General features: G+C 42.0%; 5 protein-coding genes, 2 non-coding genes and 1 pseudogene across 13 annotated transcripts in view; 5 read left to right on the top strand and 3 right to left on the bottom strand.

The window, feature by feature from the left end:
* Window positions 1-15,310: 15,310 nt before the first annotated feature.
* CARD6 (caspase recruitment domain family member 6) lies at window positions 15,311-22,977 on the bottom strand. Its single transcript, XM_024578630.4, has 3 exons — window positions 22,516-22,977; window positions 20,581-21,135; window positions 15,311-18,163 (listed from the first exon to the last, which is right to left on the bottom strand). Exons 1-3 carry the CDS (start codon window positions 22,796-22,798, stop codon window positions 15,879-15,881), a joined length of 3,123 nt encoding a protein of 1,040 aa, XP_024434398.2. The 5' UTR covers window positions 22,799-22,977; the 3' UTR covers window positions 15,311-15,878.
* Window positions 22,978-26,086: 3,109 nt separating this feature from the next.
* RPL37 (ribosomal protein L37) lies at window positions 26,087-29,097 on the top strand. The gene is made up of 4 exons (XM_045186223.3): window positions 26,087-26,230; window positions 27,398-27,533; window positions 27,773-27,857; window positions 28,983-29,097. The coding sequence occupies exons 1-4, from the start codon at window positions 26,228-26,230 to the stop codon at window positions 29,050-29,052; spliced, it is 294 nt and encodes a 97-aa protein (XP_045042158.1). The 5' UTR covers window positions 26,087-26,227; the 3' UTR covers window positions 29,053-29,097.
* On the top strand, window positions 28,823-28,902 carry LOC112321194 (small nucleolar RNA SNORD72). The gene has a single exon (XR_002976489.1). It is a non-coding gene; the product is annotated as a small nucleolar RNA SNORD72 (small nucleolar RNA).
* Window positions 29,098-30,879: 1,782 nt separating the features above from the next.
* On the top strand, window positions 30,880-40,826 carry LOC112321058 (large ribosomal subunit protein uL30m pseudogene; annotated as a pseudogene).
* LOC112321193 (U1 spliceosomal RNA) lies at window positions 37,080-37,242 on the bottom strand. The gene has a single exon (XR_002976488.2). It is a non-coding gene; the product is annotated as a U1 spliceosomal RNA (small nuclear RNA).
* Window positions 40,827-41,352: 526 nt separating the features above from the next.
* Window positions 41,353-73,041, top strand: PRKAA1 (protein kinase AMP-activated catalytic subunit alpha 1). Of its 4 annotated transcripts, none has more exons than XM_053914491.1 (9): window positions 41,353-41,650; window positions 56,818-56,959; window positions 58,541-58,634; window positions 62,143-62,287; window positions 63,731-63,818; window positions 66,074-66,298; window positions 67,815-68,301; window positions 68,404-68,530; window positions 70,151-73,041. In XM_053914491.1, the coding sequence occupies exons 1-9, from the start codon at window positions 41,524-41,526 to the stop codon at window positions 70,393-70,395; spliced, it is 1,680 nt and encodes a 559-aa protein (XP_053770466.1). In that variant the 5' UTR covers window positions 41,353-41,523; the 3' UTR covers window positions 70,396-73,041. The 4 variants fall into 4 exon arrangements, with proteins under 4 accessions (XP_053770466.1, XP_071075926.1, XP_053770479.1 ...); XM_053914495.2 differs by lacking the exon at window positions 41,353-41,650 and adding an exon at window positions 41,943-42,195; XM_053914504.1 differs by lacking the exons at window positions 41,353-41,650; window positions 58,541-58,634 and adding an exon at window positions 41,942-42,195.
* Window positions 73,042-75,936: 2,895 nt separating this feature from the next.
* On the top strand, window positions 75,937-113,156 carry TTC33 (tetratricopeptide repeat domain 33). Of its 4 annotated transcripts, none has more exons than XM_045186340.3 (5): window positions 75,937-76,601; window positions 80,665-80,886; window positions 101,652-101,733; window positions 102,593-102,724; window positions 106,183-113,156. In XM_045186340.3, the coding sequence occupies exons 2-5, from the start codon at window positions 80,666-80,668 to the stop codon at window positions 106,534-106,536; spliced, it is 789 nt and encodes a 262-aa protein (XP_045042275.1). In that variant the 5' UTR covers window positions 75,937-76,601; window position 80,665; the 3' UTR covers window positions 106,537-113,156. The 4 variants fall into 4 exon arrangements, with proteins under 4 accessions (XP_045042275.1, XP_024434252.1, XP_024434253.1 ...); XM_024578484.4 differs by having other exon boundaries at window positions 75,938-76,692; XM_024578485.4 differs by lacking the exon at window positions 75,937-76,601 and adding an exon at window positions 76,703-76,832.
* A 4,290-nt stretch (window positions 113,157-117,446) lies between these two features.
* PTGER4 (prostaglandin E receptor 4) overlaps window positions 117,447-121,896 on the bottom strand; it is an 11,261-nt gene continuing 6,811 nt past the window's right edge. Inside the window, exon 3 of the mRNA XM_045186381.2 lies at window positions 117,447-119,433. Within this exon, the coding sequence (XP_045042316.2) occupies window positions 118,843-119,433 (591 nt within the window). The 3' untranslated portion in view covers window positions 117,447-118,842. The remainder of the gene's footprint in view (window positions 119,434-121,896) is intronic.

The raw sequence follows: 121,896 nt of genomic DNA, 5'->3' as shown, positions 1-121,896 counted from the left end.
TGCTTCCCACACATCATCAGTCAAGTTCAGTAGAATATAATTCTGATTTATACCTCAGTTCATTCTGGTCTACTGTCAATGGATAGCCAGGCCCTCCCTTAGCCCCTGTCTGGTGTATTTGTTTATTGGGATATAATTCACACATCATAAAATTTACCCTTTTGGAGTGTATAATTCAGTGGTTTAAAAATATTCACGTGAGTGTGAAATCACCACCCTATAAATAATTCCAGAGTATTTTCATCATCCCCAAAAGAAATTCTATACCCCTTAGCAGTGAGTCCCCATATGCCCTAGCTCCTGGCAACCATTAACCTACTTTTGATCTCCATGGATTGGCCTGTTCTGGACATTTCATATAGAGTGATACAATATGTGGCTTTTGTGTCTGACTTCTCTTAGCATCATGTTTTCAAGTTTCATCTATGTTGCAGCAGGTGTCAGCACTTCATTCCTTTTCATGGCAGAATAATACTCTATGGATAAACCACATTTTATTTATCCATTCATCAGCTGATGGACATTTAAGTGTTTTACTTTTTGGCTATTGTAAATAATGCTGCTTTGAACATCTATATACAAGTTTTACATGCGCATATGTCTTCAATGCTTTTGAAGACATATACCTATTCAGTTCATATACCTAAGAACAGAGTTACGAGGTCATACGGTAACTCTTCAATGAACATTTTGAGGAATCACCAAACTGTTTTCAAAATCATCTGCGCCATTTTATATTCTCACTAACAATGTATGAGAGCTCTAATTTCTCCACACACTCTCTGGTACTTCTTGCTGTCCATCTCTTTCATTATTGCTATTAGAGAGGGGGAAAAGTGGTATCTCATTGTGGTTTTAACTTTCATCACACTAATAATAATGTTGAGTATGTTTTCATGTGCCTTTGGCAATTGGTATTTTTTTCTTTAGAGAAATGTCCTGTACACATTTTCTTTCATTGGGTTTACACATTTTCTTCATTGGGGTTCTTTTTGTTATTGAGTTGTAAGAGTTCTTTTTATACTTCGGATACTACTAGACCTTTATCAGTAATATAATTTATAAATATTTTCTCCCATTGTGTAGGTTGTCCTTTCACTTTCTTTATAGTGTCCTTTCGTGAACAAAAGCTTTTAATTTTGGTGAAGTTTAATTTACCATTTTTTGTTTTTGTTCCCTTGATTTTGGTGTCATATCTAAGAATCTACTGCCAAATCCAAGATTGTGAAGATTTAGCCCCATGATTTTTTCAAAGAGTTTCATAGCTCTCTTTAGGTCTTCATTAATTGGGAGTTAATTTTGTATATGGTGGTGTGAGGTAGGGGTCCCACTTCATCCTTTTGCATATGGATATCCAGTTGTCCCAGTCCTATTTGTTAAAGAATTCTTATTTACCCATTGAATGCTCTTGGCAATATTGTTGAAAATCTATTGACTATAGATGCTTGCATTTATTTCTGGACTCTCAATTCCAAACCACTGATCTATCTTTAGGTCAGTGTCACACTATTTTGATTACTATAGCTTTGTAGTAAGTTGTGAAATCAGGAAATATGTCTCGCAATTTTGCTCCTCTTTTTCAAGACTATTTTGGTTATTTAGGATCACTTGTAATTCCATGTGAATTTAGATTCAGCTTTCCCATGCAAAGGCCAGTGAGATTTTGATAGGGATTGTATTGAATCTTTAGATTACACTGCGTAGTATTACCATCTTAACCAAGGCTTCCAATTCATGAATACAGAATGCCTTCCTATTTATTTAGGCCTTTAGGTTTTGGGTTTGTTTGGGTTTTTTCCCAGAATGTTTTGAAGCTTTCAGTGTCTAGATCTGGAACCTCCTTGGTTAGGTTTATTCTAAAGTGTTTTATTCTTTTTAATGCTATTGTAAATGGACTTTTAATTTTTTTCAGATTGTTTATTATTAGTTTATGGAAATACAATAGATTTCTGTATTTAAATCTTGTATCTCATAACCTTGATGAATTTGTTTATTTCTTTAGTTTTCAGGTTTTTTCATAGATTCCTTATAATTGTCTATATGTAACACCATATCATCTGCAAATAGAAATAATTTTACTTCTTCCTTTCCAACCCAGATGCCTTTTTTTTCCTTGTCTAATTGCCTTGGTTAGAACCTTCAGTACAATACTGAAGAGAAGCGGCAGGCAGACATCCTTGTCTTGTCCTTCATCCTGGGAGGAAAGTTTTCAGTCCTTTGCCACTAAGTGTGATGTAAGTTGTACATTTTTCATAAACGCTCTTTATTATGTTGAGGAAGACCCCTTCCACTCCTATTTTGTTAAGTGTTTTATCATGAAAGGGTGTTGGAGTTTGTCAAAAAGCTTTTTCTGAATCTACTGAGATGATTATGTGCTTTTTGCCCTTTATTCTTTTAAAATGGTGTATTACATTAATCAATTTCATATGTTGCATCAATCTTGACCTCCTGGAATAAATCCCCATTTGGTCATTGATATATAATCCTTTTTATATGCTGCTAGGTTCGGTTTGCTAGTATTTCCTTGAGGAATTTTGTGTCTATACTAGTAAGGGATATTTGTCTGTAGTTTTCTTTTCTTGTAATATCTTTCTCTAGTTTTAGGATCAAGGTAATATTTGCCTCATAGAATGTCTGGGAACCTGTTCCCTCCTCTCCTATTTTTGGAAGAATTTGTGAAGGATTAGAAGGACCCCATCTCTGAAACCCTACCCTTCTATTAGTAGGCATTTGTATAAGTAACCATTTGTGTTAGTTTTGGGATATATATTTCCAGTGTTTCCTTCATGCAAACATAAGAAAATACAAATATATGTTATTATTTTCTCTCTTTATTACTTATATATTATTTACAATTTATATATGTAAATTGTGTGTGTTGAGAAGAACAACACACACAATTCTCTCTCTCAAGAGAGAGATTGAATGTATGAGAACAGAGAAGGATGAAACACTTATCTACAAGTCTTTCAGTGTAAGAATTTTTGGATTCTTTTCATTGAAGCTACTCTTTCCAATTCTCCCTATTGTAACCCACACTTATTCCTAGCATATATATATATATATATATATATATATATATATATATATATATGTCAAAATCACAACCCTAGTTAAATCCAATTGTATCCCCTGTGATTGGTCTTAATTTAAATTCATGACCATGAACCTCAGGTGGGCCTTAAGTGGTAATCACACTATTTTTCCCAAGTCTATTCACGTTTTCACTATGACTCTTTCACACTTCCTCTTTTAAACCTCTTCCCACAAGCTCACTCTCTACTAACAACCTTGATCTCTACTTCACTGAACAAACTGAACCAAAAAGGAGAGCTTCCATACACTGCCACTGAACCGATGTACTCTGCTTTCCCTCTGGTTACAGGACCTTGTCTCTTTATACTCTTAACCCAGTAGCTAGAAATTCTACCTCACGTCTCTCTACTAGAAGCCCTGAAGAGAAAGAAGAGCATAACTTTACACTCTAGGGTACCTATCAGAGCTACTTGGTTCAGAATGCTCTTACGCAGAACTTGCAGATAGGCAAGGAGCCTCTCTCCCAACGCTCACCCCTGGAACTGGACCAGTATCTTCTGGCGCATGGGGATGGACACGAAGATGGGTGAGTTGACGCTACCAAGGTTTTAAGTGGCAGGAACAGGGCTCCCTCTCAGCCCCATGGGGCTTAGTGGAAATGATCCTGGGCTTAACTGCTGTTTGTGTCACACCACTGTCTCCTGTGACATTTTATCTCATTGATCTTGGCATGAATCTTTCCTCACTAGTTTCTACTTAATATTAATCATTGAAATCTAGGGATAGGTAAGGGGTACAATGGAAAAAAATTGATGAGTTTAACACAGTAAAAGAATCCAAGAATTCTTACATGGAAAGACTTGTGATTAACCATCTCACATTTACTTTTCCCTTCATTCCTCCAATGTCTGCTGTCTCACATTCATTCTACAACCAAGGACTCTTACTTCATGGATAAAATGGAATCCATCATAAGAGGACCTCCACACCTTTCATTGTGCATCTACCCACCACCAGGATCTGTGCCCTGACACTCTGCCTCGCCCTTTGTTACCACAGACGACCTCCACACACTCCTAACTGAGGCCAGTTCCTCCACTCACTGCCCAGCTCCTGTCCTGTCTACTCACAGCTGAAACCCGAGGAGCCAGCTTTCACTGCCTTAAAAATAACTCTGCTTAGAAAGAACCCTGCACTCAGTGCCTGCATGTTCTCCACTCCCTTTACAATTAAGCATTGCAGGATGGACTCACTGGGTGATCACTATTCCAGCCAAGATGTTTAAATGTTTCCTCAGACAAGTGCATTTCCAAGACCCAGCGACACGCTGCATTTGGCCTGATACTGGGCGCTCAGAGCATTTTGCAGAACAAACAACATTCATAGATACAACTCCAGCTCCCAGGTACAACTCCAGCCAGAAGTTTCCAACCCTCTCAGGAAAAGCTTTGGCCTAGTGTTTGATCCCTTTTTGATGAATGCTCCAGTGAAGTACAATAAAATATATTGATTGGGCCTATTTCAATAAAGAAAGCTTATTATAGTTTTTAATCCAACAGATTCCCCACACTTGATGCCAAGGGGGACTTTTTTTCACTCCCATAACCATCAAGTACTCTCTAGAGTGATGTGTCCCTTCCGGTTTAAAAAAAAAAAAGATACAATTGGCCTCTGTTCACCCTAAGTCCCTCCGAGAAGCCTATGAAATATATGGTGCTGCCTACAACAAAAGGGGTTTTCTAAGGCATTTTATATTCCATCTGAGAACAGCCTTCAGATAATATATGGAAAGAATGCCAACGGTGATTTCCGCTCCCAGGTAAGGAGAAGCTGGTAAGCCTGTCTCTTCTAGTCTAGATTCAGAACAGTGAAGTACTTTCTCAGGAACCAGGGCCGACACAATGCATCACAGAAACTACCCCACGTGCCCAGGCTCTGTCCTCTGCCCTCTCTCTTTTGTCCATTCTCTTTCAGCCAAGAAAATTCCACATGCCAATTTTCATGTACTTATTCAGGGCATATTTTCTATACGCCCTTAACCCAAGTGTTTATTTATCATGAGGCCTGGAAGTGTAGCGTTAACAATTTATTCTTGGCTGCAAACAATCCTCCAGGCTAGGAAAAAAAAAAAAGTCCTACTTGAAAAGAGAGCTGACTGTGGAGGGAGAGAAAAAAGAACACTAAGGAAGAGATATAGGAAAGAAATTAAGCGCATATTAGTCTTTCGGTCTGTGGTAGGGTCCAGCCAGTGATGCCAACCCTCTTGGCTGTCAAATCTCCCTCTCGGGCCTCACCCCTCCCCCAGCCCACTCTGCCGCCAGGTCATGGACTTCACGGGGGACTTCTGCGTGGCAGCCTCATCACTGCCATCTCCAGAGCTGCTGTGCCCGGACAAGTGGCTGAAGCTGCGGTGGCTGATGCCACATAAGAGCAAACAGGTTGCTGCTGATTCCTTGTACAGGCTTAGTAGGTTGTATATTCTGTCTCAAAAAGCAGCAGGTGTTTTCTTTCTAGAAGGGCATCACAACAAGTGTCAACAGATATTTCGGTGCTCAAACCCCTCCCTTTGCCCATCTAGCTGTAAGCAGCTGTTCCCGGGAAGAATCAGCAAGCACAAAATGTGCCAGGGGTGTTTTGCTGGCAATGTGACCCCTCACAGAGCAGCTGTAGCCACTTCACTCTCCATCTACTCATCAGGTTTTCCCAGAATCCATTTGGCAGCTGATGTTGGAAAAATATTCCAAGTAAGCAGAATTTTCTGTGAGCCAGTGGTTGATGTTGCAGTGTGGGCACAAAGGAGCTGACATTGTGTTTACTGGGACCTTCAAAAGCTGGAGGAAGATTTGCAGAAATCGGATGGACGAAGCCTTGTTCCAGGTGCATGATCCAAAACTGTCAGTAGCTGGATGGAACCCTGTGCTTGTCCTGTGGGGTACCCTGGAGAAAGTCATCTGGATGCTGTCTAACTAGACATGGGAAGCAAGGGATTGTGTGGAACACTCAAGAGCACTTACCACAGGAACCTCTGACCTGTGAGAAATTTCTGTTATCTTTTAACCCAAAGCAGGTCATATTTCTGGGGTGCTGGGAAAAGCTCTAGGAAAAGGAATCAACCGTGATCTCACCTGATTCCCAGCCTTGTTGCCTTCACAAATGGATTATTAGTGCAGCTGGACAGAGAAAGAACAACTGTTATTTGGGGTCCGGCAGTGAGGCAGCTGAGCTAATCAGACTTACAGACCATACAGTTGAATTAAGGTTTTAAAAGACCCCAAATGATGTGTAAGTATTTATTTTAACAAATTATGCTTTCCTTTGTACTTAAGCCCTATGTAGCACTTTGCACAGATGAATATTTTTGTTTATGTTCTATGTTCCACATTCTGTCACAAAACCATAAATACATAAAGCACACATTTGTGGGGAACCGTTTCAAGCGTGGGAAATGTGGCCCAGCCCCCACTCAGAAAAGCCAGTGGGGAGCGAGGTTGGCGGGCAGGACCCACGTCCATGGATCAGTTCTCCAGTGGGAAATCAGGCCTTCATTGTACCCAGACTGCTATGAGACTTGCTCTTGCTGAAACTCCCTCACCCTGAATTGAGGAAGCAAATGTTTACTGAGTATCTTTATCTTCCCAGAATCTGGGCTAGACCCTCCAGGTATGGGACAAAGCCCTTTCAACCATTTCTCCTTTTACATTGCAAATGTTCTCCTTTGATGTATTCAGCAACACCCTCTCCTGTGTCTGCAAAGATAACCACCCAAAACAAACCTTTGTATAGTAAAAGAGGACCTTCTTTGATGTTAAGGGCCTGAAAAACCTATAAAGGCTGGTCAAGACAAGGTTTTTGGTGCTCCCCCTTGAGGGAGTGGCCCAGGTGATGAGAGGCACTCTCCTCTTGAGAGAGTGGCCGCACCGTCCCTTTTCCCTCACAAGACTTCTGTAGTCCGTGTGTATGTGTATCAGAATGCTGAAACCTCAATAGCAGACCTTGCGGGCCGAGATCTGCGTCACACATTGGAAAAGGCCCGTTGAAAGGAAAAGCATGCATTAGGAAAGGAAAACTACCTTCCCTATCGTTTCGATTATGGTTGGCCCTGGATGGCAGGACTCTTTCTTGTCTCTCTCTTGCCTCTTCTAAATGAGAAAACCAGTTTGCAAGTGCCCAGTCGGGTGCCTGGCAATTGCTAGAAATAAATATCAGTGTCCTTTTCTTGTCCATTAAAGTGTCACCTTCAGCCCACCTAGTATGCTGTGGAACATAGGAAAACCCATAAATAAGTTACAGCTCCAGCCACCTTTGGCACACTGAACCAGAAATCGTAGGAGCAGTAAACCATACAAGGATGACTTCAGATAATTGGTGTTATCCCATCTAATGCCTATTTAGTAACTGGAGCAGATGCTGCTTTTGGCCCCTATGTTCAGTGCCCCATGTGCTGCAGTCATGGAGCTCTGATGTTGAACTGGGCACATGACGACTTGGAATAAAGCCCACATTTTCCAAATCCCCTTCCAGTTAGGTGAGGCCATATTGCTAACTGCTGCTGAAGGGACATCTGCAAAAGTGATGCGTGCAACTGCCTGGCATTGACCTTATCCTAGTCCCACCTTGAAATACAATACAACCCTACACCAGCGCTCTCTCCCTACTCTCTCGAGCCATGTTTGGACCAGCTGGGAAGCCTGCTCTTGAGGTGTTCTAGTCCAGAAAGCTTCATTATGCATTTTATACACTCTCCTTATGCGTATGACATCACCAGTCTTGATGTGCGAACCAAATTCAGGGTGGAAGGCCACGCAAGAGGGCAAGAAAACTCACAGTACAGCTTTCTGGGGGTTTACTGTGTGCTGGCAGCTACATGTTTCACAAGATCCCAGGAGGTTTCATAACCACTAAAACTTGAGAAGCACCACCTCAAAGCATGGCAGTTATAGAGACCAGGAGGCCAAGAGTAGGTCAATGATACCAATATCGCAGTCAAAAAAACCCAAAAAGGAACAAGAGAATCTTATGGTTTCTCAATCAAGTTGCCAAATGTTTGCTGAGCACTTAACAGGAGCGCTCCTCTCGGCCTCGGGAATATGGTAGTGTGCAGAACGGGCACAACTCCTACCTTCGTGGGGCTTCTGCCGCAGGTTAGTGTCAGAACATAGCGAAGCAGCTGGGAAGTCTCGGTGGGAGTGCTGGGCGGGAAGGATGCTTGTCGCTAGGAAAAAGACCTGCCTTCTTTCCACTCAGCGTACTACTAATAACAAGAATTATAGTCAACATTTTTGAGTGCTTACAATGTGCCAAGCCATGTGATTGGCACTTCATGTATATTACTAAACATTCGAATGTAGGCATTTGCACCAATAATGTTCCCCCTTGGACCCATTTGGCTGTGATAGAAAGAGTGTTGCATACGAGTTCAGAATATTTGGACGCAGTTGCCGACTTGACTGCTGGCTGTATCATCTTCAGCACTCACTCAGCTCCCTCGCTCTCAGTCTCAGTAAACAGGAATATTGTCTTCAGACTGTCTTTCCAGAGTCATGGAGAGGATCCACAGACTTCTCACATGCTAAGCATTTAGGACAGCACTTAGTCATAGAAAAGGCTCGACCAATATCAGGCATGATCACTATAGCTATTTAATATCTAATAACTAAGATCTAAGATCTAATGATTATAACTAATTATTAAATAGTCAGTGTAAGTAAAATTTACTTTGCCCTGTAAATGGTGCCTCATGAAGTGGATTTCACAGAGCACTAAGTTTTTCTTCCTGTTAGTTTAAATTTTTCTTGAGTAGAAACCACACATTACTTACACTGAAATTATTTCATTTTATTTATTGTATCATAGGTTATGAAGCTTAAAGTATACTTTACTGCCTCATGTGCCATTTTAAAAATCTGAATGTGTCACTTGACTAGTGGCAGAAATCCAAATGTAGTTTTTCCCACATAAACATATGCTAGTAAACACATCTCAGTTATTATTACCCACATATTTAGAACTACACCATTATTTTTTATCAACCTCAGAGAACGACATTGCGTAGGTATAGCTCCATCACTTCCTTACACATTCTGGATTTGTCCAATCCTTTATAAACAACGTAAGAATGTTCATTTTTTACACATACACATCTTTGCATACATTAACAGGAACAGATGTAGGGTGAATGTGTAAAGTAAATTCACTAGAGTAAAAGTTACAGGTATTTTATTTTATTTTAATTTTTACACATGCAGTCAAGTTGCCTTCCCAAAGGACTGTACTAATTTATTCTCCCACCAGCAATGGAAATGCTTTTTTACTCAACGCCTCTATTATTAGCATTAATCTCAGAAACTGTCATTAGAAGAGTTTGAAATTAAGGGCCAAAGGTGGCTGCCAAATTACTTGTAAATTTTAACCATGTATATTTGTCTCCATCTTCTACAAACAAAAACAACTGACCTCTGAATGTATTTGATATATATTAAGTTGTTGGAGAACTGTTCCAGCTCACCAAATAAATAATTTTAATTATACAAAGCTTATGTAATACGTCAGCCCCAGATTAGAAAGAGATGAATAGACCCGGATTTAAGTATCTGTCGTTCACTGTTAGCATTCAAAAGATCCAGAAGATGGCATTATAACGATGTTTTTCCTAAACTTTAGAGAAAAAAATTTAAGTAGGAAAATCTGAAAATATACAGATTGTTCCTATTTTAATTTTCTCTTTTCCTTAAGGTAATCCGAGATCACAAGATGCGAGGCACTAAGGAATGAGTCTTTACTCACACTTCCAGGACGGAGAAGCCGGGATGAGGTGGGAGCGCCCCAGGCAGAGAATTCCAGCCCCCCAACCCCCCCCCCCTTCCAATTTCAGCCCTTGGGGCAAGACCCTCCTTGAAGTAGACTCTCAGAGCTGTAGACAAACACCCCCGGGTCTGCTTTCACACAAAAGCGCTGGGTGGAGCGGGGAGGGAGGGTGGGGAGGTCGCAGTCAAGACTGTGCAGACATTGGAAAAAGAAGAAACATTTCTCACAAAAAAAACTTGTGCCAGCGCAGGTCCTCCGGGAAGCAGATGCTGAGATAGAGTTCAAGGGCGAGCACAGTCTGTGAAGCATAAAGGGAGGAGGGAGTGGGAGTGGGTGGGGAGAGCTCACAGAGCCTCAAGTCTGACACCTGGGAAGCGAACAAGAGAAGGGACCACGCTGGGGAGGAAGGGTCCGCCTGCAGTGCCGCTCAGAGACCCACGAGGAGCCCCGAGCGCAGGCTGCTTGGTGGAGGCCCCGTTGTGGGAAGGCCTGGCCCCGCTTCAGTGCCCTGCATGCTCAGGCACTGGGCAAGAGCAGCCCGCCCAGAGTGCGGTGTCTGGAGCCAGCTGCATCCTCGCAGCAGGATCCGGGGGGGGGGGGGGGGGGGGGGGGGGAAGGGACAAGCCAGGGGCCAGCCCACGCCTGCCCAAGACTGAAACTATCTGAGTAATATTTGGATAACTTTAAATACGGTTTGGGCAGAGGACAGAGGCAACAGAATAATCCTTTGACAGGTCCATCTCTTAAGTTTCTGAAATTTCCATCTCATTTTTTATCGTAAAAACATCAAAGGGAGGTCTAGTCCACAAGTCAGGGAATTGGTTCCAATTTGATCAAGGACAATCTCTGCTGTCCTCTGGGAACACACCTGCCCACCGCACCCCTCTGGGCTCTTCCACTCCTTCCATCCTCCCTCCTTGCACCTCGCAGATCCTCGGCCTGCCCCTGAACGCTGCCCTTCCTCAGCTGCTCTGGCCACTCTGTCCCCACATTTCAGCCTCCTGGTATGACCGGATGATGTTTAGTATAAACTGATGTACTTTGTATCTGTAGTATTTCCTCCTCCCTTACTTCGTCCCTTCCCCCCCACCCCCACTATGGGGAGTGTGACAGATATTAAATATTAAAGGTGTGGGGTTTGTGAGCCCATACGGGAGGGGTTAGTCTCTTGTTCTTCCAGGAGGGTGCCTCAGGGTTCCAGAGTGTGAGCTGGGACAATGGGTCAGGTAAAGGGTGGGCTGTTCCCAAGTGCAAGAGGGTCGGTCTGACCACCGGCCTTTGTGGCTGGTGCCAGGTGTCTGTCGTGGGTGGTGGGAGAGAGTTCCCATGGAGCCTCGGGCTGCCAAGCCAGTCGGGACAACTGAGTTGTGGGCAGTCCAGTGGGGTGGAAACTGGCCTGACTGGGTCATTAGCAGTCTGGGGGGTGGGGACCTGGACTGACCCTTTCAAGAAGGAGGCTTGAGGAAACAATCAAGTCTTTGCAGGGGAGCAAAGAAAAAGAAGCACCTTTTGAAAAATGAAAGGACATCTTTTCAATGTAATCAGGTACAAAACTTGCAGACAAAAGTCTTAATACAAAAATCTGTAGGCAGAACAGCTCTAATCTTAAGTGGATAAAAGTGTTTACCACATTATCACCTCTTTGCACCAGCTCTCAGTCCCCAGTTTTCCAGCCGGAGATGGTGAATGGGTTTAGTGAGAATTAATGCAGGGAAGTCAGCGCAGCCTGGATTTCTGGCCCAGAAGAAAACATCTTTCTCGGCGCACTGGAAAACAGGTTTGCAGACCAGGCTGTACCGGAGTTTTTCAGAATGTGCCGCGGCGTTTTCTGTCTCGGTGGGAGTTCCTGCTCAGAGGCTATTCCTGGGCTTGCCTCGGACCCCCTGCATCAGAGTCTCTGCAGGAAATTCCAACAGTACGCAGCTTCACAACCAACTCAGGTGGGTTTTGTGCACACACAAATTACAAAACCATGCCACATTAACATGAAAGCATTAACATTAACAGGAAAACTGGCCAAAAATGTGTAAAAAATGTGAACAGTGCAGTTATGTTTCTACTACAGACTAAAAGAAAACTTCAAGCCCTCCTGTGTAATTGAGGGGCAGGGGCAGGCAGAACCCACAGTGCAGTAGCAACCTTACTTCGTTTAGAAGAGTACACACTCCATAATCTTTCTTCATTGCAACGTTATGCAAAAGCCTCTCTTCGAGTCAGGCAACTATCACCCCTCCTCATCACTGAAATAGTTTATATCCTATAATAAATAGCAACATTTTATGATTAACGTGGTAGGGCTGAACGTCTAGATGCCATTTGGTGACTTTATCTTCCTCTTCCGGGCCTCTGGTGGTGTTGATAAGCTATGACATTATGGCAAACTGCTGCCTGCCCCCTTCTTTCTGGATGCGAGACCACTCAGCTAGTGACTACATTTCCCAAACTCCTTTGTAACTACATATGGTCATGTGATCAAGTTTGCACCAAGGGAATGTGAGCCAATATGATTTATGAGGCAGCTCTGTCTCCATGACCACCAGTCTTTGTACCACATTGGAGTACACTCCTTCCAAGCATGTCGACAAATAAGACATTTTTTTAATGTTAAAAAAAAGTAATTTTTATTTGCTTTCTTGTACAAACTGTAAATTGGTTTAAGGTGTTTAAGAAAGAATTTTCAGCCCTAGCTGGTGTGGCTCAGTGGATTGAGCATGGGCTGTGAACTAAAGGGTCACTGGTTTGGTTCCCAGTTGGGGCACATGCCTGGGTTGCAGGCCAGGTCCCCAGTGAGGGCCATAAGAGAGGCAACCACACATTGATCTTTCCTTCCTTCTTTCTCCCTCCCTCCCCCTCTCTCTAAAAATAAATAAATAAATAAAATCTTAAAAAAAAAAAGAAAGAATTTTCAGGTGTTGAAGAGGTAAATCATCGGGCAGATTCTTCAGTCTGTTGATGCAAAAGAAGTCGAGTCCAAATTAAAGATTCTCAATTTTGTAAATAACAAATATAAACAAGCGATTCTAAATTTTTGCATGTTTGATTAAGTGAACCTGTGCATTATACAATGACACCCTTAAATTATATTTATGTCCTGAATTCAGACCTTCTTAAGACGTCTTGAAAACCAATATTTCATGCTGTTTATGCTGCCTGCCCCTGACACTGGGTTTGACTTGACCACATTTGACCCTAGTACAGACTCAAAAATGCAGTTCAGTGCTGCCTGTAAATATACATACATACAAAAAGTACATAAGATATTGTTAATGAGCTAGAGGATACATCACTAGTTATCCTGAGTTATGAGATTACTGATTATTTTATTTTTATGTTCCTTTCTTCTTTGTGTATTTCTGCATTTTCAAAACTATGTATAATGAGCTTATAGTTTTACAATAAAGAGGAAACGGATTTATAGGATTGCACAACTATAGGATTTCTCCTTCTGTTTCCATGTCTTCTCAGTTTCTAATCTAATGCCTTGCACATAGTAGATGCTCAATAAATAAAAGTGGGTAAAGGAAGAATGGGAAAAGAGAAATGGAAAAATGGAAGAGAAAGGGAAGAATCTGCTGGGTGTCTTCTGTTTGCCACTTTAGATCCACTCGCCAACCTGTTCTGAACCCTAAAAGACTGCCCTGAGTGAACTGCCTAGATGGGCTTCTTGTTCTCTGGTTTTGGGTTGAATTTCACCAAAGGGACACACTGGCATTTTGGAGGTAAGGAGTGGATATTTATTCCCTGGAATACCTCCCTGTGGGTCACTGCAGCCTGCTGAATCCCTCAACCAAGCAGACCCAAGACCCTTTCCACACAACAGTTCTCATTGGAGAAAGCACTGCTGCCTCCCTTCAGACCATGGGATGGTAATGTGCCTCGCTTTTACTGGATCCAGTGTACCGTGATATCTTCTGTGTTGTTTTCACGTCTTGTTCTGTCTTTTATAAACAGTCCCTTTATTAAACTCTTCTCAAGTTGTCCAATTTCAATGCACCATACATGTATTGTCAAGACCCAGTGAGATACCAAACCTGTTGGTGACAATAACCTGACAAGGTCTATCCTTCAGGAGCTTCTTATCTTGAAGGATTCAGAGGAAAACTTAGAATAACATCACACTAGCCCTGACCGATGTGGCGCACTTGGTTAGCATCTTCCCACGAAGTGAAAGGTTGCTGGTTTGGTTCTCAGTCAGAGCACCTGCCTTGGTTATGGGTTTGGTCCTGTCCATAGGAGCGGCAACCAGTTGATGTTTCTCTCTCACATCAATGTTTCTCTCCCTCTCTTTCGCCCTCCCTTCTCCTCTCTTTAAAAACTTTTTTAGAGTAAAAATTAAAATTAAAAAAAATCATATTATTGCTCATTTCAAAAACTTAAAGAACAAAAGTATTTCACTCAGGAGACACCACTATTACACCAAAGATTTCATACCTATGAACTAGTCAGTGTGCTTTTTCTCCTGCCAAAGATAAAGATTCACATGTTTAGTCCTCTTTTTCTTTCTTTACCTTTTTACTCTTACCTCTGGAGGGACAGAACACCTTCTGAACACTCAGTGTTGATTGTCCAATGCGCGCACAAACAAATGAAGGGCGCCTATTGTAGTATGAGAGTGTTCTCAGAGACTAACTACTCCTTTTCAAAGATCGTTTCCCATTAACTTGTCAATATGATTTTTTTGTGAGTCCTTGAAGGCTTTTTTTTTTTTACTCAGAAAGGAAAACTTGGTGGTATTTTAGTACTTAAAATTAATATTACTTTTATAAAAGTTACAAATTCAAAAACCTAGGCTCCTATTTCAATTTCTAATCTTATTTTATTTCGATTTAATAAATTTTAACATTTACTTTTAAAGTGGTCTTTTATTAATATTTGATATCATACTGTGACCAGAGTGGCTCAGGTGGTTGAGTGTCATCCTGCAAAGCAAAACGTTTCTGGTTCAATTCCCAGTCCGGGCACGCGCCTGGGTTGTGGGCCACGTCCCCAGTTGGGGGCGCCCGAGAGGCAACCAATTGATGTTTCTCACATCAATGTTTCTCTCCCTCTTTCTCACTCCTTTATTCTCTCTCTCTAGAGGTAAATAAGTAACATCTCTAAAAATATATTTGGTATCATTTACAAACTTAATTAAAACTTCACATAAATATTTTAAATTAATATAGTACTTTCACTTAATGCTTCGAACTAGCAGAACTTAGCAGAATGTTTAGGAAAAAAATAAATCTAATAAATTAAAATGGTATATTAGGTGAATCTTAAACATTTTAATGCTTTTAACAAACTATAAACAGATCTTAATCTTTTCATATTAAAAATAGCAACTCTAACATTAAAAATTTAATTATATATTTTAAGCAGGAATCATGAGGCTAATATAATACATCAGATCCTCTAAGAATAAGCCAAATTATCTTACCTGTTATAAATATTTAAAATATGAAACATACACATAAAGTTGATAAAAAATAATTAATTTTATTGGTTGATAGTTCATTATTTCTATATGTAAGGATCAAATGAGAGAGTTTTATTATCCAAGAAAATGGGGGCTGTAATTAGGAGCAAACTGATTATCCCCAAAGCAGGGTTATCGGCTTAGCAGCCAATGTTAAGTGCAAAAGTCTGACCAGGACCCCTCTGGAGCAGCCAACAACTAAGGCAATTTTATTGGCCACGGTGAGACAACCTGAGTCCTATTAATGATCACTCTGCAGTTCAAGACTCCTACCCCATTTTACCCCAAGTGAGGCTGCCTCACAGCTCCCATTCCCTGGACGCAGGCTATATATTACCTAATACTTGAGGTTGGATTCAATTAATTTATTATTTACTGCTTGGTTCTATTCCTCATTCTTTTCATATTTTTCCCTCTTTGTTAGGGACACAATTCTTACAGACAGTTTAGTGATATCCAAGTAGGCTGTGCGCATCTGTTCTTCTGTCACACTAACAACAGCAGTCTCTTACAGTCACTGCCACTCTTCCTCGGAATGGCCCGGAGAAGGGTAGTTTCACAGGTCTCTGGAGTGAGCGCTTCAGTGCTTCCCACCCCTCTTGGGCCCCGCTCTTGAGTAGGATGTCTTAGCCTGTGGGTGACTGGTTTGCGATGACTTGGATTGAGTAGGTCTGGGCTGAGGCCTAGACTGGGAGGACTGGGGCTGGCGTGGCTGGGGCTGAGTGGGTTTGGATGGAGAGGATTTGGCTTGGGAGGTCTGGGGCTGAGTGGGTTTTGTTTGAGTGGGTTTGGGTTGAGAGGACGTAGGTTGGGAGGGTTTGGGCTGGAGGTGCTTGTACTGGGATGGCTTGGGCTGAATGAATGGAGAGTGGGGTAAAAATTTGTTGTTGGACATGGGATGGGATCCCATTCGGACAGCTGGATTTAAAGGCCCCCCTTGGGTCTTTGGCTTGAATCCTTGCTGAAAGCCGGGTCTTATGGGTCTTGGTATGACTCCTGCTGGTTGACAGGCTTGAGGGTGAGGATTCACAGTATCAGATGTTGTTCTCATAAGTTTTCCAGTGGCCTCAGTTGGCTGTGCTGCCCGGGGGTGGGCTTGCCTAGGCTGCGGTTTCCCAAATGGTCCTGCTGGTCGTGAACCCAGAGGATGGGGGTAACGTATCTGGGAGGCCATTATGGCAGGCCTTTCACAAGCTCCCGTGGTCTGTGGTCTTCGAGGCCAAGCCTGTACACGCTGACTAACGGGTCTTAGAGGTCTCCCAAATAGTCCATACACGTGATGTCTGAGAGGAGGTCTCGAAAATTTCACAAACCTTTCACCTGAACAAAATCTCAGGGGTTGGAAGTGCTGGACCCCAAAACTTCTGCCTTGACTGTGGACCCATGAATTCCGAAAGGGGGAAGGACGGAGCCACTTAGACTTCTGCGCTGACCCAAAGTGGGGGCCCATAACCCAGGGGGCTCTCAAAGGAACACGGTTGAAGTGGCCCCCAGTGATGATCGGGAAAAAGCAGGGGTTCTGCCAGTGAGGCCTGACTCCTGGGCTGAGGTGGTCATTCTGAGGAACTGGGCTGACCTCCCCTCCAGCTCCCAGCTCTTTCACCGGCAGCTCAGCTGTGCTTTCGGATGAGCTTTCTGGCTGCCTGTGTCTTCCTGGTTCCTCATCTTCGACGGTTCCAGCCAAGTTTTCACTAGGAGGAACTCGAATTCCTTCAACGTCCTCCAAGTCTTGGTCTACCTGGATCCCCAGCTCCCTGGCCAGGGAGCCCATGTCCTCCACGGACACGCATTGGAGGGAAGAGGACATCACTTCTCGGAGGGCAGCTTGGAGGCTCTGTATATTCCCCCCTGTCTCCCCATCTTCTTTCTCCTCCCAAAACAGTAGCTGGGATGGCCTCAACTTCAGAATCGTCTGGAAAATCTGAGCCTCTTCACTTTCCCTGGCCTGGGAACTGAGGACAAAATAGCATCTCTCAATGGCAGCTTCTCCTAAAAACATGAGCAGGTCCCATTCCTTTTCACCTAGCCAGTCAGTGAAAAAAAACACAGCCGAGGAAACTTCCATCAAGAAGCCAAATTGCATCCAAAACCTTTGGAGATCTCCACGAAGGTTGGCCACGGCAACGGGCTCTTGGAAAAAGTGGGCATTCTCCTTTAGACTGTCGCGATCAGGAAAACACCACGCTATCTCCACCAGGCCATCAGAGATCTGCCGGGGAGGCCCCGGCAGCGCCCGGTCCCGGTGGAGGAAGACTTTGTGTGATTTCAGGTGGGCAGGGCTGAGCAGTGCGTTGAGGATTCTGGACTTGGAGATGCTACAGTCTCCAAGACGCACAAAAGAGATGACGGGCATCTTCATGAGTGTCAGAAACTTTTCTGTTTCCCCTGCAGGCCCTGCTAAAGCCCGTGCTGGCTGCTCCTTCACAACGTCTCTCATGGCTCCTAGCATTAAAATGCTTCTGTTGTTCTCTGCATCCGGCAGCAGCAGAGGAAGAGCGAACCGGCATCGATACATGCTCGCCAGGACTTGGCGTTGCAAAGAGCTGACTGAGCACAGCACCGAGGCGCAGAGCACATCCAGGGGGTGGACGGCGCGCACGTCTCTGCTTTCCGCCTTCTCCGCCCCAGCTGGCGACTCCCCTCCGCTCCCCTGGCGCAGAGCCTCGGGTCTCAGGGTTGGCTCTCGAGCCGTCAAGTCCAGGGCTTGCACTTTCATCAGGAAGCTCCAGGCCAAGTCTCCCGGTGTCTCGGGTGTCCACTTACATCCTCGATCTAAGGAGAATTGTTTCACAGCATCTGGCCAAAGCTTTCTGCTCCTATCCATGTTCAAACACGACAGGACATTTTTAAACACCTTTTTTTTTTCTGTAGGAAAGAAGATAACTCCGTGAGTGTCACTTTCAGATTCGAAGTCCTTCACTGACTTTTAAAATTAAGTAAGTGATTGACATTTTCATTATAAAAAGATGAAGCAATACAGATAAAGTGGAAGTTCTCTTTCACCACTCTGCCAATTCTCCTCTCCTTCTAAGAGACCTCAGTATGTTTGCTCCCCACCCCTTTTCTATGCAAGCCCATAAGCATGCGTGGGCATATGGAAACACTTGGCTTGTTTTAACGGATGCTAGTTTGTTTTTACGTAAGTGGTATTATACTAAACAAATGATTCTTCATCCTCGTTTCCCTTAATGACTTCCTTACAAATTCTTCCCAGTCAGTATATAGACAGATCTACTTAATTCATTTTCAGCTAATCCATCATCCTTCGTGGTTTCAATGGACCATTATTTATTTATTTGTTGTCTATTGATAATCTACGTGTTCCAGTGTTTTTGGCTAATGTTTACATGCAGCAATTAAAAACCTTGTTAATGCTTCTTTATACACATGTATGAGGAATTCTCTAGGTTGATACCGATTTCTTTTTTGAGATTTTATTTATTTTTTTAGAGAGAAGGGAAGGAAGGGAGAAAAAGAGGGAGAGAAACATTGATTGATTGCCTCTCCCACAGCCCTAGCTAGGAACCTGGTCCACAACCCAGGAATGTGCCCTGACCAGGAATCAAACCTACGACCTTTTGGTTCACAGGCCAGAGCTCAGTCCACTGATCACACCAGTCAGGGCCTGATTTCTTTTTTCAAATGTATGTCTTGCCAAAGTTCAGAGAAAGGGAAGATTTTATTGCCAATAAGGTTTTCTGAGAATTTACATGTTGTACCTAACTTCTCCTGCTCTCCCATTTTCTAATGTACCTTCTAGCTACTTCTTGAGAATACAGAGATAGTGCTTAGTAGAGAAAGGAGATCTGAGAGCATTCTTTGCTCCTGATGGATAGATAGCAAATTAGCATAAGCTTCTTGGATCCCCTATTTTAAAAAAAAGCAGAGAAGAAACAATACAAGTGAGAGAAAAATATGGATTTCAAGAACTAACAAAAGTAACTCTAAGAAATCTTGGACTGTTTGAAAGTTGCCAAAGATTTCCAGCAAACCACCAATACTAGAAACAAGTTCCTTTTTAGAGCCTTTAGAGAGCCCTAGTCCTGCGGACACCTCGATGCCAGGCTGCCAGTCTCCAAGCTGCCGAGACAGCATATTTCTGTTGTTTGTTGTTGAAGCGCCCAGTTTGTGGCGCTTCTGCAGGGCAGCCCAGCCAACCAATACAGGTGTGCTGAGGAGGAAGGAACTCTTCCCCACCCAGAACTGGATTCTGAGTCCCCCAGGGCTGGGACTGTGCCAGACGGTAGTCCTCTTTTCCTTCTCCACTCAGAACCCGATGACTCAGCCGTGAGGTGAAGGAAATCTTACCTTTTGCGACAACATGGATGGATCTGGAGAGCATTATGCTAAGTGAAATAAGCCAGTCAGAGAAAGACAAGTACCATATAATTTCACTTGTATTTGGAATCTAATCAACAAAATAAACTAAGAAACAGAATAGAAACAGACTCATACAGACAACAGACTGACAGCTGTCAGACTGGATGGGGTAGGGAGCAGGGTGAAAAAAGGGAAGGGATTAAGCAAAAACACAAACAAAAAATAACTTCCTAGACAGACAACAGTGTGGTGATTACCAGAGGGAACGGGGGGTGGAGGAGATAGAAGGAGTAAAGGGGGGATAAATGATGATGGAAGGAAACTTTGATTTGGGGTGGTGAACACACAATACAATATATAGATGACATATTAGAGGATTGTACCCCTGAAACCTACATAATTTTATTAACTAATGTCACTCCAATAAATTCACTAAAAATAAATAAATACATTTTTTTTTAAAGGAAAAAATACTCTAATTGAAAAGTCTAATATAGTTTTCTTCATCGAGATGGCAATATATGGTAGACTGGATCGAGCCAAGTGAAAGTATTTTGGAATTTTGTCCATTCACCACAAACTCCTCTCCTGCTTTCATTTCAACAGTTTAGGCCCATGATCACCATATCCCCTTGGTTACAAAGGCACTCAAACGACTAAAGAGACTTAATTTAAGGACTGGAAGGTAATGTCCAAAATAAGTGGCTAGCGACTTGTTATATGTGCAATGGGGGTGACTACAGCAACCTATCAGCTGCGATCAATATTTACTTTTCCTTATCCTGTGCAGCGTTCTGGGTCTCCTCCCCAGCAGCACCCACCTCTGAGGACTGTCTACTTACAGGGGTACAAGGAACTTCTGAGACGCTGACATCTGGTGCCCTTCCTGCTCCCCTCTCCCCATTATGTCATGGCAGCCTAAGAATATGTTGTTGCCTACTGGTCACCTATCATTCCCATACCTTCCATCCTCTCCTCCTCCTCCTCCAATGACAGGCCCGTTTCTAAATCCCCATGACTCTGTTCTTCACCGGAGACCTCTGTGGTTTCTGAATATGCAGGCTCCTCTTCGCTGTCATAGACTACGTGCTCTGGGTCACTAGGGTCCTCTTCTTCCACAGCGCTTTCTGCATCTTCAGAGTACATAACTGATTCTAGACAGTCCTCCTTTCCCAAGTATAAAGAATCATCGATCTCATCGTATCTCTGTCCGTCCTGTAAATAATGAACAGCTTCCGAAACTTCATATTCAACATCCTCTACTGAGTGTGGCAATGGGACTGCTGGTGTGTGGCAGTCCTTTGCCCTCGCCCTCGAGGGCCAAGCCATTTCCCCATAACTGGTTTTCTTGTCCACGAACGTCTCAGAGGTTTCCAAATCCAGGTGTTCTTTCTCCGTGAAGGGCACTGTGAGCTCAGAATTCTCAGGGTCTTTCTCTCCCGGGGAAAATGGCTCTTCTGAATTCTTGCTCATACCCATAGATTGAAGAGGTTCTCTGTTCTCATGTTTTAAAAATTCTGAAAAAGAACAAGAAAGTTTTAGGGTTTTTTATTTTGTTTTCCAAATTAACAAAAAAGAAATTTTATGTTTACTTGAGCTTCTGAGCATTATCTCTCTTCTTTAATTCCTTGGAAGGTAGAAATACCCACCACCTCCAACATAAGTGGCAGTAAGTCAACTGTCAGAACATTCTTTTCCCACTGGGGGAAAAAAATAGATCACACTCCTGCCTTGCTCAAAATTCCAAGTCTTTCACAGCAAAGACAAATGTCAAATGAGTGAAAAAAAAATTAAATGTGCCCTGACTGGTGTAGCTCAGTGGATTGAGCACGGGCCTGTGAACCAAGGGGTCACTGGTTGGATTCCCAGACAGGGCACATGCCTGGATTGCAGGCCAGGTCCCCAGTGTGGGGGGGCATGAGAAGCAACCACACAATGATGTTTCTCTCCCTCTCTTCCTCCTTCCCTTCCACTCTCTCTAAAAATAAATAAATAAAATCTTTTAAAAAATTAAAGCTTATGAACAGCATTTACTTGTGGATTTACTGTGACCCCAAACCAGCTCAGAATTCCTAGGGCCATTGCTAATAAAGTCTGATCCTAATAATTTCTAATGAGCAAGCAAATAGCTCTAATTTAAAATAGTAAATCCTAGAAATAATAGCACCTATTTCTCTAAACACACGGGTCTTATTCTACATTAGGGACCATTAACAGCCACCTTTTGATCTGTCACTCTACCTCACTGTCTTCTCCAGCGTATTCCTTAGATTCCCATAGAAGCAGCTACACTTGCCCCTGGTGGCAATCCACAGAACTGCTAAATGATCCGTTCTGGAAGAATTGCTCCCTCCTTTGCCACTAGTTATCTTTGAACATTGAAAAATTAGCATTAGAATTGCTTCAGAAAACTAGGGTTCTGCTGGCATTCTTACCACAGAAAAAAACGAAGTGAGAGATCCACCCTGTATATGGATTGTTTTCCCTGTATTTCCCAAATGTCTGTTCTGAGTGAAAGATGCGGCTTGTGGTTTGGGGACTATTTATATTTCTGAATCCACCTACTTGATAAAGAAATCCCTGATGTGTCATCATGTACGGCAGTGTCTGCCCAGCTGTGAGGATTTCAGGGCATCTGTCATAATAATCAGCAGTCTACACTAGCACCGAAACAACTGCAAATGTTGGTTGTGGTTTAAACAAAAAAATTATCATTCCCCTAAGTAAGATACACTGTTCCCTGCTTTTTACATCCTGGCCACTTCCCCTCTATCATATTTCAGTGAAAAATTATCTCTGGGAAAAAGACGAATGAAAATAAAACGTGATCATTTTCTTTTTTCAGGAAATCTGCCTCATCCCTTTCACCCCTCAAAAAGCGTAGAAATTCAACTTACCGTGCCTTAAGCCCCATGTTATCGCTGACTCTGGAAAAGTACTAAATAAACATTTGAGAAAATGCTGACAACTGACTTCTCCCTTTTTCTGTACCAAAATTAACAACTTTCGACTTTTCTTCAGGGGATCCGTCATGTCCTCCAGCGTCTCATACTCGTCCTCAGAAATCAGCCTCCGAGACGTTAGTGAATCTAAGACAGAATCAAGATCTTGTTGGAGGACTTCCAGTAACTTTTTCCGTTCTCTTTCTATGATCTCTGAGGGAGCACTCCCGGTAGCCATTGTTGTTTTCTCTAGCCCGGGAACTGGATTACAAAATTCTTCCAATGGATAGAAACAAGGTTAGGTGGATTGGCGTAGCTGGCTGCTGCCACACTGCTCAAGAGGAAGATCAGCTTCCCCTACGGGGCGGTAGAGGAGGAGCCCAAGAGAAGATTGGTGAGTTTGTCAGCTCCTGCAAAAAAGGAAACGGAGCCAAAGAAACAAACAAAAAAAGGTGGCAGGAAAGGGTAACCTGCAGACAGGAAGTGCAAACAAAGGGGAAAGGAAAGCAAAGGGGGAATAGGCAGAAGTGGCTAACCAAGACACTGAAGACCAACCCGCAGAAAACGGAGAAGCTAAACCAAGGAGAGACCAGCTTCTGAGGAAGTAGGAGGGAAAGAAGCCAGGTCTAATTACTATCGTACACCATGTCTTATCAGTGGTCCCCGTCTCCCATTTTTTACAATCCAAAGGAATATTTTTATCAGCTACTTTGTAAATGTAAGTTTTTTAGTAGCTCAAAAATTTTTAAGGAAGGAACTCCACCTCATCCCATTTTTTTTTAAAACAGTGCAAGTGCTTCTTTTAAAGAGGTGAAATCATTTGCTGGTTGTTTACTTTTGGGTACAACCAGAAGACAGTGGGGTATCGAATATGGGAAGCTTTGACTGTCCTGGGTGTCAGCTGAACATGCCGTCATCGGGGCTATGTCCTATAATACAAAGCACAGTAAATGGCAATTGGGAGGCAGTCGTGCATGTGACATGTCTTGAACATTTTAAATTACTTCTACTCCCATGTTTTTGGTAGAATTGTTTCCTAAAGAAACCCGCTCCTTGATCTTGGTTCTCCCTGTCCGAATTTTGCGCAGTCTGTAATGTCTTTGGTGTGGTAGTCCAAATTTCCTCCTGAAGTTGTGCTGTGAAAGATTGAAAATTAGATTGTCATGTATGTGATATTAAATAGTGAATTAGTGGGACTATGATGTAACAGTATGACATTTGAAGATATTGGTACCTGACATTTTATTTTTATTTTTTTTAAAGATTTTATTTGTTTACTTTTAGGGAGAGGAGAAGGAAGGGAGAGAGGGAGAGAAACATCAGTGTGTGAGAGATACATGGATTGGTTGTCTCTCACATGCCCCTAACTGTGGTTTCAGCCCACAACCCAGACATGTGCCCTGACTGGGAATCAAACCAGCAAACTTTTAGTTTGCAAGCCGCCACTCAATCCACTGATCCCCACCAGCCAGGGCAAATGTTGGTGCCTGATATTCTATTAAGGAAAATTGCCTCCACATTTTAAGCTGGAAAGTCACTGGAATAACTGTTTATAAAAAAGAATCACAACTATATTTTAGGTTTGGGGTATGTAGGTATGTGGGTTAAAAGTTGTATAGAAATTGAAATGTCTGTGTCCTTATCCTTAGAACAAGCAATAAAGTCTCAAGAAAGAAGACTGTTTAAAAAGGGAAAGAATAATTCTATTCGGCAAAGATTAAATATGTCAGTGCTGCCTAGTGTTGGAGACAGCTGATACAAACAAGCCAGGGCAGTGTGATGACCCAGCCCCTAGCCTGCCACACCCTGGCTCCCTGTGGCTTATTCATCTGCTCTTTTGGGACTAGACTCAGCCTCCATGGCTGGGCCCCAGGGTCTACTCCGAGAAGTCTCTCTTGAACTTCAGATTGGACTAGGTATTCCCTGCTCTAAGCTCTGTGATCATAAAAATGTGAATTGATTAACTCTTTTTGGAGAGAAATCTGGCAATATGCAGCAATAAATAAATGTTGATAGAAAAAAAATATTCATACCTTTCAATCCAGCAATTCCCCTGAGGAGAAATTTTCTTAAGGAAATGACCAAACAGATGCCCAAAGATGTTTGAACAAGACTCTGTATTGAATGATTGTTTATAGTAATGGAAAATTGAAAGTAATAAAAATTTCCATAAATTGGGGATTTGTGGAATAAATGTTAACACATCAACAATGAAACACCAAAAAGTGGTTAAAAAGGAGGAAGTAAATCTTTACATAGTGACAAGTAGTGATATCCATGATGTATTCTTATAGAACACAGCAAGTTATAGATCCCATTTTTGTTTTAAAAATATGTATATAGTGTATACATATAACATGTGCATATAAATATACATTATATTTAAAATAAGACAGCTAAGAGATATCCCAATTATAACACTGGTATCTCTGTGGATAGGTTACAGAGGGAGTCAAACTTTCTACTTTAAACATTACCATTTAATATGTTACTTTTTTTTGCTTTTATTAGCAAACTTTATTATGATTAAACAAAAAGTTAGTTGGCCTTTATTCAGTGATGCAGTTCATAAGAACCTGAAAACAACCTAAAATAATGATCAACAGAATCCTGGATGAATGATCTGGAGTATTTCACGTGTGGACAAAAAAGGGGGGTTCTATCCAAGGTGATCCCACAGGGTCATCTAATCTTAAATTCCTAACTGGGCAGGTCATGGTGGGTGGTCCCAGCCCCAGGCATGCAACTTTCAGTACAGGTTTGTCTTTGTTCCTATTCGCAGCGCCTACTCTTTGTTCACCTGACAAAATTAAACCTGATGCCTAGAGTTCACCTTGTTCTGCGAGCGCTTAGTCAAATACCTTTGCAGACATTTCACAATGACAGGTAGAGTTCTTGGTTTGCTTTAGAAAGCACATAATAGGGTTATTGGGGATCATTTTTCCCTACAATTTTTAAATGCTTGGACAGTTCATCGTTTTGCAGGGGGCTTTGATGGGGAAAGGGTTACAACTGGATTCACATTGAGGTCTGAGAACCACCCACAGCGAAACTCGCAAGTGTTTCTGAGTGCAGGCTCCCAGAGCCTACCCAAAACTGCCGAAGCGGACGTCTCCGCGCTACGATGCAGGACACTACCCTCAAGAGCCACGTGTCTAATCAAAACTCTACCTGTAAATTACTAACATTATTTGCTTGGTTTTCAGATTCTGAGCCTCGGTACTCGCAGCGACCTCTCAGAGAAACTTCTGGCGAGAGGGAAGAGGACCGCGAAGAATCCGGTTTCTCCGCGCGGGATCCCAGTCCCGTCACGCTGAGTCGGCGCGGTTACCCCCGGGAGGGACAGCTTCACACTCCAGGTTCCCCATCAGCTCGGGACCGCAATCCACGACGTGGCCACAGCTCTGGCTGAAAACGCGCGAAGGCCCAGGAGCGGCTCCAGCAGCAGAAGCTGCAGCAGCCCACAGAGCTGACTTTTGGCCCCGCCTGCCTGTCGCGAGCTGAAACCCTATTGGCCCCGCCCGGACCCCAGACACCCCGGCGACGGACACTTGAGAACGCAGCACCTCACCCCGCCGGAAGTACTCCCCAGAGCGGAAGCGTCTCAGCGCGATATAGCGGAAGTGTCTTCTCTTCCGGTCTCTTTGGTCTCGGCGGCAGAAGCGAGATGGTGAGTTGTTTGTAGGGGGTGTTCGAATCGCCCTCCATCCTCGTCCCCAGCGCCGCTCTCCTTGCTCTCCGTGTGGGTGCCGGCAAGGTTGCGGATGATGGGAGTGGGTGGGCAGGGAAGGGACGTGTCGTGGCCCTTACGGAGCAGAAGAGTGGCTCCTAAGTCTACCTGGGGTGCCGAGCCTGCAGTCGTGGAACTGGGGCCGCTTTAGATCCCTTGCTGCGGTCTGAGGTTTGGTGTCCGTACTGCCCTGCCCTCGGATGAGAATTAAAGGAAGAAGCTGGTTTCCGAGCGTTTCGCTCTGTAGGAAAGGAATTTTGTTGGCCGGGGGTGTCTGGCAGACGCCCTTAGGTGTTTGAGTGAGGGTAGGTAGGAGAATCACATTATTTTGTCTTTTGCTTTTTTCCCCCTAAAATGTAGCAGGTTTCAAAACATGGCAACTCTTGCGGAAAGCTTTAGATGAATGTGAAATGCAGGTAGTGATTTTTAATTGAACCTGTAAGTAAAGTTACTGGGTTGGCCAAAAAGTTCGTATTTTTTTTTCCATAGTGGTGGCTCTCTGGTAGTGCTTAGTTGTCTTTAACTTTATTTGAAACAGTTTTGTTAGATTGTATTGTGTCAGCTGTCATCTCAGCATGCATTTAAAAATTGTCAAAATTACTGAGTTTTTGTGCAGCCATTTTAATATTGAAGATGAAAGAAAATAGACAACAGTTTTGGCGTATTGTGACTTATTATTTCAAGAAAGGTAAAAATTCAACTGAAATGCAAAAAAAATTGTGCAGTGCATGGAGAAGGTGCTGCAAACGATCGAACATATCAAAAGTAGTTTGTGAAGTTTCTTGGTACTATTGACATTTTGGCCAAATTCTTTGCTGTGGGGCTGTCTTAGGCACTGGAAGATGTTTAGCAGCACCCCTGGCCTCTACCCACTGGAAGCCAATAGTAGGAGATAGCCGACATACTCAAAATATCCAAGTCAATAAAGTTATTGGAGAAAATGAAAAATGTCTTATTGCATGGGGAAAACCACACAAGCTTTTTGGCCAACCCAAGAGGAACTTCAGCCCTTCTGACCGTCGTAAATCTTACCTCTTCTGTAGTTTCTTTACGTGAAATGAATGTTAATTGCTGTGTTTCAGAATTGTTTGTCCCCTTAACTTACAGACGAAAGGGACGTCATCATTCGGCAAGCGCCGCAACAAGACACACACGCTGTGCCGCCGCTGTGGCTCGAAGGCCTACCACCTGCAGAAGTCCACCTGCGGCAAGTGTGGCTACCCCGCCAAGCGGAAGAGAAAGTGTGAGTTCGCCTTTTTCCAGGCGGACTGGTGTTGGGACGCCTCTCGAGCTCAAGAATAGTGTTGTTGGCGTCACTCCTGGCGGGGCTGGTTTGGGACCTTCTTTGGTGCCTCCCATAAAGGTGTGCACCTGGAGGCCCATGAAGCTGATTGAAAACCCAAGTGAGGCTCTTATCTGTATGGACCAAGGGTGCCTGCAGGGTGTCCCGGGAAAATCATTCGCCCGAATTTTGTGTTTTAGATAACTGGAGTGCCAAGGCTAAACGACGAAACACTACCGGGACCGGTCGCATGAGGCACCTAAAAATCGTGTACCGCAGATTCAGGTACCGCTCCTGTCTTTCGGTCATTGTAGGTTCTGCGAGCTTAGATAAGAGTCATCTCGTTCGTGTACTGGTGTCAAGTGAGGATACTGTCCTGATGGGTGAGGAAGGGGTGCCGGGAGGTATTTTCTGCCACCATAACCTTCAGATCCGTTAAGTCTGGAATTTATTAAAAGACAGTATTGTGTGAATGAGGTCTGGAGCCAGACCTTCAGTTTTGTGGCTTTGGGCAAGTCCACTGTAGCAAACTGCCATAGTTGGCTACTGCATTTGTATAAGAGAGAACTTTTACTTTTGGTAGAAGAGCAGAGACTTCAGCCTGAACCTAGACTTAGAATCTGCTTTTCAAGCATTAATCCATCTAAGGTCTCAACACAGGCGATTCTTTGTTGTGAGCAGCTGTTTCGTGCAGTGGAGGACATTAAGCAGGATCCTGGCTGCTACCCACTCAATTCCCTGTTCTGTAATTTTCGAAGATTAGGAGACGGGCTTTGTGAACACAGACGGCACCCTGAGGTGTGCCCGTGTTGCTGTGCTGCAACTTCAAACCCTCGTGCAGGGGGCGGACTTCGTGTTGAGCGGTCCGCTAGTGGAGTGGAGAGGTTCAGAGCCGTTCTGGTCCTCAATTCACGAGTCTTCCAAAGGGTTATGACCACAGTACACTTGCCTGCAAATAGGTGTGACTGTTAAGTGAGGTGGAATGTAAAGCATTGTTAAGCAGTTTGGAAGCTACCTGCAATTAAACACATGCATTTTCTTTCCTTGCTTAAAGGAAAGGGGTTAGTACCTGTCTCACTTTCATAGGGACTTGTTTTCACAAGTACCTTGGGCCTCTTAACAGGTGGTGTGGAGATAATGGTCCAGTGATCGGTGAAACCAAATACATTGTTGAGTTTATTTTTCAAGTGCAGTTAACTATATCCCTAAAATAGATGCCTTGAAGCAGAAGGGTATAAATAAACTATTGCAGCTTATCGATGATGTTGTAAAAATAAATGTCTGAACATATGAATTCATTATTGATTTCAGCATTTAACTGAGATAAGCTCATTAAAAATCTGTTTTAGCAAAAAGTAAAACGTCTCTGAGGTTGCTGAAGTAACGGTTCTTGTCTTTAACATGGTGCAGGCATGGATTCCGTGAAGGAACAACACCTAAACCCAAGAGGGCAGCCGTTGCAGCATCCAGTTCATCTTAAGGATTTCACTGATTAGCCCCACAATAAATGTTCTGGTGTCCAAAAGTCTCTGGTGTGCTGAGGTATTTTCAGTAGACTTGGAGCCTCAATGAACTAGAGGTTCGCGAATAGGACAACTTAATACCGGGTTTACTTGTCAAGTGATGGTTTTGCAGCACTGACTTCTGAACTGGGTTGGGATACTGCCTAAGAGGGTGAGAAACAAGCAGAATTCCAGGATTCCTTCAAGCAAACAACACTAGGTGGTGTGAAGGATATATAGTAAGAGGTAAGGTAGCACGGTGTGTGAGGCTTATGTGGATATTTAACATGTTAAGAGTAAATGAAAACATACCCTTTTAGTAACATTCTTCTGCTATAGTGTAATGGCTTGAGGAATGGTTGTCAGTCCTATACAGTATGAGAACATAAAGGGTAGGGGTCAGATGAATTCTGTCTTTACTTATCCCAGCATCCAAAATGCTTGTTGGGCATCTGTCATGTAGGTTGTGTGTGAGGTTTAAGTGGGAAGCTAAACCAACCTGCTAGGTGTGTAAGTCTGTAGGGCCACATGCAAACACCATGGACTGGGTCAGAAGTAAAGGAAAGCCAGGTATCAACTGGTCCCTGGTAGAATATTTTTAGACCTCAACTGGGTGATGGAGGATTTTTCTGTGTTAAAGTGCTCCAGGGTTTTTTGCCATGCTTTCCCAGTTTTGGTGGCCTATTGCCAAAGAGTTTTGAAATGAGACAAGGCCAACTCTGTCGGACTGCTGAGTAAGGGCACAAGTGTTGAAACAGTCACCATAAAATAGTAAAGTGGCCGAGCCGTTCTGTAGCTTCACCTGGCCTTACACGGGTTCTGGTCTTCGCCGCCTCTCCAATTTTACCTTCCCTGCACTCTGGAATGCTTTCCCAAGATTCAGGTTAATCTTGCCCTCATCCTCCTTTTTCCTCAGCTCTTGACTCGTCCTCAGGTCTTGGGGCATATTCACTTGCACAGAAGCCCCTGTTCATCTAAATCTACGCTGGGCTTCCTAGCATACGAAAGAGTATCTTGGCTTGATAGAGCTGAAATGTGACTCGCTCTTGAGATCTTTCGGAAATCCCTGTAGCACTGATGGCAGGGTCCTGAATGGCGGAGGGGCCTATTGAGATGGGTAGTACTCAGTGCAGACTGAGTGCTAGGCTTTGTGGCAAGTGGGCACTGACCTGAAGACCTGTGGAACTGCTGAACCCCGGGTCAGGAAAAGAAATTAGCGCAGTAGAGGTAAGGTGAGGGGCAGTGGTGTGTTAAGAAAGGCCTGTGTACTGGGTATAAGGAGAACTCTTGTGTGCCATGCCTGTGGCCCTTGGCACAAAGTGGGTTTCAGCGGGACGTTACTTTGGCACAGTGGTAACTGTCTCCATAAATCATGGCTGGTTCACAGACCAAGTGAAGGTACAGTGACCACAGTTGGGTTGGAGACCCAGGGAGAAGCAGTGGGAAGGAGATGGGGCTGGCTTAGCACATTCAAAATGAAGTGTAAACAGGTGCATTCAGTTGCTCATTTAATGGTACTTAGCAAAAGTTCACGTGTTCTATGGATTGGATGTCCTGAGGGTCAGAGTTGAGGGTTAAGCAGTGGATCCCTCATCCGACAAAAGGTGCCTTGGGACCAGTGCCACTCTAGTTCACTGAGACAGTGACCAGTAGGCCCAGGCAACGCCTGCAGCTCAGCTACTTTACTGAGCAGCTAAGCACGTTGTGTTTTGTGGGCAGAGGGCACTTGGGACAAGCTGGGTGTCTCCAGTGAATACCTGAAATAGACCCAGGAACACTTGGGTATGTCGTGTTGTATTGGTGACATGGCCTTTCAGTCACAGGTATTGGGGTTTGTCAGGTCAGGAGGTGGGAGGGGTTGGCATGAGAAGAATCTAGGGGGGTGATAGTAATCAGGTCATGAAGCAATGACCTCATTGGAGGAACCAAGGACACATGATTAGTTGCCATTAGCAAGGTTAATGTGGGGGGTGGTGTGGGTGTGATGTCTTGAAGCTGGAAGACTAGGCCGCAGGTTCTTAAACATCACATGTGGAAATCGCGAGGATGTGGGCCGAGGCAGGGCCAGTGGGGCTGGCTGTAGTGGGAAGGTCCCTACTGAAAACATCTGAAACCAGAATCAAGAGTTTCCCGACCCCACTTTCCTCCTGTATCAAGCTGTGCTGAGGGCTCTGGGGTCACATGTATGAAAATACTGCATTGTGTTTAGTGCAACAGGCTTCAAATGTTTCACGAAGCTTGGGTGGCAGGTTTCTGACTAAGGCAAGGAGGTGGTTGGTGCAGTCGCGGAGGGAATAGAGAGTTGGGGGCAGGGGAGTGCGGCTAATATTGGGTTTTGTTGAGATGTCAGTAGGACACCAGATGGACGAGTTTCTGACGCATTGAGTAAACGTGCAGTGAAGTGAAGAGTGGGCTGGGGATCTGCCTTTGGCAGAAATGAGCACAGTTGTGAAAGGGAATTGACTTTAGGGTCAGAATGGTGAAGATAATTTAAAGGAGATGGGAGGTGATGGTGAGAGAAAAGGGTTGTTTCCTAATTGGCTTCAGTAACTGTCTCTGAGTCAATAATGGTTGAAACCATTTGAAAATACACACACTCCAGAAAGAAAACAATTCGACTCAACAATTCAGGGAGTTGTCCACAGGAGAGAGAGAGTGGTTCACTCATTGGTTCTACATAATACCTGTGGCGCACCTACTATGTGCCAGGCCAACTGAGAGACGGTGGAAGCAAAAACACATGGTTGCAGTTGACAGTCAAACTCATGGGCTGTAGAAAGAGTAGTTGAGGGGCACTCAGTCCTGTGTGGCTGAGGCCGAGGAGAAAGGAGATTTTAAAATTTAAAAGTAAAAAAAATGACATGGATTTGGCAAAATTTAGGTTACTGTTCCTTCCATAAACCTCATTTCAGTAGAGTATGGCAAAAAAAAGCCTGCTTGCTAGAGGGGCAGGGGAGATGGGGCGATGAGGAATGGAGAGTTACTTTAAAAAACAAAAGATGCTTTGGCAAGGTCACCTACATATCCTATGGTTGCCTTTCATTTCTGTTGGTGACACATGCCTGTCCTCATGAGCCAAGTACCTGTTCAGTGAGCTGCATGTGTCCGCAGCAGTTCAGGCCCCAGAGATAAACATGGAAAAGAAGACGGACAAGGACCTGCTCCGAGATTTCTGTTTAAATCAGCACAGTTTATTTTGCCTAAGAGGGTCAGTCAGCAAGAGATGACTTCATTACTTGATTACAATGAATGCAACCTTTAGGATGTTGTTTCCTCTTTGTATGATTACATGAAAATAATTTGTTATTCTACCTACACACAATGTAAAAATACAGTCTAACTTCTGGAGTTGAGAATCTGACAGAATGGAGACATCTTAATAAGGAAATAAGCTTTGATATGTCTATACTACATATACACACAAGACTCACCCATGTGTACTGTACATGTTGGTACAACCCTATTAAGAACACTTATAATATAAAGGTTAAGGACTTAAGTTATTCTTGGAATTTTAATCTAGACAGGGGTTTAGGTAATTCAGGTCTTGATATACCTGGATCATTTGTATAATAAAAGGCCGAGACTGACTTGTTAAATAGTAACCTAGTATAACACCATAGTAACCAAATGGAAAACAAGATTGTAATTTTGTATTAAATCAGTAATGGGTATTCCAGAGAATGGACAACTTGGAAAATAAAGACTTTAGAATCTGTTATTCCATGTTCAGAGGGACAACTTGGAAAATAAAGACTTCAGAATCCATTATTCCATGTTAAGAGCATTGTAGTTACTGGTGGTTTCCACAGAAGCTGAAGGTGTTTCTCTTCAAGGGGCTGCTTGTTTGAGAAGAGGTGAGGAACTCTCACTCTTCCCCAATGAGCTGATACAAGTCTTTTTATCCTTGAAAGGGATTTCTGAAGCTGGTCCCCCATCAGCAAGGGGCCAGCCTGGCGTGATCCTCCCAGTAGGGCATGAGGTCACTGGCACCTTTAAAGCCTTTGTTCTTTCAGTGGAGGCGTGTAGTCTTAACTGCTGCACAGCTGACACATTTCAGTCGTGTGCACCTGTGCTTGTGCAAATGTCTATCGGTGACAGCTAACAAGCGAGCGATTGCAGTTACTGATTAAGTGCTGCAAAGATAAAGGCAATGGATGTGGTGGGGAGTGGAGGATCCCTCTTCAGACAGTTGGTTAAGAAAGCTACAGGAGGGCCTGGCCAGGTGGCTTGGCTCCTTACAGCATCCACCTGATTCGCCAAGGTTGTGAGTTCGATTCTCATTAGGGCACATAACACAGAGCAACCAGTGAATGCATAAGCAAGATGAACAGCAAATCAATGTTTCTGTCCTTGTCTCCAGTCCTCTCTCTGAAATCAATGGAAGGAAGGAAGGAGGGAAGTAAAATGATAAGGAGCCACTCCTGCAGAAACAAGGGCCGCCATTCAGGCAGACACTACTCAGCCTTTTTTGAGTTCCGAATTGGTTGCAAAATTTAACCTTGGCTGTGTTTAGCTGAAACACTGGTATTGTATGTTCAGGAAAAGGAAGGTATTACAGTGTAGAATTGTTTTTATTTAAGCACTGGCTTTAGAGAAGGCTTCAACATTAGTACATAGGGATTATATTTAGTTTTTTTTATTTCTCAAAACAACATAGTTTGAATCATAATCTAAAAGAAGCACAGGGCAGAGGCTATCAGTAACCTCAGGAACCAAGAATGGAATCAAGCAAAAGCTTTCTGGCACTGGCTGGTGTGGTTCAGTGGGTTGAGCCCAGCCTGTGAACAGAAAGGTCACAGGGTTCGATTCCCAGTTAGGGCACGTGCCTGGGTTGTGGGCCAGGTCCCCGTTAAGGGGGCAAGGCAACCGATTGATTGATGTATCTCTCACACATTGATGTTTCTCTGTCTTTCTCCCTCCCTTTTACTCTCTCTCAAAGTAAATAAAACCTTTTTATTAATAAAAAGCTTTCTGTATAGTAAGGTAGAGGGATGGTTTGTTAAGGAATCCAGTGTCTCATGTATGGAAGTGGTTCACGGAACCATGGGTTGGTTGAGAGGAAAACCTAACTTTGTTCTTGTGCCCATACCTTTACTCCAGTGCCCCACGGTGAAGACTGGTCTCGCCCACGTGGTTTTAGGCCACTCACACATAGTAAGAAGTATCTTCCAGTTGTGATTAGTTGTGAAGACAGTTTTATTTCAATAAATAAAATGGTCCTATGTAATAGTCAAAACTCAAGGGTGATTTGTCCTTAACTCTCATCTCCCAGCTTGGGACTTCTTTGAGCAGTGGAGAGGGGCCGTGATCCCTCTCATCCCAGCTTCCTCCTCCTGTAGCTGCCCTGGGGCTCGTGAGCTGTGAGTTCACTTCTCAGTGGGGCTCAGGGGTAGTGGAAGGAGGAAGCAGGGGTGAGGGAGTGGGGGTTGCTTCCTTGGCTGGGTCGGTTCACAGTGTCTGGACCCCACAGATGATTAGCCTGACTTTCTCTCTTGGACACTCCTGTGACCTTTTTGGAGGTTATTTCTCCTGTAGTTCCATCTCCGTTTGAAATAGTCTTGTGTGATTCCTTCCTAGCCCTGGGTATCCATCCTCTTCTGAGGTTTTCTCTACCTCTGAGGGTCCTGTTACGAGGTCCAAAATGATCCCACACTGTCTCTCCGAGGGGCCCACAGGAGACTGCCCACCCCGGCCTGCACACATTCTTAAGTGCAGAGAGATCTCATGGCAGCAGCAGAAAACACATTTCAAAGCTCCGAGGGGTTCCTTTGATGTTCCCCTCGCCAGGTTTAGTGCTAGAATGTATTAATCCTCTTTTCCAAGAAGGTTGGGTTGAATAAAACATTCTTCAAAGAAATTTCTTTGCCCATCTCTCCCTTCTTGGACATCTATGTCCTTGATTGGGCTGAGGATTGTAAAAGCTGTGACCAGTTTTTTAGATACATTTTGTGTGTATGTGTATAAGCTGGTAGTTCCCTGAGGTAAGAAAAGCCGTATTCTGATAGAGTGTTACACTTAATATAGCTCTGCAAATAAATATCTAGCAAGTGTAAAAGGTATTAGCTTTCCTCTCCAAAATGTCTAAAATGATTTGAACTCCTGAGTGTTAATAAAAATTAATAAATCCTTTGAGGGAAAGGTCTTTGTATTTTTATTTATTCATAATTGACTTTAGAGGGTGGAAGGGAGGGAGATAGAGAAAACAAAGCATCAGTTTGTTGTTCCACGTATTTATGCTCTCACTGGTTGATTTTTGTATGTGCCCTGATTGGGGATCGAACACACCTTGACGGATCAGGATGACGCATAACCAACTGACCTACCAGGCCAGGGCAGGCCTTTTTTCTTTTCCTTTCAACTGATCAAACAGGGTATTGGAGACTGGTCTAGCTTCCTCAAGTTGAGGCAGGAGGTCTTTCTGGTCTCAGTTTCCTTGACTATGAAATAAGATTTAAGCTCCCAGTTCTGACATTCTCCCCATAATTCCCTGAGCCCCAGGCCCCGGTGGGAGGACAAGTCTCCATTCCCTAGGTTGACCCCTCCCAGTGACATTAATGTCTAAACAGTTCATTTTCCCTTTGGGGAACAGAGCTGGTCATGATGAGTTCGCCAAGGGTAAAATGCCTTCACAGACAGTTCATTTTTTTCCTTACTGTTAATCGTAGAAAAATATTCAGCCTCACCCCAAGGAAGCCATCCAAATAACTCAGCTCTCTCTGTGCATTTCAAAGAAAGCTTTCAGTATCTGCTTTCTAATTTCTTCCAAACAGTCCCTGCAGCTTGAGGGACTGTGGTTACAGGAGCTCGATAAAATTTGCTTTGGGGCTGCCGGGTTATTGTGCTACAGAGGTGATGGACTGGCCTCATCTCAGGGCCTGCTTCAGCCTTCTCTGCAATGCCATCACTAGCAGTTCACCTAATGGCTGCTCTGGGCTCAGGGTACCCAGTTACGTGACCCCAGAGTCTCATTTGCAGTTACCATTAACCAGAAAGCCCCATGACTGCTCTGTGCCCCCAGAGTAGGGAATCATACTCTACTTTGGTTCACAGAAACCACAGGACTGTAAGAGGCTGCGGGGGAAAGCCCCTGGAAGTGAGCTCTAGAGTGAGCACCACTCATTCTGGCCTCTCCCTGATCCTTTTGACCCTCGAAGATGCTAATGAGCTTTGGATGGCTGTAAGAAGATGGTATTATTTCCAGAGGACCTGGAATGGGACCCTCGGAGGTGGCTATGTCAGTAAGAACTGAGTAACCTACACAGTTAAACAGTCTTGTTGGGGCCTTTAACTGCTGTAATGTAGGTAATTCAGGCTGAGCACTCCAAAGACCACCTCTAACCCCGCTCCCTCCTTTGACAATCCTCCAACATGCACCCCACCCCCACCCATGCCCAGCTCAGTCACTCAACACACTTCATCCACACAGGTTAGTCTTAGAGTGAAAAGGATGTGGATGCTTCAAGTAATGGTACTAAAATGCCGTAATTTTAGATTTAGTATCTGTCAGGCACTTAAAGCCATTATTGTCCCCCCAAAAATAACCCCAAAACAAAAAAACAATCAACTCTTACTGTCCAGGCATGGGTGGGTTAACATTTGGGGATTATCCCTGCTTGAGGCTCCTCAGCTACTTGGTAGGGATTCGGGTGAAAGGTGAAGAGAGCAGAGAAAGCATGTTCCTGGGATTCCTACCACATGAGCTCAAGTTCAGTCTCAAGGTCATCAATTCAATTGATTTCAATTCAATTTCACCACACCATGTACTTTGCCTGCTCCCATGATTAATGCACTCCCAAATAATTAAGAATTGTTTGCAAATAGGCTTGCCAATTGGTCAACAATATAACTGTCAAACAGGCAGAATACTCCTGATGGCCTGCAAGCACTTGTCAACTCCGAAAGAGCATTCTTAGTTTTGTATCCTTGAGGAGGTGCCTCTGTGGCTCACAGGAACTAACCAGAAAGGAAAGTAGGAAATATTTGCGCTTTTTTTTTTTTAAATATGGGGAGAGCACTATCGCAGTCCCCCACTACCACAAATTACGCAGTTAAGTTTCCTACCTTCAGGGAAGTCGTAGGGGACAGCACATCGGGAGTGCAATGGATAAGCCTCGCCCTGGGAAACCACCTTCGTGATTGTGGTGTCTCCCCTGCCAGGGAAGTATGGGAAATACTTGCTTTAACATAGAACTTGTAGGCTAAAAGCACTACTTAAGACCGGGTGCAGTACCTTAGAACACAGCTACGCACAGCTTGGTTAATTACACTATAAGGTCGATCCAGGTGGGTCTGGAACTGAAATTTGACCCAATTCTCAGACGCCAGCAGGGTGTCTTCTAATTCAACTCAATTCTTACTCTATCGACCTGGGGGTCGCGTTAAACCTCAGGGGTTAAAGATTCAGTCTACAACGTGCCCTCACCTCCACCCCTGTAACCACTGGCCCTTATCTAGAGAGCCTCAGCCTTCCTTCCCTCCGTGCTTCTGCACATGCTCGTCCCCTACATGGGATGCCTCCGCCGAGTCCCCTCATGCCTGTGGCTGGCACCCCTTGCTTTGAGTACGAAGCACCATCTCTCAGTGCTCCTCTAAATACATTCAAGTGCAAGCCCTAATGGGCCTGCACGAGTAAAGGTTATACCCTCCTCTCACAATCCTGTTAGGGCCACATATGTGTGTGTTTTTAAGATTTTATTTATTTTAGAGGGGAAGGGAAGAGAGAGGAAGGGAAACATCAATGTGTGGTTGGCTCTCACACGCCCCCTACTGGGGACCTAGCCCTCAAGCCAGGCATGTGTCCTGACTGGAAAACCAACCAGCAACCCTGTTGGTTCGCAGGCAGGCACTCAATCCACTGAGCTGCGCCAGCCAGATGTGTGTTTTTATTGTAGCATCTATCACATTGCTGTGATCCGCTGAAGGCAGATACTGTTCCTTTGTTTTCTGAGTCCTAGCAAACTGCCTAATACCTACCAACTTGTTTGTTTAATAAATACTGAATATTAGTTACAGCGTAACTATGACTAAGCTAAGGGAATGGTAGGCTGCATTAATAGCAGTGGAGTGCTCAGAATTTTTACCTCTGATGACTATTTAGAGGAAAACATTGAGGAAGTGTAATGTCCACCTGGCGGGTGTACTAACACCATGACGTCTTTGAGAGGAAAAGGCTAGGAGGCAGCTCCCTTAGAATCTCTGAAGGGCTACAGAGGAAGCAGCTGACTAGTACTGCTGAGCGTCTCACCCAGTGTTGGGTCATACTGATATGTCTTCATCAGCACTGAAATGTACTGTGACTTATTTCTATTAATAAAAGCTTAAGTACTGAAGTCTGAAAACGAGTACTTTTTCCCTCGCCTTGAACTACAGTGGATTCAAGGCTACTTCTATAATGCCATTCCTGCCCACTGATATTCCAGTTTGCTTTGTTAGGGTCAGAGTTACAACGGATGGGTCCAGAAACTGGGTGGAAGCCACAGTCTACCTTATCTGTGCATTTGCACGAGAAGATGTCGAACATGTGAATAGTACCTATTCCTGGAGGAGGGAGGAGAGAACTCAAGAGAATCCTAGATTAGAAGCTCCTCCAGGGCCAGGAATGGGACTTGTCATTTTGTATCTATCCACAGTGCCTGGTAGTTATCAGATGCTGGAGCTGAAGGTCTGGGGAATGTATCAATGGGAGAATAAAAGGAAGAGAGAGTAGAAGAAAATGTGACAAACATTTTGAAAACGGAATGAAGGAAAAGAGGAAAAGCAAAGGAATAAAGAAGGCTTATTACTTTTATTACTTGCTTTCTTAGAAACATTCAGTTTTTAACAGGACAAGAAAAAACACAGCAGTATAAGCTGCTTAGACTATGGGAGACTGGATAAGATGAGTTCTAAGTTGCTAGTCAGTTCTTTGATCTATGATTTTAGGTTTTATTTCTCCAGCAATGCTTTTGAGTGAATTGTGGCATTTAATAAATACTTATTAAATAGAATTATAATCTAAAATAACCCCAAAGCAGAAAAGCAAACATATTTCTGCTATAGAAAAAAGTTTATGTTACTTTCTGAGTCGGCTCTTCATAGTTTCAGGAAGAGATTGGCAGTGGATTTGCGAAATTCAGCTTCTGTTTGTTCCCCTGTAAGATGCTCTGTGGCTTTACTGGAACTATGCAGAGCTGAGGAACCTTGTGATTTTTTTTCTTCTAGGTTAAAAGAAATAACAGATACACATTTTAAGTAATTTATTTATGGGGTGGGAGGAAATTTAAGTGGTTTTTTTTTTTTTCCTTTAAGAGACTGCAGAGAGCTCTTTCTGCTTGGTAGAGATCCCCAAAGCCTGAGCTGCAGGAACTCACAAGGCAAACCAGTGAAGGTGAAGAAACCAGAAAGCAAAAATAACAACAGTAACCATTGCCCCTCCTAGATATCTCAGCAGTCAAAGAGTCCTTAACTTTCTGGCCCTTCAAAATACAAGCAGTCCATAATAAAGCAGGAACTGATGCTCTGTCCAAGGACAGTTGTACCTTTGCTCTGCTTATTTAATGTAATTCTAAGCTCAAAGGCTTTTGCTTCCTCTGCAGTACCTTGCTTGAAACAAAGCAGTAATTAATGCATGTTGCTTTGATTTCATAAATAAAAACCCTATACAAATTAGGACAGTTTGGTAACCTTCATTGGAAAAAATAACATTTTTAGCCTTTTACTTTTTAATATTATTTTCATGAAGAGTCCAACTCTTTGCCCATCGACACTGGCCCAAATGCTATGACGCTGCAAAATTGAGATCATATAAGGTTTTGGTGTTTTTTTTTTTTTTGTCTTTTTTGGACACTAGATTTTGCCCATGTTGAGTAACAAACTTAAAAATTTCTTTTGTTTACAAAGAAAGTATATTTATTAAAAATAAGTATACTCTCTGCTTCCCCTGTGATATGGCATGATGACATCTGTATAGATAACAACCCAAATCTTACTCTCCAAGCACAATAACTATTTTTCCACTCCTCTTGTTCAGCTTCCTGTCGCAGCCTCTGCTGACAGTCGTCATGTTCCTGGCCTGGATTTTGGCCCAATAGTTCAGAGGCCCCCAGGCAGATTACAAACTGTGGCAGAGTGTGTGGGGTCCATTGTTTGTATACAACAGATTCGTCATAAATTTACCAAGAATTCAGATAAGCCTTCTGTTTTCAGCCTTTACCTGCAGATCCCGAGAAATATGTTGGGATCCACAGCACCCTCATCAACTGTGTATTGTTACCAGAATAAAATGCACCAAAAGATGTCCATATTGGGAAAAAGATGTAATAAAGATGCTTGAATTAGAAAAAGCACATTCTCAAGTTCACAGGAACATCCCTTCAGTGAATGCAAAACCGAAAGTGGTTAAACACTTGCTAAGAATCCAGCCCCTGAGTTGCTACAAGGACTCCCGAAGAGGACTTGCCTACACGTGCCTCGAGAGCCCTGGGGAGTTAGTGCGGTGGCATCCGAGCCTCCTGGACCAGAAAGCAATTAAGTCTTAATGCCAGAGCTGTTTCAGATCGAAAAGTGCAAGCCATTTTTATTTAGAGATGGTGAGAAAGTGTTCTCATTAAAATATAGCTTAGATGCCAGTCATTTTTACTGACAAAAAAGCAAAACAAAATCTCAAAACTGTCGACCGATCTGGTGGGTGCAATTTTAAGTGTTATTTTCAGTTCAGTGAAAGTCTACATTTTAATGGTAATCTAAAATATAATTCCCATGCATCAGAATGTGTAATACCCCAGTCCTTGAACACAAACATATTCACACGTATCCCCAACCTAGTCCTTCCAACAGAGCCTGCTTCGGGGAGGAAATTTCAGGAAGGCGCCCAGGTGGCAGCAAGCCCCACAACAGCGCTCGAGCTGTCGCGGTGCCCAAGGGCAACTTACGGGCTCAAAGTGAAAAAATAAAAAAATTGGGAAAAAAAGCGCGGAGCGGCGGGAGGGGGTGGGGTCTGGTCACAGACATAACTGACAACTGCCCGTGGCTGCGGGAGTCCACCCGCGCAGGGGAAACGCAGAGGCTGGGAGGCGGCGGCAGGGCGGTGTCCCCTGCACATTCGGGGCAGGCTGCCCTGCCCGAGCGCGCAGCGGCCGCCGAGGAGCGGCCCCCCGACCCGGCAGGAATCCGCACGGGAGACCCCGGCGGGCCGAGGGGAAAGAGCCCGGGGGGGCGGCCCCCCCTCCCGCCCGCCGTCCGGCGGGCAGGTGGGCGGGCGCCGCGCGGCGGAGATGCGGGCGAGCGCGGGAGACGGTTCCTGCCCCGCCAGGGGGAGCCTCTGCGCCGGCGGCGGCGGCGGCGGCGGCGGGGCCTCGGCGGGCGGCGCAGGGCGGCGGCTGGCGGCGGGGCCCCCCTCCCGCGTCCCCACACCCCCGCCCGCCCCCGGCGCGGCCCTGCCCGCCCCCTCCGCCCCCTCCCGCGGCGCCATGCGCAGGCTCAGTTCCTGGAGGAAGATGGCGACGGCCGAGAAGCAGAAACACGACGGGCGGGTGAAGATCGGCCACTACATCCTGGGGGACACGCTGGGGGTCGGCACCTTCGGCAAAGTGAAAGGTGAGGACCCCCGGGCGGGGCGGGGCGCGGCCGCGGACCCGGCGACCTCCGCTGCGCGCACCTCCTCGTCCCCCACGCCCCCCGCGCCCCGCGTCCCAGGGCTCGACAGCCCCGCTCCGGCGTCCGGCGGGAGCGGAGCCCGAGGCCGCGGCCGGCCGGGGCCAACCCCCCCGGGGCCGGTGGGGGTGGGGTGGGGCCCGGTCGCCATGGCGACGGCGCCGCGGCCGGGGGCTCGCCCGCGCGGGGGGCGGGGACGCGGCGGGGCGAACTTTCCCAGGCGGCGCGCTTGGCGGGCGGGGAGCGGCGCGGGGTCGGCCCCGGCGCGGCGGGGCTCCTTGGGTCCGGGCCCGCGCCCCGCTGCCGGCGTCGCTCGGCGTCGTCCGTGCTTCCGTCCTCTCCGGGGGGCTGTCGGCGGCCCTGCTGCGGCGGATTCTCGAGTGAGAAGCGTGTGCCCCCGAGAGGCAGCTCCAGGGGTGGTGACAGAATTGAGAAGGAAAATGGCCATCCCGTCGGAAAGGGTGACTAATTATTTTTCGGAGGAGCCGGTGCGTAAAGAGCCGGTCCCGCGTTTGCAGTGCCTGGTTTCCGCTCCGCAAGCTCCGTCGCCCGTGCGGCTGCGGCCCCGGGTGGCGGCGGTCGGTCCTGCGGCGCGGCCCCTGCCGCCGGTTTTCTCAGGGTGCTTGTGCTGTGACACAGTTCAGTGCGCATCCTTTGCACTTTGTTTTTTCTCTTAGGAAAGTGTGTGGATGCTCTTACTCTTGTGTTTCAAACAGTATTCTCGAAATAGCAGGCTTGCTCTTCGGTCCACCAGTTCTGGCTCAAGAAGTTCAATCGAAAGCTTTGTGCGGCATACTTCTTTTCTTTCGAACATTCGACGTTGTTATTAGGGAGGCAGAGGGGAAAAGTATGAAGCTGGTAAGAGTTCCACCAGTAGCCTGAGACTTGCAAGTCGTGTTTGACTCGAACGAAGGAAAAGCTGGTGAAGGTCTGCGCGGCGAAGTCACTCACTGAGCCTTGCTCTGCTAGCCGAACACGCACTTTCCGATTTTATCTGGGGGTGGAAGAGGAGAACCCTTCCTCCTCTTGCCTTTTAAACTCAGTCGTAGAACTGAGAATGGCTGTGTAGCCCACAGGGAAGCTACGGTCTGAAGCTTCTTACGAAAATCAGCCAGGCCAACGCTGTCAGAAAGCGGGAGGCAAATGGCAGAACAGGGTGGGAACGTCCCTTAGGGTGGGTCTGTATTAGGTCATGGGATGGTGGTGTTCCCGAGGTTATTTGTTTATTTTGGTATGCTGTCTGTTTGCTTGTTAGCGATTACAAACTGCTTTCAGTTCACACGTATTGGTAAGAAAAGCTCATTTATTCCCCCCACACAGTGATGGCAATATCGGTGCTTTCACTGCTTCCACAGCTCTGCTTGGGTTGGGATGCTCATTCTCCTGGTGTAGCGCTGAGCAGAGTCAGGTCTCTTTTCTTCTTTTTTCTTTATTTGTTAGGTGGCTTTTGGCATGGCAGATAGGAAAGCAAGAGGGAATTTTTTTGTTTCCCGGACTTGGTCCGTGATGCGGTTGGGACATGGGCAGTAGTGACCTGCTGCTCCTTCCCCTTCACTCCCCCAGGTGTGCCTCGCTGTCCAAGTCCACAACTTCGTCAGAGGCAGAAGGGCCAGTCGTAGTCAAAGGACCGTGGGTTTCATAGACACAGTTCAGTGTATTCACAGATACATTAGCTGGTGTTGGTCAAACCCTTCACCAGTGCATCTTTAAGTTGTTAAACAGTTGGGGTGCATTTTGCCCCAATAGAAAATTCAGCTCAACCTAGCCAAGACCATCTCTTCCTGTAATTCTTTCCGGAGGAAATGTTGGTGTTCCTCTCATGAATCTCATTGGCTCATCCAGTCCCTCTGGCCAGGGATGCCCTGTGCCAACTGGTTTAGGCTTTGGTTCCTAGGTAGGCACTAGAAAGGGAAGTGGAATTGCCCTTGGAGGGATATGGCCACTCTTGGATGTGTGTGTGTGTGTGTGTGTGTGTGTGTGTGTGTGTGTGTGTGGCGGGTGGGGGAGGGGAATCTTCTTCTGAAGTACTTGGATAGTGTAGGGGGACAGGGTAGATACCTAGACAGAAATGGGTATTAGGAGAAAGAGGGATATAGATGCTCAGTGAACGGGCAACAATAGCTCCTCTAGTGGTGGTATTGGCAACTTACATTAGCCTTAATTAGACAAGAATTCTTACAAATAATATGATTCAATGGACATAATATGAATAATATATTACAATGGAGATAATATTATGGATAATATATTTCAATGGAGATAATTTGGAGTAGAAAGAGCTTTTAAAGTTAGTTAAACACACTGGTAAAATAAACATAGAAAAGGAATCTATGAGGGAACTGTAAATTTATAATGATTATTTTGTTTCCTGTTACAGGCTAAAAAAATCCTTTGGTAACTTAACGTTGACATTTTGAGGGGAAAGTTTAAACAGACAACCAGGGTTAATTTTGGAATTATGCTTGAATTATCTTTTGTTACTCCCAGGCCCCCCACCCCTGTTGTCAAGGTGGTAGTCTCCCCTCCGTTGCTGGTCCACGCCCCGTTCCTCCAGGTGGACCAGTTACAAAAGCCCCGTGAACAAAGACCATGGGACTGCTGCAGTCATTCAAAACGGCAGTTTTGGTTAGTTCTCCAAGAGAAGGCCGCCTGAGTTGTTTTAACATAGAATCTATTTAGTTGGTGAGTATTTCTACATAAAACTGCAATGTCAGTTAAATAGGTGTTTTCTTTGTAAATGAGTCACAGTGGAAGATATTTAAACATTTAAGTAAAAAATCTATATGTGAACTATATATATCAGCATGGGTGAATCGCAAGTATATAAAATTAGCTCACTAAAGCGGAAGTAGAAGGGTATGTATGTATACTCAATATTTATGTAAATTTAAAAAACATGCAAAAACATACATTGCAGGTTGGAATACAAATTGGTACCACCTCTGTAGAGTGTGACAGTATTTATTAAAATTAACCCAATAATTCAACTTCAAGGAATTTATTCTGTATACTCCTTTGTGTGAAATAATGAGTTATTCATTGCCATATTGTTTGTAAATGCAAAAGATTGGAAGTAACTTTCTAATAGGATTATGGTTAAATTATGGTTTATTCATAGTGATATGCCTTGCAGAAATGAAAAAAAAAAGCAAGAGACTATATAATTTTAGAAACATTTTCCAAGTTGTATGTTTTAAGAGGAAAAGTAAGGGGGTAATAGAACAATATGTATAGTATACCTTCCATTTATGTATAAAAGCAGGGCAACTATGTATCTAAGTATATCTAAGTGTAAATACTTGTTCCTGTATAGAGTGTATCTTCAAAGATACAAATGAAACTGTGTTACATTAGTTATTCAGGGGAGGGGAACTAGGTTGCAGGGGGACATTTCACTGTGTATCCTTTTGTACTTTTGAAGTGTGTAGTGAAAGAATATACAAAATTAAATTTGCAAGCTAAGCATGGGAAAGCAATCTTACTATATTGTTTATGGATTCACACTTGTGGGAAAGGCAAACAGCGCATTCAAGAGAGTGCTTATCTCTGGGGAGAGAGGCAGGAGATAGATCTGGGAGGAGTCACACTGGGCTTCAGTTGTACTGCTTATGCTTGAGCCATTGGTGGGTGAGACAGGGTTATGTGGTGTGCCTTTTGGGATGCCTGAAATGTTTCATTAAAAGGTAGCTTTCTTAAATTTCCACCTATGGCTTTTAAAGCTTACCCCTCTCCAGGATTGTTTTCTTCACTAATATTTTTACAAGTGAGACTTTTATCCTTTTGATTTTAGAGTGGGGATGAAATCGTTAGGTGATTAGAACATCCTCAGTAGATGTTTCTGTCTTTGTGGGTGGCATCTCTTTCCTATTTAAAATCCTCTCTTTCAAAGTATGGTCTTGATTCATTCAGGATTACATATCTGATTAGAAGAGCATTTGTTACAATGTCCCACAGTTAGACAAAGTTCCCATTGGAGAGCAAGAGCGGTTGTTAGCTAATGTTTAGTTGACGATTCTGCTCTTCTTGTGAGGGTGACATGAATTCTGGTAACCTTTGCTGTGAGTTGTGTGCAAATTTCCCATTTTGTCCAAAAGCAGCCCCTTTGCACTACTGTAAAGCAGTGAAAGTGTGAAGAGTAAGACTTTGAGCCTTGGAAAGGGGGACATCTCAGTAACGCATGTCCTGGCACAGTCCATTTATGGCACTGACTGATTAGGGGGAGCAATTAATTTGGCTGAGACTGAGTTTAGTCAGTGGGAATCTTCAGTCACATCTTGAGAAAACTAAGGTTATTGTGAGGCTTAAATGTGATCATGTGTATTTCCTAAGCTGTAAGACACTATAGTTCCACAAGTATTGTGCTCCTGAAATTCTAACATTGAAGTATTTTGGTAATTGAGTTCAAGGCAAATATTTCTGTTCCCATAAGTAATGAAAGCACAGATTATCGTATGATGGTGTTAAATTACCAAGATTTGCTGGGAAGAAAGAGGGAGGAAAAGAGTAGTTAGAGCGGACACTGCCCACTCTGGAAGAGGCATCAGTGTTGAGGCATTATTTAAAAACCTCAGAAGGAAAAGCCTCTCTAGTTAAGACTGGGCAATACCAGGCTCAACAACTTTTAACAGGTTTCTTTACTACAGGGCATTTTAGAGCCTTTACTGTGTTAATACGCATAGTGAGCTGCTTCTTCTAAGATTGTATTTATTTGTTTTTAGAGACAGAGGAATGGAGGGAGGGAGAAAGACAGGGAGAGAAACATCAATGTAAGAGACAAACATCGGCTGCCTCTCACACACCCCCAGCTGGGGGCCTGGCCCACAACCTGGGCATGTTTCCTGATTGGGAATTGAACCGGCAACCTTTCAGTTTGTGGGGTGATGCGCCGCCCACTGAGCCACACCAGTCAAGGCAAGGTTTTGTTTTTGTTTTTAAATCATACCAGAGGCGGAACCCACGGCCTCGGTGTGTATGATGCTCTAACGGACCGAGCTGCCTGGCCGGGGCCGTAGTGATTTTGAAAAGTGAAAACGTAAGTCCTCTCCCAGATTTTCTTGATTGTGAATTTTTTTCTGTGGAGAGTCTCCAGTCCTAGTGTTTTGTAGAGCATACTTTATAAAATCTATTATAATAATTTTAGTTTTATGATTTTTCTAGCCCATAGAAAATTAGAATCTCCAAATCAGAGCGTTGGAGAAGGGGCTGTAAGAGTTGGCTATTGATAGTCTGTGAAGGATGAGACACAACTTCAAGAAGCAGAAAACTTCAGGAGCTGGAACACGTAGCCTAAGAGCAAGAAGTGCTGGGAGTGAGAAGTCCTATCCCACCAGGTGACTCCTACGGATGTCACTGTGTGAGGGCACAGGGGAGTAACTGATGCTCATACCCCTGAGCACCTAGCTCTGTGCAGTGTGTTCATTTAAGAGTACTTGGGCATGTGTAGAAGTTCAGAAAGCAGTTCAGGGCAAGTTCATGGGCAGTTCAGAAAGCCTGTTTTCCGAAGACAGTAATTCTGTTAACTTGTTAGTGTTAATGGTGAATATCATTTCAGGAAACTCACTTAGAAACTGATAAACTTATTGTATCAGGATCCTAGGGCTATAGTAACAAAGAACCACAAACCGTGTGGCTTAACACAACAAACCGATTCTCTCACAGGTCGGGGTTAGCGGGGTCACACAACCCTTTTGAGAGCACTGGGGAGTCTGTTCCTTGCCTCTTCCAGCTGCTGGTGGCTGCTGGCATTCCTTGGCTTGCAGCAGCAAAACTTCAGTCTCTGCCTTGGTCTTCACGTGGCCACCTTCTGTCTGTGTGTGTCTGTGGTATCTCTTTCTGCATTCTGTCCTCTTCTTATAAGGACCCCAGTCACTAGATATAAAGCTCACCCCAAATCTAGTTGAGATCCTTAACTAATTATGTCTGCAAAGACTCTTATTTCCAGATTTTGCTCTCTGAGGTTCCAGGTTAGATTTGACTTAGGGGAGGAGGGAAACTATAACCCACTACACTTGCCATTTTGTATTTTATATGCTTAGAGTCTATGCCCTTCATTTCTCCTTTAGTAATACCTTAGATTTTTAGTAACTTTTAAGTCGGTTTCATAAGTAGAATGCCTTCTTGGCACCTTGTGTTAAAGCAGGGTTTGAGTGACTGTTTTCTCAACCCGGAGAAAGGTCACAGCAGCAGTGTAGTAGGTAGTTACTAACTACTTCTTAAGTAGATGAATGAATTTTTAGCCTATTATTCTTTTTAAAACTACAAGACTATACGTTAAGGATTCTTCTGATATGTTAACTTCTACTACTTGTGCTTGATAAAAGGGTATTTATATTTGTATTATTATACTATATAATGTTGTTTTGAGGATTTTCTTTAAAAAAAATTATCACATTTCACTTACCATTTGGAAAAAGCACAGTATTTTCAGATGGACCTGGGTTCAGCTTTTGGCTTTGCAAGCCGCTCTCTGTGTGACCTTGGACAAGTTAGTTCATCTTCCTGTGCTTCATAACCTGTGAGGCGTTGCTAATGATACTGCTCTTCCAAGGCTGGTGAGACTTCGAGTCAGTATGTCTGGGTACAAAGTGGGAATGTCGTGAGTATTAACTAGTGTAAACTATGTACCTAAATTATATTATATATTAACTAGATTTATATTTTAAAAAAATACTAATCATTTAAAAAATCTGATTTAAATTTAAGTCAAGTGCACCTGTTTTTTGCATCCGTGCTCTTCTATGACCCAGGCGTTCCCGTAGTTTCGTGGTGCTGGTGACGTCCCTCTCAGGGGCCTGGTGCCAAATGAATAGATGTCTAGCAGTGACCTGTTGGAAATTAACCACAGTCAGGAAAAGGGTTGGACAGGGGAAGCCAGAAATCTCAGGGTTGGTGTTGATGGGGAGGGGAAGGACGGAGCAGGTTGGTGGGTTTGAAGCTTAGGGAGATGGGAGCTAGATGTGTAGAAGTTACAACTATTATTTATTTAACACTTATGTGCCTGGAGAAAGGCGTGCTACTGAATCTCAGTGGATAAGGGGGCCAGTCAAAGGGCTGAGATAAAACTGGCTGTCCCAGAACATTAAGGGCTGATTAGGTAGGGAGGAGGGACAGGTCTGGGAGAAATGGAAAATAACCCTAAGAAGAAATAGCTACCATTTTTTTAATCAAGCACTTACTATGTGTCAGGCACTGTGGAAATGCATACTACTTTATGTATTCCTTACAGTTACCTGTATAGAATATGTGATACTCTTATTTTTACAGATGAGTGAATAGAGGGTTGAAGTGATTTAATTCACCCAAGTCCAGCATGTAGTAAATACCCTCTTACAGGAACAAAGCGCAGATCCGCGTGGCCACAGGTTCAGTGCCCGTACAGATCGCCTTCTCGTGTGGCAGTGCATTGGGTGCGCAGTCCTACTCCTGGAAAAGGTCAATCTGCTAACACCTGTCATTGCTTTTTTTTTTTTTTAAACTTCCCTTTGGATTTTTTAAAAAATATATTTTATTGATTATGCTATTACAGTTGTCCCATTCCCCCCCCCCCGACTCCACTCCATCCTGCACACCCCCTCCCTCCCACAATAGTTCATGTCTATGAGTCATACATATAAGTTCTTTGGCTTCTACATTTCCTATACTATTCTTACCCTCCCCCTGTCTATTTTCCACCTATCATTTATGCTACTTATTCTCTATACCTTTTCCCCCTCTCACTCCTCTATTGACAACCCTCCATGTGATCTCCGTCTCTATGGTTCTGTTCCTGTTCTAGTTGCTTAGTTTGCTTTTGTTTTTGTTTTAGGTGTGGTTTTTAATAACTGAGTTTGCTGTCCTTTTTACTGTTCACGTTTTTTTATATTCTTTGTTTTAGATAAATCCCTTTAACATTTCATATAATAAGGGCTTGGTGATGATGAACTCTTTTAACTTGACCTTATCTGAGAAGCACTTTATCTCCCCTTCCATTCTAAATGAAAGCTTTGCCGGATAGAGCAATCTTGGATGTAGGTCTTTGCCTTTCATAACTTGGAATACTTCTTTCCAGCCTGTTCTTACCTGTAAGGTCTCTTTTGAAAAATCAGCTGACAGTCTTATGGGAACTCCTTTGTAGGTAACTAACTGTGTCCTTTTCTCTTGCTGCTTCTAAGATTCTCTCCGTATCTTTAATCTTGGGTAATGTAATTATGATGTGCCTTGGTGTGTTCCTCTTTGGGTCCAACTTCCTTGGGACTCTGAGCTTCCTGGATTTCCTGGAAGTCTATTTCCTTTGCCAGATCGGGGAAGTTCTCCATTATTTGTTCAAATAAGTTTTCAGTTTTTTGTTCTTCCTCTTCTCCTTCTGGCACCCCTATGATTCAGATGTTGGAACGTTTAAAGATATCCTGGAGGTTCCTAAGCCTCTCCTCATTGGTTTGAATTCTTGTTTCTTCATTCTGTTCTGGTTGGATGTTTCTTTCTTCCTTCTGGTCCACACCGTTGATTTGAGTTCCAGTTTCCTTCCCATCACTATTGGTTCCCTGTACATTTTCCTTTGTTTCTCTTAGTATAGTCTTCATTTTTTCATCTAATTTGTGACCAAATTCAACCAATTTTGTGAGCATCTTGATAACCAGTGTTTTGAACTGTGCATCCGATAGGTTGGCTATCTCTTCGTCACTTAGTTTTATTTTTTCTGGAGCTTTGATCTGTTCTTTCATTTGGGCCATTTTTTTTTGTCTTGGCGCGCCTGTTACATAAAGGGGCAGAGCCTTAGGTCTTCACTGTGGCGGGGTTACGCTGGTGGCTGCGCTGTGACCCTGTATGTGGGGGAGGGCCTTGAGGGAGCAATGGCACTTGTTCCACTCTCTGCCGGATTTCAGTTACTCCCTCCGCTACCCACAATCAAACTGGGCCCCTCTGGTGCTGGTTCCCGAGTGGGTGGGCTTGTGCACGCCCTAGGCCCCTGTGGGTCTCCCCAACAAACTCTCCTGTGAGGCTGGGAGTTTCTCCCGCTGCCGCCTCAACCCCCACGGGTGTTTTCAATCAGACGTTTGAGGCTTCATTTCCCGGAGCTGGAGCCCTGGGTTGCACCAGCTGCAGCCTTGCCCACCCCGTTCCACAAACTGCCACCTCTCTGGGTCTGCCAGCCGCTGCCTTGCTGCAAGTCCTCTCTTCCAGGCTGCCGTCTCCGCCCCTCCTACTGGTCTGGATGAATGTGTCGTCTTTATCTCCTTGGTTGTTGGACTTCCATACAGTTTGATTTTCTGTCAGTTCTGGTTGTTTTTTGTTTTTAAATTGTTGTTGTCCTTCTTTTGGATGTGCGAGGAGGCACAGTGTGTCTACCCATGCCTGCATCTTGGCTGGAAGTCTCTTTTGGATTTTTTTTAACTGAAAAGACTACAATATAGTAAGTACAATTTGAAAAAAAATCATTGCAGAATAACTATTTTCACATAATCATTTTCATGTAAATCTTGTCTGCGTAGCTGGAAAATGTAGAATGCATGGATAAATTTTGTTTGCTCTTTTCACATTTATAAAAATGCTTTCTGTAGTCTTCCTGTGAGAGTTTATTATATTTTAAGCTGTGTTTTGAAATTGGTCATTTAAGTTATTTGCAGTCTTTGTTCTCGTATAAGACACTGTAGTAAACATATTTATGCACATTTTTTCACCTACTTAATTCTAAGTTAAATTCTGAGGAGGTGAACTACAGATTTTTAGAAAATGAATGTCATCCTTAATCCTATTCTAGGACTTTGGTGACTCCTTTATGCCCTTAAAATATTCTCTTAGCTTACCTAGCCATGAAAAAGGAATTAGTATGTTAATTTTCCATTAAAAAAAAAAAACTAGTCATGTACCCTGTCTGTTCACTTAGTTCTTATCTTGCATGTGTGCACATGTGCATTTGAATGAACTCTTTGCAGTTGCTGGCCAGGCACCGACCCCTCCCGGCCACTGTCTCCGTTTTGTTTGAATGTTTATACAGTTGGACTTTGGTGATTGTTTTGAATGTTTCAAAAGTGAAGAAGTTATGCCTTTATACTGCTAATTTATAATTTGATGAAATGGTCATGTATTAGTAAAAACGTTTTGAGCTATACCTTGATTTCATTCTGTTTATCCTTTGGGGGTTACTTTTATTATTCATAGGTGGAATGATACTCTACTCTCTACTCATGAGTTAAATTTTACTTGATTCTGTTTTCCTTTCCCTCTTTTTCTTGCTAATTTCTTCCTCATTTTTTGGTATGTGTTTCATAAATTTTTCTGTCACATTTTTGCTACAACTTAAATGCTTTTGAAATTATTTTTTTTCTGATGCAAAATTCATCTTGCTCTGCTCTAATTTCATAACTTCTACATTCTCTGAACTGTCACCCTGAAGTAGTTAGTATTTTTCCTAAAACATTCATTTCTTGGGTGAGCTTAGTGTGTATTCTCTGCCCCCCTTTTCTTCTTTGGTACTATAATTTTTTTCCTAACCTAAAATTATTTTGGTCGTCCTTGGAGGCCAGAAAGGTTGCAGGACCCAGGCTGCTTTTGGTCAGTACCATTTTCCCTGGCAGCGTGAACTGGCACAGAGTAGGTGCTTAGCACATGATGCTAAGGGAACGCACTTGAGAGAATGCTTTGAATCCCCTCCTGCAGTTCCTCATTTAATGACGGAATATACGCATCTGGAGTTTTGCAAAACCCCGATTGTTTCTTAACGCTACTTAGGGTTGAAATTAATTGAGCAGGGTATGATATGAGAGGAGACTGGTTGATCTGTGATGGAGTTCAGGCCGAAATGGATTCTGCTTTAATATTTCCAAGTTTCAGTCTGCCAGTGTTACCAATACTGTGCATATTTCCCAGTGTCTCAGCTGTGCAGTTAAGGGAAAAGGCTCGCACCGAGTAAGCCAGGGCTTGGAGATTTTGGGGGTGGTTGGGACAGATGAGATTACTACTTCTTTAGATAACAATAAACTAGATCTCGAAAGAAAATACTTCTTAAATTGTATTTTCATAGTCAAGTTGATTGCTCTTAATCACATCTGTTTGATATTGGAGATTGAAGAAAGCCTTATCAGAAATACGAATGTGCTTGATTTCCATAGTTCATTTTCACTGTGACTGTAGGGTTTTCTTCCTCACTAATTTCACATATATTTTAATGAGGTTTTGATAGAAGGTCTGTCCAGAAGGTATCCAGCCATGTAGTACAAAAAATAGAAACATTTATTGAAGAAGACACAAGATACAAGAAACATTGTACATAAGACAATGACACCTCAGTCCCCTTCAAAATAAGCACCTAGGGAACTCACACAGTTCTCCCAATCACCATCAGCTGCCCTGTGATATTTTCCTGAGTCTCATCGATGGTCTGAAATCTCTTCCATTTCAAAGGTGATGTTAGTTTTGGGAAAAGCCAGAAGTCACAGGGTGCCAAATCTGGGCTGTAGGGGGCCGAGTCACCTGCATGATCTGATGTTTCACAAAAATACCCTGCATGAGACATGATGTGTGAGGAGGCTCATTGTTGTGATGAAGCTGCCAGTCACCAGTTGCCCATGGCTGCGGCTTTCTGAATCATCTGAATAGTTTCCGCAGAGGAATGTTCAAGCTTAATGCAAAATTTGATGCAGATTCTTTGTTCTACTCAGTCATTTTGAATGGATGGCCACACAGTACACATGCTCACCCAACAGTGCCTACTGCCCCCTACTGACCAGTGCAGTGAAGTCATCATTGTTCACACATGTGCATTCCAATCCACTCTTCTTGGCTGCCAGCTTACATCGATGTTGCACAAACCCTTCTCGTTACATTAACAATGGCTGGACTTTTTCCAGACAGACCATGTCATATATCCGGTGCATTCCGTTACTCTGCCATCTTTCAGGAAGCTGCTAAAATTTCTTAGCCATGGATGGTTTTGAGATTAGTTGAACTATATAAAGGGTAGTTAAATTTAGAGTTTCCTTTTATGTTATAGTAGCTTAAAAATGACACTGTACCCTCTGATTCTGAGATAATCCTTTGGGTTACAGCAGGCTGGGCTGCAGTTGGACGTTTGCTCATTTGCTTGTGAGATTTGCTTTGTAGAGGCACCGTGAAGGTTAAAGGGTCTGATCAAAATGGAAGCTGAACTGGCTCAGTGGATTGAGTGCTGGCCTGCAAATGAAAGGGTCGTTGGTTTGATTCCCAGTCAGGGCACATGCCTGGGTTGTGGGCCAGGTTCCCAGTAGGGGGCACACGAGAGGCAACCACACATTGTTGTTTCTCTCTCCCATCCCTTCTCTCTGGAAATAAATAAATAAAATCTTAAAAAAAAAAAAAAGGATCGAGAGTTAGGGCTATGACTTAAACACTTTGAGTCTTACTTAACAAAGACTTTTCTTTCCCATTGTGAAATATCTGTGTAATTCGGCCTTGGATTTAACATTATTAATTAAAATATTTAAGCAAAGTAGCAAGTGCTTAAAAAATTCAAAATAATTAGGAGCTACCCCATCCCTTGCTCTGGCCCTCTGGATTGCAGGGTCTGAGGGTGGGGGCAGGAGGGCCCATCACTCATTGCTTGGTGATCATGGTGGGGAGAAATGTGAACTTGCTGAAAACCTCTGGACCTGATCTGTAAAGTTCTCCTTCTTGGGGGTTTGCAAGGGTGGTGAGGCTCAGCCCCATCCCAAATTCCAGATGAAGCTGGAAATCCTATTAATATTGGCCTGAGAAAAATTCTTTAAGATAATGTTTTTTTTTTTTTTAAGATTTTATTTATTTAGAGAGAGGGCAAGGGAGGGAGAAAGAGGGGGAGTGGAAGAGGGGGATGTGTGGTTGCCTCTCATGCACCCCCTACTGGGGACATGGCCTGCATCCTAGGCATGTGCCCCGACTGGGAATCGAACCAGTGATGCTTTGGTTTGCAGACCCATGCTCAATCCACTGTGCCACACCAGCCAGGCTAGATAATGTTTTAAACACAAGAAGTTTAGAGTATCAGTATTGAGTTTTGAACTTAGAAATAGTAAAAAATATTGTATTAATGTGCTAGGGCTGCCAAAACAAAATGCTGCTGACTGAATAGCGTTAACAACAGAAACTTATTTTCTTACCGTCTGGGGGCTAAAGCCTGAGATCAAGGCAGCAGCAGGTCCGGTTCCTCCTGAGGCCTTGCTGCTTGGCTTGCAGAGGCCCACCTCCCCCTCTGTGCGCACAGCATCCCATCTGTGTGTCCAGATTCCCTTTATAGGGACACCCGTGAGGTGGGGCTCTGACCTACCTGAATTGTCTCATTTTAACTTAGTCACCCCTGTAAAGGCCCCGTCTCCAAATACTGTCACATTCTCAGGTGTGAGGGGTTAGGGTTTCAATATGTAAAGTTTGGGGGAGACATAAGTCAGCCCATAATAAACGCAAATGCCGAAGGAGGGATTTCCTGATATCTTTACCATAATTTTCAGCTGGTAATGATCCAGATTGCCAGGGAGAGCTCTCTGATAATGGTCTTACACACTGCGTTCTAATTTTGAAGAGACTGTTTTCTCCTGTAAAGGTAGAACGCTAAATCACATACTTAAAAATTAATTTTTTTTGTAAAGTAATACATGTATATTTTCAAAGGTCAAATAGTGCTAAGAGGTGTATTTATAAAACAGAATTCCCTATCTCCACTTTTAGCTCTTAGCTGTTTCTTCTTGTATTTATCTTTTTTTTTTTTTTAAGACCTCCACATTTCTGCCCTGGCTGGTGTGGCTCAGTGGATTGAGGGCTGGCCTGTGAACCAAAGGGTTGCTGGTTCTATTCCCAGTCAGGGGACATGCCTGGGTTCCGGGCCAGGTCGCCAGTAGAGGGCCCACAAGAGGCAACCACACATTGATGTTTCTCTTCCTCTCTCTCCCTCCCTTCCCTTCTCTCTAAAAATAAATTTAAAAAAACTAAAAAAAAAAACCCTCTGCATTTCTACTTGATATATGCATGTATATAAGCTATCCCTTAATTCTTATTGACAGGCTTTTTTTGTGGACTTCCTATTATGATCGATGAGGATATTCTCTCATAGTTTTCCTCTACCCCTTCATTCTCCTAATAACCTTATATCGTTCTTTGAAAAATCCATGTTTTGTGTTTTCACAATTATGACTGTATAAAAACTATTTGGTACGCCAATATCATGACTATATTTTCTACAGAACTTTTAATTTTCCTTGAGTTCTTACCTCATTTTTTCATTTGTTTAGTTTCCTTTGAACTTAAGTTTAAATTCCCCACGTCTTCAAATGTCTCTGTAAATTCTGTTGGTACAATAGTCCACACTTTCCCACCTGGAGGACTCTTCTCTTCCCCTCCCCACCCCCCCCATGGAAATAACCATCCTGGCTTCCCTGTAACATTCCTGTCTGGATCTGTTGCCTTCTGGGCCTTCTACATATCTGTTAACCTAGGACTTTGCTCCATGACCATATTGGGGATCCTGTTTGTTTTTCTCCTGTAGTGGGTACCATCTTCTTGTTTCTGGAGAAAGGGTGAAATTTTTGGAGACTTTGCCTCTATAAAAATGTCTAAATTCTATCCCCAATGAATATCAGGGCATTGCATTCAAAATTAAAAGGTAATCACTTAATTTTTTTTTACGTTAAAAAATGGAAACCACATGCTCATGAACCAGACTTTAAAAGGTCACGGGGTTATGGGTGGGGGTGGTTTGCCTGCAGCACGAGGGAGGGTTGTGGGATGATGGAGCTGTTCTGTATCTGATTGTGATGGTGGTGGCACCAGTACCCACATGTGTTAAAATCTGTAGGACTGTTCACCAAAAGAAAAAAGTTCAATTTGTATGTGTGATGTTTTAGTTTTAAAAATGAAGAATAAATGAAGAGAATTTAAAAGTGCAAAAAGGAAGTCTCTCTGTGTCTCCCCCTGAGCCTCCCCGCTTCCTGGACGGAGCCAATGCTGCTGGTTTCCTCTGTGCTCTCCGCTTAGTCACCCGTGTAAGCACGGGTGACTCAGGTGGATGCGAAAGGGGGTTGGGTTTGCTCGAGTGTTTTCTGAGACTGCTAAGATTACTACTCTGAGAATATGCTGCATAAGTACCTGGGCAGGCCTGGCACTAACTCACTGAAATGCTTCCCCCACAGTCGGCAAGCACGAACTGACTGGGCACAAAGTTGCTGTGAAGATACTCAATCGGCAGAAGATTCGAAGCCTTGATGTGGTAGGAAAGATCCGCAGGGAGATTCAGAACCTCAAGCTTTTCAGGCATCCTCATATTATTAAACTGTAAGCTCTGATGATATTAAATACAGTCCTATCATTTTCTTCATCACTTTTGTTCCTAATTAATATGAGAAGTGAGAAAGATGACTGTCATTTCCTTGGTCTGTTCTGGAGGACTTTGAAGTTTCTTCCTGTTCACGTATCTATCTAACCCTGCTCCGTGTCACTTAAGGCTGTGTTCCTGTTCTGCCCTTGTACTCGTCAGCAGTTACCTTTCCTGTTCCGTCTTGTCTGCTGGATCCGCGCCCTCCTGATGGATAACGCGCGGTGCCCTGTGTGCTGCAGAACCGACAGTGATTTGCTAGTACAACCTCCACACGCCAGTTAGCCTCCCTGGAGCTAATGCAGCAAAAAGGTTTTCTCTCATGTTGCTTCCATCTGATAGAACAAGTAACTATGTAGAAGATCAGGAATCCAATATTTCAGAAGGGCAGTAACATTACCGTTGTTTTACAGTTGCCAGTTGTAGGGTTTTCAGATGATTTATGTACTGCTCAGCTTTATTCTGTGGACTGTAAGTTAAAACTACTGTGACTTTTGTACTGAACAGGCTGACTCCAAATTGGTTTCACTCTCACCTCTTCTCATTTGTTGAGGTGTCCTGGTTTTAAATACTGCCTGTATGCTGATGACCCCTGAACACCCCCCTCCCACTTTGAAGCCTCTTCCCTTAACTCCAGGCTCGTGCCCACCGCCTGCTTTAGTCCTCCACGTGGATGTCCACTAAGCACAAGAAACTCCATGCAGCTGAAACTGAGCTCTCTATTACCCTCCCAAACCTGCCCTTCCCACAGTTTTCACCATCTCAGTGAATATCCAGTTCCTTGGGGTAGAAAGTTAACTTCCCTGTTGCTCTCACTTCCCACCCTCCATTCCATTTCTTCCTCCAGTTCCTTCATTGCAGTCAGCCTGGCCTGGGCTGCCTCCATGTTGCGCAGGGACTGCTGCCACAGCTCCTGCATCCACCTTTACTGTGTGTGGTCAGTTCTTCGTGATGCTGCCACAGTTAACGTGTGACTAGGTCAGACCACACACCTGCTTTGTTAAAAACCTTCATCTCCCTCAGAGTAAGAGCCAAAGCTCCCTCAGGGCTCGTGAGGTTCTCTGTCCTCGGGTCTCCAGTTACAGACTCCACGTCTGGGTCTTGGTCCCAGCTCACCCCGCTAGCCTTCTTACCATTGCTTAAACATTGCAGGCAGGCTTCCACCTGGGGGGTGCCCTTTGTGCTTGCTGTTCCCTCTGCCTGGGTCACCTTCTTCCTAGACAGTGGCGTGGTTTACTCCCTGACTTCCACGAGGCTCTGTTCAAATATTGCTTTATCCAAGAGGCCTTCCTTGAACACTCCGTGTGAAAGATAACGCTTAGTTTGCTTTCTTTCTCTTCCTAGCATGTCCCACCACCTGACATATTGCCTGTTCATTTAATGTTTGTTTCCTGGCTCCTAGAACATGAACTCCAGGAGGGCAGAGAAGTTTTCCCAGCTCTTAGTGCAGTACCTGGAATAGTATAGGTACTTAGAAAACATTTATTGAATGAATAAACATGCATGTTTTAACATTAGTAGGCAATGTTTTCTCTCACCAGGTACCAGGTCATCAGTACACCATCTGATATTTTCATGGTGATGGAATATGTCTCAGGAGGAGAGCTATTTGATTATATCTGTAAAAATGGAAGGGTAAGCAGTTCTGATTTAATCCTGTATCTGTTTTGTAACTCCCCTTGTCCCTTACTAGCTTTAAGATACTGGAAAGCAATTTTGTTAAGAGGTCTATTTAATAATCTTTTCCCTTAGTCACATATTTGTCTAGAATCATAGATTATTAGAGCTAATAAGGACCTTATAGATTATTTCCTTAGTCAACTTACACAGGTGTGGAAAGGGAGACTTACAGTTTGTGTATTTGCTCAGGGTCACATGATTTATTAATGACGGAATTGCAACAAGACCCCAGAACTCCTGACCCTCAGACTTCATGCTTTGGAGCCTACAAATGCTTTTAATATATGTCTTAAAGTATTGTATATATTTAATTCTTGTAAAATGTTCTTAAATACTTAAAGAGCTAGGCCTTGTTGGTTAACCCTAGTCACATTTAAGTTGTATTCATTTCTTGGTTTCAGAAATCCAATGTACCTCAAGTAGTAAGAACAGGCTCCATGGGAATTAGACTTAAAGAATTTAGAGTTGGAAGGAGCTTTAGAAGACATTTTGAGCAGTGTCTTAAGTTACAGATACAAAAACTGAACACCCCCCCTGCCCATACTTTTTCTCACTTCCAGGTTGTATGGTACGCAAAAGCCTCTTACTGGGAGAGCTGTGTCTAGAACTGCGAATCCTTTTGGTTTCCTTCCCAATCTAAAGTTCTTTATATCATTCACTCATTTATCAAACTCAACTCATTATTTAAGTTAATTTTGATTAGCCATTTCTTAACATGGTTCATTTAAATTCTAGATTTGTACTTCTCTATTCACTATACTGCCTCCCTCTCCCACCCCTGTGTCCCTTTCTGCCTGGAAAAAATGGAAATAGGCCCCAGTTGTATTGGTATCTTTGTTTTCTTTTCTGTTTTTCATTTTTTTTGGTCAGTTTGCTTTATGGGAATTTTCTTCAGTTTTTATCTGTTGCTTATTAAAATTTCAGTTGTCATTTTTCTATTTCAAAGATCTTGCTTCCTGAAATCTTTGTTTAACTAGCCTGTTTTCCCCCCACAGATGTGGTAATCTTATGTGTGTGAAAATGACAGTTAAATTTTTTCTTGTGTCCCCTGCATTGTTTCTGTACGCTCTGCGCTCCCTGCTCCCCTATGTTGTTGTGTTCACTCTATTGGTCTTCGTCTTTTGTGCACTGGCCCTCCTCATTGGTTGTCCCTTCATTTGAGAGTGAGGTACTAAATGCCAAGCTCATGTGGGTGGAACTTACTGATTGGCGGGCCTCCCCAGAGGTTGACTAGGTAGTGACCTGTCCATTTTGTTAGGGCACACCAAATGTCAGTGATTATAAATATCTTTCCTTGTATCAGATAGTTGCTACAGAAGACACCTTCCAATCTCCCTGAGAGTCCCAGCTTAGCTGCCCGCACTCGGAAGCTGAGTGGGGTGGAGGCTGCAAGGTGTTCCTAGTTAGTATGTCGACTTTCACTTAATCCCTGTTTTCCTTCTGGTGCCTCATCCTTGTCTTGGAGTCCTTGAGGACAGAGCTGGGTCAGCCTTACTGAAGAATAAATCACGGGTCTTCTTCCCTAGTAGAGGAGAGTTTAAAATTTCTTTCTTCAACCACTTGTCAGCCCACCTCTCATTTCTACCTTCAAAAGTTCCCAATACTTCCAGCTTCTGCGTCTTTCCAGGGTTCTGTGCAGAGACGGCTTCATGACTGCTTTCCATCCCTGTGGGCTTAGGGTCTGGGGTCTTTGGGCTGGTGAGTGTTGATTATCACTGTGCATCTGCTCTCCAGTTTGGCTCCTCTTGACACTGCTGTCTCTTCTCTGGTTCTTTTCATCCTTATCTAATAATGTCACTTCAGTAATAGTTCAAGGAGCAGAGACAGATGGTTCAGCCTGCCATGTTTAACTGGAAATGTGCTTTGTCTTTTCTGATCTTCTGTTGTAGTTTCCACCTTCATCCTTTGTGCTGTGTGTATTATTAATACAGTATAATCTTCATTTTTGTAGCCTGTGTAGTTATTTTGCCACTTACATTTTGTTTAGTCAGTTTTCTTCTCTTTCACATTTAGAATGCATTCTTTTTTCATTTAATATATTTGATATAAAGTATTAAAAAATGAACCTACATTTCTTCTAGAAATAAAGGTGTTAGGCTGCTTATGCATTAGTACTTTTTTAGAGGAAGGATATCTCATAGTACTTCGATAGTTTTAATTTTGCCTTAAAAAATTATTTCATCTTTTCTCCCAGATTATCCATGTCACTTCAGGTATAAAAGTCTGGTTTGAGAATGCTACTTTGTGACCGTGTTACAGAACTGCATATTAGACTCCTTTGCCTAAAGAGTTTAATAGCTTTTTATTAAATACGACTTGTTAGGGGCAAGCATGTCTAAGTAATGATTATAGAAAAACATAAAATAAGAAAGTACAGAAGTACAGATAAAAGGAAAGAGAATTTTATTTTATTTTATTTTTTATCCTTGCCCGAGGACATTTTTTGATTGCTTTTAGAGAGAGGTTGTGGGGGTGGGGGAGAGAGAGAGAGACAGACAGACAGACAGACAGACAGACATGGATGTGACAGAGACACATTGTCTGGGGTGGCCTTCTCATACACTTTGGGGCAGGGCCTGAGCCTGCATCCTGGGTGTGTGCCCTGACAGGGAATTGAGCCTGTGGACGATGCTCCAACCAACAGAGCCACACCGGCCAGGCCGCGAAAAAGAAATTTTAAAAGAGTATTTTTTAAAATGTATTTGCAGGAAAATGGAGACAACTGTCCTTGAAAAACAATTTAAAAAATTAAAAATAAAATAAATGTTGAGCTAAAAAATGTATTTGTGTCATAATTTTATCAGTAAGCAGATTAAAGATAGATGCTTTTATATTTTATAAAACAAATGAAAGTGGGATTTTTCTTTTGTTAAAATTAAAATGTCTTTCATTTCAGAACATAAAATAAGATGGTTGCTTGCTAATTCATTAGCAGTGCTTAATGTTAATTCCTCACGTAGCTTAAAATAGTATCCCCACCACAACTTAACGCTCTGTGTCCTTATCCTGCTTTATTTTTCTTCAGAGCACTATCACTCATTTATTTGTCTATTTTTATCAACTGTATTAGGTCCTTTGTTTTATTTGTTGCTATATATCATTAAACAGTACGTGGCACAATGACGATGAAACGTTTTGAACTTATGGGAGAAAACATGCCTAGTTTTAAGCAGAACTTGGCACGATTTGAACTGGCTCGTGAGATAGAAGGAGCGCAGGCTGGGATGATGCTGTCATGGGATCGCTGGTGTTAGCAGGCTGGGTTGCTGATTTTGGTTCCAGGACCCTCTGAACACTTCTGTTCTGGGCTGCATGTACCTCCTGTGCATTTCAAAAGTATCTTACAAGTGAGGTTCACTTGGAAGGGTTCGTGCATTCATACAGTTTCACAGCTTGGAGAATTATAGGTAGAAGAATTTCTTTTGAAAGACATACCTTTAAGATGTCTCTCTACTTTTCTTAGCTGGATGAAAAAGAAAGTCGACGTCTTTTCCAACAAATCCTCTCTGGCGTGGATTACTGCCACAGGCACATGGTGGTCCACAGGGATCTGAAACCGGAAAATGTCCTGCTTGACGCACACATGAATGCAAAGATAGCTGACTTTGGTAAGGGGGTTTTACAGTTTCCTCTGTTCACTGTGTTTAACGGACGTGAGAAGCAGTCTTCAGATAACGTTTACTTTTGTGAAATGGACTGAGTTTCTCAGAGTACTGTATCTTCACCGTTTTGTTCACGAGCGCATAGAAAGGAGAAAATAAGGAATTCTCTTTTCTTAGCTCTGTGTCTTTAAAATTGAGTTTTGTGACAGTAGGTGAACAATTTAAGTTGGTGGCAGTAGAGACATTATTTGACAGAGCCTGTCACATGTGAAGGAGGAGTTAACAACCCATTACTAGTGTGTCCTTTTGATCAGTTACGGAGCGAGAGGAAAGAGCCTGGGATGGAGTTATTCAAGTGTTGAAAGCCAGAAGGTAAACCATATGAATAAAATTATTTAGGACAAAAGGTATTTTTGATTTTATTTATTTACTTTTTAGAGAGAGGGGAAAGGAGGGAGATAGAGAAATGTGGACATGCGAGAGAAACATCAATCAGTTGCCTCTCACACACCCCCAATTGGAGACCTGGCCTACAACCCAGGAATGTACCTTGACTGGGAATCGAACCGGTGATGTTTTGGTTTTCAGGCTGGCACTCAATCCACTGAGCCACACCAGCCAGGGCAAAAAAATGTATTTTTAAATGATAGAAAACCAATTTCAACTTGAGAAAAACGTAATTTCAGCTTGAGGAACATTATTTGGATCATCAAAATGAATTTATTTTCCCTCTATTTCCTATATAAATTGCCATCAACATTCTTAAATCTGAGCACAGAATGAATCTTTGCAACTTTCTTTTCCTTAGCTTCGGTTCAAATCAGAGGAGAGTCTTGTATTTTCTTCAGTTTTGAATATATATATTTTCCAGTGTATAGAGATTCACTGAATAGTGCTAACCATCCCTAAGCTATTATTTTTTTGTTTTGTTTTATTCTTTGGTAGTTGACTACACTATTTGACTTTCTTGTACTACAACTGTGATGAATATTTTTATAGAGGACATTTTTGAGAAGGCAGAGGTGTCTTTTTGGAGTAAAACTATGAGGAAACTTTAATTTCCGAAATTATTGTATCTTATTAAAGAATCAGATCAGGGGTTAAGGGAAACTTTTAATTCTTCTACTCCTCTGTTCTACATTTTTTCTTAGTAATTTCTGTATTAATAAAATTTAATCATGAAGTTTATTCTAGTAAGCACAGTAACTAATAGCTTAATATATACACATTAAACTCCCAAAGTGCACTAATTTTAAATGTTGAATACATTACAAATTTTGGGGCATAATGGCAAAATATTTGGGGACGGTAAAGACTATAGGATTTTGTTGGAGCAAAGAATAAAATGATTTATTTCCTTAATGCAAACTCACTTGTATTGTTTAATGGAGTTTTGCTTTTATTTTTGTCCTTGGGAAATCTTGAGTAGTTGATTTTGTGCATTTTCAGGTCTTTCAAACATGATGTCAGATGGTGAATTTTTAAGAACAAGTTGTGGCTCCCCCAACTATGCTGCACCAGAAGTAATTTCAGGAAGGTAGTATCTGATGTCCCCTGCCCTCAATACATTCCTAATGGTCATTTTCGCCTAGATTTGTTATTCTGTAGTGCCTGTGGTGTTTAATTCTAATGAGAGGAGAGAGACTTAAGGCTTGTTCTTTTCTTATCCAGAAAATGTTCTGTTGTAAGACTAAAACATTATAATTGAGGACTCCGTTTATGGAGGAAAATGTTGGTATGCAAAGTCAATATTATATTAAAGTAGTTAGATGAGAGTACTTACTTTCCTGGTGGAAGAAACTGAAGCTTTAACAGCAGCGAGTTTTAAAGATAGGTATGACATTAAAAACTTGAATAATACAGAAATATCTAATAGTTAGAAGTGGCTTACTGTTTACTTAGATGAAGAATTAAAAGTATAATGTGTAGCTTTAATTTTTCAAATAGATGGTATTTTGTAGTAGCTTAAGGTTTTATGATAAGGGTCTTGGAGAATTGGACTCAAGTATTAATAAAATCTTCAGACTTCATTCATTTTGAATTTTCATTTAAAAAAATCTTTTAGAGACTGCAAAATTATTTTTAAAAATCTAACCTCTCAAATTCCTAACCTAATGTTTGAGAAGATGAGAATCTTTGTAAGGTACAGCTTTTTGAATAGTTTAGACAACAGGGAAATTTAATTTTTTTTAAGAGTAATTGTTCACTATACCACTGAAATTCAAAACAGAAGGTTGATTTTGTTTACTAGTTTTTACAATTAACTTTTAAGAACTTTGATTTGAAACATGTTTCTTTGTTTGAATGTTTCACATCCTGATTAATTCACAATGCAGAGATATTACAGTACTTTCTTTCTATGTCCATAAGCTTGCTTGCCTAACCCGCTCAGAGAAATGATATTTCTGTCAAGTCATTGCTATGAATAAGGCAGAAGTATCCTAAATTTAGACTTATCAAGTTTTATCATTTTATATTAATGTTTAAAATTCTTTTAACATATATTTCATTTGTGTTGTCTGAGTTCTTTAGGGGAGAAAACAATTCAGGACCCTGGATCCTGGGGGCAGGGTTAAATAAATAGAAATAAGTTATTGTAGTTATGCATATATGCAATGGGCTGTGACTGAAGTCTGATTTTCTTGGTTTGCATAAGGCCTTTCTGTAAGGTCTGTATGAATGGAAACTTTTACTTTCAAAACAGTGCTTATTGATCAGTACAACAATTTATTTGACAACTTAAAGAAATCCTTTCTCTGAAGCCCAACTTTGAATGGGTTATCTAACTAGTCTGCAACTAGTCTAGTCAGTTGGTTACAGAGTATTGCAAACGGAGTCGTCTGTGAACCAGTTAGCTTGCCTTCCTTCGGCAGCCTTCGGCCAAGGTCATTTACTCCCTCCTCTGTAACCAAACTATGAGGGTTTTAAATTCAGTGATGACGTATTTCTTCAAGGTTTGGCCTTATTGGTTGGATCCCATGAGGACTGTGGTAAAGTAGTGAGGACAGAAGTTTAGCTATGGTCTATAACTTAAAAAAAATTCTTGACTTCTGTTTTCAAAGAAAATACTGATAGAATTAGTGTAAAATCTTTATGTGTAGTATTCAGCAGTGATTATACAAACTATATTCTGACTAATAATCACAAGGGGGACCCCAAAAAACCCAGAATTTATTTATAAAAAATTGTGTATTTATTCTAACATGTTTAAACCTGTTACCTTCAAAGTACTCCCTATTTGATGCAATATGCCTACCGAGACAGTTTTCCACTGCTCAAAGCAGTTTTTGAACTTGTCAATTTTGATGCCTTTTAGTGCTCCTGCCGTTTTTTGTTCCACCTCTTCCACGCTGGCAAAATGTTTCATCGGAGGAAAGGAGAAAAGTTGCTTAGGGCGAGACTGGGTGAACAGGGAGGGCAGGGCATTGGGGTCAGGCTGATTTTGGTCAAAAACTGCTGAACACAGCTCGGTGTGGGCAGGTGCGCTCGTAAATCACCCGTCATGAAAGGGGCAGATGTGTTGAAAGAGTCTTCAAAAGAAATTCACTGAAGCTCAACACAGCCTCTAACAACAGTGCCAGCAGGTACACTGATACAGATGTCTCCCTAGAACACTCACCTAGGTGGGGAAGCCTTTATTACCAGGGACCCACCCTCCAGAAGATAATTCCAGCCTTTGGCGGGGAGGTTCCCCCTTGTACTTATTCAGTATCCATTCTTAAAATTTTTGCATAATGATTGACTCTTAAGTTAGTGATGACCATTTAACCCTGTGGGTATTTCCTGTTGCAGATTGTATGCAGGCCCAGAGGTAGACATATGGAGCAGTGGGGTTATCCTCTATGCTTTATTATGTGGAACCCTTCCATTCGATGACGACCATGTGCCAACCCTTTTTAAGAAGATATGTGATGGCATCTTTTACACCCCTCAGTATTTAAACCCTTCTGTGATCAGCCTCTTGAAACATATGCTGCAGGTGGACCCCATGAAGAGGGCCACAGTCAAAGATATCAGGTAATCAAGCCACTTGGGGATGATCAAATCCAATGGTATCAGTGATGTAAGTGAAGTGAAAGAAAAAGTTACAGGACAGCATGTGCTATTTTTGTGTTAAAAATAGTGTATAGACACATTTATTTATTTTGTTATTTAAAAATACACACTATACTGGCTACCTTAGGGAAGTAGGATTGGTAGGAGGGAGGACTTACACTTTTTACTTCTGTATCTTTGTTTTGAAATTATAATAATTAACATTATATTACTTTTTAAATTAAAAAAATAACTAATAAAAAAGGCACTGGAAAGGTGTTATATTTTTATAGTGGTTCTCTAAGCTGTTCTAGAGTATACTCCATATTTGACTTCTATGTATTCCCACTAGGACTAATACTTTTTAGTAGCAAATTTACATGCAGCTATTTGAGTTCTGATCTTATGAATTATATTTTTTCCTTTTGTTCATCTCAAGGAATGAGGACATTTTAATAATCATTGACATGTATTTTTTGTAGTAGTAGACACTGAGTCACATGAAATTGCTGTTTTGTAGGTAAAAAGTCTGTCAACATGGCCATTTTCATATAGTTCAAATTAGTAGCTCAAAGAAGACAAAAGTGATGATGAAAAATTTACTTCTCAAATTTTTAAAATATATTTCATTTTATTTATTTTTAGAAAGAGGGGAAGGGAGGGAGAAAGAGGAAAAGAAACATCGATGTGCGAGAGAAACATCGATTGGTTGCCTCTACTATACGCCCCAAATGGGGACCAAATCCACAACCCAGGCATGTGCTGTGACTGGGAATCGAACTGGTGACCTTTGGCTTTGCAAGAAAATGCCCAACCAGCTGAGCCACAGAGGTCAGGGCTGGGTGAGCCATTTCTGATGACGACTTTTAAAATTCACTGCAAACAATGTTTCTTCTACCATTCTGTTTCCTCCCTCCCCGCCCCCCCATGGGAATTTCTCTTTGGAGAAGTGTCGCTGGACAGCACATTTCTCTGAGATGGAGGGGCAAGGAAGGAGGAAATCAGGTGTAGATCTGGGATAGGAAACAAGGAAACATTTGGGAGATGGAGAAGGAAAGGTTACGTGAGCACCTAGAGCTTGCGTCTTCTCCCTTCACTCAGCGTGCTGCAGACTAGCCCAAACAGGCCGCAAAGGACAGGGCGTGGTTTTACCACCTGATGAAAGGGACAAATCATGTCCTAAAATTTACATTTTGAAAAACTAAGTGAGAGATGCTTTTTCTTGTTAACATATTTTTACAGTTTAAATGTAATCTAAAGTGTCTACATTTCTTTTCCTGTTACTACAACAATGCTTTCTCCCTCTTAAAATCAGAGGGAGGCTGCAGCATTTCCTCTTATACAATGAAATGTGAGCCAGAAAGTCTCAGTTAAAAAAAAAATGACAATATAGTGTGAATATAAATATAAATGAATTTATATCCTCAATTCTCCAAACTGTTACTTTCAGTCTCATCTCTACTCCTCTCCTCCTCCTGGCCCTGCCTTTTTCTCTCAGGGAACATGAATGGTTTAAGCAGGATCTTCCAAAATATCTCTTTCCTGAGGATCCATCATATAGTTCAACCATGATCGATGACGAAGCCTTAAAAGAAGTGTGTGAAAAATTTGAGTGCTCTGAAGAGGAGGTCCTCAGCTGCCTTTATAACAGGAATCACCAGGACCCTTTGGCAGTTGCTTACCACCTCATCATCGATAACAGGAGAATAATGAATGAGGCCAAGGATTTTTACTTGGCGACAAGCCCACCTGATTCTTTTCTCGATGATCACCATTTGACTCGGCCCCATCCTGAAAGAGTGCCCTTCTTGGTTGCTGAAACACCAAGGGCACGCCATACCCTTGATGAATTAAATCCACAGAAATCCAAACACCAAGGTGTAAGGAAAGCAAAATGGCATTTGGGAATTAGAAGTCAGAGTCGACCAAATGATATCATGGCAGAAGTCTGTAGAGCAATTAAACAACTGGATTATGAATGGAAGGTAGGAAGGAAAGAGCATTCTGATTATTGGTACATTTGCAAACCTGTAGTGTTTTATACAAGAATTGCTTTTGATGTTGTCTTTGTCCACACGATACGCTAGGTTGTAAACCCATACTATTTGCGAGTTCGAAGAAAGAATCCTGTGACAAGTACATACTCCAAAATGAGCCTACAGTTATACCAAGTGGATAGTCGAACGTATTTATTGGATTTCCGAAGTATCGATGGTATGTACATCACAAAACACCATAGAGGGCATATTAGACTTCGTTAACCTAACTTGGCTTTTTAGTCTTTGATTCTTTTGAAGCTTCTTGAATTGCTCCTAGTAACTAAATAGCAAAATAATGTAAAATGTGAAATTTTGTGCCTTTGTAATGTCAACATCTGTGAATCTTGTTATTCTTGTAATCTTAGAGCATGTTGACTTTTTAAGATTATCTTGTGGAGCCCTTAAAGCCAGATGCAGTATGGTCCAAAAGTGATAGTTTTTGCCACATTTCTGTTTTTTGAATGTGGTTCGTTCTGATAAGATAAAATGTTTTATCTAGAAATAATTGTTGACTTTTCTGATATTTAATAAAATTTTAATCTTCTTTATATAAGGATTAGAGTATAGTTATTAGCTTTTAGAGTTGAGTGAAAAGGCACTATAAATAGATTTGATTAGTAGCTCATAGGACAAAGAATTATTTGCTGAGTGAAGTTTCTTGCAGGGCGCTTAAGAGTGACATGTTTGTAGGGGCTTCTGGTTATTTTTATTCTCTGAACTAGTCTTTTCCTCCCAGCCTGACAATAGAGACGTAATGAGAGACAGCATCTTTTATAATTTTTGTGATAGTTACATGATTCCAATTTTATTTACCTTTCAAAAAGTGTGCTTAAATGTTTATGGCCTTTCTTCATTGGCCAAATCAATTGAGTTAAGATGTGCTGTCATTTTTGTTCATCTAAGATTGTATGGAATTATCAGGTGAGATTCACCTATAATGAATTTTTTATCTTCTTTATAAACTCAAAGATAGTATCTACATAGTATCAGAAAGACACAGATGAGCTGTAATATGCTGGCCAAACCTGTTTGTCTGCTTATCTTTATGTCCAAAGAGTATTTATCTGCTAACGTGTACTAATGCAGTCTGAGATACTGAATGGGTTTTACTTTTCTTATTGCATTTGGATTAGATTCTCAACCTTAGCCCCTAGGTTTACCAATGCAATGGCCATTTATTGTTTTTGTATTGTGTTCCTAACTTTAGTTTTTTCCTGTTTTTGTTCATTGCCATGATTTGGTGCATTGTTGCTCTTTTATGAGATCTTTAATCAAACACGAAGAGAAAATGGGGAGTGAAAAGCACGGAGATGAGAGTTAGGAGACTTGGGTTCTCTGTTCATTTGTTACCTATGGGAAGTCACTTAACTTTTGGGGGTTTCTGTTCATATTGAAAAAACAAGGAGTTGGATGAGATGATTTCCAAAATGTCTTCAAAGAGTGCATTTATTCCGTGATTTCATTTTAGAGGGGCTAATTTTTATTGCTAGGGAATGATGTTTATTAAGCCCCACGTTATTAGTTTATTGGGCTCTTAACCTTGGATTACAAGATTGACGAGTAGCTACGTACTGTACCCAGTCTTGATTAGCCGTCAGGAACACACATGTTGTGTGTAAAAAAGGTGAGTAATTTCACACAGATGCTTTTCTTCTGTTTGAGAAAGTATTCAAAATAGACATGCTCTTGTTAGCTAGTCAGTGGCTGCACTCAAAGAAGAAAATGAAATACTATTAAAAATCTTTTTTAGTGGGTGTTATGGATTATAATAAATTGAATTATTTTTTTTACCCAGACGAAATTACTGAAGCCAAATCAGGGACTGCTACGCCACAGAGATCGGGATCAGTTAGCAACTATCGATCTTGCCAAAGGAATGATTCAGATGCTGAGGCTCAAGGAAAATCCTCCGAAGCTTCTCTTACCTCATCGGTGACCTCACTTGACTCTTCTCCTGTTGACTTAACTCCAAGACCTGGAAGTCACACAATAGAATTTTTTGAGATGTGCGCGAATCTAATTAAAATTCTTGCACAGTAAACCTAAAACTTTGCTTATTTCTTTGATAGCAATAAGCATGCATAATAAATCATAGCCAAATGCTTCCATTTATAATCAAGTTATACATCATAACAACTGAGGATTGGCCTTTTGGAATGTATTTTTTGCACAGGGATTGGAACATGATTAATAGTTAAAATCCTAATGTGCAAAAATGAATTCAGATAATTTTGTTCTTTGTTCAGTCAGCATATAGCATAATATAATATACACAATGAATTACCGGTCTCTCAGGCTCACTTGATTTTTGGCTATTTTATATTTAGTTGTACACAGGGCTTTGTAGAATATTAATTTACCATAAAGGCCTTCATATATTATTACATGTTGTGTTTTATATTTGCTTCATAAATGTATTCAATAAATACTTGCCTAGAATCCTCAGAGAATTTTATAGGTGAGTTTTGTTTTCTGGGCTCCTTAATGTAAGCAGCAAGTATCTTCCAGCAGTAGGGACAGTATGGGTGACTCTTCCGTATCCCTCCGCAATATGCTACAGTATATGGTAAGTCACATCAAAGCTGTTTAGACATGTGAAAGTGTTCTCTTTAGCTTCGTTAAGACAAAAAAAAACACACAGAATTAACATATTGAGATATTCTAGGCGCTAATTTTAACAATTTGTCCTGTTACATTCTGTACATAAATTGCTCTTTTTGTCACGAGAGCTGAGTTGCATAAACTGTAAATAAATCATGTGGTTTTTGCCAATCTCACAAATTCCTCTGCACATGTCAGTCAGTATTGAATGTGTGCAAACACTTCTTGTTATTCGATTATGTGTCTTTTAAATTGATTCAGTGCACAGAAAAAAACATCTCTTATAAACTATTTAAATGTTCAGAGATGACTTTTTCTCCCAAATTTTATTATAAACATTTTTACATGTGTGTCCACCACTTGGATTCAATGCTTGTTAACGTGTTGCCACATCTGCTTTATATCTAGTTGTGTATATAGATGTAGTTATACATATGTATGTGTATATACGATATGCTCTTCTTCCCTGAACCATTTGGATGTTGCAGACATACTCATTGGCCCTCAACACGTCAAGCATGTTCTAAAAATAATGATACTGTCCTTAAAAAACAATCCTACTATGAACATAATTCCCTAATGTCATCTAATCATGCATATTTAGATTCCTCACTTGTTCTCCAAATTTCTTTTATAGCTGGTTATTTCAAACCAGATCCAATTCAAGTTTACACATTGCATTTGGTTATGTCTCCTTAGTCAGGCATGACATTTCGATAAAATATGGAACAAATTGGACAGTTCAAAATGGTCATATTTGTTTTAAATTTTAATTACTTTTTAAAAAGCATTATGGAAACTACCTAAAGATGCTTTATCTTTCTCAGATTTCTGATTTTTGTTGCTCTTAGTAATAGCATTACATAATAGGTATAAATGAAGATTTAAAGTCACCTCAGATAAAATTAGTATCATGTATGCTAATAAAAAATAAAAGTATTACCCATATTTGCCTTATACTATTTTAACTTCAAGAAATTGATATTTTTCCTATTAATCAGTTTTCCATTGTAACAGACTTACCTTTTTTCCCCTTTTAAGACTACTTGTTAATATGGGGTTTTTGTGTTGGTTTTTTTTGCAAATACATTGAGCACCTGTGTAATTAGACAGTAACATACTCAGATGTCATGAGAGCTTGCATAGTTACTGTAGTTGTAGGTTTGGCTCCAGCACCCCTAGAAACATGCACTGAATTCGAAAGAAAAACCTTGGCTTCTTTTTGTCCAGGGCTTGTTCTGCTCACTTTGGAATCTGAAAGCTATATAAAATGGTAGCAGTTCCACTTAAATATAAGTTCAAAACTGTGTTCTAACTTGAATGTGGCCCCTTTGTTTTGAAGATACTGATTTTAAGTAGGTCTCTAAATGCAACATTTGTTCCTGATGTTAAGAACAGAAGACTGTATTTTTAAAGTTACAAATTTGTATATAGAACTAAGACATTGTTGTAATGTCTTTATAAGCTGTTGGGGGTGGAGTGGGGAGCAAAAGGAGGAACCAATTCAATAGGACCTTCCAAAAATTGTTAATTTTGTAAACTTTGCTTCTTTTTAAGTTATTGTGATTCCTTTTAGTTACTGAGTTTTATTGTGAAGATATTTAAATATTGCACTTGTACAAATAGTATGATAAATGCACGGACTATTGCAGTAAATTCTTTTTTAAGCTGGGATATTTGAAATGACAACTTTTGGTTGAGTGTGTAAAGGTTGCACCAGAATTTTCACAAATTTACTGTGGTTTGCAAATTCTTACTAATTGAAGATGTAAAGGAGTCGATACAAATGATTTTTAATCTTTTTTTATTTTTTCAGCAATTTATATTTTTTGTGATTTTATGCAACCATATTTTTACTTTGTTTTGACAACTGAAAGATGTATAAGGTTTTTGCCAGAAATGTACTATATACATAGTTTTAAATATAACAGATTTTACTGAAATGTAAAAATTTTGCCATTAAAATAAATGATTTCTCTCTGAGAGGAATTTTTCTACCAGGTTGGGGGACATGGGAGCTTAATATATCATATCTAATTTAAAATAATTTCACTGAAATAAACTCCATTGCTCTTACTTTGATTATATTTTCTCTTGAGATGCTTTTATAGTTTTTCAAAGTTTTAAATGACTTTATACAAAAAGTTCTGCCCTCTTCTACCCTTGCCCCACCCTTTTTCACCCTGTAGTGGCGCCGTTCACAGATGCAGGGCTCTGTATCTTTATTTTATCTGTATTTTTTTGGATGAAAGAAAAAGTGTGTTGTTTAAGTCTTACCTAACTCCTTCCATTGCCTACATCTACAATAGAAATCTCATTTTCATTTTGAGTTCTGACCAGATGAATGAAATTCCACATACAACCTAACTATAAATTGGTAGTAGAAATCAATGTTGGTGGTGCAATATTCTGAGACATGTTCGTTTGTTTTGAATGGAGTATATTTAAGTACATAATTTTTAAAATACTTAGATTTAGAAAATGGATAATTAAGAAAAACATGGCATTTTTCATCTTACAATGTACTTAACTTTTTTAACCTCTGGGAAAACTAAATAAAAGAATACAGCACTTTATAGCTGACCATCTGTGCACCTTCCTTTTAAAAGAACGTGCCTAGCCCTGGCTGGTGTAGCTCAGTGGATTGAGCACCAGACTGCGAAGCAAAGGGTCACTGGTTCGATTCCCAGTCAGGGCACATGAGAGGCAACCACACACTGATGTTCCTCTCCCTCTTTCTCCCTTCCCCTCTGTCTAAAAATAAATAAAATCTTAAAAAAAATAAAAGTAAATGTGCCTAAATATAAAATATAGTGCTTGAACAAACTTTAACATTCAAACATTGTAATTTTTGTCTCAAGTCAGTTTTGATTTCATCTAAAAATCAACCACCTGAACAAAATGTTAAAAAATATATGATAAAAGCCAAAGCATCTACCATTTCTCTCTAACTGCTAACATTACATTTAGTTGGAATTCCACTACTGGTAGAATTCAGTTAGAATTAAATTAAGTCTTGTATTCCATGTGGTTTTGTTAGGCAAGGTTTGTACTAAATCGGTGATTTTCAACCAACCTCTTTTTTTTTTTTTTTTTTAATCCTCACCCAGGGACATGCTTACTGATTTCAGAGAGAGGGGAAGGGAGAGGTAGAGGTACATGGATGTGCCAGGCAAACATCTATCTGCTGCCTCTCCTATGTGCCCCCCTGGGACTGAACACCACAAACCAGGCATGTGCCCTGACTGTTGAATCCAGTGGTAACCTTTCGCTTTGTGGGACATCGCCCAACCAACTGAGCCACATTGGCCAGGATGCTTTTTAACCTTTTTCATCTCATGGCACACATAAATTACTAGAATTCTGCAGCACACCAAAAAATGTATTTTGCTGATCTGACAAAAAATTATAATTTTGATTGATTCACTCTGGCTGGCTATTTTGTTTGTTGGCTGTGTATGCTGTCACTTTTTTTAAAAAAGACTTTATTTTTAGAGAGAAGGGAAGGGAGGGAGAGAAACATTGGTCTGCAACCCAGGCATCACCCTTACTGGGAATGGAACTTGCAACCTTTTGGTTTGCAGGCTGGGGGGCTCAGTCCACTGAGCTGCACCAGCCAGGGCAACTTCATGCATCATTTGATGATTCTGCAAATTATATCCCCTCCTATGGCTACTGTGAACCAAGCACTACCCCTGTGACCCCACGGCATACAACCAGCCCTGAGTGTCTCTTGTTGGGGAGATGGATGCATTTTAGACTTTTATAGAGGTATATGCAGGAAAGTGCACAAAGCCTAAGTGTGGCTCGAATTTTCAGGGTTTTAGGTTTGGGGTGAACGTGGCATGTAAACCTCTGCCCAGCTTAAGAAACACTGCCCCCATCGTAGTGTCTGGTGTAATTTATAACAGAAGCGATGTGCTGTGAGCAGCAGGAGCAGCCCTGGTGCGTGCAGAGTGGGAAGGAACCGCGGGAGTGGGTGCCAGGAGCGGGCCTGACGGCCTTTGGTCTGCAGGTTCACTTACGCAGCTCCGACGAGTGCTGATGCCTTTTATCCAACGGTACACACACAAGTCACACCTCCTATCACCCGTGGTGATCTCTGAAAAGTACGGAATTGCGAGGCTGTCAAGATCGTTATGGCAGATGTTTTCCCAAAATCACGACTGTTGTTTCAATTTTTGAATTTTATGATTGGCAACACCACCACTTGTTTTCTTGAAAGAAACAGGCTCCCTTTGTTCCATGTCGAGAGAAGGCCCGTCCACTACCCAAGCCTGGATAAGCAGCCGGCCCATCCGTCGTGGGTAGAAGTTGTGCCCCAGTGAAGCCGTGGGCACTTCGGTCCGGAAGGCGATCCCACAGGCGCCTGCACGATGACGCCACACCTCAGGGTGCAGCGCAAGTACCCCGTGAGTAACCGCCCCCCCGCCCGACAGACCATTCAAAAGAATTGCACGCAAGGGTCGTTTTAATAATCCTCGCTGCTTCCCCAAGGCCGTCTAGGAGGGCCGACCGCTTTCCGAGCTCCGCGTGGGGGAGAAGCGACTGCCCGCGCGCTGTGACCGCCGCCTCTCTGGCCGCGGAGGCGCGCGCACTTCTCCGCTCACGCCTTGCCCCTCCCTGGGCGAACAAAGGTGGGCGCTGGGAAAAGGGCCCATGATGTCTCCATAGCAGTGTGAAAACGGTTTTGATACAGTCTCTGGGCTCCGAGGATCACCGGTTCGCGTCGGTGGGTCTCCACGGGACAGCGGTGGCAGAACTTTTCTTCGAGCGACGTCTGGCGACGTCTGGAGACGTCCCGGGAGGTCACGGCGAGCGGCGGCGGCGGGTGCGAAGGGCGTCTGGCCGCTGGGGCCCAGGGCCGCAGCGAAGCTCCGAGTGGAGGCCCTGTGGGCCGGTCCGCCCACCTAGGTGGCAGCGCCGGGCAGAGGGAGCCTGGCTGACTGAAACGGTCTTCTTTGCCCCCCGCAGCTGCAGTGACAACCATCTTAAGTTTTCGATCTCCTCAGCATTTCCCTGGGTGACTGTCCCGCGCTTCTTTATTTTCAAGACGTGAAGCACAGCTTTTTTTCAAACGGTAATTCTCCCTTCTAGGTTCAACTCCTGTTTTCCTACGTGAAGCCCACGGCTGAGCGCATGCGCTCACGGATGCGTTCCCCAGAGCCCCTTTTCAGTGAGTTTGCCTCTGGCTTCTGCGTGTGGCCGACCTCACTAGCCAAGGTGTGAACTCTTACAGCAGGGTCCTATCTTTACGCAGTGAAGTCCCCCAAATCGTTTTCCCCGGGCTTCGTCCGCTTTATCTGCCCACTGGCTGGGCGAACTGTCTGGCTCCGCCGGCTGCTCTCGGAGCACACTTCAGCCAGCGCAGCTAGTTTCCCGCGCTCTCCCACCGCGAGCGCTTGCGCACTCGACACTCCCGCCTACCGGTAGAGAGCACCCCAGCCGGGGTAGCCCGGACTACAAACCCCAGAGGGTAATGGGGCGGTGGTAGCCGCAGCGACTTCTGGGATTTGTGGTCTAGGGGAAGAGATTGGAGGATGAAAAAGACTTTGAGAAGCGCCTCTTCCCTGCGGGTTTCTCTCGACTGTTGGGACGCTGGGGGGGTCTACCAACCTCCTATCTTGGAAGCCCAGGCATGAAAGGTAGGCAGGTCGGAGGTCGGGCATGATGATTTCCGCTTCCGGTGTGCAAAGGGCAAACGGAATGTAAACACGGGACTGGAGTTGTCATCAGGTAAGTGAGGCTACCCGGTTGGGGCTGGAAACCCGAGAAAGAACAGGAAAAGGGGGCGAGTGGGACGTATGGTTAGGGGAGAAGGTGCTTCAGAAGTTGCAGTTGAGATTCAGCGGGCTGTGGCAAGCCGGCACCCTAAGGTTGGTGTCTAGGGACAAGCAGGTTGGGGGTCTGGCCCTCCCTCGTAGCGGCGCTCCGGGCGGCGCCTTCTGAGCAGTCAGTGCGGTTTGGCGGTGGGAGGAGCGGCACCGAGTGCGCGAGTCTGCGGCCGAGGGCGGGGCTAGGAAGCTCGCGGGGACATTCCGGGCTGCTTTGATGAACTTGGCACATTTTTATTGTTGTGAAAAATGAAGGAAAGTCGCTAATACTGGTTTCGGTCTTGCGGTGACATTTTCGGGTAAATCGTTTCTTGACTTCCTCACCTCCGAATACATGCTGTACCCAGAAGGGTTCTGTTTTGATTTCCTGCCCTTGTTCACCCAGCGGTTTCTCGCCTCCGGTGCTGCACCCTCCGACATTGCGAGGACTAGCTTCAGGCTGGGGGCTGGGCGAACTGTCACGCCGGCAGCAGTAATTCAGTGCCTTCTGTAGGGTTCATTGTATCTGCAAAAGAATTTAGAATGCAACATCGTTGTTTAGAATTTTCATGGCATTAATTAAATACAATACTGCGTAAAATGATTTTGTGTTGTTTTGTGAGTTTAACATGAAACCCACTTGACTATGACTCATTTATATGGTTTTTCTATCCTGGTGGAAAATGTAAAGGTTAGGGTGTTGATGCCTTGTGCATCTAACTACAGATTCAAGAAAGCCTTCTTTACAAGAAGTTTTAATTTAATATTCAAATAGCCTTAGAAGAACAATAAACGTGTATTAGTTAAGATATTGAATCAATTCGAAGTGTTAAATTTTCCAAGGCGGAAAGTGTGTTGTATATGTTATAGGACTCACCCCTCTTTTAAAAAAGCCTGGCTAATTTTTATTCTTCAAAATCCACTGCATCTGAAGCGTTTGTTCTCTGACATTCTAGCATCTTTTGCTTACTCTGTTATAGCACTTATTTTGTATTGCAAAGGGTAATTGTGGTCTCCAGACAATTCTGAAGAAAATATAAAACTGTACTATTGGTTTTGGTCAGAGATTTGTGCTTTTTAACCTCAGTGCGCCCTCGATACTGTTTGGCATCCCTTACAGTTGCTTTTCCTCTCCCTCCCAGTGGCCGCTTCAGATCTTTTCTGTTGTCGTGTCTCAGATCTATTCTTTTCCCTTTACTTGGCACAGGTGACTAGCCTCCTATTTCTCTGAAAAATGGGAAGCTTGGGGGTATGAAGTTTGTCATTTTCTTTTTCCTCTTCCCCTGAACTTGCCTGTAGTCTTCATTCAATATTAGCTCTTGTCCAAGAGGAATGTATTCTTGTCCCTCTCTTCAAGGCTCAACTTGTCAACTGATAGGGGACATCAGGTCTATTATGCTCCTAAAGCCTCATCGTGTCTTGACCTCCACAGCCTTTGATCTCTAGGATTTCTGGAGAAGAATGGCAGAAACACCTGAGGCAGTGGGGAGTGTGGCTTTTTCATTCAAGGTTGAGAAGCACCATCTGGGGCCTTGACCTGCACCTACCTGTCTTCAGCTTTTACAACAATGGTTTGGGTTGGAGGATGGGGGGTGGTAGTGGGGGTCTAAGTGAACTATTAATTAAAAAAAAATACATGAGTGTCTCTCTGTCCTTTTTTCCTTTTCCTCCTACCCTAATCCCTGCTGCTAATAATCTCCAGACTTGACCAATGAGTTATGATGTAATTAGCCTTCAGTAAGCACACCAGGTGTCCATCTGTATGAATAGGGTTCCCACCCATTGATAGGGTGCCTTGCAAAGTTCCATTTGGAAACTTGAAACCAGAAAACTGAATCATCTTCATTCTTGTCACTTTTAAGGATAGTCACAAACACAACACTTCTATGTGATCTTGAATTATCCTGGTGTGTTGTGAGACTTTCCTAATGATCCATTCTCTCACGTTGTCCTCAATCTGTGCCTCTGGACTTCTGTTCCACAGTAACCACACTTCCATTTTCAGCCATTTCTTGGTTCTTCCCCTAAGTTACCTATAGTCCTCTTCAAGCATAGGAATCTCATCTCTCGTATTATAATGGGTCTGGGGAGAGAGTTTGACATTGTCCTAATTCCCTAGTATACTTCTTTGGGTTTTTCCAAAAATCCCTGCTCCTTTGTAAAGCAACTGGGTCACCGTTATCAGCATATTTGTTTCTTGATTGCTGTAAATTATTGGCACTCACTCATGTTCATCAAGAATTTAGGCATATGCCCTGGCTGGTGTGGCTCAGTGGGATTAAGTGCCGGCCTGCGAACGAAAACGGTTCGATTCCCAGTTAGGGCACATGCCCGAGTTGTGGGCCAGGTCCCCACTTTGGGGTATGTGGGAGGCAACCACATATTGATGTTTCTCTCTCTCTCTATTTCTCACTCTCTAGACATAAATAAATAAAATCTTAAAAAAAAAAAGAACTTAGGCATATAACTCACAATTTTCTTACTCCTCCAAGTTCTGCCATTATCTCAGGCCTTTACCTGTGAACAGCCCTGCTCCCTTGTTCTACCCCCTCCTCCTAGTGATTACTTACATGGCAGGTGGGAATCGGTAGTGAAGACCTTGACATCTGTTAGAACTAATTCACTATTTCATTTTTCTCTCTCCCCTACTCCCACAGTGCCCTTTCTTTGATAGTTTTATGAAGACTTCTGGGTGATTGGGTTTCCTATCCCTCAAGTTGATCAGCTGAACTCTATGCTCCTTGGGGTCCTAGACCCCTTTAAGAATGCACACAGGTGTATACAAATTTATATAAAAATTCCACGGTATCCCAGTATTTTTAAGCCCATCCATGTAATTAGTAAGAGTTCTTGGATTCCTCAGTAAATCCCTTCTCTAACTAAATGTTTGTTGAATTCTTTTAGGATTTCCTTTCTCTTTGTTCCATCAGTATTCTTTTATTCTTTTTTATCTCTTACATTTGTATATCATTACAGATTTGCAAAACAATTTAACATTTGTTCTCTTTTTGATTCACCCAATACTGTGAATTTACCAAATGTGAATCTTTTAAAAACTTTTTATTATGGAAAATGTCAAACATACATGAAAAGAGAGAAAAGTATAAGGAATCTTATGTACTGATCACCTAACTTCATCAGCCGTGCACTCACAGCAAACTTTTCATCTATATTTCTCCTCTGCTCCCCAACCCCCACTGGTCACATTGAAACAATTCCTAAATATCATATAATTTCATGTGAAATGTTTTAGTATGTATTCCTAAAAGATAAGGGTGTTTTAAATAAAATAATCATAATATTATTTATCACACCTAAATACCAGTTATTCTTTAATATCATCAAATATCAAATCAGTGTTCTGATTCCCTTTGTTTCCTCCCCATTGGCTTGTTTGAACCCAGAGCTAAAAAAGATCCACTTATTCTACTTAGTTACTGTACCTCTTAGTCTCTCTTAACCTAGGGCTTACCTCCCATCTTTCTCCTTCCTTCTCTCTCTCTTTTTTCCTGACAGTTTCTTTTTTGAAGAAACCAGCTTTATTTACTTTTCTGGGGTTTTTTTTTTTTTTCTGTCTGCATCTGTGTCATATTATTTTGCATGCTCATCTGGATCCCATATTTTTTATAAATCAGAGGCTAGATCTGATTCAGAATTAAGTTCTGGACAGAGTCCATCATGGGTGGAGTGTCACTTCCATCAGGAGATACATAATGTCCACTTGTCTTTCTGGGAGTTTAGTTAACGGCCTTTGATGACTATTTTGTAGGGCCACTGGTTAATTAGGAGTTAAAAAACGGTGATAGTCTCATCCTTATTCTTTCTTCATCTAGTTGGCATCCTTCTATAAAGAGCCAAGTTTGAAATTTAAAGCTGTTTCTTTGTCATTTTTCAGAATGGCTTCCTTTGGATGGAAGAGGAAAATTGGTGAGAAGGTGTCAAAGGTCACTTCCCAGCAGTTTGAAGCTGAAGCTGCTGATGAAAAGGATGCTGTGGAGAGTGATGAAGGGAACTGGCTTCATGCCAGTAAACGCAGGAAAGAAGTGCTCCTGGAAGGCTGTGTGGAGAAAAGTAAACAGCTGAAGGATGAGGGAGCCAGCCTGGCTGAAAACAAAAGGTGTGTTTTATTTAGATTTTCCGTATAGAGAACATTTACATTTCCCGACTTGCTGTGGGTAATGGAACAGAGAGTTATGAGTACTGTAAGTTCGTGTTTTTAACGTCTGATCTAGGTGCCGAATTTACAAAACAGTTTTTAAAGTCACCTTTAAATGTTCCCATAGAATCTCAAAGTTTAGAAAAAAGTCTTCAAGATGCTTATAATGTCTCTTATAATGCTTTGCACCCTTTTTGTTTTGTCTAAAGTGGAGTAAATGCTCAGTATAACATAATCCAACTTATTGGTGGTAGGAGACAGTGTATTTTCTGGAAACTTTCTGTTTGTGATAGTATCAATATGTACCACATAATTTAGATGTTTCTTGAATAGTTTCGATTGTGTATATATTTTTTAAAATAGGTTTTCAGTTATTTTTTCATTGACTTCTTATATACTTAAGTAAATATGGAATTTGATAGTAGCTTCATTTTTTCTTAGCCTTTCCTCAGCTAAGTTCTAATACTTTCTTTATATGCATACTTTTTTCCTCTTTCCCTGCTGTTTTTCCTACTTTTATTATTCTTTTCCCCCTTCCCCTGCTTAGCTCTTTCAGTGGAACCAAAAATCATCTTCCACAAATCACTGGGGAAAGGATAAATTTTTAGTAGGTTGTTCAGAGAAAGCTTTGTATAGAGGAAAATAAACTGATCTATGTCTCATGCCACATACAGAATGAACTCTAGAGGAATCAAAAATCTCAATGTGAAAGGTAAAACTACACCATTAATAAAAGAAAATATAGAAGGGTATCTCTACAACCTAGAGGTAGAGAAGGACTTTTATATTTAAACATATTTCAAATCTATATTCAAGTTGAAAGAATGGTTGAATCTCCCTATACCCTCTATCTGGACCCAAATATTTTTTAAATGTTATTTTTCAATTACACTTTACATTCAGTATTTTTTGTATCAGTTTCAGGTGTACAGCATGGTGATTAGACAGTCATGTACTTACAGAGTATCCCCCCAATATTCCCAGTGCCCACCTGGTACCACACATAGTTATTCCAATATTATTGACTATATTTCCCATGCTTTACTTTACATTAGATTAAAAAATCTTAATAATTACTTTATCTGTCTCTCCCACACATATATACACACATATACACACATCATTGTATGTGTATGGTTTTCGCTGATTTATTTGAAAGTGAACTGGAGATGTGACACCTGGTCCCTAATTCAGCACACCTCTCCTAAGAATAAGAATGTTCTCTTACCAGACACAATAGGTGTCAAACTGAAAATGAACAATTCTGTAATCTGATATCCAGTTCACATTTAGATTTTTCCCATTTTCATCTAAATATCTTTAAATGGTGTTTTTTAAAAACCAGAATCCAAACAAAGTCCACACCTTGCATTTGGTAACTATCTCTCTTTAGGGTCTGCTTGGGTCCTCTACTTTGATCCCCCCTGACACTGACATTTTGAAGAGTCTAGATCAGTTTTCTATTTGATTTCCTTAACTTGTTTCTCTATCCCCTGTGTATCTTGTAAACTGAAAATTAAGTGTTGAGTTTTGACTTAGATTCTAATTAAACATCTCAGCTCAGACTGCCTGGTGCAAGGTTGATGCCTCACCCTGCATCAGACTGGGAGATAACTGACGTTAGCGCATCCATTTGGAAGACGTTGTCCTATGGCAGCCTGTCTGCTGTGTAATGTTTGCTGAGAGCCACAGTTTATAAAAACCGTGAAACATTTATTTTGGGGGAAGGAAACATTTTATACTAGGAAAATTGTCGTTAAGTGTACTTGACGACATGAGAACTGTTGATTTATTTGCCCTAAAATACAGGACTTTCAGAAGATGTACGTATGCCCAGCAGGAGAAGCATCTGGATAGGTTGCAGGGAGAACAGGTACTCTTCAGCTCACCTGGGGATCGGCAACGCGGCCGGTGCCCTTTGCCTAGTATCTTCCATGGGGTCTTGAAGAGTTTGAGCCATTAAAAGCAGTAGGGCTGAACAAGTACTACATCGTTTCTATGTTGTTCTTTTTTTCCCTCCTAATTGGTAAGGGTGGTTAAAAGATTTCTTAATCATTTTTGTCATAAATGAGTCAAAGTTGAAGAACCAACATTTTAGTTTCTAGGTCTGATTGTTTTTATTCTGGTATAATCTTTTACTAATATATTTTAATATAAAACATAAAGTACTGAAGCTATAGTATATCAGCATGTCAAATTGGGAAAGAAGGGTAGAAAATAAATAACAATCAAGGACAACTAACAGGTATTTTAGGCACAAAGATTTTTGTCTGGTAGAACTTCATGAGATGGAGCATTCTGTCTTAGTCAGAAGAAAACCAACTGTAAATTTTCCGCATTTATGAAATCACTTTCAGAATGTCCATAAAACATCTTTAGAAGTTCCTGTAAATGCCTGTTAACAGTTCATTAACTTTGTTGTTTTTGCCTTTTTCTCTGGACCACACTACTGTGTGAAAGGGAAAAGCGATCCAGTTATTGCCCCAGGAGCCCCTCTGAGTTTCCTGTGGTAGAGGACAGATAAGAGCCTTGTAGAAAAACAAAATAACTCCTGTTTCTTTGCTTCCATGTCAGAACATTGAGTCATTTCATTAAAATCAGCTGGACTGGGTGCTTCATTTTGCATGGAGAACACTGTGAGATCCTTAAGGTTTTTTTGCTCATGAGCACTGGTTTTAGAGTAGTGTGTACGCAGCTTTAGAGAATGACTGGACAGAATTAAAGGGGCCTGGTGGAGTTGAATAGTTTGGTGACTCTGCCAGAAGTAAGTGGAGACAATAGCTTGAAATATTTACGAGCAATTAAACTTGACTGAAAAAAATGTAAGTAGAAAATAAGCATAAATAGTGAAGTTAAATTAAAAATTAAGACTCAGTTCTTGCCTTTCAAATCACCTTTATCTTAAACCACCCTCATTTTTACTACACTTTAGCCACTCTGGCCTCCCAGTGTTTTTGAATGCAGCTATTTTACAACTTTATTTTATAATTCTTGTATGAAGAGCTTCTAACTCCTGTTTTCGATGTCCATCTGCTTGTTCTTCAGGTCTCTTCCCACATGTGCTGTCTTTGGCGAGCCCCGCTGTGACTACGCAGTCTAAAATAGCACTTGTACTCCCTCTTTGTCCATTACAGCAGCCTCTAAAATCTCCTTGTAGCATTTCTTCCTCTTTGAAGTTGTGCTACTCACTTTTTCATTTTTTTATTTATGTGTTTTTTGTCTTCTGTGGAGCTACAAGTTTCAGGACAGCAGGGATTTTGTCTGACTTGTGGACTATGTCTTCAGCTCTCAGAACAGCTGGTGGCGCCTACGAGGCTCTCAGCACGTATTTATTGACTTTATAAAGCTGCTGTTTTGGGCTGTGTTATGGTTAAATAGGTTTTTGTGGATTAACTGTCATTTATTGCATGGATCTCTGGGAGGATTCTGAGAATGTATTTTATTTTATATCCCAACCACAAAGGGCCTTTGAGAGCAGCATTTTCCCATGCTGCCCTGCATGAGGATGTGGCACTCGAGAATCATTGCTCTTTTCTAGGTCTCGTTCCTTTCCCCGTAACCCACACTTGTCCCCCTGGTCCTCCAAGTTGTTGTGTGCAGAAGGCTTGTGTTTATACAGTGGAAAGTAGCAGCATAGTTATTATAGTGTAGTGGCTTACGGGCTTGGGCCTTAGAGCCAGGTGGCTTGTTCCTTTTCTCAGCCCTGCCCACGTTTACCAGCGCTGTAATATTAGGCAAGCTACTGAGCCTGCCTGTGTTTAAGTGTCCTCTTCTGCAGAAAATACCTACCTCATAATGCCATTGTGCTGATTAAATGAACTTACTTATGTGAAGTACTTAATATGGTGCCTGCCACATTGTAAGTACTCAGTAAATATTAGCAATTATTGATACTTCTATTATAATATTCTCAATTATTCTGTATCCTTTATTGGTGAAATATTGTCTCACTGGTTATACTTTTTGCTTTATGGGGTTCTTGTGAGGCTGAAACCCAATGATGGGTACAAAAATACTTTAAAAATTAGGCTTGAGCTTCAACTTGCAGCCAGGAGACAGTATCCAGAACTTGACCTGGACAGCCCCACACAACTGGAATATTGGACAAAAGCTATGAAACAGCTGTTTTCAAACATTGGCAAATAGTCAACAGAGGGGGTTGGGACACAAATGAGACAATCCCCATGTCCCCCTTACTTTCTACCTGAAGGCAATTGCCAGGGTATACGTACTTGACGGGGAAACCAGACCAACCATAGTAGTGTCTTGCTGAGCGGAGGAGATGGTGATTGGGCTTGGGAGAGAGTAAGACAGCTAGAAATTGTGGAGTAGTGTACCAGAGAAGAGGGAGCTACTTAGAGACAGAGCTTCAGAAATCCAAATGAGGTTCCCTTGTGTATTTGTTGAACATCAGGCCATTCAACTGTGGGGAAAATTCCACAAATCCAGGTAAAAAGGCTGGAACATTTTGAGCTGAACTAGTATTAGAGTTCATGTAGACCAAAGAGATAGGTGTTTAAGCATGGACCACCCAGAGTGAAGAGTTTGGAGGTCACCAGGGACATTAACTGGAGTCTGCATGGAGTCTTTGTGCCTTAGTAGGGAAGCACACTGTCCTGGAGAGAAGGCTTCTCTATGCCTGTCCTAGCAGAGCTTAAACACAGATTTTAAAGGGTTCAAACTGATAGCATGTCAGAACAGAGCCAAAAAATTCCATATAGTCAATAAAAGGCTCATAAGCCAATAGTGGTGAGAAAACCAAGTAGTTGGCAATTGAAATTTTAAAAAAGTACCATTTACAGTGGCCACTCCAGAAGAAAATAATTAGAAAAAACTTAACAAAGTGTGTCTAAGAACTGTACACTGAAAACTATAAAACATTGCTGAGAATTATTTAAGAAGAAGACCTAACTAAATTGTGTTTTGTGTATGTGTAAGTATATGTGTATATACCCACACATATATACACATACACACCATGTTCATGGATCAGACTAAGTTTTATAAAGACATTAGTTCTCCCCAAATTGCTCTGTAAACTCAATGCAATTCCAGTGAAAATTCCAGCAAGCTTATTTTTGTAGTGACTGACAAGCTTATGGTAAATTTTATATGGAAATGCAAAGAATCCAGACTAGTCAAAAAGTTTTATGGAACAAAACATACTTAGGGAACTTATACTACTTTATTCTAACACTTAGGACATTCTTGAATGATGGACCTCTATAGTACAGTCAGACCTCAGTACTCATCAGCATCAGAACTCGTGAAACCCTGTACTTGTACATTTTGACAAGAAAAAAATGTTTCAGCACTTGGTGCTTGCTTGCTACTTCTCGTACTTGCTAGAACTCGTATGAGCCACGATTGTGCTCCGCAAGAAAAAATGCTTCATTATTCGGTACTCGCTGGTTTCGACACTCATCACAAGTTCTAGAATGAATTAATGATGAGTGCGTAAGTACCACTTTATTAGTGTAAGGATAGACATATATACATGGCCTGTCCAGGAAGTAGCCAGCCATGTACTGTGAAAAACAGAAATTTATTGAAGAAGATACAAGATACAAGAAACATTGTACATAGGACAATGATGCCTCAGTCCCCTTCAATGTAGGCACCTTGGGACCTCAGTCAGTTCTCCCAGAGTCTCTTCTGCTGTTCAAAACACTGCAAAATCCTTTGTTGGAATCTCCATTAGCTGTCTCGCCATATATTCCTGAATCTCATTGATGTTCTGAAATCTCTTGGGAAATGCCAGAAGTTGCAGGGCACCAAATCTGGTCTATTGGGGGACTGAGTCACCTGGGTGATTTGATGTTTTGCCAAAAATCTCTGCACGAAACATGATGCATGAGTGGGCATGTTTTCATGATGAAGCTGCGATCAGTAGCTGCCAGCAGCTACGGCTGTTTTTATCGTACTGCATCTCCTAACCGACAAAGAACATTGAGGCAGTACTCATTACTAATTAATTGTTTGGCCTGGAGGGGTGTACTCGTGATGGACGGCACCTTCCCATTCGAAAAACACAGTGAACATGGTCTTGATCTTGCTGAAACTTGGTTGCGCCTTCTTTGGGCAAGGAGAACCAGGTGACTTCCATTGGGGCGACTGGGCCTTCATTTCTGGATCGTGGGCATAGACCCATCGTTCATCTCCGGTTATGACCTTCTTGAGGAAATCTGGTTCATTGGTAGCTGTTTGAATCAAATCCTTAGCAACTGCAGCACAATGTTCTGTCTGCTGTGGTAGCAGAAGTAGTGGGGTGAATTTTGCTGTGACACATTTCATGCCAAAATCCTGTGTCAAAATCTCAGACACAGTAGTTTTTAGAATCCCCAGATCAGCTGCTGGTTCTCACACTGTCAGTCGCTGATCTTTGTTGATTGCAGCCAGTACACCTTTAACATTCTCAGGTGTTCTGCTTGTTACAGGCCTTCCAGAATGTGGGCCACTTTCAACAGATTCTCAACCCTCCTTTGAAGTGTTTGTGCCGCACTTTTATTTGCACTGCACTCATGGCACCATCCCCAGAAGCCTTCTGGATCATCTGAGTAGTTTCTGTGGAGGAATGTTCAAGCTAAATGCAAAATTTGATGCAGATTTGTTGTTCTACTGTTTCAGTCATTTGAATGTGACAGCCACACAGTACTCACGCTCACTCAGTGGCGTCTACTGCCCCCACCGACTAGTACAGTGAAGTTGTCAGTGTTCTCGCGGGTGCGCTCTAGTCCACCTTCTTTGGCTGCCAGGTTACATCAGTGTCATGTAAACTGTTCTTGTTACATTAACAGTGGCTGGACTTCCTGTGGACAGACCTTGTAGAACAATGAAAAGAATATAAGGTACTGAAATGACTCATATGTTTGGTCAGTTGATCAAAAATTAAAACTTCTGGCTACCAAAGGCATAGTTATGAAAATGAAATGTCAGGCAGACTGGAAGAAAAGATTTAAAATACGTATCTGGCATAGGACTTATTCCTAGAGTATATAAAGAACTCTCACAACTATCCCATTAAAATCCATGAATGGAAGCTTTACAAATAAGATAGGTGAATGGCCAATAAGCACATGCAAAGCTGTTGAGCATGATAGTCATCAGGGAATTTTAAATTAAATCCACAATATACTGCTACATAAGCACCAGAATGCAGAAATTGAAAAAACTGACATGTCAAGTGAGGATGTGGAGCAACTGAATTTCATACATTGCTGATGAAAATGTGAAATAGTTTTTACTACTTTGGAAAACAGTCTGGCTACTTCTTACAAAGTTAAACATATACTTTCTTATACAGTTCAGCAGTTCTATGCCAAGATATTTACTCAGGAGAAATGAAAGGTTATGTTCATGCAAAGACTGGTCTAACAATGTTCCTAGCACTTTCTTCATAGTGGCCATTAACTGGAGCGAACCAAAAAGTCCATCAGCAGGTGAGTGGGTAATTAAATTGTCGTGTATCCATCCAGTGGTACCTACTGAGCAATGAGAAGGACTAATTGATGCATCCAAGAATCATTATGCTCACAGAAAGAAATCAGAAAGAGTGCTTGTAGTCTGATTTCATCTGTGCAAGTCTCTTCAAAGACAATGTAACCTGTAGTGACCAAACATCAGTGGTTGTGTGGGCCAGGAACTGGAGGGGGGTGTGACTGAGAAAGGACACAGGAACTTTGTGGGTCGATACAAATGATCGTTTTTGTGATGGTTGTAGAATTTACATGGGTGTGTACATTTGCCAAAACCCAGCAAAGAGTAGGTTTAAAATAGGTGCATGTTTTGTTATATAAATTATACCAAAATTTGATTTAAAAAACCAAACTTGAAGTGTTAATTTTCTATTTATTTCATATCTTTCTATAAATGTTCAGGATGTATTTTTGTTCTATATTTGCTGTTATTCATAAGTTAATTGATAGAAGGAACCATTTAGATTTGAATAAAACTCTCAGTCTGGATGTTGCAGATTTGGTATCTTGATCATGTTGCCACAGAGTCAGCTTTCTTCTGTGCATCCTCTGCTCCGGGAGCAGTGGCAGGAGTCCCAGTCTCAGTCCGGAAGGTGGGCGGGGACTTCACAGTTGCGTGTATTCACAGGTCTGGAGTTCAAATGTTGCCTCCTCAGTTTAGCTTTCAGAGGATGATAACCGTCACGTAATGCTTTGGGGGCTGTTTTTGTGTCTGTGTTTGTAAAATGATGGAAAGGATCAAGTGCGACAAAGTATGGAACAGCTTTGCACTTGGAATGAGTAATAGTTGTTCCGAGTAGTACTCAGAGCGATAGAGAGGTGGAGATACCTGTGGAGAAATTGCTTAGAGCAGGAGGCAGGGAGGAAGTTGATGAAGAGGAGGGAGCCACTTCTATGTCCTGGGATACCTTCTCTTGCCCCTTGTGGTTTTCTTTTTTTTTTCCACCATCAGTGTTTTCTCACTTGGTTGTATCCAGCACATGGAGAGCTGTCTGAACGTGTTAAACAAAGAATGAACCCGTGTGTCCGCGGCATCCTTCCTCCGGAGGAGGCCCAGTTCTCTCGCGTCAGCCTCCTGCTGCTGGTTTGCTTCATTAGTACCTAACTTGTAACCATACTGAGGACATTCAGCTTGCGGTGGAATGCTTTTGAAACTCCAAAGTTCTGCCTCGTAGTGTTCATGATTCTTTGTAACCCAAAACTGGCTTATAACTCTTATACTCAATCTCTTACTAATTCGGGTGCTACATAGTGATGGTGTAGTGAGTCTACTATTTGAGTGTAGGTTTGGAAGTCATTTTACCTCCTTTCAGATCCTAGCTTTAGCATTTCTATCTGTATAAACTTGGTCAGATTATTAACTTTTTACGTGTCAGCTTTCAGTTTTCTCAGATGTAAAATAGTGAGATTTGTATGCGTTTGGGGGATTAAAGAGCAAGTCCATGTAAAAGCTTAGCATGCCATCTAGCACCTAGTAAGCACTCAGTACATATATTTTAGATATTATATTTTAGGATTTTATGTGTGATTGGTACATTTCACATAGTATGAAAGTTGTGTGTAAGGTATTTTGTTCAAACATCTTTTTCTAGAATTATTACTAACTAGGATGTACTTTCTCAATAGTTGTTACAGTGGGTCCCAACTTCGATCTGTTGGCTTCTAAGGTTTCAACCACTAGATGGCGGTATTTGATTGTGTAGCTAAGTGGTCCATTTTTTCGACAGGAATTAGTGTGTATGTGTATGAAGCAGGAATATAATTAAAATTTACCATGAACTTGTCTTTTGTCTAGAAGTGAACTGGAGGGTGATTGGCTGTGTGACACACATTCTCTTGAGTGGCAGTATGGATAATGGATATGTTTAATGACAGTGATCTTCATTTTGATGTCTGTTGCTCCCTCATTTGGTTCCTTCTCACCGGTGTGCAAGCATCCCCTGAGAGCACCCATGTAAAAGCTCCCCTCGACTTGTGCCCTCCCATTTCTCTGCTCCCCTTCCGCACAAACGCCATGTTTTGATGAGTCATCTTCTCAGTCCGTTCCAATCAGGCTTCTGTCCCCACGAACCCACTGACCTACTCTTACAGAGATTATGTGACCTCCACCTTGTCACGTTCAGTCCTACGGCTCTGTCCTCACTTCCAACCTCTCACAGTTGAGCACAGCCAACCACTCCCTTCCTTCTGCAACACACCGCTCCGCCGGCCTGCTTTTCCTTTGTGTTGCTCCTCAGTCTCCTTTGCTTCGAAAGTCCTTGCTTCTTGTCCTTTCCACACGCAGTCTTTTCCTCCTTCAGCTCATAGTCTCCTGCTTTCAGCACCCTCTCGAGACCGGTGACTGTTAGGCACATGTATGCTCTGCTGTCTTCCCACCTGAATCCCAGACTAAACAGTCTCCAATGCTTTATACCCACTTGGATGTCTAATTAGTATCTCAGACTTAACATATATTGAACAAAACTCTTGATTTTTCTCCCAAACATCTGGTCCTTTCCAGTCTTCCCTCTGTCAGAAAAAGTCCTCACCCTTTCCCTAGTTACTGAAGCCCAAACGCCAGGAGTCACCTCTGCTGGTTTATGTGCCGGCCAGAGCTGGTCTTCCCCAGCCACCTCCAGCTGCCGCCTTTGAGACCATAAAGTCCCAGCAGCAGCTGCTGTCCTCAGAGACCAGTGAGCCCCACGTGTGGTGCTGACAGTGAAAGACCAACCCACCTCGATGCTGGCGGTGGGGACCTGTGGGTGCCCTGGATCACACACCCAGGAGTGCGAGTGGGTTAATGCCTTGCGGGGGAAGGTTTTGACTCGTGGGCAGGAGCCTGCAGATAAATATTCTTTTTCCTTCCCGCCACTGGACTGTTTCCAAGACACAGGTCTCATGCAGTCTCTCCGAAGTTCTGCAAGATTGGCAATCATGGGTGTTGGGTTTTGAAACTGTTTCCAGTTTGACATACACCTGGTGTTTATTCTCCCTCCTTCCTGCCTCTCTTCTCTTTTTTGCCACTCACCGGTGCTTCCCTGCTCCCCACAGAGACTTAGCTTATGCCTCAGACTGTTTCCCAGGTAATTCAGACAACAACCTGGATTCCTTTTCTTTTTAAATGTTTTTTTACTCCTTTATCCAATCCAAGTTGAGTTAACTTTATTTTTTAAACATAGTCTAGCCCTGGCTGGTGTGGCTCAGTGGATTGAGTGCCGGCCTGTGAACCAAAGGGTTGCTAGTTCGATTCCTAGTCAGGGCATGTGCCTGGGTTGCAGGCCCGGTCCTCAGTAGGGGGCATTCGAGAGGCAACCACACATTGATATTTCTCTCCCTCTCTTTATCCCTCCCTTCCCCTCTCTATAAATGAATAAAAATCTTAAAATAAATAAATACAGTCTAAATCTCCTTTATCCTCCCCTCTGTTTCACTGTCTCTTGGTCTAATCTGCCATCGCTTCCCTAGGTCACTTGTGTAGCCTGCTAACTGGTCTCTTGTGCTCATTTACACACCTCTGTGGTCCACTCTCCTCGCCTGGGCCTCGCTGATCTTTTCAAAATGTAAATCAGTTGGTGTCTCTGTGTTACATAAAAACTACATGGGTTTCCTATCACACATCCTGTTAAATCCATCCTCATAGCCAAGGCCTGCTGGTCCCTAAGTGATTGTGGCTGTGGCCTGCCTCCCTCTCCCTCCCTTTCTGCCTTCTGTTATAGCCATACTGGCGGTTTTCTTTCCTTTCCTCAGGATGGGGTGTTTAGTCTGCCTTGGATCCTTCTGCCCTTTGTCCGGAGTGAACTTCCTCCCGATCTGTAGTTGGCTGAGGACTTTTTAGCATTCAGATCTCACTCACATGCTTTCCTAGAGACCTTTCCTGACATGCATTCTGCATAGCCACCCGGTCACTCCCTGCCACATCACTCCGTTTTTTTATCATGGCACTTACCATATTTTAACCTATGTTTATTGTCTTTTTCTGCCTTCTTTCCATCACAGATGTTCTAGAATGTAAGATCTAGAAGAGCTGGGTCTGTTTATGTCTTTTTATTTTATTTATTTTTTATTTTTAAAAAGATTTTATTCCTTTACTTTTAGAGAGAGAGGAAGGGAAGGAGATGGAGAGAAACGTTGATATGCAAGAGATAAATTGATCGGCTGCCTCTCATATGCCCCCTACTGGGGACCTGACCTGCAACCCAGGCTTGTGCCTTGACTGGGAATCAAACTGGTGACCTTTTATATCGCAGGCTGTTGCTCAGTCCACAGAGCCACACCAGCCAGGGCTATTTATATCTTCTAAAAAAATTTTATTGAATTTATTGGGGTAACATTGATAGGGGTTTTAAGTGTGCAGTTCCACAACATGTCATCTGTATGTTGCCCTGTGTGCCCACCACCCCAAGTCAAGTCTCCTTCCATTACCATCTATCCCTCTTTACCCTCTTCTGCCTATTCCCACCCCCCCCCAGGTCCATTTATATCTTGTTGAATGCTGCATCCTCAGTTCTTAGAATCCTCCGAAGCCCCGAGTAGGTGCTCAATAAATATTTATTAAATGAGTATGCTGATAACTATGGAGCTCATTAAACTTGGAGTTCTAGTAAATTAGAAATCTAATTGGGAGCAAAGTAGCTAAACACTTGGACATTTCTTCCTGATAAATGAGTGTGCTTGTAGGGCTTGCTCACCAGCTGTTCCTCCCTCAGGGGAGGCTGTTATCTCACCTGCACTGTGTAGCCCCTGGAGCATTCTTTTTGCTTCCGTCCTGGTGCTGGTTCAGCTGGATACAGTTAAGGCTGTCTTTAAACTGGCTGAGTCAGTCTTTGGTCACTTATTAACCACAGTGACTTCAGACCAGGTCTTTAATCTGTTAATGCTCCCGTCCTGCAGCTGCAGGAGGGCTCCGTCTGCCCGCGTGTTCCACACTGATGTGGAACTAAGAGATATGCTGTGGAGCGTATCTACATTATGTTCTCTGAGAGCATAATTATGAGAGTCGATTTATCAGGTGCCAAGTTTCCAGTGATCCAGAAGTGGAGGTCCTGGGTGGTGTCACCTGCAGCTCTAGGCCCAGAGAAACAAAGCAAAGGGAGAAATGAGGGAGGAGAGGGAACTCAGCAGGCCGGCAGTAGTGAGGTGAATGCTTGGTGCAGGACCGCCCTTTCCCTTGCAGGAAGTCCCTGGTCCCCTGCCCCTAGGGCCTCCAAGTCACAGTGACTGCTGAAACACCTCCGCCTCCCTATGTGTCTTAAATGCCCTCCCTGGCCTTGTAACTGCTTCTGGCTGAGTTAGGCAGAAAAGAGGACTGAAAGTAAAAAGGACATTTGACAAACGTGACAAACGTTAACAGTAGTTGGGCTAAGTAGAGTGGGGTTGGCACACCACAGCCTGCTTTTGTAAAGTTCTCTTTGGGCACTGCTGTGCACTTTTGTTTCCGTGGCGTCTGTGGATGAGTGTGCACCACGGGGAGATTGAGACTGTAGTTGGGGCAGACAGAGACTGTGTGGCCCACAGAGCCTGGACTATCCACTGAATGGAGCTTTTGGTCTGGAGACCTAAGACCTACTTCCTCAAAAGGCACTCAGGGTCATGAACCTTAGACACCCCAGCTTCTTAGGTCCCTCTGCTTGATGATCTCTTGGTTCTTTCTACCCGTATTCCCAATCCCCTGGTTTTGGGATTTCTTGTAATTTCTATACCTGGAATGGTGAGATGGAAAAAGTAAGGGTAAAAAGTGTTTGCTACTTTTGTGTTAGGATAGACTTTTTGTTTGTTTGTTTGTTTTACTTTTTATAAAATATATGATTAGCCAGCTCCTGTCCCCTTTCTTCATGTCTCCCATGCTTCTGTCTGATGCTTCCGGAGACTTCTCTTGGAGAAGGGAAGGTGAGACAAATCAGCACCATCTAATGTCACAGGCTAGCCGTGTTCTGGAGGGTGTAGAGTATACAACTAAATCTTTGATCTCGGAACTCATTAGTAAAGAGAAAATAAAACTACATGGAGAACTAGAGAAGTATTAAACGGGAGATGGTGTTAGGGAAGCTGGAGAAAGCTTTGGTCTTTTAGTTAAAGAGCTGCCTTCAAATCTTGGTTTTTGCAGGATTAATACTATGTGCCTTAGCATAGCCCTGTAGCTGCTTTCAACCTTGGTTTCCTCATCAGTAAAATGAGAATAAACAGTGCCAATCATATAGGACTTTTATAAGTAATGAGTTAACTCTTCATGAAAATAGTTGTACATTAAATAATTACACTGGAATGCTTTTAAAAACACATACTTTAGAACTGTAAGTGTTACTACGTGGTCAGAGTGGGCTTTCTGGTCTTCATGAAGAACAGGGGGTTTTAAGTGGTGCTAGAGTTGAGAGAGAGCCTTTGAGGAGCTGCAGGGGAGGAGGAACAGAATGCTAGTTGTGCAAGCGTACGGGCACTAGGGACTCGCGAGAACGCAGGCCTGGTGTGTGGTGCAGCACGGACGGGCACGGGTGCAGCCGAGGGGAGCAGAGGTGTTGGGGGGGAGCGGTGGGACCTAGAGTAGACAGGCAGGCCAGCACTGGGAGAGATGCACCTGCTGCGCTTCAGGCGCAGAATTCACTGCTGCCGCCTTTGTTTGAAGATGATGAGTAAAAAGATTATTCTTAAGGAACAAGATAATTTTCCAGAGAAAGAAGGCAGAACACAGTGTATTTTCAAAAGCTTTTCATGTTGTGTCCATAAAAACATTTGGAAATATTATTAGAGATAGGCTTGAAATCACCTCCTGCTTTTAGAGGTAATATTAAAGCTTAGTGGATAATAGCATGAAAAATTACATTTCTTTGAGATAGCTATATCTATCTGTCTGACTATCTTTATATAATTTTATTAAGAACATTATATAGAATAGCTGTAAATATTTAGAAATGGCTGTTAAATTATATTAAGTATTGTTGAGTGTCATGTACTTTTATTTCCCCATTATCTATTAGATATGAAACCTTTCACAATTTTTTCTGAGGTGTACTCTACGTGGTCCTTTGGATTTTATACTTTATTTTTTTTATCACATTAAAAAATAATTCTTATTAAATTTATTGGAATGACATTGGTTAATAAAATTATATAGACTTCAAGTATATGTATTTATTATTTCTCACGACTCTGTGGGGTGGCTGGGCTCAGCAGGGCGGTTCTGCTCTATGTGTATGGTTTAGGTCACTCCTGCGGTTGCAGGGGGCCCATCTGTGGTTGGAACATCTCAGGCGTACAATTCTATGACATGCCGTCTTGCATTGTGTGCCCATCACCCAAAGTCAGATCTCCTTCCACCATGTTTGTCACCATATGTTTGACCCCCTTCCCTACCCCTCACGCCTGTTTCCCTCTGGTAACCACCATAGTGTTGTCTGTGTCTATGAGTTTTTGTTTGTCTCTCTTATTTATTCATTTGTTACTTTGTTTTATATCCCACATGAGTGAAATCATATGGTTCTTAGCTTTTTCTGTCTGACTTATTTTGCCTAGGGTGAGGTTCTCAAGGTCCATCCATGTTGTTGCAAGTGGCAGTATTTCGTCTTTTCTCAGGTCTGCGTAGTGTCCCATTGTGTGTGCACCACGTTGTCTTTATCCTGTCATCTGTTGAAGGACACTGCATCGTTTCCGGGACTTGGCCACCGTGCATAATGCTGCGGTGAATATAGGGGTGCACGTGTCTTTGGGATTTTGTACTTTAGTAAGTTGTTGGATTTAATTTGCCAATCCTTGATGTAGAATTTGTGCATTTATTTCATGGCCTAGGAAGTGTTCAGTGATCAGTTGGGTTCTCTTTTCTCAGGTAATGTATCTTTCTTAGGATAAAAGTGTACTTCGTTTTTATTGCTAACTTCTCCAAATATGTTGAGATACATTAGGCTACATTTCTCATTGTGGAATTAACACTTTGCTTTAGGTGCTGGCAGCTATTTTCTTGTCAGGGCCTGTTCCACATCGTCCTAATTCATCCACAAAGACTGTGTACTGTATTTTTTTCAGATATTATTCGTATGTGTTAGATGCTGTCGTGTTGGGTGCTACAGCTGCACATACCTGGGAGAGCAAAATACCTGTCACGTTGCCTACGTAGAGCTTTTGGTTTAAACAAACAGAAATAAATGCGAGCTTTCAAATTGTTCTGTAAAGAAAAAGAACTGGGTGCCATGAACCAGTCTTCAGAATGATTTAGATGAGGGGCCACAGAACTCTTCTTTCAGGAAGCAAGATGACAGCTGGTCGGATTCATCTAGGTACAGGGAGGGAGTCCTGTTAATTTTTTTTGCTTTTTTCATATTTTGTCATTTCATCATAGATTTAATATTAAATTAAGGCAGCTTATTATAGTCTTGCCCATTTGCTATTGTGTATATTTATTTGGTCCAAATTGTTCCATGATACCTGAAGTTAATTTCTGGTGAATTTTACTTTGTAACTTTACTTAGCACACATTTAGGTGTGTGCTAAATGAATGAATGATATAGATGGTAAAATATTTTAAATGATCCCAGTATCTGAAGTAGAAATTGGGAGATTAAAATTGTGGCTTTTTACTTATTTCACAGTTCATTGTCTAGTGTAGCAAGAAGTAGAATAGGGTAGTTGCTTTTAGTACAGTAAAAACTGAGAAAGGTGCTGCAGTAGGTAGAAGTTGGCATCATCGTTTTAATTTGCTTTGGAAAATGACCTTTATTCAGTATATGTATATACCTTCATGTAATTTCAGAGTTACTTCCTACTGTTTCCAGAGTGAATTGAGCCAACCTGAATGGTTTGTTCTTGTCAATAATAAATGAGAAACCTTTAAAGAACTGTTTGTTCTTTTGTGTAAGTAAATACTTTAAATTATTACTGAAAGTAGATTTTATGTCTGAACCTAATTCTATGTCCAGATACTTTTAATAAATGATAGTGAATAAAACTCAGCAGTTTAATATTTTCTTAATATTTGTTTTTAAACTTAAAAAAAAATCCTCACCTGAGGATATGTTCATTGGTTTTTAGAGAGAGAAGAAGGGGGGATGCGGGGATGGAGGGGAGAGAGACAGAGACAGAGAAAAAGAGAAACATCAATTGTTGTTCCACGTATGTGCCCTGACTTGGAATTGAACCAGCAACGTTGGTGTTGGGGCTGACGCTCTAACCAACTGAGCTTCAAGCCCTGGCTCAGGGTCAAGTCCAGACTTCTTATTCGTTCTTTGTATGTTCCTTTTTATCATCTCCTTTGCTAAGAGGTACCAAGTGAAGTGCTTGCATCTTTTCTCTACCATTCTTTTTAAATTGAAGGTGCGTTTTGCTAAAAGGGTGCTGCTCCAGCGGGAAGGCTGGGAAAAGAGGGGCGGGAAGGATGGGACCCTTGAGCAGCTAGCGTGAGATTCTAAGCAGTATGGTCTGATAGGGCTAATGGTACAGAAGCACCTAGTTAATTCTGTGTGGTTGGTGGTACTTTATATTTTTTTAAAGATTTATTTATTTTTAGAGAGAGAGAAAGGGAGAGAGAAAGAGAGGGAGAGAAACATTGATGTGCGAGACACATTGATTGGTTGCCTCTCGCACACTCCCAACAGGGGTACCTGGCCTGCAACCCAGGCATGTGCCCTGACTGGGAATCGAACTGGTGACCTTTCAGTTTGCAGGCTGGCACTCAGTCCACTGAACCACACCAGCCAGAGCTAGTCGGTATTGAAATTCATAAACAAAGACTTATAATGGCACCTGAAAAATCACCTTAAATGGCATATTTTGAGTTGCTTTAGGCAGGGTGTAAGCTAATATTAATGTGGAAATTATCTAAAAATAATCGCGAACCTCAGATTCCCATTGAGGGTAACAAAGAGCCAACGTGGGATGCGGTGGTTTAGCCAGCCCCTGTTTACCACCTGCCGAGCACAGAGTGTGTGCGGAGCACGTGTGCCACCCCCCCTCCCCCAGCCTGTGTGGCTGCCAATGGGCGTGGCCTGACCCAGTGCCCCTTACGGGAAAGTCTGGCGGTGCAGGAGTCTGAGTGGGTGGAGGAAGAGCACTGACAGGTGCCCCCGATGCCCCTGTGTGTCTCCCCTCTTCCTCCTGCTTCGGAACCCTGGCTCTGACAGGTCCTTGAGTTTGGCAAAATATGTGCTAGAGAAATAATTTTTTAGTTAGTAAAGCTCTTGGAGATCTGATTTGTAACAAAAGAGTATTTCTGATACAGGCAGAGGCAGATGCTAGCGCGTGATGAAAGAGAGGGGGATAAATGGTCCCACTGTTCAAATCACTGGCCATTCCTAAACTTGGAGGCAGTAGTCTTTCACCCAGAGTTAAACACGGTGTTCCAACAGCTACCTCTTCAGGACTCAGCAGGGGCCCTGTTAGGGAAGAAGGTATCAGCAGTGGTCCAGGCAGCAGCTCTTATCACCCTCTCTGCACATTCGGTTGTGGTTTGCCTGGGAACAGAGACGGCAGCCTTTGTGGGGTGAATCTTCAGCCTATCCTTGCTACACACAGCCTGCTACTACAAGATAGCAACAGCCGCTGCTGCAGCCTGCAGTGGCAGTTAGGGGAGGCTTTGGAAAGCACACTCCCTCCCTGTCGGCCCTTGCCGCTGCCAGCATGGACTTGACTCTTTGGCGTACTTGTTCCAAGCTGGCTGTAGCCCATTTGGCATGTGCCGAGATGGCAGAAGACGCTGTAGATGGTATTGCCTATTTGTATTATTTACTAGTAAATGAACTCTCTAGCAAGGTGAAGAAAGAGAATGTGCATTTTTATGAGGCAGAACCCCCCAAAACCAGAATTCTTCTGGAGGGTGGGCCCCTTGTAGTATAGGCTAACCCCACTAGGGAGTGTTCTAGGATCCCATCTGCATCAGTGTACCAGCTGGCGTTGTTGTGAGGGGCTGTGTTCAGCTTCAGTGAATATTTTTGAAGACTCTTTCAACGTGTTTGCCCATCTCATGATGGGTGAGTTACGAGCGCACCTGCCCGCACCACTGAGTGCTCAGCAGTTTTTGACAAAAAACAGCCTGACCCCTGTGCCCCACCCTCCCTATTCACCCCATCTCACCCCAAGTGACTTTTTTTTGTTTCTCTGGATGAAGAAAGTCCTTAAAGGGAAACATTTTGCTGATAGGGAAAAGGTGAAACAAAAAACGGCAGGAGCACTAAAAGGCATCAAAATTCAAGAGTTCAAAAACTGCTTTGAGCAGTGGAAAAAAAGTCTCACATGTACTGAGTCAAATGGAGAGTACTCTGAAGGTGACTGAAGTTTCAACGTGTAAGAATACAGTTTTTTATAAATAAATTCTGTTTTTTGGGGAGTACCCCCTCATATGTTCTTCAACTTTGTGTTTTCTACCAAATTCTGCCTTTATTTCTTAGTTCTCTGCCTCTGCTTAAAAACTAGTGCAGATCAGCTCACATGTTTCTTGTGTTTGCTTTGAGTCTTCTTATAAGGTGGCGAATGATACATAAGAACACATACAGAGGACATGAGGGGTCTGGAGAGTCGGTAACAAGAAGTGATTCAAGAGAAGATCGCATATGATAGGGATTAATATACCATGAGAGATATTAAAAGTGGTTCACACCCCAGACTTTTATTGGCACTACCTGGGGAACTTCTAAAAAAATGCAGGTGACTCGGTCCCGCCCTGAGAATATCTCTTTTCACTGATCTGTGGCAGGGACTGGCACATGTGCGTTTCCCCCATAATCTCTCTAGATCACTCTGTACGTAGCCAGGAAGGAGAACTGGTGGATTACGTATTTTCTGTTTAGTTCTAGAGAGCAGCACTAGTAGCGCTGGGGGAACGGTACAAGACAGCGCAGCACGATGAAAACTGTTCTGGTAATTAGAACTCTCTTCATCGAAATATTCAGGTATCCACGAGTCATCCTTTGTGAAGGATGCTGTGAAGATGACTGCGTTGGACAACATGTAGGACTTAGTCCTTCCTTAAACTTATTTTTAAAAAAGGAAGAGTGCTTCTGTGCTTCTGCAGAGTTGGCATGGAGTGTGCCAGAATCAGTTGTGGGCATATTGAGTTTGAGATGTTTGGGGACATCTAGGTGGAGGTGTTGGTGACTATGGCTGTGGAGCTCAAAAGAGAGACATGACCCAGAGAACATCAGTGAGAAGGTGGTAGTGGGACCTGCATGCTCTTCACCATCACTTTGGCCCATAACGTACAGACTTACCGCGCATTAGTAGTGATGAGCAGGACATGGTCTCTGTGTTCATGGAGCTTGTTACAGACAAGGAAACTTAAAACTGAAGCATTTCTACAAAATTACCTGGCTGCTCCTTCAATTGTCATCTCTGTCAGCTAGACTGCTGCCTTCTAGAGCCCAGGGTTGCAACTGGATTGTAAATTCCTCAGAAAAGTTCTTTATAACATTGGGTTGGCCAAAAAGTCTGTTTAGTTTTTTTCTATAAAATAAAAGACACATTTTTCATTTTCACCAGTAACTTTATTGATTTGGATATTTTGAGTATGTCAGCTATCTCCTGCTATAGACTTCTAGTGGGTAGAGGCCAGGGGTGCTGCTAAACATCTTCCAATGCATAAAACAGCCCCACAGCAAAGAATTATTGACTAAAATGTCAGTAGTGCCAAGAACCTTCGCAAACCACTTTTGACCTGTTCGATCAGTCACAGCAGCTTCTCCACATACTGCACAAATATTTTTCTGCATTTCAGTTGCATTTTTACTTTTCTTGAAATAATAAAGCATAACACTCCAAAAATGTTGTATATTTCCTTCCATCTTCAATATTAAAATGGCTGCACAAAAATTCACCAATTCTGAAAATTTTTTTTTTTAAATCCACACTGATAGGACAGCTGTCACAATACAATCCAACAAAACTGTTTCAAATGAAGTTAAAAGACAGCTAAGCACTAGTAGAGCCATCACATGGAAAAAAACTAAATATACTTTTTGGCCAACTCAATACCTTTAAAATGAATGACAGCACATGCACACCTTGGGGTTGATGGAAAAAAGAGAAATTCTTGTGGTGATTTATAAGCCCAGGAAATAAAATCTTAGAGAAAGATTTTCAGAATCTCTTATTTATATTTTGCTTTTTTTTCCTTTTGCTGTCCTTTCTCTTTATCTCTTAAATTTTCCCTCTTTTTTTTTTTTTTAACATCATTGTTATCAGTTAATAGAGATATTTCTTGATAAACAATTATTCCTTAGTATCTGGTTTTTAAGTTTGGTGATACAGTCTCAAGAACTTATTAAAAATACGAAATAAAAGTAACTTTAACAACTGCAGATATCAAGAGGCAATTCAGAAGTGGGATGAAGCACTACAGTTAACCCCAAACGATGCTACGCTCTATGAGATGAAGTCACAGGTAAGGATTATGAGGAATTTCACTTTTGTTATGCAGTTGCATGATGTTTGGTGAGCAATGGTGGACCGAAAGAGCATTTCCTTCCATTTTCTTTATTAAATACAGTTTTTTTGGGAAAAAATGTTATGATATCACTTATGGCTTTTCCTTATATATCAAGTTTAGAAATGTGTTTACCTTCCCAATGAAGGTGACTGATTCAACCTGTGATAAGGTGTGAGCAGGTGGACATCTTTTAAGAAGTTACTGCTGATCTCCTAAAAAAATGAAGTGTGAAATACATACGGTCCCAAAATTATAGATGAAATCTGGCCCCTTGCCGAAGGTCGAGGACGGAGGGTTCAGGAACTGCCTTATTTTTCTGGCGTGTGTGGTGTGAAGAACCAGTTGTGTGAGGGCCTGTGAAGTGTTTGAGTGATTTTTATAGCAGGAAGATGTGCCCTAGAGACAGGAAGTGTGGTTGAACAAATTTAAATTTACCTAGTTTAACAGCAAGACCTGGGGCACCCTAAATCCCTGTTACAAGTGGAATAAACAGAAGTGGAACTGAGAGGTCAGACAGCCCTGAGCTGCTGTGGCCGGGTGTGGCACATGGTTTTGGCCAGGGGACAGTAGGGTTCAGTACTTGGAAAGGGAATGGTTCATATTTTTATAGTGTTGATGTTTTAGGAGTAGGAAGAACAATGTAATTCCTGATCCTGAACCGCAGTGGTGGGGGTCAAAACCACTGAGATGCTATGTTTACCAGACTAAAAATATACTTTTCAAAATGAAAAGGGTTATTTATGTGTGGTTATCTATTGGGAGTTTGCTGGTTTGTGGGCATTGCTTACAGTTCTGTTTCTGTTTTTGGCCGTAGGTCCTCATGTCGCTTCATGAAATGTTCCCTGCAGTTCACGCAGCGGAAATGGCTGTGCAGAGAAACCCGCGTTCCTGGGAGTCTTGGCAGACTTTGGGGCGTGCGCAGCTGGGATTAGGAGAGATAGTCTTGGTAAGGAAGGCAGGTGACTATAATACTAGCATTTTATTTTGACAAGTTTTGATCAGCTGTAACCAAAAGTTAAACATTTATCAAATCTGTGCAAAAAATAAATAGCAAATTACCTCTTAAAGGTATTAAACCACAAATACAGATCAAAGTTATTACTATTTTTTCCATCATATCTACCAATTACATCAGGGTCAGAATATTTTTCAGGTATTTGGAATCATGGATATTAATAAAAAATTTAACATAAAATATTGGCATTTGGTAAACCTCATTTAAATCTAAATAAGTAACTTTGGGGGTAATGGTTTTCATCATTAAATTTACCACATTATACAGTGGTGTGAGCGCTTCACTGTGCATTAATCACCATGGGGATGAAAGCACTAAAAGAGAATGTTGGGGAGGGAAGGAAGTGGAGTGTGGGAGTGTGACAGTGATAAACATCTGGCCTGAAAAGTTGCTAGGCTTCAGGAAGAGAAAAATGGGGAAGTGTAGAAGCTTATAAAAAAGAAATACTCATTGTGTAACGTCTACTATAAACTGGCACCTAATGGATTTGTCAGCTTGTCTGGACTATGCCTTGTAGGTCGCAAAGGCCAGGTAGCTGAGCGCTGGCTGTGAGAACTGCCCTGTCTCGCTCCGGCGGGGCTTGTGCGTCCCTGACAGCTGATTTCCCAAAAGTACGTGCGAATCTGATGTAGCAGTGCCAGACTGCCTTTTTGTCGTTAAGTAAATAAATAGTTTTCATGCTTTTATAGGCCTTTGTGGTTAAAAACAAAACAAAATCCAAGTTTCTTTAAAGGCTAAAATTATTGGGAAACCCTGAATTTAACTTTGCTGCACTGGCTCCAGTAAGTTGTGGGTAACTCAGGTTTTTCTGGTACACTCGTAAATATATTATTTTTGTTTATGAAATAAATGTGTGTCAAATACTCAGAAATCATGCATAGGGAATTTTGATGAGAAGAGAATTGATTGGAATAAAGTAACTTAAAAATAATAATGTGAAATGATATTCACAGTAACGGAAACCAGTTGAGCCAAAGGCCATTTGCTTTCTTTGCCATTGAACATAGTCATCTTTTCTCTCCTGAAGACTTAAAAAAGTTCAAGGAACTTTTGTTTTCTAAGGTTAACAGGAAACCAAATAAAAATTTACATAATGCTTTTCCCATTTTTCTTTATTCAAAACTTACAAATCATTATGCTTTTGCTTATAAATGCCTATGGTAATGGAAAAAAATCTCTAGGACAGAATGTTTAGCAAAATATTGTCCTATAAAGAAAGAAAATATACTGTACGTGAGATAATGGGTCAAAATTCTAAGGTTTGAAAATCAGAGTACTTGTTCAATTCTTTTTTCCTATTGATATAGTTATATCCATTGCACTTATATTGTGCAATTCTTGGAGGAATTAAATGTGTTATTTTGTCCTTATTCAATGTTTTTTAGGGTTCTACTTGAAAAACATCTGAATTTGTAATTTTTATGTAAAAATCTGTTTTTTAAAAAGTTTGATTGCTTTTAGAGAGAGAGAGAGAGTGGGAGAGAGAGGGAGAAACATTGATTCATTGTTCCCCTTATTTGTGCATTCATTAGTTAATTCTTGTATGTGCCCTGACAAGAATCAAACCCACAACCTTAGTGTATTGGGATGATGCTCTAACCAACTGAGCTACCTGGCTAAGGCTAAACTTAATGTTATTTTGAAAGACTGGAATAGTTAAAAATTACTTTACTCAATGTCATAATGAAGTGGTACAGTCAAACCTCAGTTTTTGAACCTCTCCCATCTTGAACAGTTTGGTTCTTGACCAGATTATACACGGAAAAAGTGTTTCTGATGGTTGAACAGAACTTTGGTTTTTGACTGTACCACCCTCTCATGCTGATACCTATGTGATCAATCAGTCATGCATCCCTAAGGTATGATGGGGTCTTTGAACAAATCACTTCTTGAACACTCTTCTGGAACAAATTAAGTTCGAGAACTGAACTTCTATTGTACTATGAAAAATATATTGAAAACAAGCTAAAATTTCTAATGTATAATAATTCTTACTACAGGGGTGGGCAAAAGTAGGTTTGCAGTTGTTTGTACAAGAAATAATATAATAATAAATAATAATATAAGAATAAACTGTATTTTGTGTACTCACAACTGTAAGCCTACTTTTGCCCTACCCTGTATATAAAAACATAACAAAATATGTAGTTAAATAGAACAGGTAATAAATTAAAAGTCAAGAGTTGGGTATATCTCTATGAGTAATTACTTAGAATTTTATGCAGAATTGGTTGTGTATGTTGAAATGATTATAGGCTTTATTTGGTCTTCACTTTCTAATTTTTTGAATTGTAGAGGTAGGCTTCCTTACTTGAGATTTTTCTTTTTAACATAGGCATTTATAGAAACTCCCCTCTTAGTTCTGCTTTTGCTGCATCTCATACTTTGTGTATTTTCATTCTCATTTGTGTCAAGATACTTTCTAATTTCCCTTTTGATTTCTTTTTGAACTTACTGATTGTTCGAGTATGTTGATTTCTACATATTGTGAATTTTTCAGTTACCCTTTTGCTATGATTTGTAGTTTTATTCCATTAGAGTCAGAAAAGATGGTTAGATGGTTAGTATGTCTTTTTAAATTTGGGGTTTTCTTTCTTTTGCAGTGTGAATTTTCTTATTTATTTATTTATTTAAAAAATATTTCATTATTTATGCTATTACGGTTGTCCCAAAGACTTGTTTTGTGATATAACATGGGATCGACAATGGAAAATGTTCCCTGTGTACTTGAGAAGGATGTGTATTCTGCTGCTGTTGGGTGGCGTGTTGTGCAGACGGCTGTTACCGGTCCCTGTGCTCTGCAGTGTTGTTCGGGTCTCTGTTCCCGTACTGATCTTCTGTCCTGCAGTTCTGTCAGTGTTCACTTCGTATACGTAGGTGTTCCGGTGCTGGGTGCGTGTGTATTTATAATCATTATGGAATTCTGGGAAATTGACCCTTGTGTCACTATGCAGTGTCTGCCTGTGTCTCCTGTGACACTTGGCTTCAAAGTTGTGCACTCCTTGTACCTTCCCGACAGCCATGGTTTAGCCCAGGAGCGTCCCTAGATTTGTGTATTCGCCGACCTGCGGAAGCTGAGCAACGCATTTGCCTTGCTCTGAACCATAATGTCTCTATTTCAGTGGACTTTTAGTCCTCATCAGCAATTTGTCGGTCACTTTCTTTCACACTTTATAACCCTTGTTTTTTTCATCATAATCATCATTAGTGGTTAGGACATAGCCCTAAGTTCCATCCTTATAGTCTATTATGTTAAAAAAAATATGTATAGATTATCTGTACATACATGTACATATATATGTGTGTGGATGTTGTGGATTATGTTAAATACATTCATTTTTTAAAACAAAGCAAAGAAAAAAAAAACACCTGACCTTTTCTTTCTCTAGGCAATTCGAAGCTTTCAAGTAGCCCTTCATATCTATCCAATGAACCCTGAAATATGGAAAGAAGACCTTTCTTGGGCAAGAACGCTCCACGAGCAGCAGAAGGTAGCCCAGAGGATTAAAAAAAGTGCAGCACCAGCGGAAGCAACACATGTGTCACCAAAGTCAATTCCTGACTATGACTTTGAAAGTGATGAGATTGTTGCTGTTTGTGCAGCTATTGCTGAAAAACAAAAGCCCGTGTCAGCAAATAAGACAATGGTTATTGTGTCAGCCTCTGGGACTGTAGAGACTGTAACCGAGCCGGAAGGTGGTGCTACACCACCCGACGGCTCTGTGTTTATCAAAGCCCGGTGAGGCTTAGCAGGGGTTGTTTGAGTCTGCCTTTTTGATTGCCACTTAAAGTTTTAAGGTCTACAGGCATTTACTCTGGAGAAACTGGACAGAGCTGCTATTTGTAAAATAAGTTTTTCACATGAGGCATATAAAAACTAATGAGTAGAATTATTATATAGTGTTTGGACTATGCTTTGATAAGTTATGGTTTAAACTTATTAAGACTAGAATTCTGACTACAATGGTATTTGATTAATAATCAAAATAAATTTGTGTCCAAATTTAAAGACACAACTTGGAAATGAATGCTTGACTGGTGAATAACTTGATGGCCAATGTTATTAAAATGTTGACTTGTTGACGTTTTTATGATAAAAGGAAGTTGGTGATTTCTTTCCCTCCTAAAAATATACTGCTGTTACTATTCAATCTTCTATTTTTTGGGTTTCATTAGAGTAACTTTGTCACAAAACTTGAATATTTTTGATGTTCGTTTGGATTCAAGGTTTTCATTTGGTTATATGCAGAGTCTTTGAAAGTTCAGCTGGAAATGCACACAAATGTGTACATTCTGGACATTTTCTGCAGCTTCTCTTAATTCTAATTTATGCTTGTTTTGACTTTGACTTTAAAGTAATTATAACCACAGTAGTTGCCACCTTCAGTATTTGTTGGATGTAGGAAGTACTGATAAATGTGAGAATGATGTGTTTTTTTTAAAACAATGGTAGATAGTCTTTACCACAAGCAAATCACTTTTTCAAAAATGTTTTATTGATTATGCTATTACAGTTGTACCAATTTTTTCTCCTTTGCCCCCCCCCCGCAACCTAGTATCCCTACCCCTTAGTTCATGTCCATGTGTCATGCATATTAGTTCTTTGGCTTCTCCATTGCCTATACTGTTCTTGACATCCCCTATTTTGTACTTACCAATTTGTGCTTCTTAATCCCTGTACCATTCCCTCTATTTTCCCCCTTCCCCCTCCCAACTGATAACCCTCCAAATGATCTCCATACTATGATTCTGTTTCTCTTGTGCTTGTTTGCTTAGTTTAGTATTTGGAGTCAATTATTGATAGTTGTAAACTTATTGCCATTTTAATGTTCATCATTTTGATCATCTTTTTCTTGTATAATATTTCCTTTAGCATTTTATATAATAATGGCTTGGTGATGGTGAACTCCTTTAGCTTTACCTTATCTGGGAAACACTTTATCTGCCCTTCCATTCTAAAGAAAAGCTTTGCTGGATAGAGTAACCTAGTTTGCAGGTCCTGGCTTTTATCACTTTGAATACTTCTTGCCAGTCCCTTCTAGCCTGCAAAGTACTTTTGAGAGGTCAGCTGACAGTCTTATGGGAACTCCTTTGTAGGTAATTGTCTGCTTTTCTCTTGCTGCTTTTAAAATTCTCTCTTTATGTTTAACCTTTGGCATTTTAATTATGATGTATCTTGGTGTGGTCCTCTTTGGGTCCAACTTGTTTGGGACTCTCTGTACTTCCTGGACTTGTATGTCTATTTCCTTCACCAAATTAGGGAAGTTTTTCATTATTTTTTTCAAATAAGCTTTCAATTTCTTGCTCTTCCTGTTCTCCTTCTGGCACCCCTATGATTCAGGTGTTGGTACATTTAAAGATGTTCCAGAGGTTTCTAATCCTGTCCTTGTTTTTATGAATTATTTTTTCTTCCCACTGTTCTGATTGAATCCTTTTTCCTTCCTGTGTTCCAAATTGTTCATTTGATTCTCCACTTCATACTCTTCACTGTTGATTCCCTGTAGATTTTTCTTTATTTCACTTAATGCAACCTTCATTTCTGCCTGGGTCTTTTTTATGGCATTGAAGTATCCAATGAGTTTCTGCAGCATCCTGATAACCAGTATTTGAACTGTGCATTTGATAGGTTGCTTATCTCCATTTCATTTAGATCTTTTTCTGGAGTTTTGTTCTCTTCTTCATTTGGTCCACATTTCTTTGTCTCCTCATTTTGGCAGCCTCCCTGTGTTTGTTTCTGTGTCTTAGGTAGAGCTTCTTTCACTCCCTGTCTTAACACACCTGGTAAGTTGTGTGGGGTGGAGCCTTGGGTCATCACTAGGTGAGGGCAACCCCGTGTTACCCCTCTGTTGCTCTGTGTGGGGGAGGGCCTGCAGAGGGGACAATGCACTGCCTGGCCTCTGGAGTTTTGTCGGGGAGGAAACTGTCTCCCTACTCGCGCTTCATTTTCTCTCCATATACCACTGGTTCCCTTCCAGCTGTTGCCCTTGTCCTGAATCCCAGAGGGGTGGGTCTGCGTGAGTCCTAAGTCCATTGTGAGCCATTTAAGAGGACACAGTTTCTTCTGCCCCACCCTAAACCCCCACTGGTTTTGATAGCCAGAAGTTATGGGGACTTATCTTCCTGACACTGGGACTCTGGGTTGGGTGGTCTGGACTCGGGCTGGGATCCCTCACTCCTGAGGTATTCCTCCCATTTTTTTATCCACCACACATGGATGTGGGACCACCCTTCCTGTCTCCACACCTCTCTGCACCTCTCCAGGTCTCTACCCCTGCTACTGATGAGTGTGGTTTCTTTAAATCCTTGGTTGTCCACAACCAAGGCTTCTTTAAATCCACAACCAGATGTTCTGACAGTTCTGGGTGATAATTGTTTTGTAGTGTAGCTGTATTTTTTGCTATAGTTGTGCGTAGAGGCAAGGTGTGTTTACCTATGCCTCCATCTTGATCAGAAGTTGCAAGTCATTTTTAAGATGTACATTTTTTAAATGAATGGCTCTTGTAGCTACATCATAAATTGTACTGCAACATTGTCCTAGTCACAAGCAGTATTTTCTTTATTTTTAAAAGCTTAAAGCCCTGACTGGTGTGGCTCAGTGGGTTGGGCATCATCCTGCAAACCAAAAGGTCGCTTGTTCAGTCAGGGCACACGCCTGGGCTGCAGGCTCAGTCTCCGGTTGGGGGTGCGCCAGAGACAACAGATTGTTGTTTCTCCTGCACATCGATGTTTCTCTCCCTGTCTTTCTCCCTTCCCCTCTCTCTAAGAATAAATAAATAAAATCTGTTTTTGGGTTTTTTTTTTTAAAGAAAGCTTTAAAGCCTTGAAAATAGCTTATCATTTGCTTACAACTTTCCAGATGATGGTTTGGGATTCCTTTTGTAGATAACTTATTTGGAGCTAGTTAGTAAAATGAGAAAATCATAATTTTAAATAACTAAATTATGTCTTTCTAAAAAAAAAGTAGGGATGCGACTGTTAGAGTTCCAGTGAGTGAGACTAACTTAGGCAAAGCACACATGGAAACTAACATGTGATTTGTGGTATGATCCATGAATAGAGAAGGGTGCATTGAAGAAATAGTTCATTGAAACACCACAGTGATGTCCACAAGTCAATATTGCCATTGCAGATATGAATTATTATTTTCATAGTACATACATTGCAGTGCAGTTATATAGGACTGCTGGGAACTGTTACTTCTGACACTCAGGGAGCTACTATTGATATACAGTTAATTTTATCTTTGTTAGGGATGAAAGTGTGTTAATTTTAAGAAACCTAATCCTGTTGGAGCATGTAAGTAATGGTTTATGGTTTTCTGAGATGATTTGTGAAATTTTTCTTTCAGTGGAATGTTTACCTCTTTTTTCAGAGTCAGAGAAGTCAGCACTTGCCTTGAAAAGTATTACATTTTCCCCAAAGTTATAGTATAAAATTAGATCTGGTTGGAGAGGTTAGTTTTAGAATGATCCAAGAAAAAACCAAATAATAACTCTATTTTATTTTGTTTAATAAGAAATATTCTCAAGGATAGATAGTTGGGTATCTAGAGAAGTTGGTATATTGTTTTGAGTAATGGGTATTTGTTTATTGTGTAATTTGTGAATAGTTTTTTATGTATTTTAATGTTTTGCCCATTTTGTGTTATGAGCTTTTGAAAAGCTAGATTGATTTCTTTCTTATGTGAAATAAAATATGTAAAGCACTTTGTATGGTATCTCACATATGAATTACTCAGTAAATGCTAGCTTTTTCTATGAAGAGCTTGAATCAGTTTGGAGATAGTGAATTAATTTGGAAATACATTAATTCTTCTGATTTTAAGAAAGGAAAAGAATTTCTGTGTAATTTTTTTCTTACCTCAAAGTGAGAAGTCACTGCTTTTGATGTTGCGGGCCAGGGGGTTATCGGTTGGGGATTGTTCCTGGAATAAGGTCTATGTCTCAACCCCCCAGACGGCAAAACCCAGGATGCAATGCGTGCCGCCACTAGATGCTGCTTAGAACCCTGTATTTCCTCTCCAGTGACATCAGTAGGCCGGGTTCGTCTCTTCCCTACTCAGATATAAGATATAAAATGCTTTACACATGGGGGAGAAGAAGAAATAATTAGGGAGAAGAAAGGCAGCTCATTTCTCCAGGCCCCAAGAGATGCTTCGTTAACACTCTTCCATGCGTGAAGAGAGAAGTGCATACATTGTTTTACAAGGATGTGGATGCTGATGTACTAACATTTATTAAACTTATCATAACAGCACATTTTCTTATCCGAAAGAGAAATAATTGATGTCACGATAGTAATATAATTAAATATGTTCAGTATACTTTCTGAAACAACACTAGACACGAAAATTATGTGGAATAAAGTATGTGTTTCTTGGTTGAAAATGGTATGGCCTAGATGCTCAGTAGTCAGAACACTACACATCCGCGCCGCACCTGATGATTCAAGGGTCATATGCTTTTCTCTAGACAACGGGTTCTTAGATTATGGACTATTTATCTTAAATCTTCTAACAAATGCTACATGAACATGGAAAAGTCATGCGAGGTACAGATCAGAGAGCCTGAATGTTTTGCCTCTGGGGTCTTGGCCTAACGTTTCATGGTGGTAGTCTCAGTGGGAAACGCTTCCACATTGATGTTATGTGGCAGAACTGTAATGGAGACAAAAGAGGTATGTCTCAGAAAGCTGGAGTTTCCTAGATTATAGCTGATCAGTATAGCCTTTTTAGTTCGAAAATTACACTTTATGTCATGATGTCAAAAGCTTGTTTCATTGCCTTTCCAAGCAGTTGGAAAGTGGTCAATCATTTCTTCAATTTCAGGCTTCCTGAGTCAGAAGCCCTTCTAAACTGACTCTGGACTTTGATTTCATGACGTAATGTACCTAAATGAGTTTTGAGTTGACATAAGAACTGTAATTTCATAATTATCGTCAAATCAATAGCTGTATTAAGTGTGTGTGTTTTTTTCCTGAGAGATTATTACACTGGTGGTATATTTTGTAATTGGTGGCATTTTGGGATTGAGAAAGTAATTTTTTTTAACCAGTACTGTAGAAATTTATAAGTGGTTTACTCATTACCAAAGTAAATTGAAATATGTCAGTTTAGTCACTTGCAATTAAATATGTTCACTTGAATGGAAGACAAGGGGTGGCCCTACAGTTAGCGTACCATGAATTGTGCCTTAGTGTGCATCGTGTGTGAACTTCACCTGTTGCGTGTGCCAAGGTGGAATAGAGGCTGAGAACTGGTTGGGAAGGCAGAGGTAAAGATGGCTTACTTTCACAGTGCTTCTTTGGACATCCATTAACCAAGGAATTCTGATCTCTCCCTTTCCTTTTCTCTCCCTCATTCTCAGGAGAAGGAGTTTAGGATAAGTCACTGGACATGAAAGCTCCTTTCTCCCCTTCTCTGGACTAATGGTGCCTGCAGAGAGCCAAGCCTTACAGATACGTAAGCCTTGCAGTGAAGGCTTGTCTGCCTCCCTGTGGCTGTGCGGGACGGCCCACGCCTTGGTGAGCAGATCTGTCTAATTTGGGGTTGATACTAAGTGGCCACTGTTGGCACAGACCTAAATTACATCCTCTAACCCAGACTTCTTCAGCAATGAATACTTGTTCTCCATCTGCCTGACTCCTTTTGTCCTTCAAGTGGCTCAGAAGTCAGGAGGGGACGGGGGGCATTACATGACTCCCTCTAACCCCATCAAAGATCATAGTAGATTATATTTCCAAGTGAGCACAAGACAGAAACCACATTAGGAAATTTTTTCTAATTTCAGATTTTTTTAAACCATGCAAATGCTATTGAAAATGGGTGATGCTAATTACAAGGTAACATGTAAACATTTGTTCAAGTATAATTTACTATAATAAAACACCCATTGTAAATGTACAGTTTGAGGAGGTTTGACAAATGTGAACACCTATGCAATCAACCACCATTGCCACCAAGACGTAGACTACTTCCAGCACCCAAGATGTAGACTACTTCCAGCAACATAAGAAAGTTCTCTTATGCCCATTTGCAGTCCTCCCCCTCCACCCCAACAACCAGCACTCTTCCGCTTCCTGTGGCTATAAATGAGATTTCACTGTTCTAGAATTTCAAATACAGTTACGTACTTCTGTGTCTGATGTTTTTGCTCAGTGTAATACTTTTGAAGTCTATGTTGAGCTTGATCTATGTTATTGTGCATGTCAGTAATATGTTTCTTTTTCTTGCTGAGTATTATTCTGTTGTATGGATACACCACAGTTTGTAGCTTTTCCTGTTGTTGATGGACATCTGGGTTGTTGGTGAATATCTGAAGTTTTGATCTATTATAAATAAAGCTGCTATGTGTATATGTCACAAGTCTGTGTGGAGATGTGTGTTTTCATTTCTCCTGGGTAAATACCTGGGTCTGGAATTGCGGAGTCTACGGTGAATATACGTGTAACTTCAGAGGAAACTGTGAACTTGTCCAGTTTGTATTCCTACCAGCAATGGAGTAAAAAGTTTCAGTTGCTCTGTATCCTTGTCAGTGCTTGGTATGGTCATTGTTTTTAATTTGAGTCAATTTAGTGGATGAGTAGTAGTATCTTGGTGGTTTTAATATACATTTCCCTGGTGCTTGATGTGACACTTGTATCTTCTTTTGAGAAGTGCCTGTTCAAATATTTTGCCCAACTTTTAGTTGAGTTATTCTTCAGCTCTAAGATTTTTTTTCTGTATTTGGATAGAAATTCTTTTTGAGATATGTGTATTGTAAATATTTTATCCCTCTCTGTGGCTTGCCTTTTCGTTAATGACACTTTTTGAAGAGCAGAAGTTTTTAATTTTGATGAAGCCTAATTTTTGTATTTTTTTCTTTTATGGTTGTACTTTCTGTAGACTGAGAAATTACTCCAAAATCAGAAATATTTTCTATCTTTCTGCTAGAAGTTTTATAGTTTTAGCTTTTATAGTTGGGTCTGTGATCCATTTCACATTCATTTTATGTATGATAATGAGGTGAAGGTTGAGGTTTTGTTCTTATGTCCAGTTATTCGAGCACTATCCATTGATAAGCTGTCCTTTCCTGTTGAAATACCTTGGCATCTTTGTTGAAAATCAATTCACCATGTCCTGAAGGTTTCTCTGAGCTCTGTGTTCTGTTACGGGTCTATATGTCCACTCTTAATGCCAATAACAAACTGTCTTGATTACTAGCTTAAAAATCGTTTTAAAAATCAATTTTTTAAAAGTGATTTTTCCAATTTTGTCCTTCCCTCTGTGCTCCTTGAGAACCAAAAAACTTTGGTTTTCTCCTTTGAGAAAACCAAAAAACTTGATTTGCTTTTCTAGTCTCTTTGCCTTTCCATACACATTTTAGAATCAACTTGTTTCTATTTGCATGCAAGTCTGCCTGGATTTTGATTGGAATTATGTTGACGCTATAAATCAGTTCAGGAAGAATTGCCATCTTAACAATGTTGTGTCTTTGAATCCGTGATCGTGCCATAACTGTCATTGTTTTAGGTCTGACTTCATGTTTTTTAGTTAATCTGTGGGTAGGTCTTGCCTGTATTAAGTTTATTTCTAAATATTTCATGCCTCTGATGCTATTACAGGGAGTGGTTTTAAAATCTCCTTTTCCAATTTGATACCATTTCATAGAAATTCAATTGATTTTTGTATACTGATTTTGTAGCCTATGAGGGTCAAATGTTCTCTCCTGTTACAAGTCTCTCTTTGTCTGGTTCCATTTCTGACGTACCTTGAGAGCAGTCACGAGGTGATAACTTGTAGCATCCTAGGCTTGGGTTTGGTGGTCGGGGGAGTGGTGGAAGGGAGAAAACTTCCCGGCTCATTTTGTTTTGAAATTAGTACAAGTAATTTAGGGAAAATGAATATTTCGCATTAAGGTTTATGGCCCAAGGCATAGCTATTAGTAAGCACAAATTTGCCTTGCTTGTTCCATGCTTTTTCTATTTGTGGCTCCAGTAAGAAACTTGTGTAGAGAGGTGGCTGTGTTTGAGAAAGGACTCATGCATTCCATGGTCTTAATGGTCAAAGTAGCAGAACATATTTTCTAAACTACTTGACCTGGTTGTTTAGATTGTCTTAAAGATTATGAGATGGTGTTAGAATTACTTGTCTGCTACATATCCTGTTGGAGCAAGGTAAGATTTCATACCAGTCACTATTAACTTTGAAGCTCTATATGGTCTTGAACAAGGTTCCCACAAAAAACCACCTCTGTGTAATGCAGCTGGTAAGCCTTATAAATAAATGTGGAATAAAGAATAAATGTGGATGGCAAATAATATCGGTGTTTTTTTTCTCTGGCTATTCTTTTAAGAATAAGCCAGACCTTCCTTGGCTCAGTAGCTTAGTTGGTTGGAGTGTTGTCTCGATACACCAAGGCTGTGGGTTCTATCCCCAGTCAAGGCACATGCAAAAGAATCAGCCAATGAATGCATAGATAAGTAGAACAACAAATTGATGTTCCTTTCTCTCTCTCTAAAAAAATCAGTAAAAAAATTTAAAAACAGATGTTCTCCAAACTCTTTAAAAAAAAGAAAAAGCAAATCCAGACCCAACAATAAAGACATTGTATGGACTGAACTGTGTCCTGCCCCCATGCACATGGTGAATATCTAATTCCCATTGTGACTCTTTGGAGATAGGGCCTTTAAGGAGATAATTAAGGTTAAATGACAAGGGTAAATTATCCTTAAATTATCAAGGATGTTCTAGGTCATGCTACAATAAAGGTGGGCCCAAGCCAATGTGCCTAGTGTCCTTACAAGAAGAGAGACACCAGGGATGCGTGTGCACAGAGAAGGCCGTGTGGTCGTACCGCAAGGAGGTGGCCATTCGCAAACCAGAAAGAGAGCACATACCAAGAATCAGATCTGCCAGCACCTTGGTCTTGGACTTCCAGCTTCCAGAACTGTTAGAAAATTAATTTCTGTTGAAGTTGCCCAGTCTGTGGTATTTTGTTAGGGCAGCCCTAGCAAACTAATACAGACATATAACCCAATTAGAATGATTTGAATAGATGTTTTTCCTGGCCAATAAGCATATGAAAAGATTCCAAGCATCATTAGTTACTAGGGAAATGCAAATCAAAACTACAGTTGACCACTTCATACTGTTAGGATGGCTATAATCAGAAACATGGACAATGACAAGTATTGACGAGGACATGGAGAAACTGGAACCCTTGTATTTTCCTGGCGGGAATGTAAAATGGTGCAGCCACTTGGAAAAAATAGTTTGGTAGGTCCTCAAAAAATTATGTATAGGAACCACATGACCCAGCAATATCCCTCCAGATATATAGAGTTGAAAACGTGTTAGCATAAAACTTGTGTGCTAATGCTGCTATTAGATTAGTTAATAATGGCCGAGAAGTAGAAACAACCCAAATGCCCATCAATGGATGCATGGATAAACAAATGTGGTATGTCCATACAACGAAATATTACTCAGCTATAAAAAAGGAGCGAAGTACTGACTCATGCTACAATGTGGATGAACCTTGGAAACATGCCAAGTGGAAGAAGCCAGAGAGTGAAGGCCACATGGATAATACAGTGCATGATTCTATAGTGTCCAGAATAGGCAAATCCATATAGTGGTTGCCATGAGCTGGGGGCAGAGAATAGGGAGTGAATGCAAGTGGGTTTGTGGTTTGTTTTGGGGACGGTGAATATGCCCTGGAATTAGATAGCAGTGATAACAGTTGCACTCTGTGAGCATATTAAAATAAAGGCAACTTTTAAAATACATGAGTTATGTTGCAGTTAAAAAGAATAAGCCAGAACCAGTGTTCTGGATGGTGAACCTGAAGTCAAGGATGAGTGGCTTTACACCCTGAGATTATACCAGTAATGCTGACTTGTGAATGAGGACTTTGTTTTTGCTCCGTGAACATGGGTGATGAATACACGTATATATTCATTTATGTGTAAGTCTAGGTGTTACCTCAGTGTGTACGTGGTGGGGGGGGGGAGCCCTCTTCCACAAGTACAATATTCTCTGAAAACATTTCTTAGGCATTGGTTGGCATGGTTGATGAACTAGAACTATTTCTATCGGTGAAATAAAACATTTTAGACGTTGGAGCCAGATGCCCCTTTTCTGAGCCATCCCTGCCTTGGCTGAGAACCACTGTGCCATCCGGTCTGTGAAAATGATGGTCTTGTTTTTCTGACATCATCCAAAAGTACATTTGAAAACTTGCTAGTAGCAAACAATGACCTCGCTCCTGGGGATTATTGCTCCTCAGCATCACCTAGGAGCTTTCTAGAAATGTGCACACCCCCTCGCTCCCCCAGACCTACTGAATGAGAAACTGTGTGTTTTCCAAGTCTCCGGTGACTGTCACCTGCTGCAGTGGGAGGACCACTGATGCAGAGAATTTACAAGCAGGAAGGAATACCGTGTCCCCCACCACCCGTACAAATGGGTGATTTTGAGTGTACCTCGCACCTACATCTTGGTTTCTAAATGCCACTCTCCACTAAGTAGATCCAAGGCTTCGTCCTAGTCTTGCAACTTTCCTCTAAATTTGACATTATTTCAAAATAAATTTTTTAAAAATTCAAAGTGAAAGAGATACAGAAGATAACCCGAAACCAACAGAAATCACACCATTCTCCAAAACCAAGGATATGGAGCTCAGATTGAGTGTATTTATTTGTTATAATCTCCAAGATAATTTCAGTTGGTACAACTGCTGCTTTAAACCGTATCACTATCAGGATCAGAATGTAACTACAGCCAGGCAATTCACAAAAAACATTTTTAAGCAACAAAACATGCTTAATGTTTCTTTGAGAGGGTTTCCTTCACATGTGTGCACAGCATCACGGGGCGTGACACAGGACTGTTAAAGGTGACCCCGAGTGCCCACATTCTGCACCCCTTGTCTTTTTATTTTTTCTCTCTTTGATCTCCCCTCGTCTTGTGAGAGTCTGCTAACATCTGTGAAAGGCTAGTTTAACCAGCTCTCTCCCATCTTGCAGTAAAGGTCGTTAGGGTGCATGCAAATCTGTCTTCCTCTGAAGTTTTCATGGATATGCCAGCTCATCTCTTAGGAAAGTAAAATTGTGCACAATTTCAGGGGGGAAAGCAAGCTGCTTAGACGGTTTTATATTGTACAGTTCCACTTTGGGTATCACAGACTTTTAAAAACCTATGTGACATTTAAAAAAGTACCAGTTTGTGGGGACAAAAGTAGAAAATATTGGCCAGCCAGCATGTTAGGTTCTCCAGAAATCAGTTTTCTGGATCAGGACATGTAGTCAGCACTAAACGTTTGTCACTCTGTATTACTTACTATATGTAGCATGGGAACAAACTTGAACATTTTGGACTGCAATTTTCATGTCTTAAATAGTATTTTTCTTTATTCTTTTCACCGTACTCTTTCTTTTAAAAAATCTATACCCCTTTTATAGTGAGTTTCACTGAATTTTCACCACCTTGGCCTGAACTTGTTTATGGGGGGGAAAAAAACCATCTATAACTTCAGCTAGTTACACTGGGAAGAGAGGGGTTACCATAATTTTATTATACCTTGTATTAACAATAAACCTTCTCATAGAGAAGAAAATACTTTAAATACCTTAAATCATATTTACAACAATAAAATTCACATTTCATGCTTTAGTGAGACACGGAAATCATCCCTAAGGTAGTTCTCACAGTTACCGGACTGAAGCCCTTCCACCTGGCCGGCTGCAGCGGGCCAGGTATGAAGCTCCTGATGGTCTGAACACAGCAAGATTCTGCCAGCTTCCTGTCAAGTAGAAAACGAAGGGAAGGTCTCGGCGATCAAGTGGTGACCGAAATCCACCGGGAGAGGTGGCCGCCCATGTGTTTCAGGCCACGGGAGCCGCGTGAATGAGCTCGATTGTTTGCAAAGCGCTCAAAAACCAGACGCTCTTCCATGTGAGTCGCGGGACGAAGATAGCCCTTCTGCGAACAGCGGAACACTTCACTGTGTGTCTGTTGCACAGGATTTTAGAAGCTTCCAGGAACGGCGCGGCGTTGCCTTCCGTGGCCACTATATACACTTTTCCGACAAGTTCAGTGTTTCATTGGGAAACGGGACTTGCAGGGCGCTGCCCTTCGGGCTGGGCCCCGCGCTGCCCGCAACCTCGTCCCGCAGCAGGACGCTCTGCGAGTCCTGCCCCTGCGAGGAGTCCGAGGTCTCCGAGACCCGCAGAGTCCTCAGGGAGGCGGTGTCCGCCTGGGCGGGGGGCAGGCGCGTGCTGGGCACGCCGGGCAGCAGGCTCCCGCCGGCCGCGCCGTTGTCGCTGAGGTCGGGCAGGTAAAGGAGGGTCTGCGACGTGCTGCTGACGTCGCGCAGCTCCCTCGACAGGAAGGAGCGCGAGTGGCCCGACACGGCGGAGGAGGTCCGGCGGCTCTCGGAGCAGTGCTGGCCCGGGAGGTCCCGGCGGGAGCCGCCGATGCGGCAGAAGAGGCACTTGATCTTCTCCATGGCTTTGCCGAGCACGGTCTTCCGCAGGAGGATGTAAATCCAGGGGTCCAGGATGGGGTTCACCGCGGCGATCCGGATGGCCTGCAGATCCGGGTTTTTGCTGATTTCGCGCACTAACTTCGGCTGATACAACTGGTTGACGAACACTCGCACCTGCACAAATGACACGCCCACAGTGAGATTCTGTCGGTGCTCCACTGGGAACAGGTGTGCGTGCAGTGTTGAATTTAGCAATTCAGTTAGGTGACTGCCCTCTTTTCTGGTAACACGTGCCCCCCCCCAAGAAAAAACAGCATGAGCCTCAGATATACCACAAACTGAAATTACACTTATGCTTTGAGTTCGTGTAACTTTTAATATTTTTGTATCTATGTTATGAATCTTTCCTAGATCAAAGACATGTGTATGGGTAACATACGCATAAAGTTCCCCTGAGAAGCATTTTACTAACTTCATTTCTGTGAGTGCTTTTAAGGTTTGGTAATTCTAATGAAGTCATCAATCGACTTCCATTTCCCCTATTCCAGCTGCCATTTATATATTTAAATAAAACTCATTTCGTAAGTCAACTAACCATCTAGTCATCACAGACAGGCCCAGACATTCCCTTATTGTAGTGTCTAGAAAGAATAAGAAAAGAAGCAACATCTGAATTTCCTATCACCCAGAATGACCAGTGAAGTTTAAATTTTTCCTATGAGTCTGTTCCCCAGGCATAATAAACTCTTCCTTTAAAAACCGGTTCCAGTCTTTTCCCTCTGCCTGCACTTCTCATCTGAATTGTTGCATCAGCCACGAAACCAGCTTTCCCAGCTCCGATTGCTCCCCTCCCCAGTCCGTCCTCCAAACTGCTACTGGAAGATGATTTTTAAAGCGCAGATCTGATCATGGGGCTCAGCTGCTTCAGTGGCTCCTGCTGCTTGCGAATCATGGTTTTGCTCAACAACTCAGCTCACTGACTCCATCCTGAAACTCCAATCAGAATCCTGCCTTTGTCCCTGGGATCACGTTTGAGCTGGTAAATGGCCTAGAGCTAAAAGAGCACCCTGGACTCACCAGTAGGGATGACAACTCACTCTAGTGCAGTTTGAGCTATTTAAGTCCAAGGGGCACCTGGGCCAGCCCGCAGACCCCTTGGCCAGGGATGGCTTAACTGAGGCATCTTGGTTTCTTCCTACCATCCCCTATATTGAGGTTCTCTGCTGTGTCTGGACACTGAGAGATTGATCTCCTTCAGGTCCACAGGCCTCTTCTCAGAGGAAACCTAGAAATTTGAGGAACTGATCAAGGCCCCCCACTCTGTTGTCTGCCCGGGTCTCCAGATGACACCCATGTTGCTTGCTCTTCCTGTTCTACCAGGCTGCCCAGCTTTCTGTTTAACAATTTTTTCCTGCTGATGGACTTACTGGTAAAAAGCATGAGGTTTCTATTTTACTCAGATCACATATTGCGTTCCTAAGGATAAAAGAAATGAAGGATTAAATCAGGCCTTGCCTTCTGTGTGTTCATAGCCTCTGGGGAAAAAAACCCATGGCAGGGTTACTTGAACTTGAGACTTGTAGCCTCCAGGGGGCAGTGTCGCTCCACTTGGGACCTTTTGGTCCCACAGAACCTTCCTGAGAACATTTCGCCCAGCCATCTCCAAGACTCTTCAGGACAGAATCTTGGTTAAGTCTGAACTTGGCATTTCTGATATTTTTAACCTTTAGATGTTTTGTTGCTGGTTGCTTCTCCCTCCACTACCTCAGAGAAAACATGGTTACTAATGAAAGGAAGAGAACTTTTGGACAGTTAAAATGGATATAAAAGGAATGAAATTTGTAGCTACTTAAAGGAATGTATTAAAGGCTAGCATTTTATTTTTAAATTTTTAGGACCTTTTTTAGAAAAGCCAGAGTGTTGTAAAGAAATGGATAATGGGCTTTCATAATCCCAGGTGATGATAGGCAAGGAAAGAAGCATTTCTAAGCCTTAGTTTGTCCACAGCAGTGATTAATTTTGAGTACCGTGGAAGGAAATGAAAGAAAGCCCTATTTAACATAATTTACTTATTTATTTTGACAGGATAAAAGGATACAAATTTATTAATATTTTTACATGTACAGTAGTTCCCAAAAAGTAACTAAGAAAAGCTCATATACACTTCTTAATAAAGAAGCGACATTTTGGCTTCCAAGCATGTCAATGTCGGGCAGTAACTAGGGGATGTATGGCAGAACTGGAGGAAGATAAGTTGTTATTACATTATTGTTATTGTAAAGTACGGTCTGCGCATGCTCATCTTGGTGCTGGCTCTGTCTCCTGTGATAAGGTTCACTCTTCTCATCCTGGCCCTGGGGAGGAAGGGGGGGAGGGAGGAAAATTTATGCCACCTTCATGAAGGGAAATTTATGCCCTGCTTTTAGGCAGATAAGGGCAGGAAACTAAGGAAGCCCTATTTTAGAATTCCATAGTGGGCGGGGTGGGGGTGTGGGGGTGGGGAGGGGGAGGGGAAGCGTACAATTAATACAAGGCACCGAGCTTGGTCCCTATTACCGTTTCAGCAGTGGGGAGTTCACAGGGTGGCAAAAAGATGAGTAGAAAAAGCAACACCCCAAATTCAGGTAAAAAAAATTC

This window comes from Desmodus rotundus, chromosome 1 (genome assembly GCF_022682495.2).
Source record: "Desmodus rotundus isolate HL8 chromosome 1, HLdesRot8A.1, whole genome shotgun sequence".
Lineage (NCBI taxonomy): Eukaryota > Metazoa > Chordata > Mammalia > Chiroptera > Phyllostomidae > Desmodus > Desmodus rotundus.
The sequence above is the reverse complement of the archived record's forward strand: the minus strand, read 5'-3'. Positions and strand labels throughout refer to the sequence as shown.

Excerpts from the sequence above, each read along its gene's own strand:
- TTC33 (XM_045186340.3), top strand. The coding sequence starts at position 80,666 with ATGGCTTCCTTTGGATGGAAGAGGAAAATTGGTGAGAAGGTGTCAAAG. Across the intron at positions 101,734-102,592 it reads TCTATGAGATGAAGTCACAG|GTCCTCATGTCGCTTCATGA; the intron begins GTAAGGATTATG and ends TTTTGGCCGTAG. Across the intron at positions 102,725-106,182 it reads GATTAGGAGAGATAGTCTTG|GCAATTCGAAGCTTTCAAGT; the intron begins GTAAGGAAGGCA and ends TTCTTTCTCTAG.
- PRKAA1 (XM_053914491.1), top strand. The coding sequence starts at position 41,524 with ATGCGCAGGCTCAGTTCCTGGAGGAAGATGGCGACGGCCGAGAAGCAG. Across the intron at positions 62,288-63,730 it reads TGCAAAGATAGCTGACTTTG|GTCTTTCAAACATGATGTCA; the intron begins GTAAGGGGGTTT and ends GTGCATTTTCAG. Across the intron at positions 63,819-66,073 it reads CCAGAAGTAATTTCAGGAAG|ATTGTATGCAGGCCCAGAGG; the intron begins GTAGTATCTGAT and ends TTCCTGTTGCAG.
- RPL37 (XM_045186223.3), top strand. Across the intron at positions 27,534-27,772 it reads CGCCAAGCGGAAGAGAAAGT|ATAACTGGAGTGCCAAGGCT; the intron begins GTGAGTTCGCCT and ends TTTGTGTTTTAG. Across the intron at positions 27,858-28,982 it reads ATCGTGTACCGCAGATTCAG|GCATGGATTCCGTGAAGGAA; the intron begins GTACCGCTCCTG and ends AACATGGTGCAG.
- CARD6 (XM_024578630.4), bottom strand. The coding sequence starts at position 22,798 with ATGGCTACCGGGAGTGCTCCCTCAGAGATCATAGAAAGAGAACGGAAA. Across the intron at positions 21,136-22,515 it reads AACATGGGGCTTAAGGCACG|AATTTTTAAAACATGAGAAC; the intron begins GTAAGTTGAATT and ends GTTCTTTTTCAG. Across the intron at positions 18,164-20,580 it reads GGAGGAGGAGAGGATGGAAG|AAAAAAAAAAGGTGTTTAAA; the intron begins GTATGGGAATGA and ends TCTTTCCTACAG.